The sequence below is a fragment of the Dermochelys coriacea genome, chromosome 6, assembly GCF_009764565.3.
Source record: "Dermochelys coriacea isolate rDerCor1 chromosome 6, rDerCor1.pri.v4, whole genome shotgun sequence".
NCBI lineage: Eukaryota > Metazoa > Chordata > Testudines > Dermochelyidae > Dermochelys > Dermochelys coriacea.
In genome coordinates, this window is record NC_050073.1 from 122310119 (window position 1) to 122442060 (window position 131942).

At 45.4% G+C, this 131942-nt stretch overlaps 1 protein-coding gene across 5 annotated transcripts; it reads right to left on the minus strand.

The window, feature by feature from the left end:
• Positions 1-8856: 8856 nt before the first annotated feature.
• Positions 8857-102868, minus strand: GNG2 (G protein subunit gamma 2). 5 transcript variants are annotated; one of them, XM_038406555.2, is made up of 4 exons: positions 102785-102868; positions 19301-19365; positions 16755-16870; positions 8857-12618 (listed from the first exon to the last, which is right to left on the minus strand). In XM_038406555.2, exons 3-4 carry the CDS (start codon positions 16839-16841, stop codon positions 12490-12492), a joined length of 216 nt encoding a protein of 71 aa, XP_038262483.1. In that variant the 5' UTR covers positions 16842-16870; positions 19301-19365; positions 102785-102868; the 3' UTR covers positions 8857-12489. The 5 variants fall into 5 exon arrangements, with proteins under 5 accessions (XP_038262483.1, XP_038262484.1, XP_038262487.1 ...); XM_038406556.2 differs by lacking the exon at positions 102785-102868 and adding an exon at positions 102464-102704; XM_038406559.2 differs by lacking the exon at positions 102785-102868 and adding an exon at positions 102281-102418.
• Between the last annotated feature and the right edge of the window lie 29074 nt (positions 102869-131942).

The window sequence follows — 131942 nt, forward strand, 5'->3', positions numbered from 1 at the left end:
CTCACAGAAGTAATTAAATACCCTGCTCCTTTAAAGAGACAGAAAGAGCAACTTGTTATCTTGACTGGAGCTAAAAATCAGTTCAATCAAAGCATTGGATTGGTTCAGATAAAAGTAAAACAGGTTTTAAGGGAGTTCAAGTGTAAGGGATAGAGATAGAAAGGGTTACAAACAAACAAAGTAAAACTACTCTTGCTAATGGCTATGACCTAACTTAAGCTGCTGTCTTTGTTCAAGGTGGTTTCTTCACCAATTTTCCTTTTCCAGCAGTGGCTGACTAGCTCTTAGTCGCCCCACAGTGCCCAAGGTGCTGCTTTTCCTTGTCTCCTTAGGTGAAGGATAATATAGGGGTTCGCTCCCCCTCTCTTTGAAATGTATTCTTCTGAAATATATCCCCAGATAAAGTTCCTTTTCCCTGCTGGGTGCAAACACCAGGCTGTCTTCTTCCCACTGGTGATTTTCACAATGCAAAGGATCTCTTCCTGCCACCTCCAATACAAAGGAATAGCCCACTGAATTTGGTCACACCTGGTTTCAAGTGTTGGCCTCTTTCCTTTGGAGAAAACCGGTTTATCAACTTCCCCCTAACATGCCTGGTTTAAACACAATTTAATCATCTATTTCCGGCATATATCGATAAAGTCCGTTGTGGGTTTGCCATGTATGCATCATGCAAGAATATTAATGATCAGTGAGTTATTAGTTTTCCAGTGATACATTACATGCCATGTTTTGATTATAGATTATGACAACAGTGTGTTAGATCTAGTGAGTATTTCTGGCCTGAGAAAAGTTGCTGACATAGCGTAGTGAACCACCACTGGGCTTGTGTCACAGGACCATCTCTTTGTTACCTGATTCTGCAGTGCCCAACATGATGGGACTGGAGTCTCTAGGCAACACCACAATACAAATAATAAATAGAGTAGTTTAGCAATACTTAAATGGGCATCTACAATAAATCAATATGAATTTAATTTTAATGTTTATGAGCTCTCAAGAGTAAAACCAAAAAAGAACTTATGTGCATGTGTCAGATGTTTGGCTGCATGTGTGTGTGTTCACCCTATGTGCCGTCCCAGTTCTGTGCAGGTATCTGGCCCAGCAGACCACAAGCGAACCGCCCAATGACCACAAGCTCCATTAAGGTACGAAGGCATCTGGCCAGATTTATTGTCAACGAAGCACGGCCCTAGCTCCCTGGATCAATGTCTACAGTTACACTAGCACTTGTATGCCCATGACAATGGACACAGCTTAGTGAATGGCAGAACTTTCCATTTCCCCCTCGGCTGGCCAAAGACATTCCCTCTGAGATACGTATTTATGCTCTGAAACAAACAAGTTACATATTGCCCCTCTGACGTGGCTAAGTGCCTCTGACATATCTAGGTGCCATCCATTACCTTGTACATGTTGGTTTAATCAAAATGTCTTTATTCATTATGCTGTTATCCAGACCTTATCTTTAAGATGGTCAGTGTGTTCCTGTTCTCTTTGGGGAATGCGTTGGTATCGAGGTGTTCTGGTACCACCCTTCTGGAATGTGTTTGCATGTGTATTCTGTGCCTAGCGCTTCTTAGGAATGAGTATTTCTGCAATATTAGCCCTGTTCTTGCCAGGTTCTGGGAGCAGGGCCTGCCTCTTGCTTTACATCAGCAGAGCTTTGACCACTACTTTAGCTTAGGCCTCATATCAGGCCTCTGATACAAGGGATTATGTCTCAGGCCCTCTTCCTATTACAGCATGATGAGCAACAAATAACACTATCCTTGTTAAAGAATAAACAATATATGGAGAAAAAAACCATGAATGGATCAACCCAGAAGCCTGCTGACAGCATTACATGTTATTATGCATGACCCCAAATTGAGCGAGGGAGGAAATGACCAGGAGGGAAGGAAAAGTGGCAGAGACAAATGTATTCAGCCTTGTAAACACCTTGTTGTGCTCTGTATCGCACTTCCTGGGTCACTTCTAGGGTGACCTCCAAATGCTCACAGTTCGCAGCATGGTGGCTGAGCATCGGTACCTCAAGCATGAGAAGGCGGGGAACTACAATGTGTGGTTGCCTAGGACTCAGCGGAACTGTGGGGTGTGGAAGGCAAAATTCTAATGATCAATTGACAAGGTGGGAAATTCGTTAAAGAACTTCCCAGGCTCATCATAAAGCTGAGTTTTATCACTTCCCCTCCATTCCCAACTATGCCACCCTAGTAGTCTCTCAACTTGAACTTGATAACCTCCTTCTCGCTGGCCACCCTCAATCTCAGCCTTGACTTCTCTGTAATCCATCCAAAATCTGCTGCAAAACACAACTTGCCCACCTCCGATTCATGTCCAGCTTCTCTTTATCTTCCATTACTGACGTCCCAAAACCATTGCATTCAAGGTCTTTCTCCCTGCCTTCAAGGTCCCGCTTTACTTAGCTCCTTCCTACATTTTCTGCTCTCATAGTTTTGTTTCTGCCCATTTTGCTCTGCCAAAACTGCATGTCTAACTGCCCCTCTTGTGTCCTTTCTTATTCCTTCTGCCCTGCTTTCTTCCATGTGGTCCTGTGGGTTTAGAGTAGTGGTTCTCAACCAGGGGTACACGTACGCAGAAGTCTTCCAGGCGGTACATCAACAACTCATCTAGATATTCGCCTAGTTTTACAACAAGCTACATAAAGAGCGCTAGTGAAGACAGTACAAACTAAAATTTCATACAGACAATGACTTGTTTATACTGCTCTATCTACTGTACCCTGAAATGCAAGTGCAGTATTTATATTCCAGTTGATTGATTTAAGAATTATATGGTAAAAATGAGAAAGTCAGCCATTGTTCAGTATTGCTGCGCTGTGATACTTCTGTATTTTTATGTCTGATTTTGTAAGCAAGTAGTTTTTAAGTGAGGTGAAACTTGGGGGTACGCAAGACAAATCGGACTCCTGAAAAGGGTACAGTAGTCTAGAAAGGTTGAGAGAGACTTTTTTCGAGCCCTTTCCGAAGCTGATCTGCCTGCACATTCTCCTTGCAAACACTTTCTTCTGAAAGGACTACATGCCCAAATTATCCTCTCAAAGTATTTACAAATTATAAATATTTGTGTGTGGGGGAAGATACATGCTTAACATCACTGTTCATTCATCTGCTTTTGGTACATCCTTTTGCTGTCCCTTGTCTAGTCACTGGCTGTTTAGAGTGTTCAACCTCCAGGGCAAGGACCATCTTAACTTAGTTATATGGACAGTATCAAGCACAGTTTGGGTGGGTTTTTTATAAATAAGAAAATACATTTACATTCATGGATCTCTGGCTTTCACCGCCTTTTGAATTTGAGTTCAAATAAGACTAGAACACGTGTTATCTTTCATATTCAAAGCTACAGCATTCTCCACGGAAGGTAAGTATGACAGTAGTTAGGCTGTGTACAGTAGAAGTCACAAAGATAGACAGGCAATGAGACTGTTGTGCCAGGAAACAAGAGAAAGAATTGAATTTCCCTTTCCTGCCTGCTTTAGGTGGATGAAGTTAGAATTTGCCTGCAGAAGTCCAAACTGGCCAGCAGAGGGCTTATGAGAAACATACTAATTCGTTGGTTTCAGAGTAGCAGCCGTGTTAGTCTGTATTCGCAATGCATCCGATGAAGTGAGCTGTAGCTCACGAAAGCTTATGCTCTAATAAATTTGTTAGTCTCTAAGGTGCCACAAGTACTCCTTTTCTTTATACTAATTCGTGATTCTTTACAGTGCATTTGTAAGAAAAGCGTGACACGTTTATATCAACATTTTTCATAGCATTTTAATTAGATACGATATGCATCTTTTAGGTGCAAATGCAAACATCCGTTCATAAAGCTGAACTTAAACACTGCTTTCTAGTTAAATACGGAGTTTTATGACCAAAATTAAAGAGGGGAGGATGAGGATGAAAGTTAGATTTCTATCAGGCATTTAAAAAATAAATATTAAAAGGGCTACACATAGTATGATTTTGCACACCCTTTTCTTCTCTTCATACCTTTCCTGTTATTGCTACAATCCACTTCTTCCTCTCGCTGTCCCTATCTTTTAGGAGAAATATGGCCATGGAGCAGTTCTGTTAAGACACTCGCCAATTGCAGTCTTGTTCATATAATAAACTCACAAGGCCCATGGATATGAAATAAGAATTTTCCTTTTATTGGCTTTAGCTTTGCCCATCTTTTCCTTTAGATTTATTTTTCTAAGATCAACTTCAGTTCAACATCCACTTTTCAGGGACGTCCTATTTTTACAGCTAGGCAGATTAAGGTGCATGGAAGCTAAGCTACCAGATAAGAAAAATGCCATGATAGCATGTGGCTTCTAACCTAGTTTTCACTGTGAGCAAAAATTGCCTTTTTATTTGGCCATTGTTGCACCAGAATGAATTTAAAGCAACTCCAGCTGAGTTAAAGTCTCTTTGCACCAAATTGTATTACAAAAATTGTTTTGCTCATATTGCTCCTGACTTATAAGATAGTCTCCAAGGCATGGAGTTCAGAAATGGCCCATACGGCTTTGGAAATGCCTATATTTGCTGCCTGATGACTACCAGACCCTATTGTGTATTTTACATCATACCATAAATATTACTGCTGTGTTTGCATTCCATGCCACTCTGGTAGCAGAAGTACCAAATGACAGTGATGTAGTCCTCAGAATGGTGCCAGTACAATTTGTAAACAAGAGACTTGGAAACTGAAACCTCATTCTTAGAGCTCATCCATTCAGGAAACTGAACCATATTGTATATCCAATCAAAATGAACCAACATGACTTGTGTTTCAAATGCTGATTACACACTGCAGCCTAAGACCTTCCTGGGTCACTTTTAAGAGTTCTTCATAAAAACATTCACCAAGTAATTTCTAACAAATGCATCCAATAAAACAGTGAAAAGTCATGACCCTTATAGAATTCAATCGGAATTCTGGAGTCTTTTTGATCCTGTTAGCTTTTCTAGAGGTTTTTGGAACTGGCATAGAATTTAAAAGAGAATTATATCCCTGCTATAGCATTCTATAGGAAGATTCAAAACACCAGTGAAAGGGTATCCTTCTCTTTGAATTCTGTAGGTTTTTAGAGTGTGACGGGATCCCTGGGGTGCAACCTGGGGCCATGAGACCGCTGTGTCCCCTTAACTCTCCAGCCTGGGCTGTCTCTCACAATGCTTTGCTAGTGACAAGCAGCAAGCCCCTCCAGGTGCTGTTATTACTCAGCACAACCACATGTGGAGACCCCACACCCAGCTAGATTGCATGAATGCTCCCAGAGCCAAGCATGAATCACACAGAGAAAGGCACCAGCCTAATCCCCCCAGCTCCCAACTTTGTACCTCAGGAATATAACATCTTGCACTGCTCAAGACAAGCAGTGCAAATTTATTAATTGGTTCACCACTTCATCAATGGAATGTGGATAGACACCATTACAGTTCAGGCAAACTTACTGGTAAAGATAAAGAGTTAAACAAAGTTATTGACTACAAAAGATAGATTTTAAGTGATTATAAGTGATAGGCAAAAAGTCAGAGTTACTTACCAAAAGAAAAAGAAAATATAAGCAGTCAGTCTAAACTCGCAACCCTATGACTGAGCAACATCTAGATTAAGCAGTTTTTCTCACCCCACTGGATACTGCAGTTCATAGTACGCAGGTTTCACCCTTGAAACCTGGACCAGTCCCTTCTGTTGGAGACTTCAGTCTTCTCAGTGTCCTTGTTACTGGCAGTATAGGTGGGGGAGGAGAAAGGCCAAGCATGGGGCCCCTGTGTTCTGTTTTATACCCTTAGTCTGTGTGCTTGGAGAATACAAGTCCAGGGCCAACCCTGTCTGGTGGGCATTGCTGAGTCCCCATGCAAGGTTGAGCAATTCCCCTGTTATGGCCTTATGCAGTTGAGTCATTGAATTGTATCTCCCTTGCTGGATAATGGCTGTTGATGGTTGTTTGACACCTGCCTGGGCATTGGTTATTTTCCTTGCTGTTGTCTATGGGGAGATAATATCTGGCTGATTCCCCAACTTACAGCATGTGTTACTGACAACCATACAATACAATCTCATAACTTCATGTGCGCTAATGATATACATATTTAGATAGAACAGTGACTTTCAGCAGATCCTAACCTTTCCCCGATACCATACATGGCATGCTTTATATGCAAGATCACAATTATATATAAATGAGGAATATGGAGGTTACAGGGTGCTCCCCCGAGGTACAGAGTGTCACACAGAGTTCCTTATATAAACTCCTGTTACATAGAACCCTGAATAGTTCTCTGAAAACATCCTCTCAATGTGCAGCAGCAGTCAAAAAAGATAACAGAAACCATTAGGAAAGGGATAGATAATAAAACAGTGAATATCATAATGTCACTATATAAGTCCATAATACACTCATACCTTGAATATTGCGTGCAGGTCTAGTCACCCCATCTCAAAAAAGATATATTAAAATATATCTTGGAAAAGACAGAAAAGGGGAACAAAATTGATTAGGGGTATGGAACAGCTTCTATACAAGGAGAGATTAAAAAGACTGGGGCTGCTCAACTAAGAAAAGAGAGGCCTAAAGGGGGGAATATGATAGCGGGCTATAAAATCCTGAATGGTGTGGAGAAAGTGGTTATCTACCCCTTCACATACCACAAGGACCAGAGGTCATCCAATGAAATTAATAGGCAGCAGATTTAAAACAAACAAAAGGAAGTACTTGTTCACACAATACAAAGTCAACCTGTAGAACTCGTTGCCGGGGATGTTGTGAAGGCCAATATCATAACTGGGTTCAAAAAAGAATTAGATACCTTCATGTGTTGGACTAGATTGATAACTGGTATATTTCTGATATGGGAAATGTAAGAAAGAGTGACTCCACAGCAGATCCCAGAATTTGGTCTGACCATTAGAAAGAAATATGTTTCTCAGCCACCCTGCTGAGTCTGTGTTGATTGAAATTGCCTGTCAGTTTTACAAGGTCAGCGTTAATTGTAGAAGCACATCCAGAGACAAAGAGATTAATCCAAAAGTAACAAGATAACAGCTGTCCTTTACGGTTGGTACAACTTTGTTTTCCTGACCTCTGGAATAAGATATGTGAACCCCCCACCCTTGCATGCTTATCTTGTTCACTTCCTTTTAAATATAATAAGTGGGATGAATAGACTTATTGAAATCCACCACATCCCACTGATTTTAGAATGGTTATGTTAAAGGATGGGTAGGTGATAAAATGCAGATGTAACAGGATATACATTGGAGTACGAGTGTGATTGTATCTATGTATGTATGATTGAATGAGGAATAAAAGATTAAAGGTTGAGGTGCCAGCCTTAAAATAAGACTGTTTGGCTGAAGAATACAGTGGATGAAATAGCCCAATAACCCTGAGGGCATACTTGCCCCAAGGACAGGAGGGTCAAAGAACAAGATAACATACTGTCATTGCTGTGCCATCTGCATGATTGACTATCACCTCAGATGTGAGAACAGTGATTGACTATCACTTCAAACATGAGAACAGCATGATGAAGCAAACCCTATAAACTTGTATCATGATAAATCCCTACAAAAACAGACCCTGAAGACTTTGGATCTGATTCTACAGACCAACCTCCAGGAGCACTGGATGTGCATCTGACAAGGCCTTGCTCCACCCTTGTGTCCAGGCCCCCTGGCCAGTGACTTGGCATGAGCAACTCCTAGGCTGGTAACTATATCAACTTTGCAGAACTTGTGTGTCTATGTGTGTGTGAGTGAATGAGATGTTATAACTATAACCAATTGCTTACTCTGATTCTTTCTGTATTCACAATAAATGTGGAATTTTGCCTTATCCCCTTTAATAAGATCCTGCTGTTTTTTATTTTCTTGGTATAACACATGGAGGATAGGTCCATCAATGGCTATTAGCCAAGATGGTCAGGGACACAACCCTATCCTCTGGCTCTCCCTAAACCTCTGACTGCCAGAAGCTGAGACTAGACCACTGGGGATGGATCACTTGATATTTGCTCTGTTCTATTCATTCCCTCTGAAACACCTGGCATTGACCGCTGTTGGAGGGCAGGATATTGGGCTAGATGGTCCACTGGCCTGACCCAGTATGGTCATTCTTATGTTCATTTCTGTGGAACGCTATTGGATTGTTCCAATGAAATTCTACGGTTCTTTTCCATATGGGGAACAAAGACACTAACTCAAACAACTGAGCTGAGACCAACTGAATTTCACATACATCTTCTGTATAGTAAAGACTGTTGGTTACTATTGTACTGTCCTATATCTGAGCCTATGAGCAAGAGGTGAAAGCTTTCTGTATTCTGGGTTCTAAACATTTACAACCCACTGTGCCCTGTGTACTGGTGATTTGCACTGTGTACCCAGATCCGTGTAGTCCCATCTGTACAGATGTGCTGCACTGGCAAAAAGATGGGTTTACACCAATGGAGCTTAAGCAGGTAGCATCCCAAAGTAAATTGTATCAGCATAAACTGTGGGGCAGCATGTCCACATTAAGGGGTTGCAGCAGTTAACTACATCAGTGGAAATTTCCTTAAAGCAGACAGGGGGCTTAGAGAGGGTCTGGAAAAGCTGAGGTTCAGAAAGGCTTCTTTCCCTTTCACACCTTCACAAAAGCTGCTGTTGAAACCAGCAGCCTTGTTTAATACATTGTAGGGGGGAAAAAAAAATCTGTGGTTTACTGTTAGTTTGGAAAGCTCCCTAAACCAACATCATACTCCAAACACATTTGGTTCTGTCGTTAGGAGCAGGAGAGTGAGCTTGTGAAAAAGAACCCCCCCCCCCCCCCCAACACCAACTACTACTTTAAAAAGCAAACAGACAATATTTGAAACGAATCCAAAGTTTTATTTCATACACATACATTGATCACATGGGATGAGTGTGTGCACTATATCACGACGTCAAGTTTCCCTGTTTAAAAAAAACAAAAAGCAAAACAAAAAAAACGTACTGACATTTACACTGACCCTCTTCCTGAGAACAGATCACTTCTTGTGTAGGAAGATGCATCCACCTATCTGGTTGACATGATATAATGTACATGTTGCAACTCACCGCTGCTATGAACAAAGTTTGTAAGGCCGGGGTTGGGGGGGGGGGGTGAGGAAGCAGGATCACATGTCCACACACGGATATTTTTATTGAAAAAGACCTTCAGTATATCAAAAAAGTTATACTATGTTGAATATACAGAATCAATATATTTTCAATATTGAAATAATTTTACTTTATGGGGGAAAAATTTTCTTGGTAGGTAAAATTTCTACTTTGCTAATGAAAGCGGGTGTGTAAATAAATACTAGGGTGAGATTTTCTGGTTGCCTCCTCAATTTAAAAAAAAAAAAAAAAATCAGTAGTAGTAACAAAACAAAACAAAACCAAAAAAGATACTGAAGGAATGTTTTGGTGTAATTTAAAATCTCCTTATATTCATTTCATGTAGCATTCTTTTAAAGAATTTAAGCTGTAAAATATGTAAGTCATTAAAAAATTATGACAAAACTAACAGGATTGGAGTACTGTTCCAGTGAGATTTAGGGTCTTGGCTAATTAAGATATGCTTCATTGTCAGTTATAGTAGATCTTATTTAAAAAAAAAAAAAGAAGAGTTGTAATTTATTTACATTGTTTTTACCACTATAAGTGAAAACAGCTGTAGAGTTACTGATTGGTCAAATGAAACCTAAGCTAGTCAAACATACAGTATAAAGATTGAAATACAGGATCTTGTATTTGAAAGTTAGCAAGGCAAGTTGTACACCATTTAGCTACTGGTTGTATTGTATAAATATTCCCAGATGCCAAGAATCAGAAAGAGAATCCACTGTTACAATAAGTGGTTTTTGCTACAGAAACCCTTCTGCCTGTACACAAGGATGTAAGAGTAGAAAAAAGTTAGTCCAAAAAAAAAAAAAAAAAAAAAAAGTTTCCACTTTGTTACAGCTATAAAGATTTTCTGACAGGTACCGTATGACTCCGTTGTCCTTTTAAATACAAAAATTTTAACTCATACCTGATTTGGAACTTCATATTAACAAGGTTGCCATGGATCCTGAATTATCCTAATTTTATAGCTGCTGGGTTTTTGAGCCAAAAATGAAAGTGTTCTAAGGGTTCAGAATAGCATGAAAAGCTAGAGCTGCTCTCAGCCCTGCACCAGTGGCATAGAACCTTATGAACAGATCCTTTATTTATGCTGTTTAGGTTTGAGGTGTATCGGTGTCTTTGCAATCACAGCTGTCCAACTTCAGGCCAAAGGCCAGAACACAATTTTAACAGCAATATAAAGGCAAAGCCTACTTGAGGAGATTCATGTTTTGAATCACACACTGTACCTGATGCTGTAACCTGTCTCTCAGAACTCTTTATGGGGCCATTTCAGATGGCCTCAGCCTCCACCTGAAATATTAGGTTTTTATGGTGTTCAAATTGATATGTTTGTAGCCTATGGGCTTGTCCTCTCACTCTCCATCTGGCTATGGCAAGTTTCCTAAAGCCTAACAAACAAATTTGTCAATTTCAGGCTACATGTAAGCAAAGCACTGGGCGCTATCACCAGGACACCATTCTGATGGTTTGGCTTTGCCCTGATAAGCAGGGCTCATCCGATCGATTAGGGAGCCCCCTCTACATCTTTCTTAATGCCTTATTATCCCGCTTGTAGGCTTATAATAGAGGCACACCTGTAACAGCAGCTCAAAACATTACATTCACAAAGCAAGGAAGTTGCAAGCTTCCACCTTAAGCCGTGAGAGGCATGTTGTGTCATTATGCCATCCTGTAGTTGGGTGCTTTATTTAAAGATGCACCCGATTTTCTTTACTCTCATTTGGTTTCCTGATGGGATGTTAAAGCGGTAAGAAATATCTTGTGAGAGCTCAGAAAGGGCTGGATGGTTAGTGACTGGAGAACAGGAGTCCAACATATTAACAAAAATTTTAGGGGTTGATAGATCACCCTTAGTCCTTCACTATGGAGTCCTCTCACTATTATAACCATGTGCACATTTGCCACCTGCATTTGCCATCGTTGGGGTACAGAGTGCTATGGCCCTTCTGTTATAAAAAGCATTTTCTGAATAATCAGTGGGGGAAGAGGGGATTGAATTTAGCAGTCAGATTCGATGGCAGAGGGAGTTTTGTAAACACTGGGGTTTAGAGCCAACAGATTTGGGAAAAAAGATACCCCTTGACGGCAGCATAGCAGAAGCAGAGAACTGGGCAGGGGATGGACAAGCTTGCAGTGCCTTCCAACTGAAGCCCCTCTCCGAGTCAAGCTGTGCTTGGATCAGCCACTTAGCACAGTGGAGCAGCTGGCTTGCTGTGTGCTGGTTCTGTCACGCTGCTTAAGGGACATGGTTCAGAGAAGATGTGCTGCTGTGAAAAGTTAATATAGATCAAGTGATATTAAAAAAAAAAATCAAGATACATGGGAAAAGAGAAGAGGCACAGAAGGGTATGGGAGGACCAGAGAAAACTTGGTCAAAATAAATATATATCATTTTTCTTCTTAGTTTTACCCTGTGACCTCCAGGGATCCGAGTGACCCTAAACTCCTGGTATAAACTGTTCTGATTTCAGGAATAGGCCTCTCAATAGCTGGCAACCCTACATAACATGAGAGATATTTCAGGCACATCTAAGGCATTAGAGTAGTTTCTCTTTGCTGTCAGGACATCTTTTGTTTTTTCTCTACAGCTTTTCCACCAGCATATGGCTCCAAACAATAGAAGTTTCTAAATGGAGTGAACACAGGGATATTTTCATGCACTATTACTTAAAAGTAGTCACAAAAATATGAAGCACCAATCACAACACCTGATTTAACTTTTACTCGCAAAATTGACGCTACCATATACAAGTGTTAGAAATCGTAGTAATAGGTGCTAGAAACACAGACAGATAGCGTTCACATGGCAGATGTGAAGTATCACTGACTAAGCCCTTGCTAAATGGTTTAGTTTGTTATCTTTTGAGGAATCCCATCCATCTCTGTGCTACTCTAATGCAAAAAACAAAAACAAAAAAGCACAAGACCAAACATTAATATAATAGTAATCTAGCCTGTTATGATATTTGACAATTCAACTTAAATAAGAGTATTATTTGGAAAAACCCAACGATAATCATTCCAATGAGGTTATACACAGCCTCAGCCTTTACCTTGCTCAGCACAAGTGTCTTTTTTAAAGATGGAACAATCAAACAAGGGTTGGTTTTTTGTGAGCAGAAAAGTGACACGTTTAATCTTTACATATTTTTCTACCTCAGATCTTCAGCTTCACGATGTAGATCTTATGCCCCAAAAGGTGACCAGTTTCTTTAAACATGCACATCTCTGGAGCTTCCAGGCCTTGTTATTTTTTTAAATCCGGTGGACTAGAAAGTTGTCCACGTTGCTAAAAACGCTACATCAGTGTTCAGAGCGGGCCAAGTGCATGTCAGGCTCATGGAGGGCTTACAGAATCGCACAGAAGAACTTCTTCTCTCTAAAGGGGTTTTCTGAAGCTGGCACCGGGGTGAGTAGCGGGTCTTCCTTGGCATGGGCTTCGCAGTATGCCATCAAGTCTGCTGCTGCTTTTGACACCTGAAAATAAATGTACACACTGGATAAGCCTTGGATGAACTATGTTGTCTGGAGCGCCTCCACTTCAGCGCACACAAAGGAGGGAGTACTTCAGCAGCACGGAATTAAAAAGTGTCTTATTTGGCTGAATGGAAGACGGAGAAGTTGCCTCAAGTTCGTACTTGCTCCTCCACTCTGCTCACTACCAATGGATGGACTTTCCAACTAGACATTACAATATTCACTACTTGGCATTCACATCATCCCTTAGGTAGGATGGAATAGGCTAGGAATCTGAAGTACTCTTGAACTATAAGATCCATTTTAAAATGGTGCAGAAACGGAGGAAATCCCCCTTTAAACTGCATTACTCTTCTACTTAGAGAACAATCCCTTTTGAAGCAGCTGCAAGCATCAGCAAGCTTCAGTGCAGTTGGGCCAACACTTTAACTGCAATGTAGACATACCCTAAGTGACTCGTGCCAAACACCTGCAGCTGGCCGATGCCAGCTGACTTGGGTTCAGGCTAAGGGGCTGTTTAATTGCAGTGTAGATGTTATGGCTCAGGCTGCAGCCAAGCTCTGGGACCCTTCCACCTGCCAGGCTGCTCTAGCCCAAACTGGACATCTACACTGCAATTAAGCAGCCCCAGCCCAAGTCAGCTGGAATGGACCAGCTGCGGGTGTCTATTTGTAGTGTAGACATAAAGGCTAAAGTGGAGATCCTCACCCAGGTTTTATTCAGTCCTTACTCATGCAAGTAGAATTTGTCCGACTAAAGCCTGAGGGAAACCTCCCACCAGGAAATATAATGCAAACTGAACTTTCACCCTTCCTAGATGCTAGTGCTGTAACAACTGGAACTTGCGTTGTTTTTCTTCCCAGTATGGAGTATTTGCATTTACACTATGTGCCCAATGAATAGAAGAGCTTGACTCCTTTCCAAGTGTAAAGCATGCCCTTACTGGGAAGCGGGATTTGTCACTTCAAATGCTCTCTATTTTCTAAATGCAGACCTCAGCAGGAGTGCCGCGCCCAGCTGAAGGCACAGAATGACTTTGCTCAACTTCTGCTATAAGGCAACAAGTCCACAGACCACTCTGAGGCCTTGTCTACGTGGCAGGGTGGGGAAGAGAGACCGATCTAAGATATGCAACTTCAGCTATGAGAATAGCGTAGCTGAAGTCGACGCATCTTAGATCGACTTAGAATCACTTACTTCGCGTCCTCGCAGCGCGGGATTGACAGCCGCCGCTCCCCCGTCGACTCCGCTTCCGCCTCTCACCGTGGAGGAGTTCCGGAGTCGACGGCAAAGCGACCGATCTATTACGTCTACACTAGACGCCCTAAATTGATCCCAGATAGATTGATCGCTACCCGCCGATCCGACAGGTAGTGTAGACATCGCCTGAATGTCAAAGGTCCTCTCCTGGCCTTATAAATGGGCTGGTCACCCCCTCAGCACTGTACATGTTCAGTGTCCCAAACTTTCATCCGCTCCTTGGAGATTTCCCAATTTAGTCTAAACTTAAGAACAATCGATGTAAATCTTTGCACAAGCTTCCCTGTTGGGGGGGGGGGGGTGTTGCTATGGTTATTTTACCCTGCAAGACCTCCCGTCTCATCGCCTAGCTCTTGGATTCCACCAGTTATCTTCCAGGGTTGGAGGCTAGGGGACCCTCCACATGATCTGACTGGGCCTCCAACTCCTAGACCCTGAAAAACCTACTACAGGGCCACTCTCCAGCCAACCCTATACTGCTAGGAGCAGACACCGATTTTTGCCCGTGTAATCAATTCTGAAGCCCAGTGTGTGTGTTTCAGGAGCCTGATGATGTCAATAAGAGGTCAGGGCAAGCCAGCTGGGAGATTTGACATAGTAAAGAAGATCACCTGATCAAATGGTAACTTGCAGGTCTGTTTTATTCTTCAGCTTTATACTGAAAGTACATTTTTGCTGTAGCATCTTTGATGACAAAATCCATTTTATTGTGTAGAAATTGTTTCAGATTTGGACAACTATCCAAAACTTGGTGTGGATTTCTTTTGATGTTAAGATGGTTTTCATTTGCATCTCTTTCAGGCAATCCAGCCTTCTAGTTCTTCCCCTCCCCCCCCCCCAAACGCAGCCTCTCTTCAAGGCATTTAACAGCTAATACAAGTCTATTGGCAAAGACTAAGAGAAAACCTATGCAGGCTGCAAATCTATTTTTAATCTCTGGTGAGTTACAGGCAGGCTTTTGATCCATCAACACCTTTTATCTTATTTGATCTTACCAAGCAAAAAAAAAAAAAAATCCACCCTGTGCAGGTCACACTAGACTGCAAGGAGCTTGCAAAAATACATGCTACAATATTTATTCACGATTTAAAAAAAAAAAAAAAAAAAAAAAAAAAAAAGGGGATGTGACAGGTCATCTTTATATCATGTCAACCCCTTCCAGTGGAGGGTTGTGGTTGCCACGGTAACAAATATTGGTGGAGTCACTGAGCGTATACAGTTATCTATTAAGAACATGAAACTGGCTCAGTGGAAACTCTTGAGCAGTGAGGAGACATTACCAAGTGCTGAAGTTCAGATATTGGTATGTCACACTTTGGAATCAGCTACATTTGACTTTGAGCCAGCTTGAACACAGACTATATAGTTTAAGCAGCAGAGATACATTACGCCTTTCAAAACCTGCACATATTTGGGGGACAAGATTCTGAATATATACCTGAGCATGAAAAACATGCAGTTGAATGCATCAGAAAGGTACTTACGCAGAAGGGGGAAAAAAAAAAAAAAAAAAAAAAAAAAAAAAGAAAAAAAAGAGAACCCAAACCTGCATAATTATTCTTTTGTGCAGGCAGCTGGTTTTTTGGCATGCACCATTACGTGTCTGTGCCCACACATTCAATACAGGCACCCAGTTTGGAATGTTGGCCTTTAAAAACTGAATCTGTCCATGATCACAATTGTAATTATTGTTTATAGTAGCATTTATCATGTGCTAGCAGCTTTCTGGACAAATCAAGAAGGGACAGCCCAGTCCCTGAGGAGCTCACAGTTTAAGGACAGAAGTTAGTAAATATTGGAGGGGCAGAGGCAGAATTGTGCCCACTTACTACAACTCAGATGACCATTATAGGGGCTCATTATTCCAGTGTAGTAACGTATGGACCAGCACTAAGAGACCTATATGCAGCCAACACAGAGGAAGACCTCCCCGAAAGGATCACTCCTTTTCCCCCTCTGCCCCATGGGGGGGGGGGGGGAGGAGGGAAGAGAGAAAAAGACTTGAAAGGATAACTTTGCTTTTTGTTTTGCTGCATTTTTCTAAGCAAGTCCGGGTAAACCACTGAGCCCAATTTCATGCATTAACAACATTATCTGAAGAACAAAGTGTCTGAAATACATTAAATGAGATGCTCAACTGCAGTCTTCAAACAATACCAATTCATTGTGAAATAGCATCTTCCCGTTTCCTAAAAGGCCATATAATTACGACTGGTTTAACTGAATTTCCCAAACCCTCGTTTGCCCGTTGGGTGCAGTTCATGGTCACACCAGCAGAGTATCCATCACCGAATAGGAAACTTTCTTAATATGTCACAGATTTGAAGACAGGAGGACCATTATGATCATCTTGGCTGACCTCCTACAGAACACAGGCCACAGATTTTGCCTAGTGAGATTCCTGCATCTAGCCTGTCATCATTTAGAAAAAACTATTCAGTCTAGATTTAAAGACTCAGTGATGGAGGATTTATCACACCCCTTGCTAATCCATTCCAGTAGTTAATTACCCTGACTGTTAAAAACAAACATTTCCAGTGTGAACTTGCTTATTTCAACTTCCAGCCATTGGATCATGCCTTTGTCTGCCAGATTAAAGAGCCCTCAAATATCAGATCTCTTCTCCCTAGGTAACTGTAGGCCACGATCAATTTGACTTAATGTTTTGTTCGATAAGCTAAATACACAGAGTTCTAGGACTTGAGGGACACTCTAGATCTCATATCTCTAGCTTGCGTTTTATAAGAAGTCAGACTACATGGCTTCAGTAATCCTATCTGGCCTTAAAATCTCCGACTTGGAGTCTTACCTGCAGAAGACTCATATGGAGCCACAAAGAACATGCTAGTTACCCAGTGCTTTCAGCCATGCTTTACCTTTATTCTGTCAATGTTGGCCTCCATTTTCAGCTGTTCCACCAGCTTCCTGGCTTGTGCAATGCTGGCGGTGTTGTTGCTGGCCATCTGAGTGCTGGTTGTGCTTTTCAGATGTGCTGTGGAAACCAAGTGAATTAAGGTAATACATCAGGGAACTAATAAATTGGATTTGTCGCAAGCGCTGCAGTGCCATGGAATCTAATAAAGGGTGTCTGTGATTAACAGAGATGTCATTGTGTGTGTAAAGTTTAGTGTGGTCTCAATCCATTTTTTATATAGTAAATGGCCTCAAAAGATGTAAAGCCTGGGTGTAGTAACATTGTCATGCTTCTAGCAACGTTCCTCCTCTTTGTAGTGTCTATAGCGGTTAGGAGTCAAAAATTATAAGGGTCCCAGAGCCAGAAGCGCTATAACAGCATTGAGCACTGTTCTCTCATTACACCACTAGATACCAACGAAGTTAAATCTAGATTTGCCAGTTGGCGTCAGGTGAAAGAAGCAGGCCCAAAGTTTATATCCTTACTTGGACAGGGAAAGGGAAAGATCTGGAGTTGGAAGCAGGCGGGAACATACTTTAGTTTTACAGCTCTGATGGGCCTGTGTCTCCAGTGCTGAAACCATCAATCACCTTGTTGTTCCCCATGGTAGATTTTAAAACTAAACTTAGCAATAAGTTGTGCTGTTAACCCTGCTCTTTTGGCTACTACTGTTGCTCTGATGCAGATCAGCTGTAAAGCCAATGGTGTTTTCACTGTTGGTATAATGCAGCAAGCTTTCTAGAGAGCAGATCGTTAAATCTGCAATTAGGATTTTTGCCTCCAGGAGAGAGAAGTATCATCACTAATGGAGAAACTTTTCCCATTACCTTCCCAATCAAAACAACAACGCTATAATTATGCGCAGAATGCAAGCAAGCATTTCCTCCAGTCTTGGAGCAAAGTAGCACCTACTATAAAAGCCCCTCTCAGTTTCAACTTCACATGACAGCAAACGGATATTTTCAACAAGTTCTCTAGTCGACAGGTTGAAGTGTCTTTCAAGTTGCCCATAGCAGTAATATCAGTTATTATACTGTATTGAAATACCAAGCTTTACTATAAAATAATTAGGAAATATGCATCTGTGCATTTAAGTAGCTGACTACAATATACTGATTTCTAGAGACAGACACAGTGCATTGGTCTAGCATTTCATTGTCCGCACAAGTGAGCATTTAGATGCAAAACAGGATATTGTCACTTCCTGTTTCTTTAGGGTTTCCTACAAAAGGATAACTGCAATTGTTCATTATGTTGTCAAGTCTACACTATCTCTATAAAGCATGCTTTTTTAAGTTGGCTCTGCCTACACTGGTCAGAAAAACCAGTGTCTGCATCTTTCCAGCAAGGGCCCCATTTAAGCATGATTAGTACTTTGCAAGCACAAACATGATCAATGTAAGAGATGGGACACAGTTGAAGTGCATTGGGCTATCCCAGGCGGAGCTAGGAGAATAAACGGACTTTTCAGATTTCTGGCAGTTTCAGGGTGGGAAATCAGTGTGTGTCCAACTGAACCTAAATTTTTGGAGAATTGATTTCATTTTATTTCCAGGTATTTTAATAAAATGAAGGGCTCAATTCATGAAGGCCGAGGAGGAGGCAGTAATGCACCCCCCATAGCCTTTAGCCTGGTGGTGAGAAAGCAAGGTTTGAATCTCTGCTCCTGCCCCCTCTGAGGTGTGTGCCCAAACCACCAGGCTATTGGCTATTCTGGGCTGTCTCTCTCTCAAATCTCACAGGCTGAAGATGTTCCACTTTGTCCAAACAAACAGTCACTGGAGCAGGGATTGGAACCCGCATGTCCCCCGCTGCTCCCAACTGGGGACAGTCAGGCATTCTCACTCTTTCTCCCAGCCAATGACTATCCAGATATTTTATCTTTTCCTCCATGGACACACTTACGAATTTCTGAGCTATAAAGACCAAGCTAGAGTCAGCTTCGTATTCTCTACAGCCCATATTTTCCTTCAGAGATAAACGAGTAAAGGGGCAGAGAGGCATTTCTTCAAAACAACACCCCACAAGGGATCTCCAACTGGCTCCAAAAACTGTCGGAAGGTCTAGTTTTGGCCATTTTAGCCAACTTAAAGAGAAGGATCCAAGGGTGGTCACACTACAGCGCTTGTGTTAAATCCTTCAACTCAGGAACTCATCTTGGGGCCTGCTCAGAGAAAATCAAAGTCTGACATGAAGCCACTGCAATGCAGTTCCCATTCAGGCCTGTCAGCTTAGGATATGCTGGGGTAGCAACAAGGAGGAAGTGGCAAAGAAAGCTCATAGTGGGTTCTGGGAAGTGGGCGGGCGCAAGCCCACCCACAGCTAAATGACTCTCCACCAGCCTATGGGGAGGATCCACTGAGTCCAGGACTCAGGCTGGTAGGTAGGACGCATGTTTCAAGGAGACCTTGAACTGCGAGGAAGAGCTCTCTCCACGAAAACTCCTCCTGATCCCCATGCTTTCTCCACACCCAGCGTACCCTTTGCACTTAGAATTAAGTAACATACCAAAATGGTCTTTTCCGTGATTTGCTTCTCTAGTGGAAGGTCTGCTGATCTTCAATAGTCAATACCTTTAAGGGGGAGGGGGAAGAGGGGAGAAAAAAAAAAGAAAAGAAAATTTATTAGACTGACACTTTACATTAGATCAATGTCATTGAATGACTGTAATGGTACAGATGGTACTTGGAAAGGAAGAGGTGTCAAAACATCATTCAGAGGCTCAGCAAGCTTTAAAACTTAGTTCAGAAAGGCAGAATGTACTGCGGGTAGGGTTATTCCAAGACGCTTGGAGAGATGATGTATCGATTTTTATTCTATTCTCTTTTCCATATTGCAACAGGGGTGAGACTAGGAGGGCAGAGTTTCAGGATTTCCAACAGAAATTCCTTCCACTTCTCTCATTCCTCACATAAACAGCCCCGGTCTAGTCATAAGCATCAGAAGATGATGGATAGGTACAGACCAATCAAATACAGTTTCCAATTCACTAGACTAGGAAGAAAGTTACACTACATTTACCTTATTTACAAGGCTTTTGAATTCACTTGGGTCAGGAATGGACTGAGAAACGTTGCAAGAGGAAAAAAAAATTTACAATGAAGGAGATCTGTCATTACATGTGCATTCAATTTATATTACATAGAATACATGAGGGTGATATGGTATAACATTGTCAGTGACCCTCAGTTGGGAAAGCCTGCATAGGTCAATTATGCAACCACTCCACATTCCTGCTATTAGAACTGTAATATCATGCTACAGCACCCCTTCATTATTCTATTTTATATAGATTGTGTGATATGCACACAGATTATATAGACAAACACGGAGCTGTATAAGGAAGTTATAAGATGACATTTTAAGAAGCAAGCTAGAGTTCTGAGATTTAATACAAGTTATTAAGCCTCTTTAGACAATAGTTTATACACAACTACAACAGCAGTTGACCTCTTCCTCACTGAATTGCAGAATGAATTAAATTCTATTAGATTTGTAGCTGAAAGATGGTTTGTTGGAGATCTGCTTGGAGAAGCGAGCCCTTTCGGGACCAGTGCACCCACAGTTTCACCATTGCACTGCTTCCTGCCAACCCCCAGAGCAAGCACTGTTTACAATTTACCTCCTGTTGATTTAGGAGCCTGGAATGCTGGAAGGAGTTCACTGAGTTATAGAGTCTGCCTTTCGTACAGATGTCCGCATTTACACTAGTTAATCTACGTGTAAACTGACAATTTGTTGCTTTGCGGTTAGCAGTGAATCGCTGTGACAGAGAAATGCAGACAAGAGCTGGAAGGAAACAAGATAGCTTTCCTGTGTAGCTCTCTGTGTGGTTCAGAGTACAGTCATTTCAACTTTAGACTTGCTCCTCCTTACACAACTGGAGTTATTTCAGAGAAGAAAATGTTTGACCAAGATTGATTCATGGATGATAAAATGAACTAATTGGCTACAGAGGTGTTTCTAAGTGCCATTCTCTACAGTGCAGACTTTTTTAAGCCAGTGAACACAGACTGGGAATCTAGTTTGGGTAAATTTGCTCAGTTTCATTGTGAAAAGCTTTTCAGCAGCTGCTAACATTTGAATGCGGGTTCCCTAGCGGAACCTGGTGGGAGGAGCGATTCCCGTCTACCCCACAGGGAAGACAGAGTCAGTTCTACTGCAATTGCATCTAGAGGTCCCAGCTAAGCCCAGGTTCCCCTTGTTCTAGATCCTGTCCAAACATGCAGCAGCAAGGTGGCCAAATTTCTAATGTCTGAAAACCAGACCCTCCCCAGCCCACATCTTGCCCCCAAGGACCCACTCACCCCTCTCCCGGGGTCCCGCCCCTCTCCCCGCCTCATCTCCAGCATGAATAGCCCCAAGGGACTTGCGAACCCCAGCTCCAGCAGGCTGCCTGGGAGTAAAGGTCAGAAGAGCGCTGCAGCCACAGAGGAGCAGCCCCGTTCCCCGCCCCCGCACTGCCCACCCCAGAGCTGGCTGAAAGCACAGCCAGAAAAAGCACTGGCTGGTGGGGCAGCTCACCTCTCTCCCTCCTGGGGAACGTTCCCTGCCTGCTGAGAGCTCCTTACCCCACTCACCATTGGCCCTGCACTCTGGCCTCAGCTGCCATCCTGCAAACCATGTGCCTCAAAGGGGCTGCCTGAGGCCCGAGCTGGTGCCTGGCATCCTGCCACAGGAGCTGCCACTTCAGGGCTGGGCAACAGGCTGCCACTATTTCCCCGCCCACAGTAACCAGACTTTTAGTGTCTGGTCAGTACAGCTGACTGGACACTGTCAGGTTTCCTTTTCAAGGGGTCAGAAAATGGACACCAGGCAACTCTAAGCAGGAGGCACTTCCTAGCCCAGTGAATTTACAGTCTGAAGACACAAAGGTAGGAAGAAAAACAGAGGCACAGAGCCAGAAAGTGACTCGCCCAAGGTCATACAGCAGGTCAGGGGCAGAGTTGAATTCAGGTCTGCTGACTCCCAGTCCAGTGATCCAGCCACTACACTGCACTATCTCCCCAAGTGCCCCGAGAGCCTCAGACGAAGCGTTCTATACATACAGTGCATTATTACAGCATTTCCTTCACAGTGAAACTGGAGGGTTAGGGTTGCAAAACAGTTTCCACTACAATCCAACTGGCTCAGAGCTCTGAAGAATTCACCTGGTGGGGTGATGGTCTCCCCAGACATTTGGTCTTTGCTCAAAGGGATTCTTTTAGAAAGTCCCTTTCACCAGTTTTGAGTTGGTATGTGAAATATTTCCCTTTCCACACTATGAAAAACTAGACATTCCCCCCTCCCCATAATTTAAAGAGAGGAATAGAAAATTTGGCATCTCAAATAATCTTCATTGAGAAGCAAGCCCACAGGTAGAGATCACATGGGGGGGGGGGGGGGAAGGGCACAAAAGGCAGCCAGGTTTGTTAAATCAGGCAAGTAAAACAAGCAGAAAAGTACCCTTGCCTGTGTTGTCTACAGGCTAGGGACAGAACCAGAGGGAAAAATACCTATATCTATACCATCCCTTAGGGAGACCTGTATAGTCACCCCTACTCACAGGGTAATCACTCTGTGACATCACTCCCCTCCTGAGCTGCAGCTTCCCCTTACCAGGGCAGCCTCCTCCCTTTATATCCAGGTCCCCTTTGATTATTAACTGCAGCTGGAGACCCTCCCACTAGGTCTGATGCTTCTGGCAGGGGTTCCTGATTGAACTCCTTGTCTCCAGGCCAGGTCATTAACCCCTTGCTGCCCTCACCTGCAGCAGAGCTTGTGCACCTCACCACAGTCCATAGCTAGTTATGGGATGGGGGAAGAAAGGAATTAACATTTGCCTGAGCATTTGAAGACTACAGAAAGCATTAGCAAGTCTGACAGCTTGCACTTTGAGACACATACTCTGGAAAGTGCAAACTACTGAGAATGGGCAATATCCACTGACTGGTGCCAGCTTGCTCTACCTTTGAATGTCTTTTCTCATTATTTTCCCCCTTTTTTCCCCTTTCCCACCAGGAGCAGCCCCCAAAGTGGAGTATCCAGGAGGTGCAGATGTGCATGATCATAAAGTTAAAGTACCTTTGTAAGTGTTTGCAAGATTGGGGGCTGCTGTCGCAAAGTCAATCAGAAAAAAATGAAGGGACCATCTTAGTTCAATTTTCCACAGCCGTGCTCATTTAGCTGTGTTGCATTTTTATTCTTCCCTCCCCCCCTCTGAAATATGCATGCGAGCATGTTACTGTTTATGTTGGTAAAGTGAAGAACCTCACTTTGCAATGCTCTGACTGGTTTCCCTAAGAAAACAGCAATGTTAGAGGGCCAAACCCTACTCACCATCCCCCCCCCCCATCCTTCAATTTAAAACACAGACAGACCCCAGCTGGCTCTCCGAGGCTCAGTGCTGGCTCAGCTGCAGGGAGAAGCTGTGAGGAATCTCAGGATATGATGGCCAACGAGAGAGTGGGGCTGATAGGGAGGATGGGGGTAGGAAATGCCCAGAACTATGACTTGTATAAGGGATCGTGACACCTCAGGCAGAAACAAGGATTAACGTTGACTTGAAACTAAACAACATGGTTCATTTTGATTTTCCTGGCTGAAAATTCCAGATGTCAACTTCTTCCCATAGAAAACGTTTATTTCAAAGAAACCCCATTTCTCAATGGGAAAATGTTTAGTTTGAAATTTTTCTTCCAGCTCCAATTGTAAATTGCGGGATTGGGGCCTCTGATAGGACACTAACATGAGCATTTACCTTAACATATTAATATTTGATATTTCCAGATAGAAAATATTCCTAAGGAACAGGAGGAATATAAAATTGTGTTTTTCTTTGAGACCATTACTGACATGCCTTTCAAAGTGTATGACTACAGATGAAATTAAAAACTTATCAGTTGATAGAAATGTACTTCTGAACAGAGGCTTTGAATCAGAGACTGGGGCAGAGAGGGAGAATTGCAAAGAAGTTATGTGAAAGAGCGCCCTGTTGCAGGGAGCAAAATTGTGACCTCAATTAAAAGCAAACAGAAAAATCCACTATCTACATTTCTGGGATCTCCCAAAGCTAGCAGTGACCCTATTCCTCAATAAGGAAAATTTACAAATTTTGCAGTGAGTGATGCTTTCGTTCACTTTTTCCTTATCAAGTATGAGTGTGTGAAAGCAGGGTGTTATATGCAATTCCCATCGTTTGCTCTTATCAAAGCTTCCTTAATGCTTAGCTAGAGATTTACAGTTTGAAACACCATCCTTGGCCATGGAAGACTCTGAATGTAGCTGAAATGATGTTGCTCTGATCCTCAGGGAGGCACTCAGAAGGTCCGCAGCCTTCATGTGCTATGTAGCAGGGGCTCCTTCTGCTGGGGAGGTGCTGCCCAAACCACTCTCCACGGCTCTGTGGTATGTGGACGGCAGGCCAAGTAAGTAACCCTACAAGTAAGGAAGTGTGAGGTGTAAACTACTTGCAATATTTTCATTTGGCCACTAGATGTCTCTGTATGCTGTATCAGGATTCAGTCAGGGTGCAGTCCCTGGTAAGCAGAGGAGACACACCTAGAGCTCAAGCTGTGTGGAAGCCCATGTGTGTGTCTGTAGTTTGCAGTTGCCTTGCTCAATAAATGCACCCTGTTGAAGATGAACTATGACTCTGTGTATCTTGCCAAGAAGATTTTGGGGTAGTGCAGCCGCTAAGGAAGAAACTGCAGCTCCGAATCTCTGCACCAATTACTTCCCAGGGTGAAACTCCATCAAACACAGCATGTTTACTGAAGTTGTGCACAGGGGCTGGGATTTTGCCCTCAGTAATTCATCTTCACATCAAATTTTTAAGTGCTGATCATATACTACCCACCGTGTTTAAATACCCATCTTTTCAACCACAATTTTAAATGCACACTTTTCATCTTATACTACATTGATTTAAATAGCTATTTCGACAATACCAACTCTACTTTTGCAAAGCTTTTAATTCTTCTCAGTTCAGTTTCACTGTGGAGCTTTTCTGAATGTAAGTTTGTACATTATTTTCAAACCAACCAACCAACCACACAACTATGCACGAGCATACACCTCCAGGAAACCGTGGACAATTTTTGGTCAATAATAAATTCAGCTACAAGAGCACTCAATGAAATTAAAAGGAAACAAAGCACAGCTGGAGAAAAGAAATGCTTTTTTTACACAATGCATAATTACCCTGTGGAACTCATTATTGCTAGGTATTGAGAGCAAGAGCTTAGCTGATTGAAAAAGGATAGACATTTATACAGATAACAAGAGCATTTACAGTCACATTAGACAAAGGAAAAAGTGTATAAAAAGGGCTATAAACCTCAGGTTCCAAAGAATATGCCAACCACTCATGAGTGTTTGGAAGAAACTTCTCCTATTATCAGGTTATTTCATAATTATCCACTTAAGATATTTTGCACCTTCCTCTGAAACATCTGGTGCTGGCCGCTTTCAGAGACAGGATGTTGAACTAGCTGGAAGATTGGTTAGATCCAAAGATGGTCCAAATACAATGGTATGTCAGCTGCCATTGGGCGGATTTGCAAGTGGATTTGTGCAGAAACAATAACACAGAGATTATTATTGCAGAATATGTGTGCATGCATGTGTAGTTAGGTATCCTATTTGTGTTACTGGGATTTGCCAATATCACTTTCCTGCTTTTTTGTTAGACACTATGCACCACCCATTATCTCAAATAAGATCTCATAGCACAGATGTAGTAGGATGCAGGACAGCGTTTTCCAGTGGTAAATTGGGAAACCAATTTAATCAGAGCCAAAGGGAAGTCAAGAGAAAATCCAAGACCAATAGTCTTACCTGAATCTTAAGAAAACATATTAAGAAGCAACTTAACTTTACAGCAGTTCCTGAATCCCAATGAGGAATGAACTTTTTAATATCTAATATAAATAATAAAACCACATTAAAAAATAGCAATATCTATTCTATGACAAAGAAAGGAATTTTTCTTCTTTGCAGGGAAAAGAAACCTTTTAGTGAAATTCACTATGGAATACAGACAGCCTCTTCTATCTTCAGCTTAATGATGCACACGTTTCGGTTAATGGGGTTCTTGCCTTGGAGACCACAGGTTAATGAGTGAGGATACTGTTTATTTCCATGATAATGATGTTTATAAAGTATAGTATATAGGTACTATGTCCCTGGGGTATTACACTTCAATTACAGCTGTGTATTTCTCACGATTGTTTTGTTCCTTATCCTGTGTACACAGGGATTGTGGATTATTTATGGCATTTTGTAATGGGTTGGATTCATCTGACAAGCAAAACACGAAAAACTCAGACACTTCTCCAGGCCCTAAAACTTTCCAGCTGGGTTAGCCTCCCCAGTGCCTACACTCAGAAGAGCTAACCAACTTGTCTGAATTTTCCAGTTTTTAAAAAATGAATAAGAGCGCTTTGTATACTTGAGCAACATTTTCCTCTTTGATGCTTTTTTGGCTCCAGAACTGCAGACTGGCCACTTGTGTTCAGAGGAAAATACTTTCATTTGAACAGAAAAACTAAGACCTTCCCCCCTGAACTATGGTAGCTGGAGATCCTAGGCCAGGCTTTATTCATCTGAATCCTGTGTTTCTGAATTTATTTCATGCCGTACTTTAGAGTTCGTAAATACATGGAACTTAAAATGGTGCTGTCTACCAAAACCACCTTTCATGCTGTTCATTATCCTCAGGGTAACACCCTTATTTGGCCATTTACACTTGTTGCCTTGAAATTTAAAAATTACATTAACATTTTGTCATTGCCCTTTAAAGCCCCGATCCTGCCATTAAGCCATGCGGAGCCTTACAGGAATCAGTGGGCCTTAGCCCAGATGAACGGGTCAACCTGCATGGATCCCCTAGGCTCTGACTTCCTCTCTACCCAGAGGGTGCTTGACCCCCCACCGACCTCCGCCCCAGGCCTGCCCCCACTCCACCCCTTCCTACAAGTCCCTACCCCTGCCCTGCCTCTTCCTGCCCCTGCTCCACCCCAGACCCTGCCCCCACCCCACACTTTTCCCTAAGCCCCCACCCCTTTCCCCAAGGCCCCTCCCCTGCCCCACCTCTTCCTGTCCCCACTCCACCCCCTCCCTGCCCCTTCCCCTGAGCGCACCTGTCCCTGTTTCAGTCCTCCCTCTCCCTCCAAGGACCTCCTGCCCGGTGGGAGGTGCTGGGAGGGAGGGGAAGGAGTTGACCAGCAGGGCACTGACAGGTGGGAGGCGCTGGCGGGAAGGAGGGGAGCTCACCTTGCTAATTTTTTTCTGCACCCATGGAGTCGGCGTCTCTGATGGATCCTATTGCAGGATCATGACCTAATGCTTCAATTCAGCAAGGAATTTAAGCCCATGACATCATTGGCAATACTCACACATTTAGAGTTACGTATGTACTTAAACTTAGACTCTGACTCAGCAAGTTCTTAGAACTTGGAGAGCATTTTACCTATGGGACGTGATGATTAGGGCAGCTTTCAGGGTGAGCATTAAACACAGGGGCCTATCACTTACTCTGTTTATCCATCTTTGCTATGCAAGTGGGCAGCGGATCAAGCTGTTGTCTGTTTTTAAGTGCCTTGGCTTGATTCTCCCTTCCTCAGAAGACATTTGTACTCAGTCCATCATTTTAGGACTAACACAGAGAACCTATTTTTCCCCACAATTATTGTGAATTTTGTTCGTCTCTGCCTTTGTTTTGTATTGCACAGACGCCCCGTATCTTCACCCAGGTGAATGGTGGTTGTAGCCTAACGTGTCTTTTCCGAATGTTAATCAATGCTACATTCCATCATGTTCATATGGCTTCTTTCCAGTCCTGCAGCAGTCATTTAACTCATGCTAAATTTGGAAAATACCTTTTTCTAGAATGGCCCATGATCGTACCAACTAATGGGAACATACTGCATGCGCAGAACAGAAAGTCTAATTTCATTTTGATCCCAAACCACTGGAGACTTTTTTAAATCAATGGTAGATTAATTTATGAAGTTGCCTACTACTCCCTATCCAATACAAGTCTGTAGAGTGTTAAGATTCACTGAGCTACTCTAGCTAATAAGAACCATGCCTTTCCCTGTATCTTCCCCTCTAGAAGAACTCAGCAATGGCAAAGAGAAATGTAAATGGATCATGAAGTCAATGGTGCTATGCTCATTTATATCAGTTGACGATCAGGCCCATGTGAGTCCACCAAGTTTATAATCCAGTTTCACCAACTCCCCCGCCTACAAGAGATGGTGCCAGCGATACTCTGGAGTGGGGAAGGCCACCACAGCCCACACTAGGCAGAGACCCAAGGGAATACATGCAGAAGGCAGGCCCCCAAGTGCCGAGATGCCATCTGCTTCTGTGCTCCCTCCAGTCCCCCTGTAGCAATGGGGCCAGGGCTAGCAGTGCCATTAACCTGCCTCCCGCTCAGCTCCTACCCATCACTCCTCTGCAGGCTCAGAGCTGCAGCGAGGTGACTTCATGGCGCATTTTACAGCGCAAACCCTGTTGTTCTGAGAGGTGAACATGTGACGTAGAGCAGCTATTCCTTTGACTCCTGCCCTCTTCCCCAGACCCGTAGAGCCAGATGTGCCCCAAATGTGTGCAGGGAGAGGCAGTTATCAGATGAAATGCTATCACACAGCTCCTTTTCCCCCTCCTCACAATCTGGGAGAGCGGGCTCCCCTCCACACAGCATGAATGGGTGGGACCACATGGATCATGGGACTTGAAACTGTCTTGGAACTGGTGAGGTTCAGACCGCACCATATCCTGGGTACAGCTCAGAAAGGACAGGTGGCTTGGTCTCTCTCACCAAGGGACAATCACTCCAGATTGCCCTTCCTGCTCAGCACTCTGGGAGGATCTGTAGCATCCTTCCAGGCAGGCCTAAGGCTGTTTCCTTTCTAGCTCAACGTTGGCCATGGGGTTATTTTTGTGGCTGAGGGCAAGTTATTCATTGTATGCAGGGGTGGGTCCTTGAAAAACTTTGGCTTTATGAGTCAGCATTGCCACTCTGGCCTGACACCTCCACTGCAACAAGTAGATACACTCCAGATTTACACCAATGTAAATGAATTCAATACCTGGCCCATACTGTATGAAGAGTCCAATAGTAACTAGGTTTGGAAGGTTTTCGCCCAGAATTCCAGGTTCCAGCCCCCATCTTCTAAGGACTGGCTCAGCTTACCCAGAAACCACTTCACCCCTTGTGATCAGGTCTAGAGAGGAAGGAGCGCCCAATGGTTAGGGTGCCAGCAGGGTTCAATTTCCTACTTCTTTGTGATCCTGGCAAAGTTAATTAGAACCAGACTGATTGCAATGGGAGCGAGGAGCCCAGATGCTTTAAAAATCTCACTAGGTCCCTGCCTGCAGCTTTCGGTGCCTAAATACCTTGGCAAACCTGGCCCTCAGACATTTCTGCACACAGAACTTTTCTATACACCGGAGGTGTTTATAGCAGCATAGCTTATCCCTGCAAGGAGGGATCCACACTCAGGGTTGTACAGGTATGATTTCGGTAATGGGGAAAAAATCTCCCTCCTCTTTTAAATAGTTTAACTGGATATAGACCAGGCCCTAATCCCTCTGTGCCTCAGTTTCCCATCTGTAATATGGGGATGTTACAATGTATTTAGCCTCCAGACAGCGTTAAGACTGTGAGCTATCTCAGCCATCCCATGACAGCCACGGTTCACAGAAATAATGGCACTGTTATCCTCAAGAGGGAGGTTTTTTGTGTGTGTGTGTGTGTGTGTGTGTGTGAGAGTGAGAGTGAGAGTGAGAGAGAGAGCTTTCTCAGAAACTGCCCCCCATGCCCTCTGGGATCAGGCATGACCATGAAACTCAGTAACCTCACAGCAAAAAGCAAATCCCAGTTCCCAAGCCTAGTTCACAATACGACCACAACCACTGCCCGAAGTCTGGTCCCTGCAGACCGGAGGTGAGAAAGGTAAAGATACCGGTGAGAGTATCCAGCCTAATTTTATGGGGTGATGAGTCTAGTGCAAGAACACAGACTGACAGATCTGATAGGACAGCTGTAAATAAGTAACTATTTTTTCCCCATCTACATAATTTCCCCCCCTATTATCTCTCTCAGCCATGGGAATCCCTCAAGCTAAGCTGTGACAGCTGGGTGGGGATTTTTTTCAGTATTATTGTTGCTTCTGAAAAGGTTTCCCTCTAAAATAAGCCGCTCGTAGTTTGAAAACAATTTTTATTAACCCTCCTCCAAAACCCTACACTGACCAAAATAATAAAGCCAGGGGCCAAATCTCCAGCAGGAGTAATTTGGTGCAGTTCTATTCACTTCAACACAGCTGACGATCCAGCCCAAGGTATGGAAGATTTAATGACGTCCAAGTTACACGTATTTCATTATTTTCTTAACAAAGGAAAATAAAATGAAACAGATTAAAATTGGGCTGAGGGGTTTCCTTAACTGAAACAAAGGTTTTGATTCATAAATCATGGTTAGTGTTCATACACTTCAGAATGCTTTCTTTTTAATGCATTCTGTATGTGTGTGTGATTTATGAGGTGGTCTTTCAATTTTGAAAAGCAGTTCACAAATTGGAGGGGAGCCAGCAAAAAAGAGTGGTAACGAGGGAGTTTCCATAGAAATGGGTTCATTATCATGCTAGCATCGGATACCTTCCAGAGTGGGGGGGCAGGGTCCCCCCACAGGAAAAGTCAGTTTGTTATCATATGGGTCTTTAAAAACAATAATGTTTTGTTGCTGAGCCTTGTTCCTGGACATGTCGCCCACTTGGGCTGGGTTTTTTGGCATGTTTGGCATGGTGATTGTGCAAACAATTGCTTAAAGCAGGCCAAAGAGCACTTGATGGGACATTTTGGTCCACTGAGCCCCCTGCAAATAAGGACTTGCAGCGATTTCAGAACAATCTGGGATTTGTGACAGTTTGGTAAGCAGTCCCAGAATTTCACTGCATGTCACTGAAAAGGCAAGCTATCAAAGCGAGTCCAGGTGGATTGTTTTTAAAGGGCACAAAAAGCATTTCGGGGGACACACCACGGTAGGGTTTAATAAAGAATACTGAATAAACCTTCAGCATTTCGACTGAAAGTGTAGTACACCGAACAAAGAGAGATTTGCTTGTCTAGGTTGGGATTGGTATTATCCAAGTTAGAAAATGATGATTTGTGTTTGGGAGAGAGACAAACTCAGACAGCTGGGTTAACTTCAGCACTGCTGGTGAATAGGATGCAGCCACTGGGTCCCAGGAGAAATGCATCCCTAAGGAAGGCGGATGGTGTTTCTGTCTCTGCTCTACCTCAGGGATGTGCTGTGGGATTGGGCAGGTGAAGCAGCTCTTCCTTTCACTGGGGCCACCTGGGAGGGTAACTGGCGGAGAAACTCCTTCACTGGGACAGCAACAGAAGTTTCTTCCACCTCTGCAATGGCCCTTTTTGCATCAGCGACACCCACTTAGGCTACTATCCATAAAGGGAGAGAGAGAGAGAGAGAGAGAGAGACACTTCCCCTGGATGCCCATGTCCTCAGATGGCGTTCCTATTCGCAAGACCTCCATATACACTGGGTACAGCAGCATAATTCCTTCCAGTGGCATTTATGCAGCAGTGACTTAGGGTTTGTCTACAGACAAAGGTTGCACCACTTTGATTATAAATAAAGCAGTACAATCACCATAGCATAGACACAATTATATTGGTATAAAGGGGCTTATTCCCATATGGGAAGGGGAATGAGCTATCCCAGCATATGCCACCCTCATGCTGGTAGAACTGCACCCACTACGATTGTACTGGTATAACTATTTTGGTAAAAAAATAATCGCACCCCTAATTGATAGTCACACTGGTACAAATATTGTTTCAGCCAGGCCGTGGGGTTGTTAATAGAAGCAGCAGGCAGAGTTCTCAAGGGGTATTACAGAAATGGTGGCTGGCTGAGAGTGGAAATAACCAAGGATAATTTGATACTTTGTTCCAGCACATAAAGAGACAAGAGCTGGCGTTTTTCAGACAGTCTAAAGGAGTTAAGCACCCAAGTCCCATTGAAAGTCAATGGAAGTTGGGCACGAAGGGTATGTCTACAGGGAGATAAAAGACCCATAGCATAGCCGTGGTGGATAAGCACCGACTCCGTGAGTGCTCTGGGGCTGGAGCACTCATGGGGAAAAGACTGTGGGTTCTCCAAACGCACTGGCAGCCCCAGCAATCAGCTTCTCCCCCTCCAGCACCTCCTGCCCGCTGGCGGGTCCCAGCAATTAGCTCCTCCCCCTCCACACCCAGAACCTCCCAGCCGCCAGTGATCAGCTGTTCAGTGACATGCAGGTGGTGCTGGACGGTAGGGGGAGGAACAGGGTGGGAAGAGGTGGGGCAGGGTTGGGACCTTGAGGGAAGGGGTGGGGTGTGGGCAGGGTCTGGGGCAGAGAAAGGGTTGAGCACCCCCAGGAACTCAGCGCCGCTGGTGGCTGACCTGGGTCAGCTGACTGGGGCTGGCCGGCTCCGGCTCCTGGTTTTAGTATTGCAACGCAGACAGACCCTGCCCCGGCATTTTTTTTTCAATTTGATCAATTAAAATGTTCACAGTTGCATTAAATTATGGGTTTTAATTTTTTTTTACTGATTTAAATTTTCATAGTTGCAGGAAATTATGGGGGGGAAGGTGTCAGGCAATAATTATTTAATAACCACAGACATTAAGATTCAAAAAGTGAAAGTGTTAACATCACGTCAACACGTACAAAGTAAGTATCATTAAATCAAGCTCTATTAAGTTCTCAAGCTGCATTTTTCTTATGTTGCTTATCTGTAAAGTTTGATTATCATCAATGGAAATTTTTTTTTGGTGGTTTGGGTGTGTGTATAGTGAAATTGATGTTCACTGACATTTACTGATCATAATCTAATCCTTCCAAGCCCAGTCATATGTAGGTACCCAGTATTGGAACAAACTACTGATGAAACAGAGTTATTTTTATTTTAAGGAGTTCACATATTTTCCCTCAAGTGTTGGCAAGAAGCAAAGATTTCAGCAAGCACAAACAGTAACAACATCCTTCCTGTAGTCACGCAATCAAAGGCACACAAATGGCAATGGTATCAAAATAATCAAGGTAACAAAATGCATTTTTTTAATTTATGCTCAAGTAGCACCGACTGGCACCAATCACTTGGCAAGGTGTTAAACAAAAGACAGTCCCAGCCCCGAATTATCAATAAGCTGCAATATACAAGGCTATAGAATACTCTTATCTTTCTACCTTGGAAAGTACCTTCACAAGCAGAAGATATCTGATTTTAGGAGGTTCTTAATCTAGCAGCTAAAGGCAGAAAAATAGATTCATAGATGCATAGATACTAAGGTCAGAAGGGACCATTCTGATCATCTAGTCCGACCTCCTGCACAGCGCAGGCCACAGAATCTCACCCACCATTCCTACAAAAAACCTCACCTATGTCTGAGCTATTGAAGTCCTTAAATCATGGTTTAAAGACTTCAAGGAGCAGGAAAGCCTCCCTCAAGTCACCCATGCCCCATGCTACAGAGGAAGGCGAAAAACCTCCAGGGCCTCTCCAATCTGCCCTGGAGGAAAATTCCTTCCCGACCCCAAATATGGCAATCAGCTAAACCCTGAGCATATGGGCAAGATTCACCAGCCACATACTACAGAAAATTCTTTCCTGGGTAACTCGGATCCCATCCATCTAATATCCCATCTCAGGGGATTAGTCCTATTTATCCTGAATATTTAAAGATCAATTACTTACCAAAATCCCATTATCCCATCATACCATCCCCTCCATAAACTTATCGAGTAGAATCTTAAAACCAAATAGATCTTTTGCCCCCACTGCTCCCCTTGGAAGGCTATTCCAAAACTTCACTCCTCTGATGGTTAGAAACCTTCGTCTAATTTCAAGTCTAAACTTCCTGGTGGCCAGTTTATACCCATTTGTTCTTGTGTCCACATTGGTGCTGAGCTTAAATAATTCCTCTCCCTCTCCTATATTTATCTCTCTGATATATTTATAGAGAGCAATCATATCTCCCCTCAACCTTCTTTTAGTTAGGCTAAACAAGCCAAGCTCCTTAAGTCTCCTTTCATAAGACAAGATTTCCATTCCTCGGATCATCCTAGTAGCCCTTCTCTGTACCTGCTCCAGTTTGAATTCATCCTTTTTAAACATGGGAGACCAGAACTGCACACAGTATTCTAGGTGAGGTCTCACCAGTGCCTTGTATAACGGTACTAAAATCTCCTTATCCCTACTGGAAATGCCTCTCCTGATGCATCCCAAAACCGCATTAGCTTTTTTCACAGCCATATCACATTGGCAGCTCATAGTCATCCTATGATCAACCAATACTCCAAGGTCCTTCTCCTCTTCCGTTACTTCTAATTGATGTGTCCCCAACTTATAATTAAAATTCTTGTTATTAATCCCTAAATGCATAACCTTACACTTCTCACTATTAAATTTCATCCTATTACTATTACTCCAGTTTACAAGGTCATCCAGATCCTCCTGTATAATATCCCGATCCTTCTCTGAATTGGCAATATCTCCCAGCTTTGTATCATCTGCAAACTTTATTAGCACACTCCCACTTTTTGTGCCAAGGTCAGTAATAAAAAGATTAAATAAGATTGGTCCCAAAACCGATCCCTGAGGAACTCCACTGGTAACCTCCCTCCAACCTGACAGTTCGCCTTTCAGTAGGACCCGTTGCAGTCTCCCCTTTAACCAATTCCTTATCCACCTTTTGATGTTCATATTGATCCCCATCTTCTCCAATTTAACTAATAATTCCCTATGTGGCACGGTATCAAACGCCTTACTGAAATCTAGGTAAATTAGATCCACTGCATTTCCTTTATCTAAAAAATCTGTTACTTTTTCAAAAAAGGAGATTAGGTTGGTTTGGCACAATCTACCTTTTGTAAAACCATGTTGTATTTTGTCCCATTTACCATTGACTTCAATGTCCTTAACTAATTTCTCCTTCAAAATATTTTCCAGGAACTTGCATACTACAGATGTCAAACTAACTGGCCTGTAGTTACCCGGATCACGTTTTTTTCCTTTCTTAAAAATAGGAACTATATTAGCAATTCTCCAATCATTCAGTACTACTCCTGAGTTTACAGATTCATTAAAAATTCTTGCTAATGGGCTTGCAATTTCAGGTGCCAATTCCTTTAATATTCTTGGATGAAGATTATCTGGGCCCCCCGATTTAGTCCCATTAAGCTGTTTGAGTTTCGCTTCTACCTCAGATATGGTAATATCTACCTCCAGATCCTCATTCTCATTTGTCATGCTACCATTATCCCCAAGATCCTCTTTAGCCTTATTAAAGACTGAGGCAAAGTATTTGTTTAGATATTGGGCCATGCCTAGATTATCTTTAACCTCCATTCCATCCTCAGTGTTTAGCGGCCCCACTTCTTCTTTCTTAGTTTTCTTCTTATTTATATGGCTATAGAACCTTTTACTATTGGTTTTAATTCCCTTTGCAAGGTCCAACTCAACTCGACTTTTAGCCTGTCTCACTTTATCCCTACATGTTCTGACCTCAATTAGGTAGCTTTCCTTGCTGATCTCTCCCATCTTCCACTCCCTGTATGCTTTCTGCTTCTTCTTAATCATCTAAGATGCTTGCTCATCCAGCTTGGTCTACAACTCCTTCCTATGAATTTTTTCCCCTTTCTTGGGATACAGCTTCCGATAGCTTCTGCAGCTTTGATTTAAAGTAATCTCAGGCCTCCTCTACCTTTAGATCCATAAGTTCTTCAGTCCAATCCACTTCCCTAACTAATTTCCTTAATTTTTGAAAGTCAGCCCTTTTGAAATCAAAATCTCTAGTTGCAGATTTATTTTTGTTAATCCTTCCATTTAGTTTGAACTGAATTAGCTCATGATCACTTAAGCCAAGATTGTCCCCTACAACCATTTCGTCTATGAGGTCCTCACTACTCACCAAAATTAAATCTAAAATGGCATCCCCTCTAGTCGGTTCAGCAACTACTTGATGAACGAATCCATCAGCTATCGCATCTAGGAAAATCTGAGCCCTATTATTATTACTAGCACTGGTCCTCCAGTCTATATCTGGGAAGTTAAAGTCTCCCATGATCACGCAGTTTCCATTAGTATTTACTTTATTAAAAACATGAAAGAGGGCTCTATCCATATCCAAATTAGATCCCGGCGGTCTATAGCATACCCCAAGCACTATCCCAGGGGAGGCTCTAGTAATTTTCTTCCCCAAATGTAATTTTTGCCCAGACTGACTCTGTCTTATCCATTGCATCGCTTCTTATTTCTTTACATTCTACCTCATCATTGATATACAATGCTACTCCACCACCTTTACCTTTGTTTCTGTCTTTCCTAAACAGCACATACCCTTCAATACCTGTAGTCCAGTCATGACTACTATTCCACCATGTTTCTGTTATCCCTATAATATCTGGTTTCACTTCCTACACCAGTAGCTCTAGTTCCTCCATTTTGTTACCTAGGATCCTCGCATTGGTGTACAAACATCAATTTTTGCTGTTTGGCCTTGCTCACATTTTGTACCCTAGTAGGCACAGTCATTCTACAGCCAGTATAACCTATTAGACTAGTATTCACACCGCCCTCGCTCCTTATATACATTCTCCTACCCACGGCTGTATCCTTTCTTACTTCGTCTTCTTCCCTCTCAATGCTAAAATCTGGCGTGGAGATTATCTGGACATCTCCCAACCATCTCCCCCTAATTCCTAGTTTAAAGCTCTCTATCAGTTGTGCCAGCCTCGATCCTAGAAGTCTATTTCCTTCCCTACTCAGATGAAGTCCATCCGGAGAGAACTGTCCTCTGTCCGTGAATGCCTCCCAGTGGCCATACATCCCTAAGCCCTCCTTATAGCACCACTGCCTAAGCCATCTGTTGACAGTCATAATCTTGTCACACCTTTGTTGCCCTTCTCTAGGAACAGGCAGGATCCCACTAAAGATCACCTGAGCCTCAATTTTCTTAAGCGCCTTCCCCAGCCTAGCATAGTCTCCCTTAATACTTTCCAGAGAGAATCTAGCCGTATCATTTGTTCCCACATGAAGGATAATTAGGGGATTCTTTCCCGCTCCCTTTAGGATCCTTTTCAACCTCAGGTCTACATCCCGTATCTTAGCACCCGGAAGACAGCACACCCTTCTATTCTCTGGATCAGCTCTAGTTACAGGCCTGTCTATTCTTCTCAATAAAGAGTCCCCGATCACATAGACCTGCCTTTTCCTGGTGACGGTGCTATTCTCCAGTCTCTCCCTTGTTCCCTCTGGCTGCAAGTTCTTTCCATTCCTATTTTCCCTTATAATCCTCTTCAACCCATCCTGTATCCTCCTGGGGCTCATATTTGGTGTAGTCTCCCTTGACTCTTCTGCTTTTCCTATAGGACTAGCCTCTCTTCTCTTCTTCCTTACCCTTCCACCTTCAACAAGTACCTGCTGAGAAAAAGGTCTAATGGTTTGAAGCTGAAGTTAAGACATATCTAACAGCAAATAAAGATAGGTTTCAGAGTAGCAGCCGTGTTAGTCTGTATTCGCAAAAAGAAAAGGAGTACTTATGGCACCTTAGAGACAAACAAATTTATTAGAGCATAAGCTTTCGTGAGCTACAGCTCACTTCATCGGATGCATCCGATGAAGTGAGCTGTAGCTCACGAAAGCTTATGCTCTAATAAATCTGTTAGTCTCTAAGGTGCCACAAGTACTCCTTTTCTTTTTGCGAATAAAGATATATGTTTCAAATGGTGGAGCAAAATGAAAGGTGCATTTGGAGTCTTTAAATCCAGATGGGATGAATATGCTCCAAGCTACAGCCATGCTCCAATTCAACCACAAGTTATTGGGCTTGATATTGTTCCTTTATGTCATGGGGAAGAATAAATAATTTCTTCCCCTACAGCGATTGCTGGGTGACATTCTGTAACCTGGGTTATGCGGGAAGTCAGGCTAGATGATCAGCATTGTCCCTTTTGCCTGAAAATATCTATGAATCTATACGGCCCCGAGAGGCAGAGTGGAAAAATTCTGAGGAAATCAAGAAGTTCTGGGAGCTCTCTCATATGGCAGAACCAGAATATATGGAACACGGTTCCCGTAGGAGACACAGGCCACTATGAAATATACAAACAAATCAGGTCAGAGGAATCAAGAGTATAAAGACCTGAAAAAGAATGAAAGAAAACAAGGCATACAAATTGAACAAAAAAACAACAATAATTCTAATATAGTTATATGGTGCCATAGGAGTGCATAGGACTTTTGAGATGAAACAGAAAGACAAGGCCTCTGAGGCGGAGAGTTTACAATCTCCAGGGTGCAAATGTCATGATTTTGTTTTCTTAAAGCCCCAGCTCCTGGAGTCGTGTGAATGTGAGAGAAAAGCTTGTGTGACCTGAATCCTCCTAAAGGCAAATAGAACCCCCACATTTATTTAATTTTTAAAATCGCACGATTTCTCAGCCAGTCTCATGATTCCAGGGCAGGCCTAACACATGATGTTTTAAACACTCAAGGTGGGCAACAATCCAATCTCAAGTTAGATGAAAGGCAGAAAACAAAGTGACGACACACACAGGGAGTTGCGAATTGGAAAAGTAAAAACCTTAGAATCAGAGGATACAGTTAAGCCCTTGGAGACATATAGACCCACAGTGATGGAGACACGGTAGCTGGTTACAGCTTGAATTTCAGTTATACTCTAACTGCCTTGGGCCTCAGATAAAATTATCAAAAGTGCCGAAGTGATTTAGAAGCTTGCCTCCCATTTTCAAAACTGATTCCGGTCCCTAGGAGTCTAAGTCTCATTGACAATGAATGGGATTTACGCTCCCACATGTCTTTGTCTGCACACTGAAGTTTCACCAGTGTAACTTAATTTGGTTAGTTTGCACATTCTTATTTCAGTTCAGCTTAAACTGGTTCCCAATTGCCATAAGCTAAATACATATAGATCAGGTTTATACCAATGTAAAGGCATGTGTGCCTTTGGGCGGCGTGTCAAGTACATACCCATGTAGCTGCCCAGCAGGGGTATAAAGAGCAGGAGAGGGTGAGGCATGGTTTTACTCACCCAAGCTGGGCCTCCTCATCTACAGTGCCACAAGGAGCTGGATAGTGTCTTGCTGCCCCTCTGCTACCAGAGCCTTTTCCCTCCTTGGAAAAAACACTCCCCTGGGGAGGCAAGGCTCTGGCAGGAGGCAGCAGCTTTCCTCACTCCTTCCCCTGCCAGAGCCTTTCACTGACACATGTAGCTACACAACGCAGTTCAGATGCAGCGGGCTTTTCGCTGCGGTATGTAGCTACATGGACCCTACATGTCGCCACCACTGGCGCGTAGTGTGGACGTAGGCCAAGGGTGTCCAGGCTGCCTTTGGCACCAGTTTGACTAAAATCGATTTTACCTCACACCTTTAGTTAAACTAGTGCAACTTTACATCTAGACAAGTCGCTAGATTTTCACCCACCTACTCAGCTCCTCCAGATTTGGTCCAGGGAACCACACGTAAATGGTCACAAGGTGAGTGTAGCAGGAAAAGCCACTAACGAGAGGGGAAAGTAAAAGGTAATATAAAGCAGGGAGCGGAGAGGAAGAATGGCTGAGTGGCTACGGCACTACCTTGGGACTTGGGAGATCAGAATTCAGTTCCCCATCCCTCCCCCAAACTCCCTGTGTGACCTTGGGCAAGCCACTTAGTCTCGCTGTGCCTCAGTTCTCCATCTATAGGTGCACTAATTCCAGGGGCTTTTGTGAGTAGAACTACATTAAAAGACTGGGAAGTTACTATGGAAATGGGCCATATAAACACGGTAGGTAGCCAGTCCAATTCTATCGAATAACTACAAACACCACCATCATTAGGCTAATGGAAGTCGGGTGGCTAAAAGAATTAACAGCGCACACGATACAATAATGTTTGTAGAATCTTTGTTTGCCTTATAAATGCAAGGTTATAAAAATACAGACCCAGCGGAGATGTCAACTGTGATTGCACTCAGATGGAGTGGGGCTGACACATTTGCAGTCTGACTCTGAACTCACAGATGAAAGTGAGCTGTAGCATCTGATGAAGTGAGCTGTAGCTCACAAAAGCTTATGCTCTAATAAATTTGTTAGTCTCTAAGGTGCCACAAGTCCTCCTTTTCTTTTTGCGAATACAGACTAACACGGCTGCTACTCAAACAGATGAGAGATGAGCTTTCACAATAGGACAGTGCAGACACAATGCACAAACAGCACCTACGGGGGTTTGTTCCAAATTTGGGGTCAGTAGAAACATCTTAACTGGCAAGTCACTGTCACCACCCTGACAACAAACCTTTCCAGCTGTTTCAGAGAGTTCTAGAAACCACTTTATTCTGATTTGTAAATGACCCTTTACTGAAAAGAAAACCCACCCCACAAAGAAAAAAAATACGATATACAGGAAATATCACCATCCCTTCCCTTTCCAAATATCCCCCCCAAGAGAATAAACTGGGTTAGAAGATACCACATGCAGAATAGGTAGGGTGCAACTTCAGTTGGCCTCAGCATTTTTTGGTATCGCATTCAGCAACGGTTTAAGCATGTGCATTATCCCATGGACTTCACTGCTGCCCATGTGAATAAATGACGCTAAATCACTACCCAAAACCATTTAAAAGCCTGGGTCTTTTTTTTTTTTTTATTTTTTGGAAAGGCAGGATGGAACCCGAGAGAGGCATGTGTGAAAACACACAGATGGGATACCTCGGCCCCAAATGTTAATTTAATTTACTTGGTATTAAATGAGTGAGGCACAGGGCTCCTTTGAATTTTAGGGAAATACAGATCCACAGCCAGGCTTCATGGTTTAGCTTCATTTCTGCTCTGTATGCGCCATATTTCTGATGTGGTAGGTATAGATTATAAACAGCTGCTCTGTACGCAGTGGGAAACCAATAATTGGAGTTATACATTGGATAGGATGCTGCACATCTTAACATGATGCAATAGCTAGAGATGTCTTATTCTCACCGATACACATGCATAACTCCTGGGGCAGTCTCGACCTAATAGCTCACCTTAATTGATCACTCATTATAGTTTTCAGAGTAGCAGCCGTGTTAGTCTGTATTCACAAAAAGAAAAGGAGGACTTGTGGCACCTTAGAGACTAACAAATTTATTTGAGCATAAGCTTTCGTGAGCTACAGATGAAGTTGCATTGGTGAAGTGAGCTGTAGCCCACGAAAGCTTACGCTCAAATAAATTTGTTAGTCTCTAAGGTGTCACAAGTCCTCCTTTTCTCATTATAGTGTGTTTGGCAATACCCAATTTTTTCCATGTTCTGTGTGTGTGTGTGTGTGTGTGTGTGTGTGTGTACGTACACACACACACACACACACACCCCTTCCTACTGTATTTCCCACTGCATGCATCCGATGAAGTGGGTTTTAGCCCACGAAAGCTTATGCTCAAATAAAGTTGTGAATCTCTAAGGTGCCACACGTACTCCTCGTTCTTTTTGCTGATACAGACTAGCACAGCTACCACTCTGAAACCTGCCACAGTGGTGGTGTTTTAGGACATTGACACATTTGTGAAATTAACTGAACTAAGCCAAGCCTGATTCTAGTCTCCATTTTGTTTGATGGGCTGGACAGAGAATAAAAATAACCAGAATTTCTTAATCTCACTTTCCCTTACTGCCTTTGTCCTCTGGTCTAAAACTCTGGGAGCAAAGGACACCCTCCCTCAAAACACAAGGTCTTTGACAATTTCATTGAGGACACCACTGATTTAGGGGAGAAAAACAAGTCACCCAGATCCTTTCTTAATGGAAAATGAAAATAACTTAAGGGACTGGTTTAAACCTAATCAAATGTTAAAACTTACCCAGAGACAAACCAGTAACTGAAGTGCTGAAATTCTACTATTCGTTTCTCCCAGAATGAAGTGGTAAGAATTAAGCCTCCCACCCCAGAGGTTCCCAAATGGGAACGATGGCTCTTGTATTTAAATAAAAAGTTATGAGTACTTCTGAAAGTTAGCTGGTTGCAAAAAAGAAGAGAAAAGGCAAATGAATGAGACTCATGAATGTTATCTGCTCGCTGGAAGCTTTCCGTTGTTACTTGATACTCTTTAAGCAGTTATTCTGTGCGCCACAGTGGAGTAAATCAGTGATTATCTCAAGGGAACAGGTCTTGGGTAAAACAGTATCTAGCTCTCTGGTGACTGAAAACTCACATTAAGGGATATCTGCAAGGTTTACAGGACTAAGATTAAACCTCTCCTCCAGGTTTTGGGTTTGCTATTAAGTACTTCCATTCCTCTACTCCATTCTTGTATGAAATAAACAAGGATTGTGATTTTAGGACATACAGCTAAGAAACCCAGCGTCCGGGTTTGTTGGTGGGTCATGCAACAGAGAAGGCAGGTTGTCAGAGTGTTGCAACCTTTGCTTTGGGGAGCTTGGAAGATGCTTCAGGATCAGGATGGGGTTGGGTTTCTTTTCATTATTTTTGAGACTTATTAAATTGCAGTAACCTTAGCAGCACCCCTATAAAAAGGGAGAAATGTCTGGTTTTAGGTCTGGTACAGATGTGCAGAGGACGGTGAGACTTGTACCCTAGCGTTCTCAGAATGGGCTGTCCCACTTCATGCCTTAGTGAGCACCCAACGTTTCTGACTGAGATCAAGGAGATTGGAGGGAACTTTACAGCTTCCCAAAATACTCTAGTACCCGGCAGAACTGAGCTCCTCTGCCGTCACAGAACGGGCTTACCTTGTTCAGCCCTCATTGGGACCCACATGTGCCCATTGACAGCAGAACATCACCCCTCAGTACTCCAGCAGAATTTTCTTTTCCCTAACAACCAAAAATATTCCTCAAAAAGTCCCCAGATTTAGTATTTACTCTTAAGAGGAGAATTTTTTGCAGTATCAAACATACCCGTACATATTAATTACTGCCATCCTCCTGCAGGATTACACAAATGGTAGGAAACGGACAAGAACCTTAGAATAGACACCAGTGTTCTCATTGGCACTGAAAACACGCCCGGACTATCCACACTTGCAAAGCTGCATACTCAACCTCAAAATGCAGCAGGGCATGTACAAACAGCTTCAGGGCTGCTCTCCTGGTTGATGATATCCTCAGAATACTTGATAACACCATAGCCTTATAATTGCAGCATGCTTTTTTAAAAAGTTAACCACTATTTAGAACTTAAAGGGGCCACTAAAACTTTGCCCAGCTGAAGGCCACGCTAACAGCTAGCCAAGACCTTGTGTGTGAGAGATGCTACTTTTTTGTAGGTGTAAGAGCAAGCGTCTCCTTCCTCACTGGCTGCACAATGCATGATTTTGGCAAATCGTTAAATAGTAAACAATAGGGAAGGTCACATGGATTAAGTCCAAATGCATATGAATGTTTTCCTAACCCAGGGATAGCTGACATGTTCATTTCCTGCTCTGTGCCCTTCTACTACTTTAATAAAAGACCACACGCATGATACCGTGTTTAGCTTTTTACATCGACAAAAAACACCATCTCAACCTAAGAGGCATCCCTGCAGATCCAGGCTCAAGTGCACTAGTGGGGCAGTTTGGGGAAGGAGCATGATCTAGCTGTTAGATCATGGAACTGGTAGCCAAGCCTCTTGACTCTGATTCTCAGCTCTGCTGCTGGCGCACCGCATAACCTGGGCCAAGTCACTTAGGCCCTGGTTCCACAATGAGTGTCACATGGGCAGCCCACTGCCCATTGTAGGCTCTGTCAGTGCCTGGGGATTGAGACCTTCAGCCTAGACTGTCAAAAAAGTAGCAACTGATTTTGGGTGCCTCTCTTCTATTCTATAGACATTTTTATACCAGGCCCATCCCCATTGTATCTGAGCACCCGACTGAAGTCACCCATGGCTATGGGATAGAAACAATGAAGGAAAGCCAGAGATCCAGATGGATGGATGACAGGAGAGAAAACTTTTTTTCCCCCCCACGATTTATCTTTTTAAGCTTGTGCCTTAGAATAGGGTGAGACTAAAGCCGGTGGAAACTTGTCCATCAAACATATTTTTGATAAAAGGCAGCTTTTCAACAGTCATGGAAATTTCCTGTGGAGATTTTCATTTTGGTCAAAATTTTCTGGGTTTTCAGTGAAAGAATGAAAAATGTTCAGTTTTGAGTTCTCTCACTTCTTTTCTCAGGGTGGAAATAGCTGAAAACAGATTTTTGTTTCATTTTGTTTTCATTTAGGCAAAAAAGCAAAAGTTCATGCTAAACATTTTTTTTTGTTTGTTTCATTTGCACAAAATATATGTGACCAGCTCCAGTCCTGACTCTTTCCCATGTGGCTATTTGTGCCACTAAGGTATTCAGAAGATTTACAACTGAAGTTGCAGCCACACCAGGTTCTGAGGATATTACAGAGAAAATGCAACGCCGGGGGATCCGGTTTGTACGATGTCTTGATTTAAAAAATAAATAAATAAATTTTCTATATCCAACTGTTTTAAAAAGTTAAAGCCCACAATTTCATTAGCCATGATAGGAACACTTGTGAAAATAACTGTCAGAATACTGAACGTATGGGAATGTAAATGGTGTGTTCAACACCTCGCACAAGGAGTCCCCTGACTGGAGACTCTAAGCACTCTCCAGTACAAAGCCACAACAGCATCTGAACGATCTCCAGATCTTCCAAATGCCAAATTACACACTGAAATAAAACACATTGCTCTGGAATTTTTCTGTCATTTTTACAGTCCTTGAGCAGCGTGTCTGCTGATATAGAACTGTGCTAAACAGAGTGGACGTAACGTGTCGAGCTTGCAGATCGAGGTGTGTGCCTGTTTTTGATGAAGTAGTCATTTTCCTTGCCCTGCTGGCTCCATTTTCATATCCAAGGGTATCCCGGCCAATATTCATTTCAGTCAATGTTTTCCCTCGTTTTGCTACATAAGATGCAGTAGATTGTCAGGGAAAATAGTTAGCTTATTTTATTAGCTCTTGATAGAAAAAAAAAGGGGGGGAAGGTGCTAAGTCCAGGACAAAGTAAGTGTTGTACAGTGAAGGCTGGGATCCAGTGAACACCCCCCCACACACACACACATTTTATTGCTGTTGGAGTAAAACCTTCCATGGAGATGGGGTACACTGTACATATTGTACTCACCTAATGTGATCACATCATGAAATTCAGTAGGACCCTTACTTCATAACATGTTATAATTGGGTGAATAAAAAGAGCGTGTTCTCTCGTGGGCCCATTTGTCACTGGTTGAGCTGGAATATGGAATTGGGCGTCCCCTCTCCCTCCTTTTGAAACATAAACTTTGGTAGTCAACACCCAGAGCCGCTCTGCCAACAAAAGGTTATGACTTAACATTGGAATGTGTTCTTGAACATTGCCCATCAAAAAAAAAAAAAAAAAGCGTTTCTGGGACACTGCTCCCCCCTCAGTCCCATATCTCCCCAGGCTTATTATCAAACAGCTGCTGTTTTCCTTATTGTCCTGACGACTTTTCCATCTTGCTGTGCCTGGCTGTTGGTTAGGAAATAGTTGGGTGGAGTGGGGGGGGGGGAGGCAGGGGGAGGACGATTTCCTTCACAAGAAAAAAACAAATCAGCTTTGCAGCCCTCTGCGTATTGGTGGAGAAGTGACCTTGTTTTCCAGTGCCCAAGAGCAAACAAAGCCTTCTTCACTTATCTTTAATATTCGCACTCCAGGAGAAATGATTAAATTGCACTCTTAAACTATAATAGAAAGTTGAACTTACAAACGTAGAATTATGTACAAAAAATAACTGCATTCAAAAATAAAACCATGTAAAACTTTAGAGCCCACAGGTCCACTCAGTCCTACTTCTTGTTCAGCCAATCGCTCAGACAAACAAATTTGTTTACATTTGCAGGAGATTAGCCTGCCTGCTTCTTGTTTACAATGTCACCTGAAAGTGAGAAGAGGCATTCACATGGCACTGTTGTAAGCCTGTGTCACAAGATATTTACGTGCCAGATGCACTAGATTCATAAAAGTCCCTTCATGTTTCAACCACCATTCCAGAGGACATGCGTCCATGCAGATGATGGGTTTTGCTTGATAACAATCCAAAGCAGAGTGGACCAATGTATGCTTATTTTCATCATCTGAGCCAGATGCCACTATCAGAAGGTTGATTTTCTTTTTTTTCGTGGTTCGGGTTCTGTAGTTTCTGCATCAGAGTGTTGCTCTTTTAAGACTTCTGAAAGCATGCTTCACACCCCATCCCTCTCAGATTTTGGAAGGCACTTCAGATTTTTAAACTGTGGGTTGAGTGCTGTAGCTATTTTTAGAAATCTCACATTGGTAACTTCTTTGTGTTTTGTCAAATCTGCTGTGAAAGTGTTCTTAAAATGAACACATACTGAGTCATCATTTGAGACTGCTATAACATGAAATATATGGCAGAATGTGGGTAAAACAGAACAGAAGACATACAATTCTTCCGCAAGGACTTCAGTCACAAGTTTAATTAACACATTTTTTTAATGAGCACCATCAGCATGGAGGCATGTCCTCTGGAATGGTGGCCGAAGCATGAAGGGGCATATGAATGTTTAGCATATCTGGCACATAAATACCTCGGAAATAAGAAGCAGGCAGCAATATCTCCCATAAATGTAAACGAACTTCTTTGTCTTAGCAATTGGCTGAACAAGAAGCAGGACTGAGTGGACTTGTAGGCACTAAAGTTTTACATTGTTTTGTTTTTGAATGCAGTTATGTAACAACAACAAAAATTTACATTTGTAAGGTACACTTTCACAATAAAGAGATTTCACCTCATACACGTACTGTAGTGCATTGAAAAATACTAGTTCTTTTGTTTATCATGTTTACGGTGCAAATATTTGTAATAAAAAATAAGAAAGTGAGCACTGTACACTTTGCATTCTGTGTTGTAATAGAAATAAATATATTTGAAAATGTAGAAAAACATCCAAAAATAATTTAATAAATTTCAACTGGCATTCTATTGTTTAAACAGTGCGATTAATTGCAATTAATTATTGTAATCGCGATTAATTTTTTTTAACTGCGACTAATTGATAACCCTGAAAAAAAGCAATACAGTACAGTACAATTAAATGAAAACTACTAAAATAATAAAGGGAAAGTTTAAAAAAAAGATTTGATAAGGTAAATAAACCGTTTCTGTGCTTGCTTCATTTATATTAAGATGGTTAAAAGCAGCATTTTATTTCTGCACTGTAAAGTTTCAAAGCTGTATTAAGTCAATGTTCAGTTGTAAACTTCTGAAAGACCAACCAGAACGTTTTGTTCAGAGTTATGAACATTTCAGAGTTATCAACAACCTCCATTCCCGAGGTGTTCATAATTCTCAGGTTCTACTGTACATAAATCCACGGTACGCCCACACCTTGTATATGGCATGCAGTTCTGGTCACCCCATCTCAAAAAAGATATATTAGAATTGGAAAACGTAGAGGCCAGGGCAACAAGACTGATCAGGGGGACGGAGCAGCTTCCAGATGAGGAGAGATTAAAAAGACTGGCGCTGGTCATCTTAGAAAAGAGACAACTAAGGGGTGATATGATAGACGTTTATAAAATCATGAATGGTGAGGAGTAGGTGACTAAGAAAAAGTTATCTACCCCATCGCATAACACAAGAACCAATGAAATTAAAAGAATGCATCCGATGAAGTGAGCTGTAGCTCACGAAAGCTTATGCTCTAATAAATTTGTTAGTCTCCAAGGTGCAACAAGTACTCCTTTTCTTTTAATGAAATTAAAAGGCAGCAGGTTTAAAACAAACCAAAGGAAGTACTTTTCCACACAATGCAGTCAACCTGTGGAACTTGTTGCCAAGGGATGTTGTAAAGGCCAAAACTATAACTGGAGGATCAGTCCATCAGTGGGTATTAGGGATGACCAGGGATGCAATCCGTGCTCTGCTAAGCCTCTGAGTGCCAGAAGCTGGGACTGGACAACGGGGATGGATGGATCACTCAATAATTGCCCTGCTCTGTTCATTCCCTCTGGGGACCTGGCACTTGCCACTGCCGAAGACAGGATATTGGGCGAGATGGACCAGTGGTCTGATCCAGTGTGGCCGCTCTTATGCCTCAGTTTCCGCATCTGTAAAATGGGGATAATGATACCGACCGCCTTTGTAAATGCTTTAATGAAAAAGCGCTATAGGAGAATTTGCTGCTGTTATTACTCCAATGTGCCAAATACAGGGCAGAGAGAGAAATTCCCTCTCACTATTGGGAATCATAAAAGACTTGGCATCAAAAAGCAATCAGGGGAAACTGTGCCTGACCTTAGGAGAAAGGTGAGAGATGGTCCCATGCTACACTGCAAACCTTGCACTGGCTCAGGTGTGAACACTGCTGACAAACGCACACAGAGGTTGACACCCCAAATGTTGTGTGGCCCTTACCTATAACACAAACTTGCAGGGTCTCTCGCTCTTATTCTCAGGCACCACTAGCCGAGCCTGTCATACCAACAACATTGTATTGTACTGGAGGCAGCTCTAATCCTCTTGAAAAGCAGCGCCTGAAAGACCCCATGCAAACGCTGATTGTGCATGAGCTTAACTGTATATGCACATGCAAGGGTCTGTCGGCATGGTTTCTGCGCACGATCTTGGCGTGCACTATTTAAAAATCTGCCCCCTTGAATCTCCTGTAGGAGTGGTAAGGGGCATGGACACTGCCTCCTCCACTTGCTCTGGACACTACCCAATTAAGCTAGAAGCACAAGCTGCTGTGTTATCACGGGCTTTCCCACCACAACCTTTCAAGGTTTCAATTTCTCCTTTTGCAAACAGTAGTTTTATGAAGAGATGACTGGGCGTTTCAGGATCTAGTGACGTTTTGTCTTTGTGGTGATTAGACACAAGGCCAAAGGCAACATGATCATCAGACCAAAAAACACAGCCCGGAACATCTTGTGATTCGAAGAAATGAACGTCTTAAAAAAAAAATACACGTGACACGAGAAGCAGTCTAAGAAACCGATTTGGAAACAATTAGGTGTAAGATTACACTGGAAAATGGTCGCCATTAACATTTAAGATAATGTTTGTCAAAGAGTACAGACCACAGATCCTGGGGAAAACATGGAGGGCTTGGCTGGGAGCGTGTGGAAGATGTTTAAATACATGTGTTCATCGTTAGCACCACATAGCAAGGTCGACGGGGGGGCGGGAGTAGGGGAGGAGAATCGGACACAAATGGTTTCATTTTCCTGAAAGGGGTTTAAACTGTCAGGAGTTTGGGAAATGCTGATTGTACACGTTGGAGTGACTCATTTTTAAAGAGGAACTTTACTATCAGGGGAGGGTGTCAGAACCTGGGGTACTGAAGCTGTTCCTGCCTCTCAGCCTCCTTTCTCACGGCTGCCAGGCAGCAAGGTGGACCAGGAGGAGAAACACATCCACTTCTGCATTCCAGCTCAAATGTAGCCCGATCCCGCCTGCCTTCTCCATCCACTGGGATGCTTTTGAGAAGTCAGTGGAGGCCATATAGAATAAGGAAAATTCAGTTCACAGTAAAAACATGAGCTCAAAACTCAAGATCAGCTGAGTGCAGGACAGTCGGGGGGCGAGGGGGGAAGGGTTGAGGCAAGTTATACCTCCCTGATTCTCATGGTGCATTTGTGTCTGCTGGGGCCCTGTGTCTGAAATGAGAACAGTTTCGGGGCTGATCTAACTTATGCCAGCTGATGACCACACACCATTTGTGAATTGGCATAGTGCAGGCGGCTTCCATCCGGTACACCAGTGTGTGTGCGGGGAGGAAGGTGGGGTGCAGGAGGGGCAACTGACATAGGAGCCAACTATGCCACTTTATACCAGATGGGAACTCCTGGGCCAAGGGACCTCTCAGCTGGCCAGTTAGGCTGAAATTCTGGAACAGGAGGGGGGAATCTGGGCCACTTTGGAAGCCAATTATCTCACAACGAAAGTCAAACACTGGAATCTTTCAACAGAATTAATAACTGTTGGCATGGTAACTGAACAGGAATGCACAGGGATAATAGCTTGGGAACCTCGAGCTGAAGAGAACCTTGGATCCCTGCACAGCTGACAGCTTTGGACACGGAAATCAAATGCAAACTGCGATGCTCCTCACTCTTGTCCCATCACACTGGGATCGATTACGTTATATTTACAGCAGCTGAGAAAATGGAGGTAAAAAGAAGCAGGAAAAATCTGGGGGATAAATGGTTATTTTTTAGTTTATAATTTTTGTTCACTAGTAAATGCACAGATCAGCAAGGAGATAAACGCAAGCACGGCACATTCACGTCCTGTCAATGTGCAATAGCCTTTCAGAAAGAAGTGAACAGTTCTTGGTAACAGGAGCAATAGCACGGATGCTAAAATGTCTAATCACACCATATTCCCCTGACAAAAGCTATTTCCAGAGGACACAATGGCTGAGACCAACTAAAGGGAAATAAATGCAAAAACCACAAAAGGGGAACGTTTCACAGCATCTAAATAGTACTGGGGGACTATTAAACCACACTGCAGATGGAATTTTTCAGTATACAAGTTCAGCATACCCAGGACACGGAAGTCCAAGTATCTGAACGATGGACATAAGTTTCCTTCCCTGGGACAGGCAGCGTTTGGCCTATCTATCTTAGGCCCCCAGCACCGGAATATCTGAGCAGCTTGCAGTCTTTATGTATTTAGCCTCACTACCCCCCAGAAAGGCTCAGTGACTTGCCCAAGGTCACCCGGGAAGCCTATGGTAGAGCAAGAACTTGAACCCTGCTCTCCCAAGTCCTAGAGGAGTGCTCTAAGCACTGGACCAGCCTGCTCTGATAACCACATTTTGCTGCATCACAGTAAAGACGAGTCAGTTGCAAATGAAGGTCCAGATTGAGTCTCCTGCCTGCACAGGTGTAAGAGCTGCATCTTTTGCAGGGAGGCGAGAAAGAGGGTGCAAGGAGCCTTCCTTTTCCTTCCAAGCAGGCAGAGAGCAACAGAATCTGTCCTGGAGGCTAGTACACACAAAAATAAGGTCATGGCCCCACCCAACAAAGCTGACTCATGGGTGGGGGGTTGGGGCCACTGCAGCTTGTGCTTCCTCAGAACTGCTGCAGGAGCCATTCCTATTTCATGCACAACAGAAAAATGTATCTGCGCTTACCTGAGACTGTCCTTTCTTTGAGTAAGGCCATGTCCACAGATCCGTTACAACGGGAAATGTCAGTCGGCTTGCAGCTTGGGGCGGGGTGAGAGCAGACCTGTCAGTCAAGAGCAGATCCCCTGAAATTCCCTCCAGCTGAGATCAATCCAAAGTGAGATTCAGGGCAGTGTGCTTTCTTAAATTACAGATTGTGTTACTATTACTCCTGCTGCAGAGCATGGGAAATTCCCCTCCGGTGACAACAAACCTAAATCCTGGGATATCCATTTCTATCTGTATTCTGGATCATGCATGTGTCTTCAGGATGGGCTAGATCGGTGGATCTTATTACTCATAGAATGGACATTTTCAGCTGAGCCCAGGTCATTTTTCCTATTCTTCACTGCGTCTAAGGCCACAGATCGATTACAATGGATGTTTGTAGCAGTGTGCCTCCGGGCACCACAATCCTTTAAATATGGACATCCAAACCCAGCATTCATCTTCCCCTGCGCACCAAAGTGTGGAGAAGACTTCTGCCTAAAAACCAACACGGGCTGACCATGTGGTGGATCTAGGAAATTCATATTTCTGACCTGAGATTGTCAATGCTCCTTAAGACAGGACTAGCCTGCTTAGCAGATGGAAGTCTTTACTTTGGGAATGATTGTATTACAGTTGTGAGGATCACCTGTCTGCATTAAAATCCTGGGTCTTGTTAGAGAAAGCTCCCAACTTCAAAACGTGCCTGATTGTTGACAGTAGCTATCAAGAGGTTAACTTTCATGGATAAACACCTAGCACCCAAATAGCCCCCTTGAAAAATCTGATTTTAATTACAGCTTTCATCATATACCCAATACAAGCACCAATATGTTTTACTGTACAATAAATTCACAAGTATACAGCTGGATCAGCAACCCCATTTTCCCCTCCCCCAGTGTCTCTGGGGGAAAACAAAAGTCTTGGCTTGCTACATTGGAAGCAACGAGTTCCTATAATAGCAAAATTATTACAGCGTCTCTTTGTACAACTCTGGACTGCTGACCCTTAATTAATCGGAGCAGCCAAGAGCACTTATTTCATGTTAATTAGCAGATCCTTTCTTGGGTTTTGTTTACAACAGCTTGCTCTTAAATACTTGCTAGTCTCAAAGTATAGAAGTTTGGAGAAGGTGTTCATTAAGAAAAAATAAAATGAATATGTTTTATGAAAGGTTTCAGAGTAGCAGCCATGTTAGTCTGTAATCGCAAAAAGAAAAGGAGTACTTGTGGCACCTTAGAGACTAACAAATTTGTTAGTCTCTAAGGTGCCACAAGTACTCCTTTTCTTTTTATGTTTTATGAAGAGAGCCATTTTATTAGGAGTTGAAACGGGCGAAAGGAAATGTGTGTTCTTGATTATGTAAAGATGCACAGCTAGTTCTGTGACATGTACACTGCTTCCGGTGCAACTAGCTCAAGGCAGGTCTACATGCAAAGTTGCACTGGTTTTAACTAAATTGGTGTGACATCAGACCTTCAGGCCAGGCCTACACGCGCAAGGCTTTGCTGATATTCTACCAGCACAGAACTCCTTGTGTGGACGCAGCTGCACGGCAGAACACCGTGCTTTTGCTGGTCTAGGTTATTCCTCACCCGAAACAAAATCAGTGATACCAGCAAAGATGCAGTACCGCTCGTATAACCAAGTCTACACTAGGGGCTTTCGCTGGCACAGCTACGTCGGTCACAAGCCACAGCCCATCACACCCCGACCGACACGGTATGCCAGCAAAAGTCTGTAGCGTAAACCTGGCCGGAGTTAAAATGGCGCAACTCTGTATGGGAACTAAGCCTAAAGCTTGTGTATCACCTTGGGGAACTGGGGCCGGCGTTTCCCCTCTCACAAGGATACAAATCAAAAGTGCCTGCAGTCAAATTCTCTCTCAAATTCATTTCTCTTTTTCTTCTATTATCTGCCCTGGTAAGTGATGCTTCAAGCAAAATGGAACCCCCTAGTGCAAGTATCATTAATCGTGCTAAATGTACAACTGTTACGCAGACACTCTTACGCCACTCAGATACCTCAGATCCTTTCCCTAGTGAGCAAAGATTACTTTCCGAACCTAACCGAGAACCGGCCGCTTGAACATTAACCCTGTTTATCAACAAGTTGATCCATGGCACATGCTCTTTGAAAGGGCTGCCAACATTTGCTTCCACAATCGCCCACTGCTGGACTTATTTCTTCTGCTTATGTGAGCATCTTTTCTTTTTCCAGATCAATGAAAATCAAAACCGTTCCCTTTCTGCTCATAGGTGAGGCTTTTTGCTTCTCCCTTTTACAGCAAGTCACTTACACATCGTATCACATTTAGAATTACGGCCTGATCTTTCTTTTTCCCTGATGGAGTTTTGTCTTCTCAAATGATACCACCCAACTCACACCTTCACCGGTGTCTCATTTTAAGTAACGTTCAAACAAAGCCTAATAAACCGGCCCAGCCTGTGGGAATCAATCCAACAAGTTACATCAGCAAAGAAACAACCCTGTTAGCAGTCCCATTAGTTTAAGGCCTCAGAGGAGTTCTCTTAGACTGTTTTAATTAGGTATCCATCATACAAATGAATTAATTAATTAGCGATAAGCACCTGAAGTGCATTACTCATAAGAATCTATTTTAAGCTTCAAATACACCAAACAGGTCACACCCCATTACTACATCAGAGCAGAACAAAGCTTCAGTGTCTCAGGCCTGGTTTACACTAGAAAATTAAGTTGGCTTAACTACATCGCTCAGGGGTATGAAAAATCCACGCTGCAGTTTGGCCACCCCTGTTCTGTACTGTTCTGGTGTCTACATTTTAAAAAGGATAATGAAAAATTAGAGGAGGCAGAAAAGAGCCAGAACAACAACACACGGGGACTGGAGAAAATCCCCTATAACCTGATGCCAACGCACACACACCTTCCTGGGGAGAAAATATTGGTTACTAAAAGGCTCTTTAACCTGGCAGAAAAAAAGAACAATGGGCGGGAAGCTACAGCCAAATTCAAATCAGAAATAAGGCCCATATATTTAATGGTTAATCACCTTCACCACTGGAACAAACTCCCAAGGGAAGTGATGATTCTCCATCTCTCGATGTCTTCAGATCACCCCTGGATGCGACACATAGGTCACTGGGCTCAATCCAGGGGTAACTGGATGAAATGTAACAGCCTGTGATCTATAGGATGGACTGCGACCCTTTTTGCCTTAGAATCTATGCATAGAGAGTCATGCTATTTTATTTTATTCTACACAGGTTCTTATTCAGCTCTCATCACTGGAGTATCCAAGCACCTGGCAGACGTGCACTAAGAGACGTGACTAACATCTGTCACGTGCGGTTTGTTCATTTTCTCATCCATTATCTGATGATCATAATGGTCCCCGAGTTGGCCATAAAAATCACTGAGTTTATGAAACCAAGGGACTTCTGGCCACATTAGTTAAAAGAACATGCTTCCTGGAATTAATCAGTACATTGTTTAAATCAATACCTTGAGGTTAAAATGCTCGGTGCACTAACCAAGACAGCGCGTTCCATGTTTTAATCCGAGGACAGGCTCTGTTACGAGTGTGAGTTATCACAGCCCTGTGATGCATAATGCAGTCTCTGGTCGGTGGAAAGGCAGAAGGAGCAGAACAGAGAGCACAAAACAAAGCCATGGTTGCTTTCCCCCACTCCCCTCCACAAAACCATTAATACAAACGGAAAGTGGCACATTCTCGTAACCATTTTCTGATCAGTGTCTGAAGGCCCTTCCTCAAATGAGTTAGCCGCTGTTACAATCTGCAGGACTGAGCCATCTCCATCCACACTGAACGTGATCCCAGCCCTCTAATTCAGAATCAAAGCTCTGGGAGCAGCACACATGCACTAGCTCCAATTCGGAGGACAGCACTGCTGTGAAGAATGAATAAGGGCAGAGGGAACGCAGTTTTGCCCTGCTTCTCATGCTGGCCTTGGATACAGAAGGCAGAGCAATACCGATGAGAACAGGCAAGAAAAGGGCTGCATCAAAGGCAGAAGGGGCAATTCCCCATCTATTTTAATTCTCTTCCCAACTGCAAATTCTCCTAAGCATCACACAGAGGCCTAGTTCCTGCATGGAGAAAGATCATTAGGGACCACAATGGGATTGACTGGGAACCCCCACTGCAGCCCCCCTGGAAAATGGGAGGGCCACCCACATACATGTTCTTCTGGTGGCCCCCATGGGTGAGCACCACAGGCACTGATTTTCTTCTTTCTGGGTGGGTGTTCCACCCACACTCTGCCCTGAGGCTCTGACCCTTCCCCCAAGGCCCCACCCTCGTTCTGCCTCTTCCCGCCCCCGCTCAGCCCCCTCCCCCCAGCATGCCCTGCCCCTGCTTTGCCCTTCCTCCCCAAGGCCCCCCCTCACGCCACCTCTTCCCACCCTGCTCCCTCCCCCCAACCCTCTTGCCCGCTCCAAACAGCTGATCGGCAGGGCCCACTATTTTCTTTCCCTGTGGGTGCTCCAGCCCCAGAGCACCCACGGAGTCTGCGCCTACGGTCAGCACCAATCAAGGCAGCCACCTGCTAGCAAAATAAAATAAAATAAAATAAAAATCCTTGGCTGTTGAAACATAATCCAGTTTACTCATCGGTCTGGTGGAAAGTAACAGCAGTAGGCAGGAGGGAGTGTTTGTTAATGCCTCTGAGAATTAAGTGGCTTTGATGCAATGTCATCGTCACTGGGAGCTAAAGGCACATATCTACTGAACTGTATCATTTCAGGAAACAGTGCCTCTGTCCACATCTAAACTACACAACCCCCAGTCCAATATAACCAACAGTAAGACTGCATCTTAATCAAGACACCGGTAATATTACAATTAGAGCTACGCAGATAACTGATATTGCGGTTCAGTGGTCATACAATAAATAAATACAATTCATTTCAGGTTGAGCGGAAATGAAATGGTTTTGAAATTTTTGGCTAACTGGAAAAGAAAAATTCGTTTTGAATTGAACTGTTGAGCTCTCAAACCTCTCAAAAGCTTTCAAAAATAAAACTGAAGTCAATTTCAAAACAAAAGTCATTTAGAATCAAAAATGTCAAAATGTTTTGATTTTTTTCTGATTATTTTTAAAGGTCCTCCCGCCCCCCCCCCCAACAGAAACAATTGGATGAATTCAACCGAAGTTCGTGAAATGTTCCCATCGACCCCAGTCTGCGTTTTTTGGTGAAAAAGGTTCAGCCAAATGTCTCCCAACTCTTGTCACAGTTCTAGGGAGAAGCAAAGCCCTGCGCTCACATGCCAACGTCATTCTGTCTGCCATGCAGAGAGCAGATGGGTGCAGCTCTTCCCCCCCCCTCCAAATTCTCTAATCAATGATTTTCAAACATGATCCTTCTTACCCTGCATTTGACTGGAAGGGCAGCACTTAAATGAGCAAAACGTTCTGTATATTTAATGGGACTGATTTTACAGCCAATTAGTAGTGATTCAAGGGCCACGGACACAAAATAAACTATATTATACAAAATGGGAAATAACTGCCTAGGAAGGAGTACACAGGATAGTTGTAGCTGTGTCAGTCTCAGGATATCAAAGAGACAAGTTGGGTGAGGTCACATCTTCTGTGTGGCTCGAAAGCTCATCCCTCTCACCAATAGAAGTTGGTCCAGCAAAAGATATTACTTCACCCACCTCATCTCTCTAGGAAGGAGTACTGCAGTAAAGGATCTGGGTGTTACAGTGGATTACAAACTAAATATGAGTCAACAGTGTAACACTGTTGCAAAAAAAAAAAAAAAAAAAAAAAAAAAAAAGTGAACATCATTCTGGGATGTATTAGCAGGAGTGTTGTGAGCAAGACACGAGAAGTAATTCTTCCATTCTACTCAGCACTGATAAGGCCTCAGCTGGACCATTGTGTCTAGTTCTGGATGCCACACTTCGTGCAAGAGATGGACAAATTGGAGAAAGTCCAGAGGAGAGCAACAAAAATGATAATGTCTAGAAAACACGAAATACAAAGAAAGACTGAAAATATTGGGTTTGTTTAGTCCGGAGAATAGAAAACTGAGGGGGGACATGAAGACACTCTTCAAGTACATAAAAGGCTGTTATAAAGAGGAGGGTGGTAAATTGTTCTTCTTATTCACTGCGAGCAGCACACGAAGCAATGGGCTTAAACTGCAACAAGGGAGGTTTAGGTTAGATGTCAGGAAAAACTTCCTAACAATAAGGGTTAAGCATTGGAACAAATTGCCTAGGGAGGTTGTAAAGAACGGGTTAGACATACATCTAACAGGGATGGTCAAGATAATAGTTTGTCCTGCCTCATTGCAGGGGAATGCACTAGATACCTACAGAGGTCCCTTCTAGTCCAAAATTTCCATGCTTCTGTGATGGATAGATGGGTTTTCTGGGGGGGGGGGGGGGAAGATGCAAATAAAAATGCAAATCAGGATAGTCTGTCAATGATCTAGACCAGGAAGAGCTCATATTATCCTGACCTCCTATTATTATTATTATGTATTCATCTTACAGAAGTGCCTAGAACCCATCCAAAGATCAGGACCTCATTGTGGTAGGTGCTGTTCAGACAAGTAGCAAAGACGACAGTCCTTGTCCCAGGAAGCTCGCAGTCCAGGTGTTGGAAAAGAAGATCCTGCACGGATTTCAAAAGACACTGCCCATCATCCACGCGGTTCAGCTCTTGGCAAGGACAGCTGTCCAGCCAGCCCTCAGAGCCAGGAAGGCAAGAGCTATTTAACCCCATGCAGGCATGTGAGAAACTAACTGAAAGCACAGTGGAGCAGAGTTAACGGTGGGAGCCAAGTTAACTCGTTTCTGATGTACTTACCAGGAACGATCACTGCTGAAGGGGTCCATGTCTGCAGCTGCCCTAGACGAGAAAGTAAGAAGAAAGAAAAGGAGAAAGAAACGCAGCAGGAGAAAGGAGACTAAGGGTAGGTCTACACTGCAATGTAACCTGGGTTAGTGAGACTCAAGTCAGCTCCCCTATATTAGGGAACCTGGACTCGAGCATCCACACTGTATTTTAACCCTAGATTAAGAACTTTCTAACTGGTGCTTGAAACCGTACCGTGCACACTGAGTCAAAGTAACCATATCTCAGAGTCCCTAGTGCCTCGCCCTTCTGCCAAAATGTGGCCGCTATAGTCCTAGGAACGTGGTGCACTGTGGGAAAACTTTACTGCCCACCCTGCGCGTTACCAGGAAGCAGCTCGCTTTGCAAAAAAGACTTCATCAGTTCAGTCTCCATTGCAAGCTCTCTGATACTGTCCTGGCTAATCAGTGATCAGCAGAGAATGATAGGTTAATGTTGACTTGAGCTACTGCTGTTTGCCAAGAGGGTGCAGGATGGTTACCATTTTCCATACAGTGGATTGCAGATTGCTGGGAGAGAGAAAGTGAGAGAATGACTATGGAAGTTGTCCCACAGAATTATGGGATATTCCCAGATTACTCCCAGGACCTGATTCAAGCCGGGCTGCGTCTACACTGGGAAGCAATAGGGCTCGGACCCTGGGTTCTGGCTTGACTTGAGCTCAGACCTTCCAGCTGTGCAGGGTCCTGGGACCCTGGATCTGAGCTCTAGGTTAGCGCAGCTGCAGTGTAGACACAAAGGGGGTTAGGTTTGAGCCCAGGCTCATGCTGAAGTGTAGACATACCCTAAGATTATACACTGCAGAGGTCACTGTAGCGTCCTAAGATCCCCAAGAGGCATTGCTAATGCCAAATAAAGATCACATTTAGGCTTTCACAAAACGTGGTTGCAAGGGGCACTGACTTGGATTTTCCTAATGCTCTGCAGGTAACATGCTGGAAGAGTTGTAAGGCCTAGAACAGGGGGTGTTTGCCTCAGGCTACTCCCCCAGATCTATCTTTTATAATTTCTTAAAAAGTTACCTCCCTTTGTAAAATCCTGGAACAGCGGTGCAGCACGCCAATTTTGGGAGGGCTGGGTAAAGAGAAGTAGGTTGCTCACACAAGCCTCCCTGCTAATTCTCTGTAGGTGGGGTGACCCATATTATGTCAATTAAATTTCACTTCTGAGCCCCACGGCTGTGTTCTTTTTCAGTGAAAGCCTTTTAGTTTAACAAAGAAACAGGTTAAGGTGGCAGTTGGTGCACCTTGGGTCTTTCCTAATGCAATTAAAAGAACTGGGCGCTGACTTCTGCTGCAATTCTCACAGGTCCGGGCCACCAAATTGGGACAAGTAACTTTCAGCCGCATGAAGTGTCTAGAAGGGCTCAGGCTTGGTCCATACTTAGCATTAGCCCCAATTCAGCCGTCAGCAGCCAGCAATTAGCACAGCTGCACCAGTGCTAAGCCCAAGCATAGACAAGGAAAACAGGGATGTGCATTGGTTGAACTAATCCTGGTTTCAAAACCAGGATCTGCTCAGACAGTGCCCAACCACTGCTTTCTTCGGTAAGGCCAGGGACTTGCAGCAGTGCAGCTACGCCAGTCGCTAGCCATCGAAGGATGAAACACGGATCCAGACAGGCCTAGGCTGCTTGGTCAACCCCATGCTCCTTCCTATACTGCACACCAAGCTCTTTGCCCATTCAGGCCTGGCAAGTCGGGCTCGTGACCCTCTCTCACCACTCCCCACCAGCACAGTGGCTCAGTGGGTAGCAGCCTGGTGGTCAGGGGTGGTAAAGGGAGACCTGGGACACTCCCGCTCCTCCTGGCGGCAGCGCTCTCATGAGAAAGGCACCTCTGCGGTGGTGACCGTTAAGCAGCCGGAGATAATCCAAGTGGGGACCGGTGGAGATTTTCCCCGTGCCGGGCCCAGAGGAGTAACTTACCAGAATCTACTTCCCAGTTCGCACACAGAGGCAGATCATGCGTGTGTCTTAACCACCACTTTATCTGCTTCCACTAGGCTAGGCAGCCCCTAAAACAGGGCCTGCCGCGTCCCTCCCAAGTCAGCTCCATGTCCTATCTAGAACACCCGGTACGGTACATTGAACAAGTCAGTCCGTTCTAATTAAACATCCCAGGGCAGCATTCTTAAAGTCCTTAATAATAGGACGGGATCACAAAGCACCGTAAAGCTGATGTTGGAGAATTTCCATCCCCCTGCCCCCCATCTAAGCTTAGCCTCTCATGTTACAGGCTCCTTTCATTTTCACAAATACTTTTCCTGCTCTGTAGAGATGAATCCCTTTTCTATGTCACTCTTGTAAAGGCACATCTGTGTTCTCATTAGACAGCTCAGTTTTAAAACGTCCCCTGCTGTTGTCCTGGACAAATATATAGGACTTGATTTATCAGGAGTGAAATGATTTAGGAGGCAAGCAAAGCATAACCAGCTGGGGCATGTGGTTTGCAGGCTAGTATGACCCAATGATAGCAAAACTAAACAGTAACTAAAGTAGTTCCTCATCCACCGTTATGCTCAGTGCTTAATTTGTAATGGAAGAGGTGCCAGGGCTCAAGCAATTTTTTTACATTCATAACAGATGCAGAAAGCCCAGAAAGAAAAGGAGTACTCGTGGCACCTTAGAGACTAACAAATTTATTTGAGCATAAGCTTTCGTGAGCTACAGCTCACTTCATCGGAAGTGAGCTGTAGCTCACGAAAGCTTATGCTCAAATAAATTTGTTAGTCTCTAAGGTGCCACGAGTACTCCTTTTCTTTTTGAGATAATTAAGATATTGTGCTAAATTAATTACATTAAATCAGAAACATATAATGGCCCCAGCAGTATCTGCATCGATCTGCAAAATCATTCTTAGTCAGAATGCAAAATTTCAGTGCTTAGAGTATGGGTGTTATCTCGCTTTTCAAAATATCCTGTCAGTCTGGGTTCTGGGAGGCTAGTGTCCCAAGCTAGTGATTTTATAAGTAGCTCTTGCTTCCACATTCAAGATATACAACTGTCTAAGTAGAGAAAACAGAAGGCTTTAAAAAAAAAAAAAAAGGGCAAAAGTCTGATACTTTCTCCACAGCAGAAGGTTAAAAAAACAAAGAAAAGGAGTACTTGTGGCACCTTAGAGACTAACAAATTTATTAGAGCATAAGCTTTCGTGAACTACAGCTCACGTAGCTCACGAAAGCTTATGCTCTAATAAATTTGTTAGTCTCTAAGGTGCCACGAGTACTCCTTTTCTTTTTGCGAATACAGACTAACACAGCTGCTACTCAGAAAGCCCAGAGGGGCCAGAGCTATCAACTGCCAAGCCTAGAGGTGCCCCGCAAGGCTCAACCCTGGCACAAATGAAGCACCGAATATGCTGTATGTTGCATTCTAGTTGCAATTTGGAGCTCGTGCAATAGAGGAGCAGTCGTATGGGCTGTCTAGCCTTTGATTTAACTGCACAGCACTGCCTCCGAGGCAATACTGAATCGGCCCCAGCTCAGACACCCAGATTCGTAGCAGGCTCTCATGGAATTCTGCTTGCTTGCCTGATGACACCCCATTTCCTCCTCCTGTTACTCATAGCTGTTACTCTTCCAAAGGTACCATCTACCGCGGTGGTCAACAGCAAGCTCCTCAGGCATCCTTCATAAACTCCTTTTTGCCCCATCATATGCCCACTAAGTGACACTGTTCATACAGGGCTGCATCATAATCACTGGCTCCCCAGGAGGCATGGTCCTCGGTCAGTCTTGTGTTGTGTGGGTACGTTATGCACATCAGTCCTGCCCAGCCTTGGACGCACAGCACTGCACTTAACATAGGTTGCATTGACCCAGGTTTTTGATGACCATTTCATAGGTGTCCCTTACAGAGAGATGTGAACTTCAATGGCAGTTTTATACCAGCCACGGTATAGCACCCAAAACTCTACCCTTATACGCACAACCTATTAACAGAATATCCATTTATTCACCCCTGCAGGCAACAGAGGTCAGGTAACATACTATCAGGCCACATTCAGGACAAAAACATTAGCTCCTCCGACATCATTTCAGTTCCACTTACTGCGTATCAAGTAGGAGTGTGACACTCATTGGAGGGCTGGGGAGGTTTAAAGGATTTACAACCCACTTACAAGCCTTTGCTCCAGGCTGAAGCTCAACATTTAAGTTATTTTGATTTTTCACTGAGCAGTGATTTCCCTCTCCCCAACCCACAACTCTCATAAAAGATGGTGTGAATCTCATAGTTCCTAAAAAGTGAGTCTGACAGCACTGTCAGATGGCCCAGGCTTCCTCAGACAGCTCCATGGGTACACCGCATGGTAATCTGCAACACCCTGGTTATGCCTCTGCTAGATATTTCCTCAGTCAAACTGGCTGTGTTGACAGGTGCTGTAATGGGGTGAAATACCTCTGAAGGACAAGGCAATTTGTTCTGCTTCTGACATCAACCCAGGTCTCCAGAGAGACAATAACTACCCCACCGCACCATCTGATCAACTGTACATTATTTTAATGCAGTGCCATATAACCAACACTACAGCATTCCCATGCTAGGCTTGGCAAGCCGATCAACTGACCAGTGAATTGTCTCTACCTATTATTTGACCAAGATCAAATACTGTTAAATGCTCCAGGAAGAATACCTTGATGTAGGTGATGGCCTATCTTTTTTGACTGCATCATGGGGCTATCTGTTAACAAGTCTGCTAAAACGTCTCAATCAATCACTTTACTCTATGTAAAAGTGGAAAAAAGATGAACTAACTGAAAGTTGAGCAACATGATTCACTTGATGAGTACACTTATAAAGTTTCCGGACGATACCAAGCTGGGAGGGGTTGCCAGTGCTTTGGATTAAAATTCAGACCATTTCTCCATTTTGTCCAGATCATTTTGAAGTAAACAGGATGAAATTCAATAAGGACAAATGCAAAGTACTCCACCTAGGAAGGAACCATCAATTGCACACATACAAAATGGGAAATGACTGCCTAGGAAGGAGTACTGCGGAAAGGGATTGGGGGGTCATAGTGGATCACAAGCTAAATATGAGTTAACAGCGTAACACTGTTGCAAAAAAAAAAAAAAAGTGCAAGCATCATTCTGGGATGTATTAGCAGGAGTATTGTAGGCAAGACACAAGTAGTAATTCTTCCACTCTACTCCGCGCTGATTAGTCCGCAACTGGAGTATTGTGTCCAGTTCTGGTTGCCACATTTCAGGAAAGATGTGGACAAATTGGAGAAAGTCCAAAGAAAGGCAACAAAAATGATTAAAGGTCTAGAAAACATAACCTATGAGGAAAGATTTAAAAAATTGGGTTTGTTTAGTCTGGAGAAGAGAAGGCCTAGAGGGGACATGATGATAATTTTCAAGTACATAAAAAATTGTTACAAGGAGGAGGGAGAAAAATTGTTCTTCTTAACCTCTGAGGATAGGACAAGAAGCAATGGGCTTAAATTGCAGCAAGGGTGGTTTAGGTTGGACATTAGTAAAAACTTCCTAAACTGTCAGAGTGGTTAAAAACTGGAATAAACTGCCCTAGGGAGGTTGTGGAATCTCCATCATTGCGGATTTTTAAGAGCAGGTTGGACAAACACCTATCAGGGAGGGTCTAGCTAATACTTAGTCCGGCCTTGAGTGCAGGGGACTGGACTAGATGACCTCTCGAGGTCCCTTCCAGTTCTATGATTCACTGCCATCTTCCAGAACAAACATTGTCTATAGATCTTTATTTAGATACCAGGCCAGCAATATACAGGGTGGTTTACAAGGCTAAAACAAGCTAAAAATCACTGCTCTGAAGAGCACAGGACCTAAACTGACTAGACAAATATACAGAAATTAACTCAGAAGGGAGTGAGCGAAGGAGAGAAAGGTTCACAGTCAGTAAACCTCCTCCTGCAACACAAAGAATAAATGCACAGCCATTAACATGCTAGCAGAGGTGGTCTGCTGCCTACCTAGTGTACGCACATTTTAAAATGGCTTTTTTCTTTTATAGTGGCAATGTTTGTTTTATTGCTATTTAATTTAATTTAATTTAATTCTTTCCTTTTGTAACTGTTCCATCTTGAAGAAAGCTCACATTTAAATGCCAACCTAACATTGCGAAAAAAGGTAATAATAATCATCATCCTTTCATTTTTTAGAACTTCATTTCATTGGGTTTTGCATTTTGCTGAGTTAAAATAACTCAGTTATTTGTTGGGGTTTTTAACTAGGCATAAGTATCTATCTTTAGGCTAAGCCTATTGGCAACCATAAAGTCTTACTCTTTTTTATTACTGTTGCTACTGTTCTAATAAATTAGTGCTTTAAAAATATTTGACCATTTTTGACATTATTTGACAATATTTGACCCATCAATTGACTAGATATTTTTGGACTAGTCAAATGCCCAGCTCCATTCCATACAAAATTTATGTAGGTCTGTATGCTGTAACAGTCCTCATTACAGATCAATGTGATATTAAATAAGAATTTATATAGCTAAAACTAAAATGGATCCATCAGAAGAATAATCTATACTGCTTATGTTAACCATTTTGTTAGATCGACAGATACTTTCTTTATCTAAGGCCAAAACCAACCTTAGGTAACTTTAAAGTGCAGTCAAAGTATTTTTCCATACTTTTTATAAAAAGTTCTTCCAAGCCCACAAACAGTTACTTAGAGTAACACAGTGGAAGTATACTAAAGTCTACGGTAGTTGATTTAAAAAATAAAAATAAAAATTGGATTTTTATTTAAAAATTGGATTTTTTATTGTTATTTAAATTGCAACAACTTTTTCGTTTTAAAAATTAACTTGTTTAAAATGAAATCTGAATTTAATACAAAATACGTTAAGGCCCAAACATATTGTAATCTTTTTAAACATTTAAATAAAAAAAAATATGCTGAATCTATGAGGCTCTATTGAAAAGACTGAGTTAAAGGCTGCTTTTCTATATAAAGAAAAAATCAGGGGGGAAACCATCTAACTTTTGAGGTCAAGCTTTATAAATATGACAAAAAAAGCCATATACTGTATTAAGGGCTTGATCCTGTGGGGGACTCACAGGCTGTACTATGGGTACAGGATTGTTCAATAAACATAAATTTTATATGCTTTTTTGTGCGTTTAATTAAATTTCCTTCTACCATGTTACTGCAGTTTGACACAAATCATGACAAAAAGTTAATTATCTCGTTAATAAGCAACATATCATTCACTATTTTCTAACCTTCTAAAAATGTAAAAGAAAACATCAAGCTATATAAATAATAATACAGTTAGTGTACCTTCCTAGGTAGCAAAAATACGTACCAAAGACAACATCAAGGCTCTACTTAGTTGTAAATCAACATGTTTTAATGGTTATATCAACCAATGGGAAAGCACCTTTCTTAGAAAACAAGAAGTACAAATGGAAAAGTTGATAAAAATCGAAGATTTAAATCGAAGCTTTTCACTTGGTGATTTAAATCAATCTACCCTGGGTAGTTCCTTCCCATAGTTCCTGCTGAGTTGATGATAATGAATTTAACTCTAAAAGTGTTGCTTAAAAAGTTAAGTAATTGAGCAAAGAAACAAGGTGGTATTAAGCGGAACAGAAAATCGCTATGCAGATGACAAAGCACAGTTGGCTGATTCAGAAGAAGGATCTGATGAAGTTAGTGGAGATTATATATAAATATGGCAAAGAATATGGCCTAGCACTAAATGTGGATGAGACAAAAATTATTGTCGTGTTAGCAAGGATCCTGGGAAAACATGTAAGGTTCCAGTGAATGACAGCCATACAGCAAGTGAGAAATAATTTCTACTTAGGAGGGATCATTACAGAAGACGCATGATCAGATACTGAAGTCAACACCAGAATAACAAGAGCAAAGGAGACATTCTGGAAGAACAAACATCTGATGACAAGGGACATAAATCTAAATTCTGAGACTTAAAAACTTACATTTGGTCTATGTGAAATTATGGCTGTGAAACATGAGACATTCAATCAATAAAAAAAACTCAGTCCTTCAAATGATGGTGTTATAGAATAATTCTGAAAATACTATGGTAGACTGCATAACCAAGTAAAAAGTATTGGAAATGACGGGATCTCTAGCAAAAGCTAGTCAGAGATCTTATGAAAAGGGCACATTTTAGGTGGCTCAGTGGGCGATACTTGTCTATGGGCACTGGAAGGGAAAGTTGATGGCAGAAGAACACGAGGCAGAAAAAAAAAAAAGAAGATCTTGGATGGATGATGTTTTAGCCTGGGTGGATCAAAAGGACAATATTCATCCACAAAGAGATTAGCCGATGACCGTACAGAATAGGCTGCCAGGGTTGCAAACCGCCAGTCGTGGAGATGTCTCATCAGAAGATTGCCTAGAAAAAGCAAATAGTGTAATATGACCTGGACTTTACAAACAGACAGGAGGAGGAAAATATTTGAACCTACCAGCCTCAACACCGTCTTTACAGTTGCGATACAAACGACAAGAGGAAAGAAATACAAATGTAAGGATATGCCATACTTAAATCTCAATCCATAGTGCCGAATGACCAGCCTAGGATGACATTTCCAAATCCAAATTTATTTTTCTCTACAATGATGCAATTATCATACTGAGTTTAAAGTTAGTTCATTCTAGGATCATGTCTTTCATGCAACATTAAGGAACTGCAGGCTGCAGTTCAGTGGTCCATTAATACACAGTTCAGGTGCACTGTGGGCTGCTCAGGAGTGCTTTTTGCCAGCTAAGATGGATATGAATGGACCACTAGAGCACAGCCTCCAACATCTTACTGCCACGAGACTTGACAATTTCATCTATCCTCCCTCTTCCCCCACCCCATCTTTAATTTCTAACTCTAACTGTATTGAAACGGAACATTGTAAACAGTTTTTCCTTTTGAAGACACAGTTCCTTACCTATACAACTACCAACACCAGAGGTGATTAAAACTGAAAGCCTACTAATGCCGTTTGCTCACTGCATTCCTCTGAACTACAACTATGAAAATCACTCAAGTCAGTTGTACTTCTGGGTGCAAGGGGTGGATTTAAAAACCACGGTCTACTGGTGTTTTTAAAAAATGAATGGAAACCTTCCTATTGGACTTAGATTCTGTGCAACCCCTCCCCCATCCTTAAAAAAAAAAAAAAAAAAAAAGACAAAACATATCTAAATTTATCATTTGCTATTTTCTCTCTCTGTTCTAGGTTTCTGCTTTAAGAGCAGCTTTCTCTCTCTCTACCATGATCTTGAGAGATTAGTCTTTTCATTGCAAGCTGATGCATCCACAACAACAGTCAGCACATCAACAAAGGGGAAGGATCCAAGAACGAAGGAAAGCAGGAAGGAGAGGGAGGAAAAATCCTCCTTACAGGCATTTATTTCTAAGCATTAGCCAGGAAGGGAGGGAAATAATGGACATAAATTAAGAACAGGATCCTCTAAGAATAATGTATGAGTAACAATTATAATAGTCTTCTAATAAATATTGCATTTTATTTTTATGGTACCAGCATCTCACAAACCCCTTGTGTCTCTACAACAGTGAGCCAGACAATGGATGAAACATGACACAAAAAATCATTCAAATAACTGAAATAAAATCCTGGCTGAAAACTGGCAAATGGCAAGTTCTATGCTCTTCTCTTAGAACGAGCAAAGCCCCCAGTTCTCCAGCTGGATCCCTGCAGGCAGACCCCTCCACCAGTATGCTGTCTAGCTGATGTCAAACAGATTCAATGGCAGGGCCTAAAATCTGTGGTACTTCCCAACTCCAGTAAGAAGGGACTTCACAGACCCTGGCGGCCAAGTCAGATGTGAGCTATGTCTATTCTTCGACCCATGAGTCCGCAGGACCACCTCTCTCACCTCACACCTGCCTTGGAAGGCAGAAGTAACACAGGATATTAGAACCTCAGCTGGATACTTGGGACTCAGCCTGTTTAAGGTTTTGTGAATTGTAACAAAAGCCTAACAATCTGCTTCCCCTAACCCTCTGCACCCGATACCCACTGCCCTGCACTGAAGCCAGTCATTTGTGCAAATGAGCACGCAAGACACAAGGCAGAAGAGCATCAGTTCCAGCCGTTCAAGGTTCTGCAGACTTGAGAACGGCACCATTTCAGAAAAACATCAGCTCCTTTGTTCTGGAAGGTTTTATTTCAAACCACTGAACTTGAGCCGATGGGAATTCTGCTGATCCCTCTGGGCACGGCCAATGCAGAAGCCACAGTTGCCCCAGCAAGCTTTCTGCATATAATCCAGCACCTTTGTATGTCTGAGCTTTTTGATACTGTGGATTTTGCCACTGCATTTGCCTTTCATAGCCCTCTCCTACCATCCTGGAGCCCACTTCCTATCCAGGCTCACCTACCTACCAGGTCTTCTCTTTCATGTCCTTCCTTAAAACACACCCTTCTCCCCAGAGACCCATAAACCTCCGCTCTCCCTTCAAAGACATGGATTCTTTTCCTGTCCATTTGCTCACGTCTAACAGCTCTGGAATGAATGAGGCATGATACATTTCACTGGCCACGCACGTTACTTCCTATGGCATCCCATCCTTCAATCTTCACCAATAAAGTATCTACTCGGGGCATCTCACACAAAGACAGGAGATCATTTGGCAAGTACTTTGGGCAAGCTGCTTTCTGGTTTGTCTCGTCTTTTGGCGTGGTCTACACTGCAATCCTTGGTGTGACTGCAGCATGGGAAGACAATCCTGTGTTAGCTTTACCAGCACTAGCTCAGCTAAAAATAGAACCATGGGAGCCAGTGCCACTGTGTCTACATTGCTATATTAATTCATGCCACAATCACCCCTCAGACTGCAGTATAGACATACCCCTTAAATACTAAGCTCTTTGGAACAGGGACACAGTTTTCTGTAGAGTACCCCTCACAATGGGGTATTTAGATGCTAGTGGCATAGAAATAATAAAAAATCATTGAGAACCTGAGCATCTAGAAAGTTACGCATATAAGGGTTTGCAGGATCTGGCTCTGCGATAGCCAGCTTTTTGGGTGAAGAACCTAGTCTGCAGACCTGTTAGCATAGTGCCTGACACGCTGTGGGAATTATACAAATAATATATTAAAAAAAAATAAGTATTATGTTTGGGGAAATAGACAGCAGACAAGCAAATCAGGAAATTAAGAATAAACTGATGCAGGGGGAGATGCAGCTTAAATTGGGCTTTCAATGTCTCAGCAGGCAAAGTTCTCAAATTAGCATTACGTAGGTCACGACTTAAGTAAAGCTTCACCCTTTGTTTGCGTCTTCTCTCCGTATCAGCTAGTGGGACTATATCCCAGGTATGTAAGACCAGCAAATGTGTCAGTAATTCAAATCAGTTATAATGCAGTGAAGTGACCACCCTGCCTAAGTCCTACAGGGATCTCCCTTGGGGGAGGGGGGGTTCAACAATTTCCCTCATTTGGGTTCCCAGTTTTTAAGTATTAGAAGGTAGATTGGGCCCGATTCTTAGTTATGACAAGGCCTGGCCCCTTTGTCCCCCTCTGGCTGCTAAATTAAGGTCCTAAATGGGGTAGAAACTATCCCAACTCACTGCCCTACCTTTCTAATCTCTTTTTCCACTTTCTGTTGTGATGGGCCAAGTTCAGATTGGATATTAGCAGATGGAACTCCCATGGAAGTCTCTGGGACAAATGCAATGATACCATGTCCAAGGGTTGCCAGGTTTTTCCTTTGCACTGAGTTGTTGAGGTAATCTTGATGGAACTCCATGGAAATGTATCCTGGACGTAACTCCATGGAGGACGTGCCATACCATTGTATGAATGTGTCTCAGTGGTTTTGAGGAAATAAGGTGACACTCAACAGCCAGCTTCTTCCAGCTCTGTTAGCCATGGGTGGATTTCAGCTTGTGCTGCAGGAGGTTCGCTGCAGGATTTAAGTTTTGTGGCAAGCCTAGTTGAGTGGGGATGGCAACAGTAGAGTAGCTGAGCAATGCGGCTTGGTCCAGTGTGAAATTCGTGACCAGATTTACAATGACCAGATCATAATCATTTAGCTGGACCTCCAGCATAATACAGGCCAAAGAACCTCACCTTGCAACTTTTGTATCAAGCGTATAACTTCTGTTTGAACTACGGTCCAGGATGCAGAGCCTAGTAACTGTGCTAAGTTTTTCCAGAGGCTACCACTGTACGATCACATGTACCCACAATTTGAATGCTGTTTGTTTTCCAATAGGTTTCACCAGTAAAATTCAATCAAATGCCAGAAATCTTTAATATACTGAATGTGTCCTTAAATTACATACAGTGTCTGGATTACATACAGGGCAATTTGAATAATTATTCAATCACTATTGGAGGTAGATAATCAATCTTAGGAATTACTTCTGTGGATTCAGACAGGTCTGAATTATGGACCAAAAAGTGTACAGCCTGTTATTTACCACCAGGCACTACAGTGCATTCAATGCATGTCTACCAAATAGCGATGTTTGTCTAATGAACCACTTGTCAGCCTCAGTTTACTTTACATTAAGGCTCCCGTGGGTAGCACTAGACTATTTGACAGGTTAGTAAATTACATTGTCCATACCACCACAATGAATAGTAATTGTGAAGGTGTTTTTTTTCCCTCTCCTATAACTGACATCTGCCTGTTCCTTCAAAGACCTAATCAAAAAGGGAGTAAACTTGTTTAATTATAGGACTGAGCCAATATAATGGCTAGTTTCAAGCTAAGTTGCTCATAAGATGCAATTCCAAATAATGAACCACAGTGTTACGCCATTGGGGAATCTAATTCCCACCCCAACCTTTGCTGTCTCTGGCATCCAAAAACTAATGACCAGTGGATCTATGTACTGGGTATTTACCGAAGTATCTGAGAGCTTGACAATCTTTGAGGTGTTGATTCTCCTGGGAGGTAAGGAAGTGCCATTTTACAGTTGGAGAACTTAAACCCAGAGAGTAAGTGATTTGCCCCTGGTTACCCAAAGAGTCTGTGGCAAAACAAAAGGAATACTCTTGGCACCTTAGAGACTAACAAATTTATTAGAGCATAAGCTTTCGTGAGCTACAGCTCACTTCATCGGATGCATTTGGTGGAAAATAAAGAGGGAAGATTGATATACACACACAGAGATCATGAAACAATGGGTTTTATCATACACAGTGAGGAGAGTGATCACTTAAGATAAGCCATCACTAGCAGCAGGGGGGGGGGGGAAAGGAGGAAAACCTTTCATGGTAACAAGCAAGGTAGGCTATTTCCAGCAGTTAACAAGAATATCTGAGGAACAGTGGGGGGTGGGGTGGGGGGGGGGAGAAATAACATGGGGAAATAGTTTTACTTTGTGTAATGACTCATCCGTTCCCAGTCTCTATTCAAGCCTAAGTTAATTGTATCCAGTTTGCAAATTAATTCCAATTCAGCAGTCTCTCGTTGGAGTCTGTTTTTGAAGCTTTTTTGTTGAAGGATAGCCACTCTTAGGTCTGTGATCGAGTGACCAGAGAGATTGAAGTGTTCTCCAACTGGTTTTTGAATGTTATAATTCTTGACGTCTGATTTGTGTCCATTCATTCTTTTACGTAGAGACTGTCCAGTTTGGCCAATGTACATGGCAGAGGGGCATTGCTGGCACACGATGGCATATATCACATTGGTAGATGCGCAGGTGAACGAGCCTCTGATAGTGTGGCTGATGTGATTAAGCCCTATGATGTTGTCCCCTGAATAGATATGTGGACAGAGTTGGCAACGGGCTTTGTTGCAAGGATAGGTTCCTGGGTTAGTGGTTCTGTTGTGTGGTGTGTGGTTGCTGCTGAGTATTTGCTTCAGATTGGGGAGCTGTCTGTAAGCAAGGACTGGCCTGTCTCCCAAGATCTGTGAGAGTGATGGGTCATCCTTCAGGATAGGTTGTAGATCCTTGATGATGCGTTGGAGGGGTTTTAGTTGGGGGCTGAAGGTGATGGCTAGTGATGTTCTGTTATTTTCTTTGTTGGGCCTGTCCTGTAGTAGGTGACTTCTGGGTACTCTTCTGGCTCTGTCAATCTGTTTCTTCACTTCAGCAGGTGGGTATTGTAGTTGTAGGAATGCATGATAGAGATCTTGTAGGTGTTTGTCTCTGTCTGAGGGGTTGGAGCAAATGCGGTTATATCGTAGCGCTTGGCTGTAGACAATGGATCGAGTGGTATGATCTGGATGAAAGCTAGAGGCATGTAGGTAGGAAGAGCAGTCAGTAGGTTTCCGATATAGGGTGGTGTTTATGTGACCATTGCTTATTAGCGCCGTAGTGTCCAGGAAGTGGATCTCTTGTGTGGACTGATCCAAAACAGGGTCTTGAATCCAAGTCTTCCAAGTCCCATGCTAGTGCACTAACCACTGGACTGTTCCATCCCAGTTCCAGTGTTAACTTCACTTCTGCCCTCCTCCCCCTCTCAGGGCTCTGGTCTCTGGCTGTCACCTTGCTCAGGGAAGGAACTCATACCCCTCTCCCCCAAGATTAGGGATTTAGGCTGCAATCTCCTCTTGCAGCTCACTGTTATTACCTTAGTACTGGGAGTTTAGTTAAGCACCTGCCATCCTGCTCTCTCTCCAAGGCAAGGAGAGGGTTAATCAGTGGCCAGTCAGCTTTCATAAAACCTTGTATTAATTCAGAATAAAAAGCATTACAGAGAAAATGTCTCTTGAAAACAATGAGGAGCTTATCTGCGCCTGCTGTCCCTGGTGTTCTCCATCTTCCACCCTGGGGATTCCAGTAGATTGCAAAATCTTTCAAACCCTTCCAGCAGGGCTCTCCTGTTAGTTCTTGGATGCAGGAGAACCCTGAGTCAGAACAGTTTGGGGCCTTGGCCTCCCAAAACAGGTAACACCAGTCAATGCCACTTCCCCCAGGAGGCAATGCTTCAAAGCGCAGGCTATCGGTTTAACCGGCGTCAAGACTCTGCATTAATCACCCTCCAGTGAGTCCAGATTCCATAGGAAATCCACCCAGCGAGCCAGGAACATGCAGATACATCGGTACAATAGTCTACGAATATCCCATGCGCACACAGCATCTGGCACATCTCAGTAGAACAGTCTTTGAAGTTTCCCGGCTCCCAAGGTCTCACATCTGTGAGACATCCTTCCTCGTACTCTAGTATTCCTGTTTTTGCCACCTATCAAAAGGGCTACGAAGTGTTTGAGAATCAGAGGACATCCCAGCTTCTTTGACCAGTGAGCTGCGTTCACAACTGCTAAACCATAGCCGATATATTTGTGAAAAGCCCTGCACCTGCTAAGAAAACATGCCGTGTACATGCCTGGCTAGGGCAATTTAATCACAAATTATGGTAACTGTCTTATTAAAACTCATACCACTGGAATAGAAAATGAAGTCCAGACTTTTCTTCCATCCATTCTCTTTTCTGGCCTATTTGGCAATTAGGATTCTGCTATTCCCGGACACACTCCGTTGGGAGGAGTAATTCACAACGGAAGGTTTGAGAGCCGGGTTTGTGTGCCATTTAACGTGGGTGTGTTTCACTGACGTTTCACTTGCCGACAATCAAGTTCTACATTTAACGCCAAGAAACTTATTAGCGTAGGCGGTTGCATTGCTTCTTTTTTAAGCACACCAGATTGAAGGTCAAATGTGAAGCTCTATAAAGGAAACTGATTTCAGATTGATATGAAACAGTGCTGGGGGGCTGCCTAGCCGTTTGGAAAACGGATACGGCAAGAATGGGGCTGTCTGGTTAAAAGTGATAAACATCAGTCTGAAATTTTCAGTTAGCTCTGCCTTGGTAGCATTGGGGTTTATTTCAGGAATATGCAGAGATTGCTCGGAAGGGTAACAGCAACTGTATGGAGGTTTAATTTACATAGTTACGTCTTGCAAGATTATTACAGCACACCCCAGCAGAGCAACAAAAGCGTTAGCTAACAGGATGCAGCAACGAGCAAATGTGAAGGCAATAAACGTCCAATGCCACCTTGATAACATTCAATACACTCTAGAGTGGACATAGGATGGGGCATCAAAATACGGGGCCCAAGTCACTCCTCTGGCAAGGATATGCCACACATGAGCCTACAGGTTTATTATTTGCAATGTGATAGCTCCCAGAGGCTGCCTCTGCCCATCATGCCAGGTGCTGTACAAACCTAGTAAAGAAACAATCCCTGCCCCAAAGAGCTTACAGGCTAAGTAAATCAATGGGATTCCCCCAAGCTTAGCCTCCCTGGGAATAGAAGAAAATCAAATCCCTTTCTTCAGTGTGAATGGGCTCTCCTCCTATCTACTGTAATTGTCTCCTGCTCCAAGTGTCCTTGAAAAGCTGATGAGTAACTCCTTATAAGGCACAGATCCCACAGCTTGGTGCTTGGAGAAGCCCATGGCTTGTTAAGTTTAGTTGGGGCCAGGATGACTCCCTACCTTAACACTGACTTGCCTGGCTTTGAGCTGTATTTGAGTTTGCCACCTGTGAGCTTGTTTTCACTGCAGAATGAATTTGGATGTGACCCTGACAAGTCCTGTCCACACACAAAAACCCCTACGTGCGGTGGTGCTTTTAATTCTCATCGTGGGCCCAAGAGGAGCTACAGGCTAAAACTTGAGTTAGCACAGCTTGTCAGCGGCTAATATGACCACTCTGTAGTGCGGACACAAGCTAGCACCACTCGAGCGCTGCTAGTGCTCCCATGCCTTCCCACAATTCCCCCATATGCCCTAAAAGGGCAGACAAGTACTCCCACAACTCCGTGGGAAAGAATTCCTAGAAGGGCTCAGCGGACGGTACTTCTAACAACCCTGGGCTGTGCTCCCGGAAGACAACACCACGCACACACAAGCGAGGGCGGCGCTAGTGTGGACGCAGCAACCCAAGTGTCAGAGCAAGGCTCGGAAGGATTAGATTTGTACTGTGAAGTGTCAGTCAATGCCAATTTCATGGAGCGCAACTGGACCTGTATTTCCTCCTCCACAGCCAGAAGGGCACCCTTGCTGAGCTCCTCTCTTGGGTAGAGACATGCGTCTCTCTCCCTCCTGACTGGGGTTTTTCCAGGCTGCACAGTTCCCTGCCTATACTGTGATATTCCCAGTAGGCCAGGCAGCCTAAGCAGGCCTGCCTCTGCGCTTTGCTTTCTCTTCAGAGGCTATGTACAGCTGTGATCGCCCACGGTTTTCAGTTATCACACAGCTTTTTCTAAGCAAGCACATTTATTCTTAAGGTAAAAAGCGCTACAGAGAAAACATTAAACCCACTAAAAGAACCTACGCACATGCTAATGAGCTTACCAGAGAATACCCCACAGTCTCCCAAAAGCGTTCTGGTCCTTCCAGCCCTTTCTCAAAGATTGGGGCTTCCTGTGGACAGAGGGTCCTGCCCACTTGCTGGATCAGACAGCAGGCCCTTTAAACACAGGCTGTTTATCCAGAAGTCCTTTCTTTGTCTTTGCCCCTGCAGAATCCAGTTTGAACCAGTTTATGCGAGCCTATCCAGGTGGTGGTACCTCTCTGGAGGTATTACATCCTGAGCGAATTTGCCTAATCACACCCCTTTATTCTTAGTCCCTGGAGGGACTCTGGACACCCTCCCCCAAATTACATACAATCCCTGGCCCACAATGATACATAAACTCAATACAAGAAGATATCCCACAGAGATTGCAGGAAATTGCTAATCTGTCACACACACACACACACACACACACACACACACACACACACACCAACCAATAAAAAAATATTTCCATAGATGATGACAAAGATTTACAGAGCAAGAAAGTAAGAAAAATGCTACTTAAGAATTTACTGGGGTTTGATTTAAGGATATTTACTTTGTAAGTTTTGACATGTGATGTTGACAATTTGTGGTTTTTTGAACCTCAGTGTCGGCTGTCATTAAATCCTTACTGTTGTCCCCCATCTAGAATTTCCTGCAACTGTGAAAGTTTAAATAGATAAAAATAGGGGAAAACAATGTTTAAAAATAAACATAGAAACTATAATAAGATCCAGAGGGGCAGCTGTGTTAGTCCGTATCCGCAAAAAACTGAGGAATCCTTGTGGCACCTTAGAGATTAACACATTTATGCCGAAATAAATTTGTTAGTCTCTAAGGGGCCACAAGGACCCTTCATTGTTTATAATAAAATTAAAATTCAATTCTACTGAACCTAGTTATATCCCAGTGCAGCTGCTCTGATTCGAGTTAAATCTGCAGTGAAGACTCATACTGCCAGTCCGAGCGTATTCATCTATTCTCCTTCAATAAGCATGTCCTTCCTCCCTAAATGATGCACCTTGCTGAAGGGTCTCGGAGTAAGGAGCCAGTTTGCACCTGATTGGGGGAGGCTCGAATGGGAGGATTCTGGGAAACAGTCTTAAACTGAAAGCTAAATCCTGGGAAAGAGGATTGCTGGAAATCTCAGAGAAGGCAAGGGTTAAATGGGCGTGGAAGCTAGCTCACCCTACCACCCTGTGACCGTGCTGCCCGTGGGCACCAGCTGCAGTCACTCAATCAGGGTGAACTGCAAACAGACCGGGGCAAACAAACCCCAAAAACTGGTGGATATTTCAATACTTAGATTTACCAAGGCAGCCCAAAACAGCTTCTGTAGCACCTCCCTGGTTACTCAGAAGTCCGAATAATGCAGTTCCCCTAAAGTACCCAGGCTCCGGCCTCCATCCAGACACTAAAATTTATTTAAAAAGAAAAAAAGTGAGTGTTTTGGTTAAAAGATCAATGTACATACAGACTTGAATTCAATTCTTGAGGTTCAGATGCAGAGCTGAGCTGAGCGTGTACTTGCCAAAAGTCCTTTTAGAAATAGTCTACAGGTTATAGTCCAATGTCCGTATTCAGGGTGACTCCAGTCAGTGACTGGGGATCTCAATCCTTATGGCTTAAGGTTTCCCCCTCTTGAAACCCAAAGCAGATCTGAGATGAAGAAGGATCGTGTCCCAGGGTTTTTATACATTTCCTGCAGCCTTTTGGATTGAGAAAACAATAGGCTTAACTTTCATTCTTCCAAACATCATGGCAATTAGCACTGAGTAATTTATCCATTAAACAGTTCTGATACAGGTTACCACAACCTTCAATATATAGACAATAATACAATTTCCCTCAAGTGTCTTCCTAAATACTAATACTTCTTTTGATCTTTGAATCAAAGCTATAGATAAGACTTGTTTGCTTACATCACAAGACCTGAACACACGTCTACCCTTCTATCTCTAACAATACAGGCTTGCATTTCAAAGCTCTATCTTCCTAACCAGTCTCTCAAGTTTGGCCATGGGTCAGGTAAGTCTGAGTTAATTGGTTTCAGAGTAGCAGCATATTAGTCTATATTCGCAAAAAGAAAAGGGGTACTAGTGGCATCTTAGAGACTAACAAATTTATTTGAGCAAAAGCTTTTGTGAGCTACAGCTCACTTCATCAGATGCAGCTCTTTCTGGCCCTGTCACCTTTCAATGAGATATTATATTACACTCGTAACGTCACACACCCCTACAGCTGCTCCCTTAACGCTGATGCTGCGTGCCTTGTTTGAAGTGATGGCCGTTGTCCAGTGCATCCTGTACAAGTATTTCAGGAGCAATCGTACAAAGATTCACACACGCCAATTCCAAGGTGTGATTTGGTGTCATGCATTAAATGGTATGGGTTGTTTTCCCTGTAAAAATACATGTTGTTTGTCTTTTGTACAATCCCTCTGTGTTTTTCAAACCTATGTGGTCACCATACAGAGTGCAACTAGACAAACTGAGGCTAGAAAAAAAGAGGCAAGTTTTAACTGTGAGGGTAATTAACCATTGGAACAGCTTTCCTAGGGATGTGGTAGATTCTATGTCATTGGAAATCTTTAAATCAAGGTTGGGTGTATTTCTCAAAGGCAGACTCTAGCTTCAACAGGAGTTATGGGCTTGGTACGTGAACTACGTCGTGAAATTTATGATCTGTGTTCTATGCAGAGCAGACAAGTTGATCCTAAGCGTCCCATCTGGCCTTAGAATCCATGCGTCTATGAGTTGGTTTGCACAGGCTGCCAGTCTGATGCATTTTGCCAGCACTAAGTGTTTTGGGCTATGCTTCTTGCCTTGTTCTAGTTAAATGTGTCAGTCATAGCCCAGTAAAAAATATTCAGTATTCATTTAATTCCTTTCTGGTCCAAATTCTTTGACTTTACCTTGTATTAGTCAAAGATAAGGGAAGAGGAGTGCGATAACGAAATGTACAATCTGTTCTGTGCCGAAAATCGAATACATGTGACAGAGGCCAAAGGAAACAAGTTTTCAGATTCATAATATCAGAAAATTGCCATGCAGTCTTTACTTGAAGTGAACTCTTTGTGTGATGTAAAGCGCTAAATGCAAGACTGCAATGCCCAGGTTTAGGTCACATCAGGGGTCAGATTGGGCTCCCCTGGTGATCCTGTACTTTTTCCTGGTAAAAGAGCTCTTGTTCTCCAGAATCTGTGTATTTATTTTTGTTTTAAAAATAAAAATGTCTAGCCCTTACAGGTGCAGAAATAATCTACTGAATATGGACCCAGGCAGTAATGTCTGCATGAGAGTCTTCAGGCAGCTTGAAAGACTAGCTTTAAAAGATGTGACTGCTTCATTTATCACATTGCATGGTTGACTCTGAAGCCTAATGATTACAGTGTAAATCTAAACGTTGTCTGTTTCACTGCTGATCCAGGCATGCAAGGAAGAAAAGGGATGGTCATAGTGTGAAGATTTGCATAATCTATTATGAGAGGCAACATCTTTTGCATCATTGGTGGGTGGGACTTTAGTGGGGGGTGGAGCCTGGGGGGCTACCACCACTTATTTTTTTCCTCTGCAGTCTGATGCCAGACTGAAGTGGACACAATTCCTGCTCGAAGCCAAGAACTCAGTCCCTGCATTTGGACGTAGTTGCTCTTTCCTCAGCCCCATTACATCCAGTGCTGACAACTGGTTCCAAATGAAGAGCGCGATCCTGGTGTCCTATCTTATTGCAATCAGTGGGAATTTTTCCTGAATAAGGCCTACAAGGGCTGGGCCCAAACAGATTTTTCCGCTAGCCGAGCCCTATTTAAGAACAACATTGAAGCCTGAATAGAAGAAATTCACTTGCATTTTGAAACCACTGGAAGACATGGCAGTGGGATGATACAGCCAGAGCCAGCAGACTGCAGAAGCAGTGAAGGGAGTGAATATTTGCATTTCGATTGGAAATCTGGACACTGCAAATGAAGCCTGGCCTTAAAACGGTTTGGACAAAGAAATAGTGTGTCTCAGAGATGAGGGGTTAAAACTGCTGGCCAAAACTAGGGGCACAGAGGCAGCCAATAGATTGAAGGGCTAGCCAATCTTCAGTGCAGCCTTTGCATACAAGAGAAAAAAAATGCTTCTTGAATTTTTTTACATAGAGCCATCTCCTAGGTAGTAACCCTCTGTCTGAGGAAGACTCTCATGTGCGAGGAGGCCACTCCAATAAGAACTGGAGCGAAACTCATTTCACACCAGTCCCATAGCAATGGTTGCTATTTTATTGAGGCTCTTATATTTTTCACATCATCACCATGGTACCTGAGCGGCTTCCAGGGTTATGAATAAACAAGTGAAATGACTAAGCCTAGTGACTACAGACCTGGGCCAGAATAAGCCAATAACCTGGAGGTGAAAGGTTGCTATCTCGTTACCCATCCCCCCACATCCACATCCCCTCCTCTCCAAGCAATCTAGCCTGAGATTCAAGAGAACCTGGATGGGTCAGTCCTTACGGCTTTTAATAGCTACCCCTACATTTATGTCATATAATATCAGGGTTGGAAGGGACCTTAAGAGGTCATCTAGTCCAACCCCCTGATCAAAGCAAGACCAATCCCCAATTTTTGCCCCAGATCCCTAAATGGCCACCTCAAGGACTGAACTCACAACCCTGGATTTAGCAGACCAATGCTGAAACCACTGAGCTAGCCCTCCCCCCTATAGATAAAAGGACAAATCCCGGCTCCGTTATTCTCCCGTTTTCTCTCAAATTGTCACAGTAAGTACAATATGATACTGCCCCTTCCCACATCTTGGGTCTCTTTTCCCAAGTGCTGTTCCCTTGCTACTCTTTTCTTAGTACAATCCACGGTTGCCTTGCCTGAGCCAGGTACTTAACCCACATAATATCAAGCTGCTGGTCCAAAAACATAGCAGCAGCTGCTTTGCAAATGTGAGTAGCTGCTCGTTCTTATTCAGTCCTGGCTAGGGAGCCAAGAAACACACATTGGATGGCACAACAGTTGGATTTAGCATCCAGGACACAATTCTCACATTGCAGTGATGAAATTGGAGCAACTGGAGGAGATGCACAAGCAATGCCTCTGCAACTTAACGTTACGCTTCATGCAAGATCCAAACGAAATGGCCAGAAGTTGTGTTCAAGCCCCTTATTAAAGGGTGAGAGAAGCTGCAAAAATCTATCCCCATTATGACCTCAAATCACATTCCTGTAATGGCACCAGGCGTAGGTGCTGACTTTTGGTTTTCCTTGGGGGGGGGGCTCCACCCTGAGGCCCTGCCCTCACTCCGCCCTTTCCCCCCCCAAGGCCCTGCCCCTCGCTCCACCTCTTCCCGCCCCTGTTCTGTCCCTTCCCCCAAGGCTTCACTCCGTCCCCCTCTCCTGAGGCTCCACCTGCGTTCCGCTCCTCCAGCCCCCTCCCTGAGGCTCCCGCCCACCGCTGCTCTCTACCTTCCCTCAAACCCCTCCCTAAGCTGCCAAACAGCTGGTCGGGGGTGCCACCAAACAGCTGCGGCTGGTGGATGCTGAGAACTCACTATTTTTTTCCCTGTTGGTGCTCCTGCCCCAGAGCACCCATGGAGTCGGTGTCTACGCCAGGCTTTGATGCCTCTTCCATTTCTTCAGAGCATCAATACCTCAACCTAGCGAAACAGACAATGGACCTCTCTGTTGACTACTTATTTCCACAAGGGTGCAAGATGACTGAATGCTTCACTACAGCTTGCTTTAGGAGCACAAAATCATCTTCCTCCAGTCGTTTCACTTTAATAAAAACATCTCATCTATGACTCTCATCCATGGTCAGTTTCCATTTTTTCCCCCACTATAAACTCTGTTTTTCAGGAGGTTTAGGCATTTTTGCCTTGTGCAAAATGACAGACCCCTCTTGTCAGCGGACAGGATCAAACCTGGGACTTCTGAAGCTTAATGTATGAGCAGCTACTGCATGAGCTAAAAGCTGCATGACTATTAGCCATGGTTGTAGCAGACTCATCAATCTGTAGCTGGGCTAAATGCCACTAGAGGGGGACAGAACGCCAAGCAGGCATCGGTTACGCAGGGTTTTCTCGAGTGCATTCTGCACCAAAAATTTTACAATTCTGCGCACAATATCTTAAAATTTCTGCAAAATTCTGTAAATTTTATTTGTCAAATAAATGTGGAGGCTCCAGCATGGCATTGGGGAAACACAGGCCACTGGCTGCACAGAGGTGGGAGATCACTCGGCAGCTGCTCCCCCTCTGCCTCCAGGACATGGACTCAGAGGCGAGACTGCACCCAATCCTGACACAGCGCAAGGACTGGGCCTGCCCCAGAAACACCCCAGGGTCCTGCCCCTCCATGCCAGGTGCACCAGGTGTGGGCAGGCAGCTCAGCCCAGCAGGACCCAAGTGTGGAGGGGTTTAGTGTGGGGGGATCCAGATGTGAGTTGAGAGGGTTCTGTGTGGGGCAAGCTGGATGCGGGCAGCTCAGTGGGGGATCTGGATGCACAGGAGCATGCTGAGGGGTTCTGGGTGCAACAGTAATGGGACTCTGCAGTTGGGGTCCAGGTGAAGGTGATTGGGGGCTCAGTGGGGTTGGGGGGCACCTGGGGATGGACAGAGCTCAGCAGGGGCGTCTGGGTATGGGGGGGTCCAGATGCTGGGGGGAGTGGGGCTTGGTGGGGCAGGGATCCAGGTGTGGGTGGCTCAGCGGGTTGGTCCAGTTGCAGAGGAAGTGGGGCTCATGAGGGGGGCTCAGAGTGCAAGAGGGTGGTGAGGCTCAGCGGGAGGGTCTGGGTATGAGAGGGTCTGGATGCACAGGGTTTGGGCGGATGGGGGAGTAGCTCCCTGTACAGTGATCCCTCCCCTTGCAGCTAAGGAGCGATGGGTGCAGGAAGCAGGGAGTAGTTTGCAGAGCTTCCTGCAGCCTGGGGAGAAATCTGAGGGTGGGTCTGACCCAGCCCTGGATGCTGTGCAGGCGAAGAGGAAGTTCTGTCTTCCCCAGCCCAGCTGGGACTAGCAACTGGGCCTGGCGCAGGGTAGGAGTCACCTGGGTCTTCCCCAGTCCCGCCCCCTCCCCCACAGTGATTTACCTCTCTGCCTGCTGCCCTGGACACCAAAAGCATACTGCTAGTGAGGGTTGCATAGCCGCTCTTGTGGCTTCCCTTTGCTTCCCCTTCAGAAAGTCATTTTTCTGCAGTAAAGCAAAGAAATCTGTGGGGGGACATGAATTCTGCACATGTGCAGAATTCCCCCAGGAGTAAGGGTTGAAATACAGTGTAGAAATTTAACATTTTTTTTTATAAATTATTATTTAAATCACTGTGGGCTTTACTTTGAAAGCAGCAAGACCCAGCTTTGATAGATGACATTGGGCACTTAGAATTTGAAATTCTTTTTTTGACCCTTAGAATCTGTTAACAAATCTATCCCCAGCCAGGGCATTCTTAAGGGCTAGATAAATCTGCACCCACAGTCTTTTAAAATGCTAGAATATAACATATATAGTAGAGAGAAGGTTAAAAAAACCCAACAAATTGTGACATTTTAAAATTTGAAATTTGTGGTGGGGGTGGGGAGGAAAAAAAATTCAACATTTTTGGTAAATTTTTCCCCTCAACCAGCACTACCTAATTGTTCTGTCCCCCTTCCCTTCTATGTGTAAGCATAGTTTCCACAAGTCCCAGTGCATAAGGCCTATGCATCGCTAAATGCCACAAACCTTCAAAACATGCTTTTGGGACATAGTAATTTATATTAGTATATATTATAGTTTGCAATGAATAACAGTCAAGCCAGAAGGGCGTATCGAGAGGGGTTCTGCAGGGATCTGCCTTGAGTCTGGTTCTATTCAATATCTCCATAAAATGATTTGGATTAACAGCAGAGAGGGTTCATTTATAAAGTTTGCGGACGATAAGCTGAGAGGAGTTGCAAGCACTACAATTCAAAATGATCGTGACAAACCAGAGAAATGGTCTGACATAAAGAGGATGAAATTCAACACTGACAAATGCAAAATACTATATTTAGGATGGACTAATCAGTTGCACAAACACAAAATGGGAAATGACTGCCTAGGAAGGAGTACAGCAGAACAGGATCTGGGGGTTACAGTAGATCACAAACTAAATATGAGTCAACAATGTAACACTGTCACAAGAAAGCGAACATCATTCTAGGATGTATTAGGAGGATTGTTGTAAGAAAGACAAGTAGTAATTCTTCTACTCTACTCAGCCGAGCCCGTAACAGTGCTGGAGTATTGTGTCCAGTTCTGGGCATCACATTTCAGGAAAGATATGGACAAACTGGAGAAAGTCCAGAGGAGAGCAACAAAAATGATTAAATGTCTGGAAAACATGACATGGTTTAGGATGGAGAACAGAAGACTGAGACGGGACCTGAAGACAGTCTTCAAGTACGTAAAAGGTTATTATAAAGATGAGGTTGATAAATGGTTCTCCTTAACCACTGAGAATAGGACAAGAAGCAATGGGCTTAAATTGCAGCAAGGGAGGTTTAGATTGGACATTAAGAAAAACTTCTGTCAGGGCTGTTAAGCACAGGAACAAATTGCCCAAGAAGGTTGTGGAATCTCATCATTGGAAGTTTTCAAGAACAGGTTAGACAAATATCTGTCAGGGATGGTCTTAACACTCAGCCATGCCTCAGTACACAGGACTGACTAGATGATTTATCATGTTCCTTTCCAGTCCTACATTCCTACGATTTCTATGATATTGTATCTACAGACCTCGACCAGATCAGGATCCCAACGTACTAGACACTAGTACGGTAAATGACCAACGGACTCAGAATTGCCACCCACAAGTATTCAAAAATCATGAGTCAGGCTCCCAAAAAATCAGAATATTGACTTAAAAATCTGAGTGATTTGGGGGTTATTTTATTTGCCTCTGTTTTACAGCATTTGGGGTGCAATAGGGTCACATTTTCAAGCTTTTCTCCCCAACCATGGTGGCTAAAAACTTACTTAAGAAAAAAAACGGAAACTTAGATTCTTTCCTAATCACGTGCCTCCAGGAGTTGGGGCTTTAAGAAAGCCTCCAAGTATCACAAGACATGCGATAAAATCGCAACAGTTGGCATCGCTAGGGACTTAGCGGTGCATAGGACTTTGCAGGCTTTCTGTGGAAGGGTAGAGAATGGAAGTTACGCACATAACCACCTGCAATAGGGAAAGAGGAAAATATGTCCTCATCATTCCCAATTTTAAAATTCTCCGTTCTTTATCACTGTCCTCCTTATAAGAATGCCCATTTTTTTTTAAACACAGAAGAAGCTAGCTTCCCAAGAACAGTGCTATGATACTGCCGGAGGAGTGTATATTTTGCAATATATATGACAGAGCTGGAAGGACCTTGCTATAATTAGCGCAAACATACTCTTAACCATGCCACTATTTTTCTGGAGGAGTCAGTCATCAGGAAAATGCTACGTGTCGCCTAGCTCCATCTGTGTGGGTAGGTTAAGAGTAGCAGCTCTTGTCTCTTACTGATCTCTAGAAGTGTTGTAAACACCAGAGATTCCATAATTAAATGTCTATGTCTATTTGCAGAGGCGCTTTGTGCGAACAGCTGCTCCGGCAGTGAGCACTAACCGCTCCCTGCACATGGGGATGATCTCTGTGGGTAATAAACGGGGGTTTACAATGAACCTTAGATTTCTCTAACCTGCACTCTGCCCACTACACTGCAATTAGACACCTGCGGCTGGCCCATGCCGGCTGACTTGATCTCAGGGGCTGTTTAACCTCGGTGTAGATATTCAGGCTCGGGCTGGAGCCCAAGCTCCGGGACCCTCCCACCTCGCAGGGTCCTAGAGCCCAGGCTCTAGCCTGAGCTGGAATGACTACACTAGTGGTTCTCAACCCTGGGTACATGTACCCCTGGGAGTACGCAGTGGTCTTCCAGGGGGTACATCAACACTTCTAGATATTGCCTAGTTTTACAACATAAAAAGCACTTAGCAAAGTCAGTACAAACTAAAATTTCATATAGACAATGACTTGTTTATACTAAACACTGAAAAGTAAGTACAATATTTATATTCCAATTAATTTATTTTATAATTATATGATAAAAATGAGAAAGTCAGCAATTTTTCAGGAATAGTGGGGCTGTGACACTTCTGTATTTTTATGCCTGATTTTTGTAAGCAAGTAGTTTTTTCAGTGAGGTGAATCTTGGGGATACACAAGACAAGTCAGACTCCTGAAAGGAGTACAGTACTCTGTAAAGGTTGAGAACCACTGGTCTACACCGCAGTTAAACAGCCCCTTAGCCCGAGTCAGCTGGCATGGGCCAGCTATGGGTGTCTAATTGCACACAGACATATCCTAAAGATTTCCTTTAACATACCAAACCTCTGAGCAGCTTCATATAGACACCAATCAGAAAAATACAAGCAGCCTGGTGCAAAAATAGTCCCCCGTCCCCCAGTATCACACCCCTTCTGAAGACCTGGGCTAGTGATTGGTTGAAGGTCTGGTATCTAACATTGTAACAGAGCTAGAAACAGGAACTTAAACCACTTTAAGGGGAGGTTCCCAGCAAACCCCCGAGCAACTGGGTTTCTTTAAGCTCAGATGTTGCAATGTGCAGACAAGCTATTTCAGGGGACATACAGAGATATTTTCAATGTATTAATTTACATTTCTCTCCCCAACCCCTCTGGTTTCACAGGTGGAGGGTCACAAGAAATAGCCCCAATAAAAGTTTTAAGAAGTCTAACATTTCAAAAGTGGGTTTTCTGTAATATCCCTGGGTATACCTGGCTGTGTGGTATGGAGGTTTTATCAGCATGCGTTTGGAACAACCTGCATAACCTCACTCATGGCTTCGCACACCCAGCTAACACCAATATTGCTATTTCATGCCGCTAAAAGTTTTATGCCACACCCCCTCATCGTGCATTGCATACTCTATAGAGTACTGCGTTAAAGGAACATTGCAAAGCCAAGCACTGAACATGCAGGAAATGCTACAATTAAGGATGCCTGTGCAGCTTAATTTGGCCCCTTAATTTGACAGTCTTTAATTACATGATCACATATTTCATTCACAGGACCCCTGCCTCATTCGGTGCACAGGATGGAGTGTGCTCGGTAATGAGCATCTATCCAGTTTTGTTTTCTCCTCCTTGTACAATGACAGGTTTCAGAGTAGCAGCCGTGTTAGTCTGTATTCGCAAAAAGAAAAGAAGTACTTGTGGCACCTTAGAGACTAAAATTTATTTGAGCATAAGCTTTCGTGAGCTACAGCTCACTTCATCAGATGCAGTGAGCTGTAGCTCATGAAAGCTTATGCTCAAATAAATTTGTTAGTCTCTAAGGTGCCACAAGTCCTCCTTTTCTCCTTGTACAATGCGTCCCAAGGCCTTGTTCACCCCACACTACTCAAACCTTGCTCTGAAATCAGAATGATTAGTTTCCTCCCGGGCTTGTCTGTGGTCCTCATCACGACATTATCTGAGCGCTTCACAAATACAGAACGGATTTATTTTTATAGCACCCCTATGAGATGAGAGGGATTTGCCCTATTTTATGGATGGGGAACTGAGGTACAAAGTTACATGGCACTGAAAACAGGTCTTATAATGGGACATGTTGGACATCTTAATAGCAATGCTACCAGCTGTCATTATTACAGTGAGCTGTCATGCGATGTGAAACAGTTACCCCTTAAGCTCAGGTGGTAGAGGTACATGCTGGGGACCTGAAGGTCCAATGTTTGAACCTTTCTGATAGCCCATAATCCTTAAACTTACATATGACAGAACTCCTGCTTGCAGCAACGTAGTCCATGGGATGAGCCAGTCGGCTGGGAATTAGGAGAATTGGGTTCAAATCCCAATGCCACCCCGGCCTGCTGCATGACCTTGACAATCTATTTCTGTGTCTGTTTCCCATCCCACCCTTTATCCATTTACACTGCAAGATCTTTGGGACAGGGACCGCCTCTTACTGGGTGTCTGTACACAGCCTAGCATTTTGCAAGCTAAATTCTATGGTGAGCGGGTCAATTTCCTCTCAGGGGATACATTCCAAACTGGAGGCTCACGGGTCAGATTTTTAACACATTCTCAATGAATCAGAAAACAGGGGTAACACAAGATAGCAAGACACGCAATCACTGGACGCTGGCAAACGCTAGACAGCGTAGTGCATCTGTTCATGGCTTGTGGGAATGTCTCCTCCATGGTGAAGAGTAACTAACGTCCAGGCTGCAGACAATACACACTTAATAGGCAAGTCAAAGGTGCGCGTGAGATTGTCATCTAGTGGCCGGACCACAGAGAGGATGAGGGTCTTTCTATTACTGGGTTCTCAACCTTTTTGTTTTTGAGGCTGCTGCCAGACCCGGAGCCTGGGCAGCTCTGATCGGCTGCGTGAGCAGTCAAAGGGGGCTAGGGGCTGAGGAGCAGCCGCAACCCCGGGCAGCAGCAGCAGACAGGGGAATGCCACAGCTGCCCGCTCCATGGCGCCACCACAGCCAGAGGAGCAGCTGCCTGGCTCCAGCTTCCCACCTAAGGATCTGACCAGAGGTGGGGGCCTGAGGGAGAGGAGGAGGGATGGGGTGGAGGGGCATGGAGCTGCCCCCAGGACAAGCCCATTCTGGGTAAGGCACTACAGCTTGGGGGTGGCAACACCCTTGTGCCCCCTTAACTCTGCGTATGGACTCAAGGCTTCAGCCCCATTCCTTGCTAGCAGGGGGTGGGAGGGGAGCTTGGGGTTTCCGCCCCACCATTCCCAGCTTCAGCAGAGAGGGAAGCTCAGGGTTTCAGCCCCATGCTGCTCCTGGCTTAAGGGGGGAGAGGGAAGGGGAACTCAGGGCTTCAGCCCCGCACTGCACCGTTTCAGCTCCATAGCTCAGGGTTTCAGCAGGGGGGCCCCAACCGAAAGGACTCTCAGACCCCGCCTCCCGGTTGAGAACTGCTGGTCTAGTGGACAGAGCACTGGACTGGGACTCAGGAGACCTGGGTTCTATTCCTAGCTCCTCTACTGGCCTGCTGGGTGACAATGGGCAAGTCACTCCAGTGCCTCACTTTCCCCATGTATAAAATGAAGAGGATACTGACCTCTTTTGTAAAGTGCTTTGAGATCTCCTGATGAAGAGGGGTTACATAAAAGCTAGGTATTATTACTACTAGTAGTAGCTGCAGGAATTCTCCCTTAGCTCAACTTGCAGATGCCTATATTAATGGGCTTAAACATAAGGGCTCTAGTGCTGTTTACCCACGAGTGCAGTGGGTGAAATCCTAGGCCCATTTAAGTCAATGGGCATTTTTCCAGGGACTTTAATGAGGGACAGGAGTTCATCTTGTTGATTTCTTACAATAGAACAGATCCTCTACAGCAGAAAGGAAGATTTTTGTGGAGCGCAAGATGAGCAGCTTCAAAGAGAAACAAGAATCCCAAACATTTTAGTGGCCTTATATTTCTCAGTCTCCCCTAGGCCCCAAAAACGATCAGAGACCATTAGGATAATATCACGGAGCACCTCAGTAGGAGCTAAAAGTGGGACAAGACATGCAGAGAAGCAATGCAAACAGTTTCCTGGTTAGCATTGAGCTGACACCATCAAACTGGTTGAGTCCGTTTGTTTTTTCGGTCTTAATGGTGGTTTTCTTCCTCACAGACATGCTGCGTTAGCCACCTGCAACTTAAGGGACACCGACAAGCTAAGAACTCCTCCTTCTCTTCAGATGATTTTAAACACCCGAGATGGCTATAAGTGAAAGAAATGAGAAAACAACAAGTTTTCTTTCCCCATTTCCCACCCTCTCCCTCCCCCCCCAGTTTGTTCATTCTGCATTTGACAGCACTTTCGGTGTAGACAGATTCCCTAATTCAGTGCTTCTCCTCCAGAAACCATCAGTTGGCTCTGCACAGATATTTCCCAAAGCAACAGACTAAACAAAAGCACTTTAAAATAGGAAAATGTGATTGTAAGCCACAAGCCCTAGGAAGGGGACCCAAGGGTAGGAGTAGTATCTGACACCACTACTTACTTGTTTTGTTTTTTTTTAAACTGACTAAATTTCCACTTGATGACTAACGATATCAACCACCTCCTGAGGCCCGACCTTATGGCGGCTCTGCTTCAGCTGCCTTCTGCTCAGTTCCCAGGAATAAGCCACAAAGGCTTTTTCTTCAGTGACATCCTTCCTGGGGGCCTGGATTTATTAACAGAACAGTTTAAAACAATCCTGAAAGTCAAGTCTCAAAATAAGCTATACCCAGCCCCTATAGGCGCCGACTTCCACAATTCCCGGTGGGTGCTCGATCCCTGCCCCTAGCCCCGCCCTCACTCCACCCCCTTCCCTCAAGTCCCCGCCCCGGCTCTTCTCCGCCGCCTCCCCTGAGCGTGCCGTGTCCCCACTCCTCCCCCCTGGAAAGTCCTAAGCGCTGCCAAACAGCTGTTTGGTGGCGGGAAGTGCTGAGAGGTAGGTGGAGAAGCAGGGATGCGGCACGTTAAGGCTGGGGAAGGAGGTGAGGGGAGCTTGGCTGCCGGTGGGTGCAGGGCACCCACTAATTTTTCCCCATGGGTGCTCCAGCCCCGGAGTTCCCACGGGGCCGGTGTCTATGCCTAGCCCTATCTCGTCAGAATTCTCCACAGGCCTCCACCTGCCTTTTCCAGCCATCTGGCTCCACGTGGTCAGCAAACCAGCTGCTTCTGCCGCTTTCCTCCTGGTTTTCCAGGGTTCCTGCAGGAGCCTTGCTACTTCCCGCTTTTTCCATCAGCTGCTCCCAGGCTTTTGTCCTGCCTGGTGGGAGAGTTAAACCCCCTGCCCCAAAAACTAGCCCAGGAGTTTGCCCCTTCCTCCCTTCTCTCTCCAGGCCTGGCCTGAATTAATCACATGACCTCATTCATTATTACCCACCTGGGGAGGTGAGCACATCTAGTCATAGGTGGGGCTGAGGCTCCATTTGCCCTTAAAGGGCCAGCCACCCTGTGACTGTGATCCCTAAAACTACTTTGATTCCCATCTCTTTGCCCCCCAATCCCTCCTAGATCCCACAGCTGACAGACCACGGCAGCGATTAAAACTCACGTTCCTTAGGTGCTGTTGAATAATCTTGGCATTTTAAAAAGAGACTGAAGCACACCTTTCTGGACTGGCTTTGCTCCAAAGAGCACAGCAGTTTCCAGAGAGTGCTGAGAGGACACAGTTTAATTTCAACAGTATAGCAATAAGCCTCTCTTTGTTTAAATGCTCTACACACAAGGAAAACCTGGGAGAGGGAGATTCTCTCCTACTTCTGAGCAAACCTAAATTACCATTTAAAAAAACCTCATCCTCTTTGGACATCCAATCCCCCTATTGCAACTGAAGTCAATTTCCATTCATTTTAACCTTGTGTGGGAGGTCCTTATGGGAACTGGATTCCAGATCCCATAGACGGCTGTGAAAAATCTTACCCACAAAGTCCATATCACATAAGCATATTCCTCCTTCCTTTTACTTATCCATTGGATTTCGTGCACTGGGTGTTTTATCACAACGGGTAATGCAGAGCAATGTTCTGCTAGCCCATTCTTGTCTCTGCTTCAAAACCATAAGAAAATCTCCCCCAAAATCTTCCTGGTGTCTGGCCCTGCATGACCTTGCCCTGCACCTTTGGTGAACATCACTGACTTCTACAGGACGCAGCCTGGACACACAAGTGCATCCACATCCATCACACTGAAAGATTGAGACTTGAGTGTGCACAACTCCCTAGGAAATCAAGTGAGCTTTCTGCTGCATGGGGACAGGAGGATCCAACGATTGGGGTAAAATAACACTTCCTTAACTGATGTTCAGACATCTTACTTAAATTTGCTAGTTGGCTTATATCGTCCTATTATCTCTTGGACTAGGTTTACTCTATCAGCACCTAGCTGTGGCCAGCAATTTTTCCGGCAAGAAAAACTGCTTTTAGTAACAATTATGGGAAATGTTCTTCCCTAAGGCTGTGGTGGTAGGACTACAGGACTGCTTGATAAACCTATTTACCAAGATGCCACCCACCGGCCCACCCACACATCAGCTAGAAGAGCTTATCTAACAAGTGTGAAAAGTTAGTACAGTATCTCTCTCATTTGTCTGCTTCCCAGTCCTGCAACACCCATTCATGTTGCGGTCACACCGAATAAGTGGATCACAATAACCCATTTAAAGCTATACACTTAAATCAATTAGGGTGACTAGTGTAGCTGGATTGCTGTAATTTCAGCCAGGGTGGCAAAGGGCATCGCTTTCACCATGAGCTGCTCCAAGACTGATTTCACGTTCAACTTCTCTGAGTAATCTAAATCACTAGTTAGTCAGTCAGCTCCTGGCACCAGGAAGATATTGACAGTTACATACAAGTCTGATGCTAGTTATGACCGAGAGAAAACTTCATTCTAAGAGTCCCATTTCCAAGCACTTGTAATTGGGGGAGGAAAAAAAACCGCTCAGGCTTATACTTGTCTCAGTCTATCTTCACTCAGCGCAGTCAACCTGTGGAACTCCTTGCCTGAGGAAGTTGTGAAGGCTAGTACTATAACAAGGTTTAAAAGAGAACTGGATAAATTCATGGAGGTTTAAAAGAGAACTGGATAAATTCATGGAGGTTAAGTCCAGTAATGGCTATTAACCAGGATGGGTAAGAAATGGTGTCCCTAGCCTCTGTTTGTCAGAGGGTGGAGATGGATGGCAGGAGAGAGATCACTAGATCATTACCTGTTAGGTTCGCTCTCTCTTGAGCACCTGGCATTGGCCACTGTTGGTAGACAGGATACTGGGCTAGATGGACCTTTGATCTGACCCAGTATGGCCATTCTTATGTTCTTAATTATAATTATTTATTTGTATTGCTGTAGCACATAAAGACCCCAATCAGGGATCTGGGTTCCACTGTATAGAGCGACGTGCCTGTGTAATAAAGAGACATACCCTTCCTCAAAGAGCTGACCACCTTACCAGAGGATTCATGAATTTTAAGGCCAGAAGGGATCGTTATGATCGAGTCCGATCTCCTGCATCACACAGGCCAGAGAACCTCAGCCAGTAACATCTGCATCAAGCCCATGACTTCAGTTTGAACTAGAGCTTCTCTTTTAGAAAGACATCCGGCCTTAATTTAAAGACTGCAAGAGCTGGACAATCCACCACCTCCCTAGATAAATTGTTCAATGCTTAATTACCCACCAACCACACTGTTAAAAATTTGCACCTTATTCCTACTCTGAATTTGTCTCTCTTCAGCTTCCAACGGCTGGATTTCGTTACACCTTTTCCTACTAGATTAAAGAGCCATCTTCTATCAGAAATCTCCTCCCCATGTAAGTACTTGTAGACCATGGTCAAGTCACCTCTTGATCCTCTCTCGGACAAACTATATAGACTGAGCGACAATGATGGTGAGAGATAACAAGTGAAGAAAATTAATGAGTGAGGAGCAAGGGGAGGACAAGATAAGGATGAAAACTAGTTTGATTTGGCTTAAGCAGCAGCAGTCACAGTACATCCATTGCCAAGTCACCATGGAGTGTTCTGCAGGCAGATGATTCATTTATTTGTAAAGCTTGGAACAATTCCATTTGCTCATTTCTTCACTGGGCGTGAGGAAGCGAGGAGAAATGTGTTTTTTCATGGCTAAAGTCAATCTTAAGAGAGACTCCCTTTGAATTCAGATATCTCCAAATATAGATCTCTTTTAAATGTGCCGTGGGACGACACGTGATCTGGACATGTCTGAAGTAGTATGGTTAATAAAACAAAAGTGATGGAGCTGTCCAAGACCCGGACTGTGCTACACACGGTTGGGCACTAACTGCTTTACAGTGCAACAAGCTGGGGAGCTCTGGATGGAACAGCGAACAAAACCAGAGTGGTTTTGGGTTTTTCAGACTTCGTCAATTGGGCTTTGGCCTCATAACCCAAACCCAGGAGTGGTTTGTCTCAGGCTCCCACCCTCTCCAAACCCTCAAATCTTTGGAGAGAGCTCCACTTTCAAACAACCTTAATCAACGAATTATGGGTTTCGACCAAAGCCCGTCAAAGTCCATGGAAATGCTCCCAAGGACTTCAATGGATCAGACCCCCTATGCAGCTGGAGCCAGACCCTAGCTGCAGTCAATTAAGAGTTGCAATAAGTGTTTGGTGCATACATTTGAAGCTCACACCGCCCATCACAGATTGGCCTTTAGAAAAGGTAAGCACCATAAACTGTTAATGCAAAATGATGAGTGAGGTTCTCTGCACACTAGTCAGGAAATTCAAAAAGTCTTGGTTTCCACAGCGACCATCATCTGATTTCCTTGGGTATATATAGTATTTGCATTAATAGTCATATTTTATATAAAGCCAGGCAAGTTAACAGCATATGAAACAACACAAGGCCCAGGTTACGGCTGGCATGGGAACCTTAACACTGTATTTACTGGTTTCAGAGTAGCAGCCGTGTTAGTCTGTATTCGCAAAAAGAAAAGGAGTACTTGTGGCACCTTAGAGACTAGCAAATTTATTAGAGCATAAGCTTTCGTGAGCTACAGCTCACTTCATCCGATGAAGTGAGCTGTAGCTCACGAAAGCTTATGGTCTAATAAATTTGTTAGTCTCTAAGGTGCCACAAGTACTCCTTTTCTTTTTACTGTATTTACTGATGCTTTGCTCACCACAATGTTGCACCAACTTAACTTTCCTCCCACATTGAGTATTACGTTTCTCGGTCTTAAATAAAGCACATTTTCGCTTGCAGAGCACGGATTCCGGCTGGAGCTGTCTTGACTGACTTGAACCCCAATCGTCGTTGCTTTAGCACAGCCATAGAGCACTTGCCTGCGAAGCAGCAGTTCCCTCTGACTTCTGCCAGTGAATTAGATTTGTATGCACAGCTACTGCTGCAAGACGGCCAATTTAAGGGGCATCCCCTGCCCTGTGCGTTGCCCTTGGGGGGAAGCCATTGTGTGTTTAAGCAGTCAGGCCTGGCTCTCTGCGGAGGTGACAGGGCTAGATTTCAAACATCCAGATTCACAGGGGCCACCCTCAGTCACAGGTTCTACACCCAAAACGCTGCATGCTCATTAGATCTGGCCTCAGCATTCACCAGTGACACCTCACCATTTCCTTAGGACTCCAACTGTTATTGTAGATGGGGACAAGAAGAAACGGACATGAATAAGGAACCAAAAAGAAGAACAGCAGCAGCTAGAAAAGAGGAAAGGGTCTGAACCACATAAGTAACTCCCAGATGCCTATTTGCTATTCCTGCTTCCATCGAAGCTCATGTGAGTTTAAACTTTTATCTGACCTCCTGGTTCCTGCTATAAGTTAGGCTAAGAGCTGAAAGCTGGCCGGCTGTTTGTAAGTGCTAGAATGTTTTCTTAGGTGAGTGGTGCTCCGTCTGCAAAAGTCTAGCTGAAGGCAGGGTGCAAGATGCAGCTGAAATGAAACTGTTCCCCACTCCAATGTAATCCCCCCCCCCCCCGCCAGTGCATCATATTTGTAATAGTTTGAAACAGTGACATTTACATGAGTGGTGTCAAACTCTTTCAGGGGAGAGGGTCAAATCCCATGTTTAACTATGGCCCCATGAGCAGAGGTATCAATTTAGGGCTATATCCTAAATCCCCAGCAGATCTCCCACTGATGTCAATGAGACGCTTGCCCAGAGATCACAGCCTTCCTGAGATAAATGAAATTTTAGACTTCATCACCTGGAATTAATTTTTCAAGTTTGTGTGATTAGTGCAAGTGAGGAGCTCACACCTCTCAAAGCCAGTGTTTCAGGCTATCTTCCAAATCTGGCAGAGAACACCATACCAATGACATTCAAACGGAAACTTTCTTCACAATGCTGATGATTAAAAATAGAGGGGGTTTTAAAATGAAAGCTTAGATTCCCCAAAATTGGATACAATGCAAGCCACATACAGATATCAAACAGGCCAGGGATCCAGCCCATGGACTAGGTGTATGAGACTTCTAGCCTACAGAGATCCACTCTGCGAAGGAGCCATTCTTTGCCTACATTCAAAGCATTAAAGCATGTCTCTCTCCATCGCTACAATGCAAGATCTGTCCATCTTAGGAGAGCCTGTAGAGGGAGGAGGACTTCAAAATCCGATTTGCCCACACTTCAGCAAAGCAACACACTGAAGCAGAAGCCGGTAATGAGAAAACATCTGGCGAGGTTTTAGAAAGGGGAGGGGGGGATACCTCAAAGCAAGCTTCACGGAACTGATGAGCCAATAAGCAAAAAGTAAAAAGATGAGACAAGTGGAAGCAAGGAAGTGAAATGAACCCCATAAGGATGTAGGGAAAGAAGCAGAAGAAAGAATGAGGATTAGCCATGGCGGGAGAATCGCAGTCGGGCCCGAGGCACCGTGTCCGCGCATCGTTTCGGCTTTTTAACCAAACTCAGGGAATAGCCCTAAAAAACGTTCAAAGTGAAGGTGGCAGCAAGCAGCAGTATCGGAGGGAAAATCCGAGGGAGGGAAGAGCCAGAGCATAGCACACAGGCCCTGCCCCGCTGCACACATGACTTGAGAGCCACAAGAGAGAGACAACATCTCCCATGTGCCCTCTGAAGAAGAGGAACCCGCTCCCCCTAGCCTGTCTCCTTGCTTCAGCATTTCAGCTCCCTTAGTAACTGACACTCTCCCGAGAGGTTTCAGAGTAGCAGCCGTGTTAGTCTGTATTCGCAAAAAGAAAAGGAGTACCCGTGACACCTTAGAGACTAACAAATTTGTTAGTCTCTAAGGTGCCACGGGTACTCCTTTTCTTTCTCCCGAGAGGCGAGGGATGAAAGGGGGCCTGTCTTCTTGAAAGCCTTGGACAACCAGCTCCAGGGCCCTGTGTGCTAGGACACCTCAGGCAACGGTAGCTTTTGCAGCTGTGGAGTCTAGGGCAAAATTTACCACCATTCAGGTCTAGTTTTGCGCTCTTCACAAAGGCAAAATTCCCACTACCTTCCCTGGGGACTTTCGCCTGGGTGGGGCATACAGGATCGGGCCCCAAAACTCGAGGGTCTCTCCTAGAGTCCACACAACTACATGTCTCTCCCGGTGAGAGATTTCAACAGGGATTTAACATTGCACAATCAGCCATCTTGCCAGGCCTAATTACTATGGTAACCACATGTACTGGAGGTTGGTTCTCTCTTAAAATGACTCACGGATTTTTAAAAAGAAAGAAAAAAAGTGTTGCCTCTGCCACACAGTTTTTAGGCTGAAAACGGCACACACGCACGCGCACACACACACACACCCTCTCTTTTGCAGGAATACCGTCCCCTCAGTTATCGTGGAACACAGCTGCTGTGATCTTTGGAGACAGAATGTGGGTCTGCTTTCCTCTTGGCGTGAGCAGAGAAAAACAACCCCTTGTATGCTTCAGCCATCTAAAATAAATCTATGAAGTCCCAGCACTATAATCCAATTAATGGGACTTTGTCAATTGTTTAGAGATAACATATGTGCTTCTGTTGCAAATAGTTTGCAATTTCGTGGCCCTATTTTAAAAGGTAGAACTAAAACAATGATGTTTGCTAGTGGATTAGAGAATACAATGGAAGGAATTCTAACCTGATGGGGCAGATTCTCCGCCCCAACAAACTCAGCTAAGTAGAGGGCGAACCGAGAAGGAACTTGGTTACAGGTCTCTAGCCCTGAACCAAACGACCCAGGCACAAGTTAAAGTTGCAGGTCAGCAGCTCTAACTTATGCCAGTGGAGGATCAGGGCTAGCAGAGTTCCCCTCCCTGCTCCCAAAACCATCCCCTCCTCCCACCCAGTATGAGGAGTGAAGGGGGTGCAAAAAACAGCTGCACTGACTCTGCCAGCTTTTGGCAAGCAGCGTTCCCCTGCACAGAGCAAATGCTCCATAGGCCATCTCTGGTTGCTTTAAGGCCACTTTCCACAGCTTAGGGCCTCAGCAGCCCTGAGAATCCAGCCCCCAGCATGCAAGGAGCATCCTCCAGGCCGCTTGGCTTATGCCCACACTGGCTCTCACTAGCCTTTTTTCAGCACTGTTCAGTGGAAGCTCAAAGCTCTGTTCGCCCCGCACTCAGTCCATTTTACTCGCTTCTAATTCTATCTTCCCCAAGGCTAGAGTCAGCTGTTCTCCAATGCATCTGCCAATTACTGTCCTCCACTAACAAGAACCAAGGCTCATTGTCAGCGGTCATCTATGAAAAGCAGATTTCATTGGCAAATTAGGAAATACAGAGCAGAAATCATGAATCATTCACCTAGACACACACTATGGAAAGCTCTGCTGATCTTAAGTTACTGCAGGACCAAGTATGATTTAGAGCTTGCCAGAAAACAAATCAACCCTTTTCTTCTCTCACAACCTAACATCACCTTTCAAAACGAGAGCAGAACGTCACCCTGGCCTAAATCCAGCCGGAATGGCTGATGCTTCTTCCTCTGCATTACATCTTCCACATCTTTGAAATCGGCCTTTTCTTGGCAGCTAACTGGCTGGTTCCTTCTAGGCAAACAACTCGCAAACAAAAAACCCTGTGGATTCTGCTCACTCTTCATGGTAAGCCAGCTCACTGGCCAGAAGCCAAGCGGATGAAGGTACTGAGCTAGATCCTAAGCTCTGGCCAAGGAGTTCTCGGTGCAGCTGAGGAGAGGGTTTGCACAAGCAGGGGCTGCTCTTCACCAGGCCAGTCCCTGGCTATGGGGTAGGCTACTCTAACCTGCACCAGTGGGCAGGGACCCCAAGGAGCTGTTATGATGGCTGGGGATCACTGAAGTGAAAGGGAGGCCTGAACGCCCCTCTATCTTCTGGCCACACATCCTAGGCTAGCAGCTGAGTGGGCAGAGTGGTTGGCCTAAGAGCAGATATGGTGACCTTACAGTACCCCAGGTTCCCCCACCAGGGGAGAGATTTGCCAGATTTTGGCCACATTGCGGTGGCATGGGTGTGTAAGCGAGGGCAGAATCTGACTCATCATCCAGAAGAGGTTAAGGTGGTATTGGCTCCTTGCATTGTCACTCACACACCCAGAGGTAGTGCAGTGCCACCAGGAAACGCACGCACCGAAGTACTCAACAACAGGGAGGAAACTAGGTTTATAACTTTCCCTGAAATCGAAATCCAGTTGCAAGCCAATTTCTCAAAGGCCAGCATGAGAAATAGATGGCTAGAGAAGGCACGGAGCTGGATACTTGGGCACAGGCTGAGCCCGTCTGAGGCTAGCTACTTCGGTTGAATGGGAAGCCAAGGCAGCTCCCAAGGTTTCCTTTAACGTATGTCTCTGCAGACTGCCTGAGACAGAGCAGCACTTTAAGTGCAACCCTGTCTGGTCTGAACCGTGTTTTACAATCGCTTTCTAATGGGACAGAGGTTTTCATTAACCAGGACTGACCCCTCCCTGGAGCTTCCAGCTGGCATGGGGCAGAGGCTCCCAGACTCACTGAACTTGGAACGCGCACCCTGCAGTGGCAACCCACTAGGGCAGTGCTTGTTCATGCCAAGATCTCAGGTGAGCCGATTTCTGCCACGTGTTCTGCATCTGGAGAGCTAGTGTCAATATGTTCCAAACAAATTGCCAGCCCCGGTGAGATTGTGGAGTAAGAGCTTTGCCAGCAGGATTCCCTAGAGATACCACACCAGACTCTCACTAGGGTCTGGAAACAACCTCACTGCTACACCTGTTCTCCCACATTTCAAGATTAGTTCCCAAGCTGCAGGCAGCAAAATCCAAGACTTTTTTTTTTTTTGCGGGGGGGGAGGGCGTGATCCTCAATTCTGTACAGCTTATAGTCCCAGACATTTTCTGGTTGAACTCGCTCTGTTCCTCGCTCCTGCTCAAGAGATATACCATACCGCCTTCCATATGATTGCCATCTACCCAGGGTGTGCTATAGTACCTACACTGCCCCCAAAGGAGTAGGGAAAAGGCTTCCCAAACAAAGAGACATGACCACAAATATTTCTCACCTCCTGTGCATTGCCTGAAGACACATCCCCATCACATAGGGAGAGGCTGAGTTGGCAGATAAAGGAAATTAAATACATCATTGGCTTTTATTCGCCTTTCATTGGCAAACACAAGCAGAAGGTACACACTGCACTCCCGCAAGTAAAGTGGGCACTCCCTCCTTTAACACCTCAGTCACAAGGATAACTGGGATGGAAAAGCAGAGCGGCACGAAGCATGCCTTGGAGAGAAGCAGTCCAGCAAGAAACTCACAGTGCCAGCCAAGTCGTTCCTGAATGCTGCTTAAAAGCCTCCCTAATGCTGCATTAAAAGCAATTAGCAGCCCCAGTAAAGAAAATGGATCATTCTGTATCCAGTTCAAATCCTTCTCCAAGGCTGTGCACAACCTGGCTCCTCCCTAACTCTCCAGCCCGGTTCCCCACTATCCCCCCACCCCTGCACTACAATTGCCAACTCCTCCTGCATTCTGAATGCCCTCCTTCCACTCCCACACGATGTGGATGCATCATATTCTAGGACGCTCCTTATACCCAGAATGCCCCTCCCTAAATCAGGGCACCCTATCTGCCCTTTCTTCCATCCCCTCCTTGCCTAAAGCAAAACAGAAAATGCATCTGTGCAAGGAAAAAAATATATTAAAGAACCAACAGGACATGGGGACCCATGATCTGATCCCCCATTCTGGAAATACTCATCGGTTCCATACTTGTTTCCGATAGGCTCCTGGTACAGTAATTAATACTGTAATGAGCAGAAAAAATATTTTTAATATGTAGACATGACTCCTTATGTAGTTAGCAGTGTTGTTGTAGCCATGTTTGTTCCAGGAGATTAGAGTGACAAGGTGGGTGAGGTAATATATCTTTTATTGGACCAACTTCTGTTGGTGAAAGAGACAAGCTTTCAAGCTGACACAGAGCTCTTCTTAAGGCCAGCTTTAAAACGGGGTGGGGGGGGGAGAGTTTATTTTCTGGGGTAAACATAACAAAAGCAAACAAAAAAACTAATATATTTTGGTCCCTTCTTGGTTCCGGGCAGGGTAGTGGGGAGGAATCTCATCCAAACAGTACCATGACTGAGGTAGAATAGATCAGCAGCCTAATGGTACTGATTTATGTCGATATTCATGGTGAACAATGGGGTAGGGAACGGACAGTACCAACCGCAACGCTGTGCTGAATTGAGAAATGCTATAATCAAAAGATTTGTGGTGTATTAGAAAAGACCTATTATAATCCTCTGAATAAGTGCTTCAACAGCACATGGGGCCTGCATTCAGAGCACTGCTTTAAATTAAGCTGATCAAGAATCTCCGCGTGGCTCTTTTACAGCATTAGAGACAGGCTTTTGCACCGAGTGCTTCTAACACACCACATCTACTCAGGAGATGCAGGCAATTTAAAAAACACAAGCGCTTCACCCTAGTGCTTTCTATGGGATAATTAATCAAGTCATATTTCAGTTCATCCACTGGCCATATGGCAGAAAAGAGGATTAAAAATTTCAGTCTCAAAATGTATTCAGTGAAATCCAGTTAATACAGTCAAACTATAAGCAAAAAAAACCCCCAAAACAACCAAAAATAAAACTCATTATTGCACTGGACATATCATGCTTCCAGTATATATGGAAACCTTTTCCCTTATACAGCACAGAAATACTGGTTAATCTTTTGGTCCAAGCTACCTGACAATTCAGAGGTTTGTTTACTGGGCAGAGAACTACAAGCTGTGCTTCTGTGTTGTCTTAGGGAGAGCAGTGGGAGGATCCTGACTGGGAGTTGGCCAGAAAAATCAGCTTTATGCCAGTCTCTGGCTCCTTCAATAAAATATGGAAACAATAAACTGAATTTTAAATGACTACAATGAGCTAAATACAACAGGTATCACAGTATGAAAATGACTTCTGTCCTACAAGTTAAGGATCATTACCTTTTATTTGATTATTCTCTAACTTGAATAATATCTTGGGGGTGGCATGAGCGAGATGGGGATTTTTGTATACACATAAAACCGTTTTCAATCAAGGTAGCAAGAAAGACTTATACTTCAAGGGATTCTCCTCCATCAAGTCCCTTATTTGAAAAACAAAGCCAGGGAATTAAGTTCCCCAAGTTTGTTTCCACCTGCATCTGTATATCATTTATATAGTTTTGCATATATTTCTAACAGCAATGTAGACAAATTACTCCTCTGCCATGGTTACTCCTCATTAAACAGTTACAGATTACCAGTATTTCCTGTTAAATCCCAGTAACAAAAATAATCATCTGAACTCAAATCCTTTGTATGGATGCTCCTTTGTGCTTTGTCCAACTGCTTCTGTATGAGGTGGAGTAAGGGTGTGGATAATACTTTGGTATTCCATCGGTGGTATAAAATGATAACTTTAAGGGGTGGAAAGATTCTAATCCAAAGAGATGGGGAATTAGACATTTATGTATGAATAAAATGCTCCAATTTGGTTTTATACTGACTATTTCGGGAAGGAAGGTTAATGTCAGTTAAATGACAATTCCTCCCCTTCCCTTCCCCCAAACAAACAAATAAATAAAAGGAACACTAGACCTCATTTATCCATGAAAAAGCTTTTCCTACAATGGCAAATCAGTTGATTAACCGAGGATCAAAAATTCTAAATTAAACCTTTGTTGAGGAGACTGGACTCTTTGTAAAAGGTCTCATTTTTGTTGACAGTCTTTAATCTCCAATCTGTTTCTCCATGCAAAATTTTTACATTCTGAACACCCAAAACAGTCCTTTCCCTGTATTCCGATTTGTGAATGGCACTGCGAAGGGAAGTAGGAGACACTGGTATTTTTAAATTAAAACAGACTTACCATAGGATCTCTCCAGGACTGAAGGGAGAGCATTCTGCACCTCGTTTACCGGCCACCATTCTGCTAAGAGACCAGCAATCTACACTTCTACTTTTTGCAAAAAGGAACAGGAGGACTTGTGGCACCTTAGAGACTAACACATTTATTTGCGCACAAGCTTGCGTGAGCTACAGCTCACTTCATAGGAAGTACTTTTTGGTGCTCCATCTCACCATCATCAGGTTGAATGCCACGGCCTATTTCGTCTAGAAAGCTGAAATGAACACTCTGGAAATGCTTCCAAAAGCGGGGCATTTCCAGCTAAAACCAACGCTCGGTTGCGGCTTCTAACGAACCCGTTTCTTCCTTTGCTTTAGAGTAAACAACGTCAAATATACCCAACACCTACCCGCGAAGCGTGGGCGCTTTCCGTGGTTATCTGAGCAGGGTGGGCATGTCTAGCGGCCGCTTCCCTGCGATCCTCAGTCCCTACGACCGGACCGTTTGCAAACTGCAGCCCCGCAAGGCGGATCTCTCGAGCCCAGCTACACCTATGGCTGTCAAGCAAAGCAATTTCCGCGCACGCTTTTACCCGTGATCACTGCAATCCACATCCTCCAGCGGCGGCCTCGCTCCACCACCGTACAGCGCGTGTGAGCAGACGGGTTGCAACCGAGCCCCCGCGCCGGCTCCCGGGGAGCGATGCACACGCGTCACCTGGCTCCGGCTCCGGCTCCGGCTCCGGCTCGCGGGGACCTGGGTGCAAGCCGCGTCGCGCCGCTTGCCTGCCCCGGTGTAAATGGGCTGGTTTAACAAAACGAGCCGGCGGCCGAGACTCGCCCTCCCCCGGCTACCCAGCAGCAGCACCCGGGGCGGGAGCTGAACGGAGCCGCCCCGAGATTGGCGCTTTTACCTTCTAGCGCCCTTCGCGGCTCGGCCGGGGGGCAGCAGCTGGAGCTCGGCTTCTCGGCGGCGTCCCCGCCCAGCGGCGGCTGCGATCGTCCTCCCGGGCACAGGAAGCGGCGCGGCTCCGCCTTCCTCCCCCCGCCCCGCCGCTGGCTCCGCGCCCGCTGCGGCCCCCGCCCGCCCCCGGGCCCCCGAGCGGCCGGCCCGGAACCGCGGCCCGCTGCCTGCAGCTCCGGCCCCCGCAGTGCCCCCGGCCGCACCCCCCACTGATATCCCCCCCGGCCGCACCCTCTCCCTTCGCTGCCCCCCGGATATCCCCCCCCGGCCGCACCCCCCCCCCGCACCGCGGCCGCACCCCCCACTGATATCCCCCCCCGGCCGCACCCCCTCCCTTCGCTGCCCCCCGGATATCCCCCCCGGCCGCACCCCCCCCACGCACCGCGGCCGCACCCCCCACTGATATCCCCCCCGGCCGCACCCCCTCCCTTCGCTGCCCCCCGGATATCCCCCCCCGGCCGCACCCCCCCACGCACCGCGGCCGCACCACCCACTGATATCCCCCCCGGCTGCACCCCCTCCCTTCGCTGCCCCCCGGATATCCCCCCCGGCCGCACCCCCCCACGCACCGCGGCCGCACCCCCCACTGATATCCCCCCCCGGCCGCACCCCCTCCCTTCGCTGCCCCCCGGATATCCCCCTCGCGGCCGCACCTGCTCTACCCCCCGCTGCCCCACAGATATCGCCCCGGCCACACCCCCCAGCCGCACCCTCTCCACCCTCCAGCTGCCCCACGGATATCCCCCCCCCCCCGGCCACACCCCCTCCACGCACCTCCACCCCCCCGCCCCACGGATATCCCCCCCGGCTGCACCGCCACGCCTCCCCGCTGCCCCACTGATATCCCCCCTGGCCGCACCCCCTCCATCCCCCCACTGCTCCACTGATATCCCCCCCCGGCCGCACCCCCTCCATCCCCCCACTGCTCCACTGATATCCCCCCTGGCCGCACCCCCTCCATCCCCCCACTGCTCCACTGATATCCCCCCCCGGCCGCACTCCCTCCACCCCCCCCCGCTGCCCCACTGATATCCCCCCTGGCCGCACCCCCTCCATCCCCCCACTGCTCCACTGATATCCCCCCCCGGCCGCACCCCCTCCATCCCCCCACTGCTCCACTGATATCCCCCCCCGGCCGCACTCCCTCCACCCCCCCCGCTGCCCCACTGATATCCCCCCCGGCCATACCCCCTCCATCCCCCCACTGCTCCACTGATATCCCCCCCCCGGCCGCACTCCCTCCACCCCCCCCGCTGCCCCACTGATATCCCCCCCGGCCGTACCCCCTCCATCCCCCCACTGCCCCACTGATATCCCCCGGCCGCACACCCTCCATCCCCCCACTGCTCCACTGATATCCCCCCCCGGCCGCACTCCCTCCATCCCCCCACTGCTCCACTGATATCCCCCCCCCGGCCGCACTCCCTCCATCCCCCCACTGCTCCACTGATATCCCCCCCCGGCCGTACCCCCTCCATCCCCCCACTGCCCCACTGATATCCCCCGGCCGCACACCCTCCATCCCCCCACTGCCCCACTGATATCCCCCCCGGCCGCACTCCCTCCATCCCCCCACTGCTCCACTGATATCCCCCCCCGGCCGCACTCCCTCCATCCCCCCACTGCTCCACTGATATCCCCCCCCGGCCGTACCCCCTCCATCCCCCCACTGCCCCACTGATATCCCCCGGCCGCAAACCCTCCATCCCCCCACTGCTCCACTGATATCCCCCCTGGCCGCACCCCCTCCATCCCCCCACTGCTCCACTGATATCCCCCCCTGGCCGCACTCCCTCCACCCCCCCCGCTGCCCCACTGATATCCCCCCCGGCCGTACCCCCTCCATCCCCCCCGCTGCTCCACTGATATCCCCCCTGGCCACACTCCCTCCACCCCCCCCGCTGCCCCACTGATATCCCCCCCGGCCACACTCCCTCCACCCCCCCCCGCTGCCCCACTGATATCCCCCCCGGCCGTACCCCCTCCATCCCCCCACTGCCCCACTGATATCCCCCGGCCGCACACCCTCCATCCCCCCACTGCTCCACTGATATCCCCCCCCCGGCCACACTCCCTCCATCCCCCCACTGCTCCACTGATATCCCCCCCGGCCGTACCCCCTCCATCCCCCCACTGCTCCACTGATATCCCCCCCGGCCACACTCCCTCCACCCCCCCCCGCTGCCCCACTGATATCCCCCCCGCGGCCGCACCTCCTCCATCCCCCCCGCCTCACGGATATCCCCCCAAGCTGCACCGCCACGCCTCCCCGCTGCCCCACTGATATCCCCCCCCGGCCGCACTCCCTCCACCTCCCCCGCTGCCCCACTGATATCCCCCCCGGCCGCACTCCCTCCACCCCCCCCCGCTGCCCCACTGATATCCCCCCCCGGCTGCAACTCCTCCACCCCCCCGCCCCACGGATATCCCCCCAGGCTGCACCGCCACGCCTCCCCGCTGCCCCACTGATATCCCCCCCGGCCGCACCCCCCCACTGCCCCATGGATATTCCCTCCCTGGCCGCACCCCCCCGCTGCCCCACTGATATCCCCCCCCGACCGCACCCCCTCCACCCCCCCACTGCCCCACTGATATCCCCCCCGACCGCACCCCCTCCACCCCCCCACTGCTCCACTGATATCCCCCCCCGGCCGCACTCCCTCCACCCCCCCCCCGCTGCCCCACTGATATCCCCCCCCAGCCGCAACTCCTCCACCCCCCGCTGCCCCACTGATATCCCCCCCCCGGCCGCAACTCCTCCACCCCCCGCTGCCCCACTGATATCCCCCCTGGCCGCACCTCCCACTGCCCCACAGATATCCCCCCCAGCCGCACCCCTCCACGCACCACCCCCACCGCCCTATGGATATCCCCCCCCGGCTGCACCCCCTACACACACCCCAGCCATGCTGCCACTGCCCCACGGATAACCCCCTGGCCTCACCCCCTACACACACTGCTACCTCCCTGTTGCTCCCCCATATCCCCAAGCTGTCCCTACACACACTGTCTCCCTCTGCCCCATGGGTGTCCCCCAGCCTCACCCCCTACACACACTGCCCCCACATATCCCCCCTAGCCACACCCCCTACACACACTACCACCCCCCCGCTGCCCCAACCATATCCCCCCGGCTGCACCCCCTATACACACTGCCTCCTGCTGCCCCATGGATATCCCCCCGGCCTCACCCCCCCGCTACCCCAACCATATCCCCCTGGCTGCACCCCCTATACACACTGCCTCCTGCTGCCCCATGGCTATCCCCCCCCAGCCTCACCCCCTACACACACTACCACCCCCCCCGCTGCCCCAACCATATCCCCTCAGCTGCACCCCCTATACACACTGCCTCCTGCTGCTCCATGGATATTCCCCCAGCCTCACCCCCTACACACACTGTCCCCGTACCCCCTAACCTGACTCCCAACACACTCTGCCCCACTGATATCCCCTCAGCCCGGCCTGTCCCCCTATATCCCCCGGCTGCCGCTACACACGCTACCCCCCAGCATCCCACAGACTGACCCCCAACACACACTGCACCCTGTATCCCCCAGCCTGACCCCCAACACACTGCCCCGCTGATATCCCCCCCCAGGCCGGTCTGATCCCTACACACACTGCCCCTCCCCCACTCTGTCCCATGGATATCCCTCTGGCCTGACCCCCTACAAACACTGCCCCCCGCCCTGCTCTGCCCCATGGATATCCCTCTGGCCTGACCCCCTACACACACTACCCCCACCTCCATTTCCTCTCCATCCCGTACCCACACTACCATCCCCACTTCCTGCTGGCCCTCCCCACACACTACTACCCCCCACGCTGACACCCCACCCCCCCACTTCCTCTCCTACTGGTCTCCCCTCTACACACACTGCTACTCGCCTGCCCCGGACTGATTCCCCCTATACACACTGCTACCCCCTCTGCTATTCTCCACCCCCCTCTACACACACTGCTTTCCCCCCCCCATTTGGAGGCCTGACCCCTGCACACACTGCTACCACCCTCCCCCCCGCTGTCCCCCCTCTACTCCCCTACCCTGATCCCCTACACACACTACTCTGCTCCCCCCACCTCTTGGGCCTGACACCCCCCCCAAACACACTGCCGCCCCACTCCCCTGCTTCCCCTCCCCCCCCCCCACCGTCAGCCTGCTCTGCCAGTCCCCACCCCCTTCACACTGCTGGCCCTGACCCACCACTATGCTGCCTGTAGGAGCTAATCAAAGTGTTTTGCTTCTAGGCAAACCTTTCCAAAGGGAGCAGTGAACCCTCTGTGGGGAGGTAACTGCAGGCCGGGCAGGTTTGTCCCCATCTCCCTCTCTCCTAGCATTGCCGAGCTGGGAATCGAATCCAGATCTTCTCATTTCCCAGTCCAGTGCACCATCCACTTGGATGCATGGCCTTGTGTGGTGACACTACATCTGTAAGGAGGCTATTTGAGGTCCCTCATATTTTCTTTGACATTATAAGAACAAATATAACTCCGTTTCTAGTCATTTAATCTAAAATGTCCTGTAACAAGTCTGAAAGCTTTAAAAGGGAACATTTGGGAAGATAACTACCATAGGGAAGCACTGAGACAGGGTTTGGTGCTGGGGGCTTTTAAGATGGCTTCCTTTTTTGCACCCAGTATTTGCATCCAAAAATAACCAGAGACACAATTTAGCTCATTTAGCTGTCAGCACCTGATGAGACTTTTAAATATCTGATTTGTAGGTGTAGATAGCCTAAATTGTACACCAGGATAATTATTTACACCTGCAAAATTACAGGCACAGAGAGCAAAAGTTCTTGTTCTTTGCAGGAAACTATATACACTGAAGATGGAATTAAATGCTTTATAGATGCCAAACCTGCCAAAATCCAGCAAAAATCAAAACGTTTTACAAGTTCAAAATGCTAGTCTAAGCTGCTAAATACCAGCTCACCCAGGAGGGTCGGGGGGGTCCAAGCGTGGGCGGCCAACCTGACCCTCTGCCAGTGCGGCAAGGTCCACACTGCTGGTTTTGTTGAGTTAGCTTGAGCCCCGTTAGTGTGAGTCTGACTACCCAGTCTGGAAAACTCGCTCCCTGCTGCAGTGTAGACATGCCCCTGGGGGCTGTGAAGCAAGAATCTCCGTGGAATCAGATGGCATTTTACATGTTGCTGCTTTATTAAAATTCTTAATGACAGCTGTAATATTTTAATGGGCTCATTGTCTGGCTTGGCTCAAGCAGCTTAATGGAGCTGATTGTGTTTCTGCAGAAAAGATTGCAAAGAGAAGGAAGGATATGAGGGATTTGAAATCTTCAATCTACTGAAAAGTATCATGAATCCTCTCTAAACCAGGGGTACTGGCCCCGGAGAATGTGGGAGACCACAGAGCTTTTAGCAAGAACCAGAGCTCTTTGAGTCAGAGACTCCTTTTATATGAATGTAAAAGTATATGGTCATACTGAGTCAAATCAATTGTCCATCTAGCCCAATATCCTGTCTCCCGACAGTAGCCAATGCCAGATGCTTCAGAGGGAATGAACTGAACATGGCAATCATCAAGTGATCTATCCCGTTATCCAGTCCCAACTTCTGGCAATCAGAGGTTTAGGGGCACCCAGAGAATTGGGGTTGCATCCTTGACTATCTTGGCTAATTGATTAATCTATCCCAGTTATAACTTTGGCCTTCACAGCATCCCCTGGCAATGAGTCCCACAGGTTGACTGAAAAAAATACTTCCTTTTGTTTGTTTTAAACCTGCTTCCTATTAATTTCAGTGGCTGACCCCTGGTTCAGGTGTAATGTGAAAGGATAAACAATACTTCCTTGTTCACTTTCTCCCCCTGCCCATTCATAGATTGTATGTATATTCATATCCCTCCTTAGTCGTCTCTTTTCCAAGCTGACCAGTCCTGGACTTTTTAAATTGCTCCTCAACTGGAAGCTGCTCCATCCCCCTGATCAAGTGCATAGTGCTTAGCACAACGGAGTCCTGAGCGGAATCTCTAGGTGCTCTGGCAACACCCATCAATAATGATAATATGCATTTTACAAGAGAGACACTTTATTAAAAAGGATAAAAAGACAGCAATGTTCAGGAGTGGTCACTGCTTTGGGGGGGGCCTCATTTGAGACACTTTGAGCCTGATTTTCAGAGGCACTCTGAGTCCCATGGGGACTGTCTAGCTACATGAAATCATTTGGAGGGATGTTTACTAATAAGGGGACTTTCTAAGCCTGGATGCATGGGTGGACCCATGACCAGTATCCTGTATCACCAAGAGTTGACTCTTAAGCTTGAGGCTGGATTTCTGAGGACACTCAGCAACGTCTCTCACCGGAGTCAAAGCCTACCTCTGTAACCAAGCTAATGGCTTCAGTTTATACACACTCAAAATAGGCCGGTGTAATGCACTGCTTTAGTGCATGTCTATCACTAGTGGCTACCCACTGGGGCTACATCAACCTCCTGCTTACTCACAGCTAACAATTGCTCCTTTATCATAAGAAGCAGGGCCCTGGGCCGTTTGGTACGGCAGATCACAAATGTGATCCTTGTTGACAGCCGGTATGTATACATGCATGTAGCCACAGCTTGCTACACAGGATCACCCGTGGAGACAGAGCTCAATGAGATGCCATTCTAGTTAGCGTCTTTTAGTTGAATTGTGATGTACAACATGCATCATTTAGTAAGTGTTAGTACAACTAACACCTATCTAAAGCATCCTTCTCAGACCTATGCAACAGAACTGTCAGACTACATCTATCCACCTTATGTACAATCTTAATGAAATAATGGTGACACTTAGCTTTTCTGATGGAGCTTTTCCCTTATAGAACTCAAAGCACTTTACAAGCTTAATGGAAGAAGGCTCATAAAGCCTCACGGAAGTGGGTGAGCATAATCATCCCACTCTTACAGATGGGGACATGGCCATTGAGGGAAGTTAAATAGTGTGCACAAAGGAATAAAAGGGGCAGAGACAGGAATTGAACCCTGGTCTACTCCCACTCCATCTCCTTAACCACAAGACTGTCCTTTCCTTCCAAGATTTCTGGAAATTCTCACCTACCAGCAAACAGACATCTCATATTAGCACAGATCTGAATAAAGAATAAGTAGCAATGTGGTAGGGGACTGATTTTTTAGTTGGTCTAATAGAAAAGATCTGACTTTTTTCAACGCTCACAGGACCATATCCTCCACTTATGAGGTAAATCATTGTCGTGCCATTGAAGTCAATGGTGGTATGAAAAGTTACATCATTGTTTTTATTCTCTACACACACACTGCTGCTGTGACTTTTGCATCCTGGGCCTTTGCCTGAGCCTGGACTGGAAACAGGCCACTTTTCAATTCAGTTAGAAATGTTGTAACGGAGTATTCTAAATTAGACCATATGGGCCTGATATTGCATCATGGGTTTAGGAGAAAAACCTTTGATGGAGAGCTATCATTTGCAGTACCATTGATTAACTCTTGCATAAACACAGGCTACAATCCGCTTGTCTTGCTAGGGCATTTCATAAGAACTTGTGAGCTTTTCCCCCTCCCTTTTGTTTCTTGCATGCATCTAGAATTTCTGTAGATTTCCTGGAAAGAATGCAATGGACTGTGATAACATGGGTTTCCCCTCTAGTTACCAAGGCAACATTGAATGACTAATTTCCTATGTTGCCATGCAAATGCAGTGGATGTCGTTGGCCTTTGTGCAACACAAGGCAGGCAGTAATTTAAAAAAAAAAAATCCACAAACAAAAAAACCCTTTCCAACAACCTGTAATCCTATTTCCTCACACCCAAGAGAGGGAGAGAAAACCAACCCCCCACCCCCCCCCCACACACACATACTTTCACTGTAAATCTTTTTCTGTCCCAGATGGGGAGTGGGAGTCCTTTTCATGATCATGAGCCTGGATAGGAGGGAGCGAGAGGGGGGACGGGGGGGGAGGGAATACCTTTTGCCAGGCATATTGGACAGATGACAGGAGAATTACACAGATGCCTTTTTTTTGGGGTGACTAATTCTGAAAGTCTTGAACATCCACTTTACTTATAGCCATAATGTCTCTCTCACGATTTTTCCTTTCATCTGATCGTGTAGGGCTTCATTTTAATGGCAGTTGAAAGGATTCACAAGTTTTCATTTTTAATTCAGTGCACACAGCTCATCTGTGTCATAGGTCCTCTACTGCCAACAACTAATGGATACTCTCCATTAGCCCAGGAGAGCGGGGCTTGTGCTTGTGAAGCCGAAGGAGCTGTACACCATCCCCAACGTTGCCACAAGGCCTGGTACCAACTGAGAATTTTGTAACTGGATTTGTTACAACATTTAATGGACCGAGCGTGACTACCATTGCTGGCCATCAGGAGGTCAAAGGATGGCTACATACAACTGCTGCACATATGACTTTCATAAAGGCTTTCTCGGCACCCTACTCAACAGCATTAGCATATGCCAATAATGTAACCAAAGCCAATGGAGGAACAGCACCTCTGATGCCAGAATCCCAGCCAGTCATGAGAGCTGCTTTGAAATCAAACTCTACACTGTCAAATGATCTAAACTTGGGTTGCTTCCCCCCCCCCCCCGTTTTCCTTTGCACCTCTCCAACTGACTGTATAAAAAACGAACAGCAGGAAAGAGTGACTCATGACGTGACTGAAATCCCAGACAAATGTCCTTTACCACAGCACTTCCCTTCGCCCCCGCAGTACCCCACTCATAGTGGTTGTCCTTGATCAGCGAAGACCCAGAGTTTGGAGGTGCTGCTGCAGCCTCAGCTCTGCCACTGGCTCACTGCTGCTGTTCTCTCTGCCACCACCTCGGCTGCTGCTTGCCACTCACTGCCACTTCTGCAATGCCAAGCTCCGAGGTTCCACCCTTTAGCCCAGTCCTTCGTGATTCTGCCGGGGAGTGCGGGACTTCGGCTGCCGCTGCTTCTTCGTTGCCCTTCATGGCAATGCTGGTCCCACACCTGGTCAAAGGCTGAGCTCCTAACCTGGTGTGATTTCAGCTCTAGTCATCGCAGATAAGAAATAGGGACTCTCAATTAAGTCCAGTCACTTCTGTCTTTAAACACCAGGGAGGGTCAAATGGGACTCAGGGACTTGGCTGCACTTGAAGTGCAGCAGCGCCACTGTAGCGCTTCAGTGTAGACGCTACCTGTACTGAGAGGAGGGGTTCTCCCATCAGCACAGGTAATCCCCCTCCCTGACAGGCAGCAGCTAGATAAACAGAATTCTTCCAGCAACCTAGGGCTGTCCACACCAGGGGTTAGGCTGGCTTAACTGGGACTGGCAAGGGGGACGTTGCTTTCAGGACTGTTTATTGGTTTCCATAGATCAGTGACTCTTGTGCTCTGAGAGTAAAGTGTCTGTGACTAAGAAATTCCTTTGCTAAGCCCAAGTTCCTTGCTTTACCGCCACACTGTCCCTGAAGGGGTTAACTGGCAAACCAGCTCTCCCACAGCCAGGTGGGCTTTGGGAAAATGCATCTAAGCAACTGGAGGCCAGGGAGGGCCCTGGTTCTGGTTCCAGGGTCTAGGCGGCTGGACTGCAGGGTCCCACTGCCCTTGGAGGGTGTTGGACACAGGGGCCACACCTGGGAATGTGTCTGAGAGATCCAGAGCTATGATCAGTGTTCAACCACTACCCATTGACACCCTGGCAACCCCCTTATTCATAGGGTGACCATATTTCCATATGCTGAATACGGGACACTTGGTAAAATTACTCATATTCAAGCAAGTTCAACAGCAATCAGAACTATGCAGTACAAACCTTCAAATGAACATTAAGGTGACCGAGCCCCCGTTAAAAAGAAATACTGCCTAGTTGGGTTCTTTTTATTTACTTTCTTAGCTTTAAGGTTCACAGGGGGAGGGGTGACAAACACACCCCTACGCCCCCCCCCGGCACACACACACTCCCATACACCTCTCTCACACCGGGGGGAAGGAGGGGGTGACTGACTGACATGACTCTCCCTTCCCAGTGCTCTCTGCCTTCCGGGATGGACCCCGCCTCTCCTGGTACCTGGTGCCATGTCTTCCCAAGGCAACACGTGGGGATATGGGTTTGGGTGTGGGTGTGCGCGTGCAAGGTCACATGCCCCGTTTTCTCAGATTTCTGCCAGGGTTCACACCATGATGTGGCCAGCAGCAGCCTTTCGGCACTGTGCGGGAGGGAAAGGGGAGTTGGGGAAAGGATGACCTGGCCCGTGTCTTAGAATCATAGAAAGGACCATTATGATCATCTAGTCTGACCTCCTGCACAGCGCAGGCCACAGAATCTCACCCACCCACTCCTGTGAAAAACCTCTCACCCATGTCTGAGCTATTGAAGTCCTCAAATCATGGTTTAAAGACTTCAAGGAGCAGAGAATCCTCCAGCAAGTGACCCGTGCCCCATGCTACAGAGGAAGGTGAAAAACCTCCAGGGCCTCTTCCAATCTGCCCTGGAGGAAAATTCCTTCCCGACCCCAAATATGGCAATCAGCTAAACCCTGAGCATATGGGCAAGACTCACCAGCCAGATACCCAGGAAAGAATTCTCTGTAGTAACTCAGATCCTACCCCATCTAACATCCCATCACAGGCCATTGGGCCTATTTACCATGAATATTTAAAGATCAATTAATTGCCAAAATCACGTTATCCCATCATACCATCTCCTCCATAAACTTATCAGGTCTAATCTTAACACCAGGTAGGTCTTTTGCCCCCACTGCTTCTCTTGGAAGGCTATTCCAAAACTTCACTCCTTTGATGGTTAGAAACTTTCATCTAATTTCAAGTCTAAACTTCCCAATGACCAATTTATATCCATTTGTTCTTGTGTCCACATTGGTACTGAGCTTAAATAATTCCTCTCCCTCTCAGGTATTTATCCCTCTGATATATTTGTAGAGGGCAATCATATCTCCCTTCAACCTTCTTTTAGTTAGGCTAAACAAGCCAAGCTCCTTGAGTCTCCGTTCATAAAACAGGTTTTCCATTCCTTGAATCATCCTAATAGCCCTTCTCTGTACCTGTTCCAGTTTGAATTCATCCTTCTTAAACATGGGAGACCAGAACTGCACACAGTATTCTAGGTGAGGTCTCACCAGTGCCTTGTATAATGGTACTAACACCTCCTTATCTCTACTGGAAATACCTCACCTGATGCATCCCAAGACTGCATTAGCTTTTTTCACAGCCATATCACATTGGCAGCTCATAGTCATCCTATGATCAACCAATACTCCAAGGTCCTTCTCCTCCTCCTTTACTTCTAATTGATGCGTCCCCAGTTTATAACTAAAATTCTTGTTATTAATCCCTAAATGCATAACCTTACATTTCTCACTATTAAATTTCATCCTATTACTATTACTCCAGTTTACAAGGTTATCTAAATCTTCCTGTACGATATCCCGGTCTCTCTCTAAATTGGCAATATCTCCCAGCTTTGTATCATCCGCAAACTTTATTAGCATGCTCCCACTTTTTGTCCCGAGGTCAGTAATAAAAAGATTAAATAAGATTGGTCCCAAAACTGATCCCTGAGGAACTCCACTGGTAACCTCCCTCCAGCCTGACGGTTCACCTTTCAGTACGACCCGCTGTAGTCTCCCTGTTAATCATTTCCTTATTTACCTTTCAATTTTTATATTGATTATCATCTTTTCCAATTTAACTAATAATTCCCCAGGTGGCACGGTATCAAACGCCTTACTGAAATCTAGGTAAATTAGATCCACTACGTTTCCTTTGTCTAAAAAAAATCTGTTACTTTCTCAAAGAAGGAGATCAGGTTGGTTTGGCACGATCTACCTTTTGTAAAACCACGTTGTATTTTGTCCCATTTACCATTGACCTTGATGTCCTTAACAACTTTCTCCTTCAAATTTTTTTCCAAGAGCTTGCATACTACAGATGTCAAATTAACAGGCCTGTAGTTATCCAGATCACTTTTTTTCCCTTTCTTAAAAATAGGAACTATGTTAGCAATTCTCCAATCATATGGTGCAACCCCTGAGTTTACAGATTCATTAAAAATTCTTGCTAATGGGCTTGCAATTTCATGTGCCAATTCCTTTAATATTCTTGGATGAAGATTATCTGGGCCCCCCGATTTAGTCCCATTAAGCTGTTCGAATTTCGCTTCTACCTCAGATATGGTAATATCTACCTCCATATCCTCATTCCCATTTGTCATGCTACCATTATCTCTAAGATCCTCTTTAGCCTTATTAAAGACTGAGGCAAAGTATTTGTTTAGCTATTGGGCCATGCCTAGATTATCCTTGACCTCCACTCCATCCTCAGTGTTTAGTGGTCCCATTTCTTTCTTTGTTTTCTACTTATTTATATGGCTGTAGAATCTTTTACTATTGCTTTTAATTCCCTTTGCAAGGTCCAACTCTACGTGACTTTTAGCCTGTCTCATTTTATCCCTACATGTTCTGACCTCAATAAGGTAGCTTTCCTTGCTGATCCCTCCCATCTTCCACTCCCCTGTATGCTTTCTGCTTTTTCTTAATCACCTCTCTGAGATGCTTACTCATCCAGTTTGATGAGTAAGCATCTCAGAGAGGTGATTAAGAAAATCACCTCTCTGAGGTGACTACAACTCCTGCCTATGAATTTTTTCCCCTTTCTTGGGATGCAGGCTTCCGATAGCTTCTGCAGCTTTGATTTAAAGTAATCCCAGGCCTCCTCTGCCTTTAGATCCATAAGTTCTTCAGTCCAATCCACTTCCCTAACTAATTTCCTTAATTTTTGAAAGTCAGCCCTTTTGAAATCAAAAATCCTAGCCACAGATTTATTTTTGTTAATCCTTCCATTCAGTTTGAACTGAATTAGCTCATGATCACTTGAACCAAGATTGTCCCATACAATCATTTCTTCTATGAGGTCCTCACTACTCACCAAAATCAAATCTAAAATGGCATCCCCTCTAGTCGGTTCAGCAACTACTTGATGAAGGAATCCATCAACTATTGGATCTAAGAAAATCTGAGCCCTATTGTTATTACTAGCACTTGTCCTCCAGTCTACATCTGGGAAGTTAAAGTCTCCCATGATCACGCAGTTTTCATTAGTATTTACTTCATTAAAAACATGAAAGAGGGCTCTATCCATATCCAAATTAGATCCCGGCGGTCTATAGCATACCCCAAGCACTATCCCAGGGGAGGCTCTAGTAATTTTCTTCCCCAAATGTAATTTTTGCCCAGACGGACTCTGTCTTATCCATTGCATCGCTTCTTATTTCTTTACATTCTACCTCATCATTGATATACAATGCTACTCCACCACCTTTACTTCTGTCTTTCCTAAAAAGCACATACCCTTCAATACCCATTGTCCAGTCATGACTACTATTCCACCATGTTTCTGTTATCTCTAGAATATCTGGTTTCACTTCCTGAACCAGTAGCTCTAGTTCCTCCATTTTGTTACCTAGGCTCCTCGCATTGGTGTACAAACATCTTAATTTTTGCTGTTTGGCCTCGCTCACATTCTGTACCCTATTAGGCATGGTCATTCTACAGCCAGTATAACCTATTAGACTGGTATCCACACTACCCTTCCTCCTTATATCCATTCTCCTATCCATGGCTGTATTCTTTCTTACTTTGTTCTCTTCCCTCTGAATGCTAAAATCCAGTGTGGAGATTATCTGGACATCTCTCAACCATCTCCCCCAAATTCCTAGTTTAAAACTCTCTTTATCAGTTGTGCCAGCCTCCATCCTAGAAGTGTATTTCCTTCCCTACTCAGATGAAGTCCATCCCGAGAGAACTGTCCTCTGTCCATGAATGCCTCCCAGTGGCCATACATCTCAAAGCTCTCCTTATAGCACCACTGCCTAAGCCATCTGTTGATAGTCATAATCTTGTCACACTTTTGTTGCCCTTCTCTAGGAAGAGGCAGAATCCCACTGAAGATCACCTGAGCCTCGATTTCCTTAAGCGTCTTCCCCAGCCTAGCATAGTCTCCCTGAGTACTTTCCAGCGAAAATCTAGCCGTATCATTTGTTCCCACATGAAGGATAATTAGGGGATTCTTTTCCACTCCCTTTAGGATCCTTTTCAACCTCAGGTCTACATCCCGTATCTTAGCACTGGAAGACAGCACACCCTTCTATTCTCTGGATCAGCTCTGGTTACAGGCCTGTCTATTCTTCTCAGTAAAGAGTCCCCTATCACATAGACCTGAAGTGGCTAGCCTCATCTTCTGCTTTATATGGGTGAGTCCCCGATCACATAGACCTGCCTTTTCCTGGTGACTGTGCTATTCTCCAATCTATCCTGTTCCTTCTGGCTGCAAGCTCTTTCCATTCCTATTATCCCTTGTAATCCTCTTCAACCCATCCTGTATTCTCCTGGGGCTCATTTTTGGTGTAGTCTCCATTGACTCTTCTCCTTTTCCTATAGGACTAGCTGCTCTTCTCTTCTTCCTTGCCCTTCCACCTTCAGTGACTACCTGCTGAGCCCCTTCTTCATTTTCCAACTCTACAAACCTGTTCTTGAGCTCTATTTCTCCTTCACTAGCCCGTCTTTTCCTCTGCCTGGTTCTTTTAGTCACATGCTTCCACTGACCACTTTCCTCACCCAGCAGTCTCCCCTCAGAATTCCTCAGTCCTGCTTCCATCTGCAAGTCTGAGCTTTTCCCTTCAGATACCTCATGTCTTTGCTCCATAATCTGCTCTGTTTGCTAGCTCCGGTGCCGCTACACTCATCTATTCCCCCCCCCATCCGCCCTCCTCACTTGTCCCTTCCTGCCCGCACAGTGCCGAAAGACAGCTAACACATACAGGCTGCTGTAGGCCACCAACATAGCCCAGCCACCTCCGTCTACAGCATGGGCAGGAAGGAGTTAAGCCCTAAGGATGCCTTGTGCACCAGGGCCCAGGGAACCTGACTGCAGGGGCTTCAGCAAACCCGGCCAGAGAGGTGGCTCAGCAGGGGAAGTGCCTAGGGGACAGAGCAGCCCCACGCTCCCTGGGGGCAGGACCCAGGGCAGGGAGGGAGGGCAGTTAAAGAGGGTGCTAAGCCCCTGCTGTGGGGGCTGCTGTGGAGCCTGCAGGTTCAGGGCATGAACAGGCTGGACATCGCTTCCTCCCCCACCCCCACTCCCACTCCAGAGCTTAGCTGAGGGACGGAGAGCCTTCCCCATGCCAGCACGGTGCAGGACTTTGGCACATGCAGGGCTCGACTCTTCCTGGCTAGCGCCCCAGGCTGGAGGGTTTTGGGCTTTCCTAGGGCACCAGCCCAGCCAGAGGCAGTGGGGGAAGGAAGGAGCTGCCAGCTAGGCTGTTGGTGAGCCAAGTGCTCTGACCAGGGGCTGGTTCTCCACACAGCACTGGGAACGGGACGCGCTCTGCTGGGGGGTGGGGGTATGCAGGAGCAGTGGTCCTGGGGGGCAGGGGGACAAAGGGGCAAAGCAGGGCAAGGACAGCGAGAGGGGGAGAACAGAAAGGGACGATGGGTGGCAACATGTAACCATTCGCCACCTGGCACCTGCCAGCACTCACTGGCTGCTGCAGCGTGCAGCCAGTGCTGGCCAGAAACGGGGCAGAGCCCTACTGGCTGAGAGCCGGCATGCAGCCTTGCCTGTGCTGATGAACCATCAGGGGGAGCATCTGGCCCCGCGCTCTGAATCTTCGCCCCACCACCAGCCTTGCACACCCATCCCCATCGCTGGCCACTGGACATCCCCACTTACCACTGGTGGGCGGGCAGCTGGCGAACAGGGATTCGGGCCAGCAGCAGGACCCACCAGTACTGATGTGGGGGAAGACATAAAATACGGGACAATTTGCCTGTTTTTAAGAAAAAGTGAGGACACCTGCAGGAGGGCTTAAATACAGGTCTGTCCCTTTAAAAACAGGACGTCTGATCAATCTACTTATTCACCACTGCCACATAATTAGGATATGTTTTGAACAAAGTGTGCCTTGTGAGGTATCATTCTAAAAGTCTTGATCTGCTAGACAGTAATATCTCATTGGATTGTGTGTGCTATCGGTGTATGTGAAGTTACGAAGTTTGGCTACGTATAGGATACTGAAACATGTAGTGAGGTTTAACACACCCACACACAGCCTTTCAGGTACGACAGTAAAAAGATCAAACAAAGTGAATGACTCATTGAGGAAATACCACAAGCACCAGGATTCCCCAGGAACTGTGGACAATAGAAACCTCTCCAAGATATCACTGCACAATGGGAACTGTTTGACCCAGGTCACAGCAAAAGAGCTTTCCAGCAAGTCGGGAGATGACATAAAAGGGGGAAATGACATCATGATGGGACCTCAGCAACACACCTAGAAACACCTGAGGAAAAGAGACTGAACTGGGGGAAGTGATGGTCCCAGGCTAAAGGGATTTCTATCCTGTGTATGTAAACCTGGGAAACCCAAGCTGCAAAGCAAAGGTAGCTTGTGACTTAAGAATCTGCCAGCTTGTTTATTACTCAGGGTGAGAATTTGCTAATTCATATCCTACCTATCTAGTATGTTAAGCTCAGTTTGTGGTTTTTGTTTATTTACTAGGTAATCTGCTTTTGATCTGTTTCCTATCACTTATAATCACTGAAAATCTAATTTATTTTATGTTTTAATCCAAACCAGTGTGCATTTGACTAAGGTGTCTGGGAAAATCTCAGCTAGGTTACCACAAGTGTGCATGGTCCTCTTCACATACAGGTGGACTTGGTATTAAACCCCTGTACTGGCCAGATTTGACCAGGGCAGGACGATCCTACTCTGGGGTCCTAGGCGGGGAGGCTGGTGATTAGAGAGCCTGCATGTAACTGCAGCAGGGTGTGTCCCTACCCGTGTGAATGCTGGTGAAAGTGCAAGCTTGGAGGGCTTTGCAGCTTGTCACAGCAGTACAGTGTGAGAGAGGGCCCAGGCTGATAGTTCAGGGGGCTCAGTGGTACCCCAGTTCCAGGTGGAACCCCAGGGGGAACCAGGATCCGCTCACAACAGTCTGGTGTTCGAACAGAGAAGGGGCTTGGACCAGGCTGTGACAATGACCCATCACAGGAATCCATGAATACAGTTATACATGCATCTTCAGATTCCAATAGCATTGCACATCATTTCAGCTGTACCCCGGGGGTTACTAGATTGACCATGGCACCTGGTACTAGACACACTTGGGGCTCTGATGAAATGAATGCCCAAGGAGAACTCTTCCTGAACCATCTTATCCATAGACTCTTCAGGGCAGCCATGGATTTGCTAGTCTCTTTGCAGCAATACCAAGAGCACCCTTGGTGAAACATAAAAATATTTTCTCCTCTCAAATGATTCTGTGGCAGATTGTTTTTAACGATCTTAAATGGTTGAAGCTGCTCAGTGACTGGGAACACCAGAATAAATCCTGGAGGAGAGAAATTAGTGGGCAGAGTGCAGGTGAGTGGGTCAAAGGAACAGGTATATAAAAACTATTTTTCTATCATCCTGCTACAGCAAATTATTTTTGTATGAACACTATCATAAAACTCTTTACAATAGAAACCAGCTTTAACCCTTCTCTACCAATGATGTCACATCATTACCAAAATGTATCTTATACTCCACACTTACTGTAGTTTTTCAGGAGAAAACTATCCACTATAAGCATTGTGTTCTTTAGAAATCTATTTTTTAAAAGCTGAAAAAATGAAAATGCTTCGGGGGGGGAGTTGTGTTTGAAACAGAGCTGGTGAGAAAGTTTAAAATTGATGAAATTTCAAAGTTTTAATAAAGAAAATTGGGAATAATGTTGATGAGTTTTTCAAGAATTCTGTTCCATTTCTAAAACCACCTCTATAGCTAGCTGAAGTTTTTTCAAATGTTAAAATATCTAAATTTTGGAAAAGAAGGGGGGGATTTAAAAAAAATTGTAAAATTACCAGCTCCCTCCTCTTAATTTTGACCAGCTCTATTTCAAACCACTGGTTTCTTTATGATGTATATAGAAATTGTAGTGTTTTCTTTTTTTAAGAGTGGTGATGGCTGCTTGTTGCCACACTAGAAAAAGCCAGTCCAATTTATTGTGATTTTGCAAAGAGTCTCTATGTAATTATGACATCACACGTACAAGAGCCTGAAGCTTGAACAACAGAGAGTGGGAAGGCATTTGGGGTAACAAAAACTAAAGAGTTTCTGTTTAACTTCTATATACTTCCAACTCCTGACAGCCAGTTGGGAGAAAAGCTCTCTTTGTTAAAGATTCAAACACAAACGAAGGCTGAGACAAGTCTTGCTTCAGTTCTCTAGTCCCCAGCGGTGTCCAATAGAAATTCGATGCTAGCCACACTGCTAGCCAGACTTGTGGCTTTGAATTTTTCTTATTAGCCACATTATAAAAAAGCCACATGCATTAGCCACAATTCAATAGCCTATTAGCCACATTTGGCTAGTGGCGAACATATTGGACATCACTGTCGTAAGAGTTTTCCAGTAAAAAAAAAAAAAGGGAATATGACTGTTAATATTCCTGCTATGCCTAAAGTATAAAACAAAATTAATTTTTTTCCCAGGCTCTCTTCTCACAATCAAAGCAGCAAAAGCAGAAACAGATTTCTCCTTTTCCATGTCAGTTGTAAAGCATTAAATATTTGTATCAGCAGTCCAAGACCCCTTCAGCAGCTGCTCTGTGGTTTCCTTACTCCAATGATGTTTTTACATTTATCGTCAGAGAACTTTTGTTCTTAGCTGAGCGTGCCCACATGCTCTCAGTTTATGCTTTACTGGCCTGAAGTGCCTAGCCTCATCTTCTGCTTTATATGGGCGAGTCCTTTGCCATCATGCCACTGGCAGCTAATATAAGCAAAGCAGCAAGGGAAGAACTATGCAGTGGTCTGGAGAAATCAAGAATACTTTGATAACTTTAACTTATGAGAAAATGTATTGATAGTGGAAGGAGTCAAAGGGGACTTGCTATACCAATGATACCAGTTCTAACTGGAGTTTCGGTGGTTCAGTTTCCAACAGGTTTCGGTGTCAGCTGCCAGTTGCAGAACCTGGAAAGGGGTCCTCAGGGTATTTAAAGCAACAGTTATACAAATCTTTTCCTGCTGGGTTAATTGCTCGCCACCCCTGCCAAATCAGTTCGGAGCTAGAATTCTTTTCTATTTCTAAGAACAAAGTAATACATTCTACGTTCACCATGCTCCGTGTTTGTAATAGCAAAGCAAGGTCAAAGAAGAGTTCCTAGCCAGTCCTGGTTTTATAGGGCATACCACCTACCCCAAACAAATGTACACTGACACATTAGCCCAAACAGAAACCACAGCTCACATCAAGAGTAGGGCCTGCTTCTGATCTTATTCTGATTTTTCACCAGTAGACCTTCACTGAGTTCAACAGCTTTACTGCTGATTCACACCAGGTGTGACCCAGGTCCCAGGCAATAGTCTCGCAGTGTCCAGAGCGTCTCTTCAGTGCAGACCAGGAAGGGGAGGAGGGTGTCACTACCTGCCCTGCAACTCAGCCTTCAATGCTAGGCTACTGAGGCTCACAGCCTGGGCACCGACCACCAGCATACACGTATGCAGGTACCACCTTAGCTTTCCACTGCCCAGTTACTCCTTGCAGGGTGATCCCAATCCCCTCCCAGGCCTGAATTTCCCCAACATTGTCTGCCAATGTGACAATCTGCTGAGGCACCCAGAACTGTGAGTAACCGTGTTATCCCTCTCAGCCTCAGCAAGTGAGTTTTGCTACTGCTCAGCTGTGTGACACCAGCCTGTGTGCCTTACCAGCAAACTTTTCAGGGCTCTGCCAGTCTAAACCTTGCCTTTCAGGTAACAAATCATGAACCCCAACTCCCAAGTTCCTCAGAAATCCCCCTGCAGTGTCCAGCCCTCTCAGAAGTTATTGAGTTTCTTTTCCCTTTAAAGAGACCACACACTGCAGGCTCATCAATTTAACTGGCATCAACAAACACGCTTATTTCAAGCGTCAAACTCATTTAATAGTAAAAGTATATTTAACAAAAGGACATAGGATTAAGGGATACCTAGTATAAAGAATAAAGATAGAAAGGGTGACAAGCAAACAGAACTTCTAAGACTAAAACTTAATTTCTGCAAGTTCTGAAAATTTTTGCTTTTCCTAAGCAGGTTTCTCACCTATAGTCAGTTCCCAGAGACTTCAGCCCCCTTGGTTGAAGAATAAATTCATGGAGGAAGGTCCATCAATGGCTATTAGCCAGGATGGGCACAGATGCCAAAACAATGCTCTGAAGTGTTCCTCGCTTCTGATTGCTGGAAGCTGGAAATGGGCAACAGGGGATACATCACTCAATGATTGCCTGTTCTGTTTATTCCCTCTGAAGCACCTAGCATTTGCCACTGTTAGATACTTATCCAATGTTCTGTGATTTGAAGAGCTCCGGCCCTTTGAATCTACCATGTGATGGATACCAAAATGCTTTTCTGTTTCTGCTTATATCTCCCAAAGTTTATTCACCTTGTTATAAGTGGAAGCAAGATTTCCTGCTGTTCTCCCTTTCCTGTTGACTTCCCATCACCCTGCTGATTCATGTGTAAATGGGACTTCCATTTTTGTGATCCCATGATGTTTAATTTACACGGGGGATGGTAGATGTTTGCTCCCAGACAGGAGTGAAAGCAGCTACGTTTCTCCTTGTGTTTGGTCACAGACTTTAAAGCATAATATCAGTGAGTATCCATAATTCCTCATACAGTGTTAACAGAGATATTTCACAGTCAGATGAATCACTGGTGCATCGCAGAAAAGACCTTACTCAATACACTTTTATAAAATACAGTGATATTATATACAAGCAGCTGATTCAGTTGCTTATCATTTGAGGTTCAGCCCCCCCTCTCATTAGAGCCCAGTAAACATTTGCAATGTATTCTTCTGAGGCGTATCCCCTGATGAAGTTTCTCTCTCCAGCTGGGATACAGAAGCCAGGCTGTTTTCTCTCCTGCTTGTTAGCTTTGTTTACCTTCCATGTAAACGTACCTTCCTTGTCTCTGCCTGCCAGCCAGCCTGGCCAGACAAGCAAATACACATTCCTTTGTCCAGGGCAGACTTGACTTAGGTCTTGCTTGCCAAACATATTTTATCCATAACTCTTTGTACACACCCTGTACATGCACCACACAAGAATATTAATGATCAGTGAGTTATTAGCTTTCCAGTGAGATATTATGTGTCACCTTTTGGGTATATATCATGACAACAGTGTGTTAGGTGTAGTGAGTTTGTCAGACTTGAGCAGAGTTGCTAACACAGAGTAGTGAACCACCAACATGCCTCTGTGTCACAGGGTTCGGAGCTGGCATTTGTTCCATGAAGCACCTCTCCGTAGCACAGCCTGATCAAGCAGCTGTGCGGAATTCCACTCACCCATTTGCCAAGGGGGATCACTGAGAGTAAAGTGACAGTTTTCTCATTATAGTGAAGGGTGAAAGTATAGATTTTGTGGCTGACCTGGCAAATTTTCCACGATGGTTTGGCCAGGCCAGGCTAAGGGGGTATTACAAACAGTCACAGAGCTAAAGTGGCCATGTGGGATGAAGAGGAGCCAGGAGGGTGTCTGGCTCATAGTGTCTGTAATGGGGTTGGCACCCAACTCTCAAAAATGCTCCCCCCCACGGTTGGGTGTGTCCACAGTCTTTAAACAGTACCAACCCTGCCATTGGGCTGTACCACCAGAGCTTCCTTCCTGTAGGCAGTGGTTTTGCCCTCTTAGTCTGTTTTGGCCTCAGTCTTCAGCTGGGCCTCCTGACAGTTTAGTCCCCTTCTGGGGGTTTACTGATGTCCAATTGTAGGCCTTTCCCCAGTGACCTATGCAGGTGGGGAAAGAGGAGGAGGAACCCTGGGTCATCCACTACTCCAGGTCCCAGCCCAGAAACCCTAAGAATAGCAGCCACTCACTGCTGTATCCCTTTAGTAAAACTGTCTTCAGTTCCTTGAGCCACTTCCCCGAGGCCCCAGCCCTTACCAACGTCTTACCCTTAGCGCCGGGCTCTTCTAACCTGAGGCCCAGTAGCCAGACAGGAGCTCTTCCTTGCTCCCCAGGTCCCTATGAGCATTGGGCTTTCTGTTGTGCCGCGGTTCTGTCTGCCATCCGCACTCCTCCAGCTCTAATGAGGAACTGGAACTGCTCTTGCTCTCTCTCCAGCACTGCAGATCCTTTTTATAGTGCCCTCGTGGGTCCTGATTGGCTGTTTCCCCTGTAGCCCCTCTAGCCTGCTTGGAGGACCTCTCCACTACTGCTTACCTGAGACAAGTGTGGCAGGACCCTGAGGTCCTCTGGGCCTAATCCACCCTGTCACAGTGTCCATGCAAGGAGCGCTTGTGTTAAACAAATATTTTTAATGTCATTTGTAACTCTGCGGCCACATAACAGCACCCAAGCGAAAGCCTGTCCCTGGCTGTAGCCAGCTCTCTGCTCTGGGCAGCGTTCACAGAGCTCCTGCTGCATGGCTAGGGGAAGGGTGACCCTTAGAATTGCCCACACCCTTAAGTAGCACTAGCTGCTGCAACCAGAGGTGTGACTGCAGCATGTGGAGAGGTACCTGTGCCAGCTTTGATCTAGCTCGCTCGCTAAATATAGCGGTGAAAATACAGCAGCCTGGGCTTCGGCATGGGCTAGTGATGGGAGTTCGAACTCAGGAGTACCAGGTGGGGGAATACAGTCCAGACTTTTGCGTCTTCATGGCTATTTTTAGCCAGGCTAGCTGGATCAAAGGTAGCCCGGTTTGTGTCTACACAAGCTGTAAATCACACCTCTGCATACCCAGAGGGGGGTTTAAAAGATTCTCAACAAGACACTGCGGAGCGTCCCGTGCTACTCGGGACAGCACAATCAGGGATCATTAAATACTGACTGTATAGGACAAGCCTCGGATTTTATCCCCCCTTGTGGCCTGCTGTGGCCCTGCAGGCACATTATATACAGTCCCCATTGGGACTGGTTTATTCACCCATTCTACAGAGGGAAACTCCAGTTCACACCCACTCTAGGTCCATATAAGAATCCTGGCGAGTTGCCACCCCTGTTCAGGAGGTCCCAGCCCTTCTCCTGGAGCTGGGCTGCATTTCACACAGTCCTTTTGCCCCTCTCCTTAAGACAGGGGCCTCCTAACTCTCCTTCCATAGCAGCTGTTGTACTTTAAGCCAGCTGTAAGGGCATGGGCAGCTGGCCCTTTCCCCAATCCATCCTTCTACCCTCAGGCTGGGTGCGTTCAGTAACCAGACCTTCCCCGGCTTCCGGCTTCTCCCAGCTAACGCAGGGCCCTGCAGCTGTCCTCTTACTCCCATGAGTGTCAACAGGCATCTGTCCTGATACGACGGAGGGTGAGAGGGGAGCCCTGCCTCACCCTCTCTGAAAAACTCCAAGGTACAGTAACAGGAGTCCATCTAAATGCTACATCTGCCCAGGACCTCTATGCCCATATCTCCTCACACCTTGTGTATCAGACCACCTCCATCTCCTAAAGAGCCATGCCATGGGATGGAGAGGACTGACCTTAAGGGACAGATGACCTGGTCACAGACCTCAATGCACATTTGCAAAGACTTGCTATCACCATCATACATCTCTTGGCCCAGCCGGGGGGGTGCGGGGGGGAGGAGGGAACTATAGGCCGGATCCACAGCCTCCACTGAAGTCAAGAGAAAGATTCCCATTGACTTCAGCTGGCAGAGGATTGAGCTCTTGGGCACCATGGCAGTGAACAATGGACCATTTTCCTAGGGCCGCAGAGCCTAAGGGAAGGTCCTTGAACACTGACGCTCCCAGTGCTTCACACGAAGGCTGTGTCAGGCCACTTCTAAATCAGGATGCTGTGCAGTGCCCCTCTTTGGCTGGGCAGCAGTGTGTGATGCTGGTGAGTGCAGGACTGGCTGGGCTAGGGCTAGTGCCATTCCTTGCATGGTGGGGATTTTCAGAAGCATTCAGCACTGGCCTACCTATCTCTGCCACCACTGATGTCAATGGGAAGGTTACCACCGGCTTCACTGGGAGCAGAAGTGGGCCATTGCTGAGCTCTTTGAAACACCCTATCCTAGCTTTCTTTTCCCCAGCCCTCAGAGGTGGCTCCCAGTGGTTGGGAAAAGGAGGCAGAGCAGGGCTCAAGTTTTGTGCGCAGGGAACTATCAGATCATAATTTGAAACCATATAAGTTTTCATCTGACTATAATAAAATACGGAGGATATTCTTAGTAACAAACAACAATAAAAAAACCCCTCTGAGTCTGTTTCTCTCTCTCTCTCTCTCTCTCTTCCTGCCTTTGCCTCCTGAGTGATGCAATTAACTACACTCGGTATTTCCTGTTGCACTGGCAAATAGCAAGGAACTACTGTGGGCCGTATGCCAACCCCGGAAGTCCACCTGTAACAGCTAGTGCCTCAATTGTCCATCTTTGGGCCCAGCTCTTCTTGGGGCCAGTTCTAGTCTTGGGGCACAAAAGAAAAGCTCGTCAGCGGCAATTGTTCTAGGAAATCATAAATGAGGTGCACACCATTCTATGAAGCTCAGCATGGCAGTCCAGGGGTGGCGGGAGAGATCGTCCTTAACACCAGTGGGTTACAGAATTCCCAGGGGGTCAATTGTATATCCAGAGGGGTGGTGTGGTGGTGGTGGTGGTGGTGGGGCGTTTCTAGTCAGCCTCTGTTTTGCAGAGTGGATTTGTTTGTAGCCTTAGAATTGCACAAATGTAGATGAAGCAACAGAAAGATCTTATTGCGGAACGCTCCAGCCTACACTCAACCCCATTAAAGGGCAGGGTAGGAAAGTCAACTGCTGTAGCATTTGCATCCTGGTAACTAGAGTTGCTAAATGGCACATGCCCTCCACTGGACTGTGTTATTGTCTTACGAGAGAGCTCCAGGATCCCAATCAAGAGTCAAGCCCCTTTTGTGCCTGGTGCTGACATGGAACAAAGCCAACAGCAACAAAGCCTCTCAGCAACAAAGCCTCTCAGCAAGCTCACAGGCTACACATCAGCTTGGCCACAACAGGGGTGTGAAGCAGACCAACAGGGTGGGCTGGATGGGAGGCCAGGGGAAAGCTAAAACAAAGTTTAGCAGAGAGGTAACAGCTCACCCCCTGCCTCGCCAATGGCAGACAGGGAGGGCCCAGGCTTCGTGACAGTGGCAGCTTTATGGATCTTGACAGGGCTTCCCCCACATATCTGTGGCAGTTTTGTGGGGGAGGGAGATTGTCAGAAAGGTGCTAGAGGAGAAGTGGACAGGCAGGTGGTTGAGGCCACCATCACGGGCAGAACAAAGGCCAGCATCAACGGCTTAGTAAACTAGTAGATGGTATGGAGAAGGTGGGGTTGAATGATAAGGGTTTCGTATGCAAGGAGCCTGTGTTTGCTCTAGTTGATGAGGGGGAGTGAGTGGAAGGACACAGGTGATGTGGCCAGAGCAATGAGCCAGGGCTTGGATCCTGGCAGCAGCATTGTCAATGGACTTGGGGTGGGTGGGAGGAGGGGGCACCATGGCTGGTGACAAGGCCAAGGATGAAGAGAGTGTAATAGTCAAGGGGCATGATGAGGATGATGATGATGATAATGAAGAACATAAGTAGCAACTGGAGATGGGCTCAAAGCAAATCACCCGGCCTGGAGCATCCCTGTATTCTAAAGACATTTGGATCTGGAGTGGGAGACGCTGGCCCATTGCTAGTAGTTGTTTCCTACAGTCCATTGTCAGTCAGACGGCTGGTGGGATGAGGAAGTGGAAATGTAACCTACACACCTCCTGGGTGTGGTGTTCTGTCCCATCTAGTGGCACCGAGACCACTTAGCAAGAGATTAGTGAGTCTGCTCTACAGACTTAGCTAAGGGCTATATGGCTTTTAGCTCATGTAGTAGAGGCTCATGCACTAAGCTTCAGAGGTCCCAGGTTTGATCCTGCCCACCAAAAACTGGGGTCTGTCGGCGTTACAGAAAGAACCCAACTGAAATGGTAAAGTTTTGGGTTTCCAGGTGGCCTCAGCTAAGCTCATCTGTGATCAACTGCTACAAGGAGAGTAATTGACCCATCAATCAATTACTGTTCGAATCCACTCAGTACTCCCTCTTGAACCAGGGAGGCAAATCTCTTTCCCGAGTCATGCTGTACCCTGGCGTGAATAATATTTACATCTGCCTCCTTTGATCTGCTCCCGTTATCCAGCACTTGGCAAATGTTACCCTGCTGGCTAACAGCAGGCCACAGCCAGTCAACAGGCCTCAGCCTGAATCTCCTCACAGTCGGGGCAGCTGTATGCAAAGTGGCCTGGAGAGGACCAGAACAAGGTAACAGGAGGGAGAAAAGGCACCTGAATGCTTCAAACCCAGTCCAGGCCATAAGGGAATCTTATTTCAGAGCCGCCTGTCCATTGCAAAAGATCCTGGTTGTTTAGATGGGGGAGGTGCCAGAGCCCCTGTGGATGCTGGTCACATGCAGGTTTCAGTATCTGAGAGGCAATTGGGTCTGATGTTTGAATCACTGCATCCCAAACAAGCAGATGGGCCAGTGGAGAATCCTGGGCAAAGCGGACCAGATGTCTAGTGTCTGTATTTTGATCCAGTTAAACACTCCCAGCCAGAGGAAGCTCGGTCGGTCTCTCTCTCGTTGGTGCCCAGGCATTCGTCATTACGTGTAATGTGCCTTTATATCAAAATAACAGGCCCACGCCCCAGCAGCCGCACACAGCCCGTAGTCCTTTGCTGGGTCCCTTTGCTGGGGTTAGAGCGGGTTGGGAATTTTCCAGCCAATAGAATGTGTCATTTCCAACATGTTTTGATTTTCCATTGGGAAAAATTGAAACGAAATCTCCATTCAGCATGAACTGAAATAGTCAGCATTATACCACCTTTTCCTGTGGGGGTCTGCGCTGGCTTGTGGGAGTTGTAGTCCAGCTCCTTGATGGGCTGAGCTCACTGGACTACATCAGTCCGATAAACCATGGGTCTCGTCCCCTCTGACTGAGATGCATGGTGCATCCTGGGAGCCACATGAGGGCTTGAACACAGATCTCTCAGCTTCAGGGTGCTGCTGTATCTGTAGAAACATCTCCCATCGCCCCCACCATTCATCCCTCCACCCTTTGGGTGATCTCCAATCCAGTGGACCACCCTTTGGTGCTCCACTCTTTGGTAATCTCCAATCCAGCCATCCCCACATTTCTCTGCAGCCCTTGGTCATCCTCTTACTGCACAGTATCTCCAGTATCTCCCGCATCTCCATTCTCTTGTTGCCCACTTGCACTTGCTTCCAAATCCCTCCATTGGGGACAGGGTGACGTTGTCCAAATTGCAATTTTGGGGTCCAAAAAAAAAATCAGGAAAAAATGAAGTTTGCAAATCCAACCCCACCCCACCCCCATCTCTCTTGCCTTTTGCCTCAAGTTCTATCCTCTCCCGCTCACCTTCGAAGCCCAGTACATCTCTGCCCCCACTCCCATGTCCCTCCTCCCACACAGACCTCTTCAACACCTCCTTTGCCTCTTCCTCCCACCCATGTCTTGAGTCCTCCTGCCACGCCACCTCTTGCTCTCAGAACTCCCTCCTGCTCCCTGCATGCCCAACTACCACATGGACGCCCCACCCCAGAAAGCAGAGGGAGCATCTGAGACTGGGCCTATGTCTGGACTGCACAGTCTATGTTAGACTGCCACTGTTCCTTCGAGCAGGCATCCTTCCTTTATGGTTGGGACAGCAGACTGCAGACATAACCTCACCAGTACTGGGAGACAGATTTGCATGCACTTGTCCTGGCTCCCAAATTGAAACAAGACCCCTTTGATGGCCTCATGAGAACCACAGCTGCAGGAAGCTGAGGAGATGGGTAGAATCGCTTCTTCCGGCATGCCCAAGTGTGTGACTTCAAATCTTCCCCATACGTACTGTAAACAGATGATCCTACAACCCCATCCATCCATTGGCTCTTCCTATCCTGCCACCTACTGGTCCCCCCTCTTGCCCAAATTCTCCCTTTGTCCTGCAGAGCTATTGGAAGCTCAGCTGGCCCATGATTCACCCTTACCTATTCAAATGCTGCTTCTGCTCCTGGCATTCATTTACTAGGCCAAGTGACGTGCCAGGTGTTTCAGGCGGACAATAGGAAGAGAGCCTGGAATCCCCTGTGGAAAGCAGATATTTTTGATCAGCCGTTCAAGTGCATTTGACTCCTGCCGGATGCAGGAAAAAGAAAAACAAAAGAAAGCAAGAAAAGAAGAAATAAAACCAGGAAGCATGCTCCGGAGGGGAAGCCAACGCCAAAGAAAAGAGATGGGGCATTGGCTGACTGGTCTCATTTGATTAGCCAAATAACTATGGGATGCCCACCATGCCACCCCCTCCCACTTCCCACAGGGGTAGTCTATAGGTGGACTGTGGGCCAAATCCGGACTCCCAGACACTTTTGAACAGATCCCAAAATCTTTTTATTTACTTATTATGTTTTGTATTGTTTTCTCTGGAGTCTGGACCTTGATTCTCCCTTGACCAAGAAATTTGGACCGCCACAAAAAATAGGTTTCAGAGTAGCAGCCGTGTTAGTCTGTATGCACAAAAAGAAAAGGAGTACTTGTGGCACCTTAGAGACTAACAAATTTATTAGAGCATAAGCTTTCGTGAGCTACAGCTCACTTCATCGGATGCATCCGATGAAGTGAGCTGTAGCTCACGAAAGCTTATGCTCTAATAAATTTGTTAGTCTCTAAGGTGCCACAAGTACTCCTTTTCTTTTTGCACAAAAAATAGTTGACTATCCCTTTCCTGAACCCTTATAAAGCGATATTTCTGCAGTGGGCACCTGCACGTGGGGGCGAATCCAAAGTCTAGTTGATTCAGTGGAAGAGTTTTCATGGGCCTTGGATCAAGCCCTTGGTAACCAGTTATTGTTCTTTAACACAGCAAGCACTGGGCTGTTGTTTGCAGATATTAACTGTAGTCCCTTTGCTGTTTTGTCTTATTTCTACCTTCTGGGTGCTCTGGGGCAGTGTAATGGTTTTGGGGGAGTCTCTCTGTATAACTTATCTGGTTGATACGTTGAAGTTGCTATCATGAAACTGTTATAGGATGGAAGGCCTCTCTGGCTCTGTGCATCCGACATTGTTGTCAAGCCTTTAAGCTTGTATCTCCCAGCCC

Bases quoted from the DNA above. Each gene is read 5' to 3' on its own strand.
- GNG2 (XM_038406555.2), bottom strand. From the start codon at position 16,841: ATGGCCAGCAACAACACCGCCAGCATTGCACAAGCCAGGAAGCTGGTG. The intron at 12,619-16,754 runs GTAAAGCATGGC...ATTTATTTTCAG, and splicing joins CCAACATTGACAGAATAAAG to GTGTCAAAAGCAGCAGCAGA.